At 42.3% G+C, this 133,537-nt stretch overlaps 1 protein-coding gene across 1 annotated transcript; it reads left to right on the forward strand.

Moving 5' to 3' along the window:
- Positions 1-3,974: 3,974 nt before the first annotated feature.
- Positions 3,975-120,817, forward strand: PTPN14 (protein tyrosine phosphatase non-receptor type 14; the record flags this gene model as incomplete). The annotated part of the gene is made up of 18 exons (XM_080699263.1): positions 3,975-4,148; positions 17,275-17,444; positions 59,488-59,585; positions 63,555-63,622; positions 73,643-73,713; positions 75,451-75,538; positions 78,119-78,207; positions 82,742-82,829; positions 83,617-83,699; positions 86,874-86,931; positions 90,978-91,056; positions 93,435-94,915; positions 100,488-100,631; positions 101,969-102,187; positions 105,207-105,335; positions 107,895-108,129; positions 113,123-113,286; positions 120,689-120,817. 18 exons carry the CDS (start codon positions 3,975-3,977, stop codon positions 120,815-120,817), a joined length of 3,567 nt encoding a protein of 1,188 aa, XP_080555389.1.
- Positions 120,818-133,537: the final 12,720 nt, after the last annotated feature.

Below are 133,537 nucleotides of genomic sequence, written 5' to 3' on the forward strand. Positions count from 1 at the left end.
GCTTTTGGTTATGAACATGTTTTGGTATGCAGAGATGTTGACAGAGTCTCAAAGAGTACGTATCTATATGCCTGCCACTTGGATTCAACACCTGTTAACATTTCATCCTGTTTGTTTCAACTCTGAATTTGTGTATGTGCTTATGTGTATATCCGCAAGCATGTGCTGTTTAACCATTTAAGAGTAGCTATGGCATCATGGCATTTTTACCACTCATATGGCCCTGGCATCTCTTAACACTTTTCTCTCATATAACTACAAACTTATTGTCAAAAACCATAGAAAAGCTGAGTATAGTGATGTATGCCTGTAGTCCCAGTACTTGGGCAGCTGAGACAGGAGGATGCCAGGTTTACAGCCAGCCTCAGCAACATAAGTGAGGCTATTTGCAAAGTGGGACCCTGTTTCAGAATAAAAAACATAGGGCTGGGAGTGTAGCTCACAGGTAGAAATACCCTGGATTCAATCTCCAGTAACACACACACACACACACACACACACACACACACACACACGCTAAAGAAAGTGATAATACATCAGTGTCATCTGATTATTACTTTTTATTTTAGGTTTTATAATGGTCTCATGTATCTTTGATGGCTATTATTTTCAAATCTGAATTTAATCAGGACTGATACATTGCATTTTTCTAACTCCTAAATTTCTTCTAATGGGTGGCCCATTCCCTCACCCTATTCAATTTTTGTTCTAAGACATTGACTTTCAGAAGGCACAAACCAGTCTTCTTAGACTGTGTGTGTGTGTGTGTGTGTGTGTGTGTGTGTGTGTGTGTGTTACTGAAAATTGATCCCAGTGGCATTCTACCTCTGAGCTGCTTCCCAGCCCTATTTTATTTATTCTTATTTTGAAACAGGATCTTGCTAAATTACTGAGGCTGACTCAAACCTGCAGTCTTCCTGTCTCAGCCTCCCAAGTACTGGGATTAGAGGCATGAGCTACATTTTGTTGCTACTTGTTGATACCTTATCCTGCAAGTTTCTTATAAATAGAGGACTTAAAATTTTTTTAAACTCAGAGTAGGTGATTTTTAGAAGGTGCATTACAGATCGTCTATTATCCATAAATATAAAGACTTTGCTCCTGATATTCTATTTTCAGTAGATACTTTGTACATAAAGATTATTTTATAGTAAATTAATATAAAGTATTTCAACTTTACCACTTAGCCCTGTGATGATAATTTTGCTGAACTTAAATTCCTATTGTGTGTTTTGTGTTATGACACAACCGTGACCATCTACGCACATGGTCGTGCAGTTTGCTTTTTATTTTGAAAAAAATAAAAAGAGCTATGCATTGTGATTGTCATCTCATAGAGTAAGTAGTCAAGATTGTTTTTGCTAGGCTAAACATGCACCAAGCAGGTCACATTCCTGCATAGGTGCTTAACTGGAGACACACCCAAATGTAAAGCCTGGCTCAGGATTAGAAATGCGGCTTGTGATCACAGAGCAAATATTTTTCTCTGTTGAAGGCTCTTTGGATAATGTTGGCATTCCATCTTGGCCTCTCCACCCTATGCTTCAGCAAGGTGAGGGGAATTTGTCAGTAGTAAACACTTCAGGGCTGTGTATGTGAATTCTGGCCCCTCCTTTTTTCTTCTTCTTCTTCTTCTTTGGGTGGGTCCCTCCATATTTTCTCTACCTATCAAGAGATCTGGTTGGCCTAGCTTGGAGGTAAACACGATACACTGCCAAAATGAAGTGAGTTGGAAATGCTAATGTATTTTAACAAGCAGGAGTTTCTAGCATATGTATTTTAAAGCATCATAAAACATGATGTTTATCTGTCATGCTAAGGAATGTGCCTAAGGCAAGCATCAAAGACCTGCTGTGGGACTGTGTTTTGCTGTGTTGTAGGGTTATACCCTGACAACCTCCGTGGGGCCTGAGGTACTGGCAGGGAGGGGCTTATCAGCATTGGAGCCATCTTATTCATTAATTTAAGAAATCCTATGAGTAGTAGTTAGTCCTACTTGTCCACCTCAGTGTATGGGGCACAGGGAGAATTCTATGTTGGTGGATGAACGAAGGGGAGAAAGTGCAGCTGGGTCTGTCTGAATCGGGGCAAGAGATGGTCCTTGGAGTTTAGTGGAGATATTTTTGGCTTCTTTGAAAGATACCTTTGATGATCCTTCCAGCTGAAACACTGCTGGCTCAGGAGAGAATGGTAAAGCCACTTTTGTTGTTATTTTATTCTTATTCTTGTTGTTCTTGGTGGCAATCGTGTCATCATCTTCATTTGGTGGGACATCAGGGTGCCAGTAAGTCTTGTTATTATTAGTAAGTTAAATTATCTGTAACTTGGGTGACAGGGGTTTTTGCATAAGGCATTTTGTAAAGGAACAAGATGATGGTAGAGTGGGTCTATACGTCTTACTGTCTAAGTATTTGTAGTTAAAAAGGACAAAGTGGTGGGATATATGTGTATGCTTCTACCATCCTTAAGGTGTATGACTACAGTGCACTAATAAAAAAAAAGCCTAAGTCGGGTGTGATGGCCCACGCTTGTAATCCCCATGCTTGGGAGGATGAGACAGGAGGATCGCACGGGTTCGAGGCCAGCCTCAGCTACTTAGTGAGGCTTTCAGCAACTTAGTGAGACCCTGTTTCCAAATAAAATATAAAAAAGGTCTGGGAGTATAGCCCGGAGGTAGAGAGCCTTTGGGTTCCACCCCTAGTACCACCAAAAATAAACAAACAAATAAATAAATAAATAAATAAATAAGCCTAAAAAAAGGACAGAGTTATGATTTTAAGTGCATTAAGGAGGTTGTATATTTTAGGGGCTGGGGAATGGAACTTAGTTGTAAAGCATGGGCTTAGAATGTGCAAGAGTTTTTCTGTTCAGTCCCCAGCACATACACACATACATACATCTATATATACACATATGATTTTTAAAAGTGGAAACTAGCTGGACATGGTGGTGCATGCTTGTAATCCCAGCATTCGGGAGGCTGAGACCGGGGGATCACGGTTTGCAGACAGCCTCAGCTACTTAGTGAGGCCCTCTGCAACTCAGTGACACCCTGTTTCAAAATAAAGAATAAAAAATAGGGTAGGGGGTATAGCTCGGAGGTTGAATGCCCCTGAGTTCCATCCCCAGACCTGCCAAAAAAAAAAAAAAAAAAAAAAGTGGAAACTAGTTGACTATACTAAATAAGAATTTCTACCATTTTATATTATCCATTCTAAGTAACAATAAAATAATAAATATTAAAATACAAAATAAAACAAAAGCTACTGAAAGAGGAACAGGTCAAATTTTAAGTTCTGCGAGGCACTGGAAATCACTGAACGTTACCTTTTCATCTCTAGAATAAAGAAATTTATACTCTAGGGCTATTGGTGAGATTAAAATGAGAGAATATGTTTCAGCATTAACGTGTTCACATTCCACTTCTAATATTTCTTGAGCGGATAGTATCATAGAGTGGAAAAGCCCCATGAATTGAAGCTGCATAGACATCATTTGAATTTTGGCCTTCCCATACACATACTGTGCACCAGTGTTGAGTTTTTTAGTCTCTTGGAATTCCACTTCAACTGTAAAGTAGCTTTTATCATGTCACTCGGATAAGACGGAGTAGAGCACACGGGCCTCATCAAGATACTCAGCAGCTACAGAGCTGGCAGCTGATAGACCCTGACTGTTCACCTGCCAGGGCGTGTGTGGTATATATGCGTCTGTGGTGTATATGTGTGTGTGCATGTACATGCATGTGCGTGTGCACACAGTACCTGCTACGGCATCCCCAGCTTTTCGCACATGACCAGACTTTCTCTTCCATTTGCAGCTGTCCTTCCGAAGACCACGCCGGGCATGGACACCTTTTCCCATCCCTGCAGGAGCACAGGTGGTAGCGTGATCACCCAGTCACGAAGCTGCTGAGGCCTTCGCAGGGGCGTGTGCGCCAGGAGAGGAGGGTGGTGTCTGAGGGCCACGGAGCCATGCCTTTCGGGCTGAAGCTCCGCCGGACGCGGCGCTACAATGTCCTGAGCAAGAACTGCTTCGTCACGCGGATCCGCCTGCTGGACAGCAATGTTATCGAGTGCACCCTGTCGGTGGAAAGCACAGGGCAAGAGTGCCTGGAGGCTGTGGCCCAGAGGCTGGAGCTGCGGGAGGTAAGAGTGCTGGGTGACCCCCAAGTACCCGCCGCTCTTTTCTGATGCCTGCTGTGGTTTTTAGTCTAAGTGATGAATCTTGTTACTTATTTTATTTTTTGTAGTACTGAGGACTTAATCCAGGGAGGGGTATTCTATCTCTGAATTTTACCCGCAGCCCTATATAATTTTTTTTTATTTTGAAACAGGATCTCACTAAGTTGCAGAGGGCCTTGCTAAGTTGTAGAGGCTGGCCATGAACTTGCGATTCCTCCTGTCTCAGCCCTCCAGGTGCTAGGATTACAAGCGTGTGCCACCATGCCTGGCTTGAATCCTCTTATTCTTACATGGGTTCGTGATGTGCTGGGGTTGCCAGAGGGAGGTTGCCTGAACAGGCTGCTGATTTTCTTTTGCTTCCGTGGGCGAGGAAGTTTGTGGGGCAGCGCAAACGAGAGACCCTCCCTCCCCCCACCAAAGTCATCTTCTCTTCTTAAAACAACAAGTGGGCAGCTGGCATTTTGGCGTCCAGGAGAGGACGCCCACATTTGGGGTGGATGCAGCTGCTTTTTATTTGTTTCTATATTTTCTTCTTCAAAAAGAAGAAAAAGAGAAAAAGCATTTAAAAGAGCGTGATCAGCGAGGCTTTTGGGGAGGGCTTGTCAACAGGAATTTCCCCCCTTTAAGAGTCCTTGTGTCCTTGTTTTCTCTACATCAGCTCTGAGCCTGCCGGGGGGGCTTCCTGTGTACCCTCGACGTGTCCTCACTGTTTACCAGAGACATGGGCCGCTGTGTTGTTTATGCTAATGCAAACCTTGCTTTTCTCAGTCTTTTAGACATTCGGGACAGGAGACTTTGTGGGAAGCCCACACTTCACACTTGGGTCTGGTCAGCCAGCATCTTCACAGCAGCTGGTGGGTGTAGCGAGAGACGGCCGCAACCCACAACCTAAAATTCAGACATTCCTCAGCAAACAACAATGTGCATGCACTTGAGGCCCTGGGCTCCCGTGGGGTACTGGTGTCGCATTGCCTGGGACCCCAGCAGTTGAAGAGTGGGATGGGCATTGATGGACTGATCAGATTTGGTTTCTCTCCACCTGCACAGAGACACTGGCTCCTGAAGGTCTCCCACCTCCCCTCACTCATGGGTCCGTTTGACACTCTCTTCTACTGCGTTGTGCTTTAGACTTCAGTTTCTGTGATCGGGCCATCCTTTGAAGTTTATTTTCCTATGCAGGAGCCTGTCCTGGACAATAGATTTATGTAACTGACACAATATATTGAACATGTATGGTGTTCCTATGTAAACATATGCATGTATGTAATGCATGGGCGTACATTGAAAATAACCTAAAACTTATAAATTGGTCAGGCAGTAGACTCATCTAAATTTTTGTAAAAATTTAATTATTGACCATTAAAAAGATACGCAGTCCTTGTGAGGATTTCTGGTTGTCCTGTTGGATTAACTATGTATTACTCATATGCACTGGGGGCAGTGTAGCATGTGGTTAAGCATTGTAAGCACAGACTCTGTTGTCTTGGGCTTAGGTTCAAAGAGCAATCCTATCACTCATTAAACAGGTAACCTTGGAAAAGTTACTGGCCTCTCTGGCCATCCACTTTCCCACCTGTGAATGGGACCACTGAGGCTTACCTCCCAGAGCTGTTGTGAATCCTGAGAGATACTGAATAGAAAAGGCTGAAGGGTGCGGTGTTTCATTTATAATGGCTCAAGTTTGAATGTCTTATCACTGAAGAAGAAAATATCAAGCAACTCTATAGTACCAGGCATTGTTCTAAGATTTGATGAAACAAAGACAAATAAGGTATGATTTTTTCTTCAAGACATGTACAGAACAGTAGAGGAATCCAGCATTTAAATAAATAAGTAGTAATTAAAACTGAATGTGATCTGTGCTAAAGTAGAATTCAGGGACAGACCTGAAAGGTAGTGGTTCTCCTTACACTTGTGAAAGAAAGTCTGAGCAAGAGATGAGTAAAGGCTTCACTCTTTGAACTGGACTTGAAGGTTGATTAGGAGTTCAGCAGGTAGAAAAAAGGCAGATAAAAATAATAGGTACCTGCTCTAGAAATACTCGAGTTTAGAAGAAAGGATAATCCTGAATTAGAGTCCGGGGAATAGCTGGCATTGAGGCACAGAAACAGGAACGAGCACACGGGGTTTTCAGCACGTGGAAGAGGTTCAGAGGGGAAGGGCAGTAGGGAGGAGAGTGTGGCAAGGCCCACTGGGGGTTGTGAGATTTAACTAGACCTTGTAGCACAGTACTTCCCAAATGTCACATGGAATAATGGAAATAATTGTCACCTTTTGACGTTCTGTATACTGTGAGGGGCAGTTCTATCAACTCTTGTACTTCTCAAGACATGTGCTGTTGCTGACTCTTTCTTAGATGAGGATAGCAGAGATCAGGCTGTAAGCAGCAGGAGCTGGGCTGGTGAGCCCGAAAAGCAGGTGGCTCCGCACTTCTCATGCCCAGAGTGTGTGGTGGGGGAAAGGACTCACTCTAATATGTTTGGGGAGCCACTGTCCTAAGTTCTATAGGAACAAGAAGAAAGAGAGAAGATGGTCCTGTGTTGAGGATATAGCTCAGTGGTCTTGAGGCTCTGGGTTTGATTCCCAGTGCTGCTAAGAAATAAATAAGAATGTGCCACCCAGTCTCCCACAACAAATTTAGCCTCCCAGTAAAACTCAGGAAAAAATATTCAGTATTCTGGAATTGTTTGTGGAAATAAGACACTGATGTGAAATGGAAAGTCATCAAAGCGCTCCAAGGAGGTGCATGGCCACTGGCCTGTTGGGAAGGAAGAGAAGCCAACCTAGAACAGATTGGGGTGGGAACAGAGGGCCTGGGAGAACAGAGGTGTGAAGGATCCTGACAAAAAGTAAAAAAATTAACTTGTTGGGAAATTTTTTTTCACTTGATTTTTAGATTAGAAAAGAATTAGGGAAGACTTTCTGGCTGGGTATTCTATTAAGGAAGAGTTTTTTTTTTAATTGTGTGTGTGGTACTGGGGTTCCTGGAAGCCCTTCTACCTCTGGGCTATACTCCCAGACCTATTTTTATATTTTTATTTGGAAACAGGGTCTCTTAAGCCAGCACTGCTGGCTTTGAACCTGCACGATCCTCCTGTCTCCGCCTCCCAAGCGCGGGGATTACAAGCATGCGCCACCACGCCCGGCTAAGAGATTTAAGAGATAGAGGGGGCTGAGAAAATCAGAATTCTGGTAATATAGCGTATCTGGGCCAATAGCCCTTTTCTCAAATGAAATCTTAGGAGCAACTTTCATCTATAAAATAATGTTTTTCTGGGTACAGAGGGCATGCACATTCGTGTGTGTGTGTGTGTGTGTGTGTGTGTGTGTGTGTGTTGAACTCAGTGCAATCTACTTTTGAGCTATAACCCCAGCCCTTTTTATTTTATGATTTTGAAACAGTGCTTCTAAATTGTTGAAGTTCTCCCTAAGTTGTTCAGACTGTCTTGAACCTGTGATCCTACTGTCTCAGCCTCCCAAATATTGGGATTACAGGTGTGTGCCACCATGTCTGGCTTACAGAGTGGATATTTAACAAATTAATATTATCAGCCTTCTGTATCCATGGGTTCCTCATCTGTGTATTCAATTATTCATAAAAAATATGCAGAAAAAATGCATCTCTACTGAACAGAGGTAAAAGTTTTCATGTCTTTATTCCCTAAACAATACAACTATTTGCATAGCATTTATGTTGTATTAGGCATTATAAATAATCTGAAAGTTGGCTTAAAGTATATAGGAGGACATGTGCAGGTTACATGCAAATACTATGCTATTTTATATAAGGGATTTGAGCATCCTTAGACTTGAGTATCCAAGAGGGTCCTGGAATTCATTCCAAGGGATGACTATATTTAATTGTAGCTTAGGAAGCATATGCCTGTATTTTTGTGGCAAGTCCCTTTGGAATATGTACTGCATTACATTTTGCCATCACTGTGCAAACACACTGGAATGAAGAAGAAACATGTACATACGCTGGTGAGGAGATGGAGCAAGGGAAACTTCATAGACTGCTAGTGGGTTGTCGGGTATGTTGAAGACTTTTGATTATTAGGCATCTCGGGTATCTTCTGAGATAGACACTGTAGTGGACAGATTCAAGAACTGAAAAATTGGAGTCATCTCCACTTCTCCCCCCTCCCTCCCATTTAAGGAAACAGGCAGTAAAGTTTAGTGACTAAAAATATGTGTTTGGACCAAACTGCCCAAGTTTTAGTCCTTAGTAGTTGTGTAATTCTAGATTGTTTCTTAGTTTCCCTGTGTCTCCATTTTCCCATCTATAAAATGGAGACAGTAATAGTGGCAGCCTCCAAGCTGTTGCCACAATGTCACGGTGGCTGGTGCTTAGAAGCATTCACTGTGGCTGTCTCTTCTCACCTAGCCTCTGTGATAAAACCTCCAGAGGCTGGCCTTTCACCCTTTCATAAACCAGCTTGTTTCAGTTTTAGATGGCTGTAATGATTAGAACTTGTGATCTGATGACGGAGTCTTTCAACTCCTTGAAGAGTTATTAAAAATTATGCTGTCCAATATGGTAGCCATATGTGGCTGAGGAGACCTTGAATTATGGCAGGTTTGATGTATGCTAAGTATAAATCATCTCATGTCAGATTTTGAAGACTTAGTAGGCAAAAGAAAAATCAAAATATCTCAGTAATTACTTTCATTTTGATTATAGGTTGAGATGCTAATATTTTGAATATTATCTTCGGAAGATAATATTTTGAATTTACCATTATAAAAATTTATTAAAATTAATTTCTCCATTTATTACTCTTTTGTGTGTGGGATATTGGGGATTGAACCCAAGGGTGGTGGTGTTCAGAGCTAAACTTCCAGCCGTATTTTATATTGAAACAGTCTCTTTTGCTAAATTGCTGAGGCTGGTCTTTAATCTTCAATCCTTCTCTTTCAGCCTCCTAAATACTGAGATTACAGATGTAAGCCACCATAACTGTTTCTTTTTTTTTTCTTTTTCTCTTTTGCAATATTGGGGATGAAACTCAGGGGTATTCTACCTTCAGGCTACACCCTCAGCCCTATTTAGTCTTTATTTTGAAACAGGGTTTCACTGAGTTGCAAAGGGCCTCACTAAGTAGCTGAAGCTGTCCATGACTTTGATCCTCCTGTCTTGGCCTCCCAAACGCTGTGATTACAAGTGTGCACCACCACGCTGGGCTTCTTTTGTTACTTTTTTCTTTTGTCTGTATTAGGAATGGAACCCAGGGGCATTCTACCTCTGAGCTACACCTCCAGCCCTATTTTTAATTCTTTATTTGGAAACAGGGTCTCACTGAGTTGCAAAGGGCCTTACTAAATAGTAGCTGAGGCTGTCCAGGAACCGTGATCCTCCTTTCTCAGCCTCTCAAATGCTGGGATTATATGCCTGCACCACCACCTCTTTTGTAACTTTTTAAAGGTAGTTATTAGAACTGCCGGGCGTGGTGCCGCACGCTTGTAATCCCAGCACTTGGGAGGCTGACACAGGAGAATCGCACAGGTTCAAAGCCAGCCTCAGGTACTTAGTGAGGCTCTCAGCAACTTAGTGAGACCCTGTTTCCAAACAAAATAGAAAATAGGTCTGGGAGTATAGCCAGGAGGTAGAAAGCCTCTGGGTTCCACCCCGAGTACCACCAAAAAAATAACAATTAAAAAAAAAGGTAGCTATTAGAAATTTTTAAATTGAATATGTGGCTCACCTTATATTTCTATTCAATATAATCTAAGAAAGGCAGAGATGGCTCTATTAACACTAATAATAAGTATAAAGAATTCCAGACTGGGGATGTGGTTCACTGGTAGAGCACTTGCCTAGTATTTATAAGGACTTGGTTTTGTTACCAGCACTGCTAAAATAGACAAACCAAACAAACAGCAACAACAAAAAAAACACAAGCATTCCAATGAAATGTATCCTTTGGAAGATAATCTTGACTGTACTTTAAAAAAAAAAAACATTAAGCAGAAGGAGGGATAAACGATTAACAAGATAACTGAGATTCTTTATTGCTAAATTCTACCTGAAGTAGAAAACTACTGTTATTGGAAAATTTAATCTTCTAGTGAATGGTGAATTTCATAACAAACCTGTCTTCCCTAAGGTTAGACCGAGAGTCCGGGTTTTTAAAGGAGCCTAAAAAAGCCAAACTGGAATTATTTCATAAGGTTGTTGGTAGTTATTCTCTATTTTAGCTCCTTTTTCTTTCACAGATATTCATCTTTACTAAAAACTGGGGTATCCAGAATTATCAGCTACAATCGATGTTTCCACATTCGACTATTTTCATAATGGCTGGAGATTATAATACGGCAGAATCATAACATGCATTTCCTATCATCCAAGAAAAGTTAACTTACATTGAGAATAGTTGTGTGTTTTTTTTAAAAAATATATTTTATGTTTTTGGTACTGGGGATTGAACCCAAGGGCATTCATCCTCTGAGCTACACCTTTGAGCTCTTTATTATTATTAATTTTTGGAAACAGAGTCTCAATAGGTACTTGAATCTTCATCCTTTTGTCTCAGCCTCCCAAGTACTGGGAGTACAGGCTTGCAACACCACACCCAGCTGTATAGCTTGGTTTTTTCTTTTTCTTTTTTTTTTTTTTTTTGCTAGTCTTTTAATAGTTGTAACTTTTATGTGATTTGGGGAGTGCTAGATGAATTGAAACCTCTCGTTCTCTCTGGCCCTGTCAGATAATAGTGGATGTCGAGCTGTATTTCTAGTTTGCTTAACCACATCCATGTGTTTGTACGTTTGCAGGGGATTCGAATAATCAACATTGATTATGAATCTACCAAGAATAGACTGTTGGGATATTCTGGTCTTCAGATTTTGTTTGTTTCTGTAAAGATTATACCATGAAATCTTACTAGCCCATTGCCAGCCCTCTAATGTAAATTGGCACCTGTGCCTCCATTTCTTCAGGAATGGAACTTTCAGATGAAACACCTCCCCAAGTCTTTCCCTGCAGGCGTCATCGTAGATGCCAAGGGAGCCCTGCAGCTACGGAGGAGTGCTTTGGTGGCTGTGAGATTTGCTTCTTGAGTCTGTGCTACTCTGCAGTTTCTTTTCCCTTATTTCCATAAAGATACTGGCTAGGAAAATGAATATATGGTACTATTGGTAATTATGAATATGTCAGTTACAGAAATCCCAGACCCAGGGAAGAGGTTGAGCGTACACAAGTTGATTCTACTGTCCAGTGGTTTGTTTTCCAAAACCACTGGAATGTAATTACATGAAGTGCTATTTCAGGAAATGTGAATGGTCACCTTTTGAAGTCTTTTCCCTGGTCTCAGTGAAACTCATGTGCTTGTGTGTAATTCCTGCATATTTGGTTTCTTAGTGGACACTAAGATACTGGGTAAGACAGGCCACCTGTTACAACTTAATGCGTGATATTTTAAACTTTTGCTTCTAGACGATTAGCTCTTCAAAATGCTTTCATTAAGGCCAAGGGTTTAATCCCTTGTCTTTGCGAAGACCGCATCTGTGACCTTACAAATAGCATTAAAGCCAGGCTATGGTACACAAAATTGGGGGGGGGGGGCTCAAAAAATTTTTTTCCTATTAATAGTCAATGTATGGAATTATATAATCTCTTTACACATAAATAATGATCAAATACAAAACACTCCAATCTACTTTTATTAAACTTTAATTAGTTAATTAATTATTTTGTAGTACTGGGGATGGAACCCAGGGGCATTCTACCTTTGAACTATACCCCCAGCCCATTTTTTTTTTTTTAATTCTTTGAAACAGGGTCTCACTGAGTTCCAAAGGGCCTCACTAAGTAGCTGAGGCTGTCTGCGAACCTCGATCCTTCTGTCTCAAACTTCCAAATGCTGGGATTACAAGTGTGCGCCACCATGCCCGGCTTTAAACTTTATTTTTTAAAGAGCAGACTTAGGTACACAGCAAAACTGAGCAGAAGCTGCAGAGATTTTCCATATACCCATACCCTCCAAGCTAATTTTTTTTTTTTTTTTTTTTTTTTTTTTTTTTGTGAGTGTGGTACTGGGGATTGAACCTAGGGGTATTCAACCTCTGAGTTACTCCCTCCCCAGCCCTTTGTTATTTTGAAACGGAGTCTTCCCAAGTTGTTAAGGTATTCGCAGAGTTGCCGAGGCTGGCATCAAACCTGCAATCCTCCTGTCCCAGCCTCTCAAATTCTTGGATGATAAGCAGGTGCCACTGTTCCTTGCTCCTAAATACCTTTATTCCCTTGAATGTGTTCACAGTGTACCTAACAATGGACACTTTGACACTAAAGTACTCATGTACCATCTGCCACTGAGGAAACTTGGAAACTTTTTAATTCATGCCTACGTTTATGCTTCCTGTGTTAAATGCAAACCCTCAAACCAAACAAACCATGAAACTACGCACATAAAAATGGCATTTTACTGTGGTTTTCCTACATGGTTTCATCATAGTACATTTTTAGTAATTGGTTCAGAGATGTGGTTCCTCTCCCTGGGAATTGGTTCTTCTGTCTTCTTTTCTCATCATTGCAATAAACTCACTGTAGAATTCATGGCCCAGAGGCTTTGGCCTCTAAAACTAGGAAAAAAGAAATAGGATTTACTCCCCACTCAGAGGTATCATGAGGACCATCTGGGCCTGGCTTGCATGTGGTCTCTCAGACATGAAACGAGGGTTTCAGGCAGTTACTCAGGTAATATGGTGAGGTCCTTCTGGTCCAGGGGGAGGTGGTTTCTATTTGGAACAGCCTATCAAATTTTTCTCAACCATGTGGCAGTGTTTATCCATGAAGAGCTGGAGTGTAAGCTGGCAAGTCAGTTATGAACAGGCCTGGTGTGGTCTCAGCTGGGCTTGACAGAATGAATATCCCCTGGATAACACACAGGATATGAATTGAAGCCAAAGTTTAGGCTCCAATTCCATTTCCTGTGAGGCCCTGATAGATATGGCAGAATAAACTCCTTCTCTTTGTAAACTTGAACAGAGCAGTGTAAGCACTTTATTCTGGGTCTTTGTACTCCAGAGTCAGGATATAGTTGGAGGAAGAATGATAGAATGTGGTGAGAATGGAGACGGTTACTTTAGGCATAGCTTTAAGGAACAGTATAGGGGTGGGAATCTCATAAATGGACTTTCCTTCCTTCTAGGTCACTGGACTCAGCACTTTAAAATTAGGATATCCTAGCCAGATGTGGTGGCACACACTTGTAATCCCAGCATTTGAGAGGCTGAGACAGGAGGATCGCGGTTTGCCAACAGCCTCAGCTACTTAGTGAGATCTTTTGCAACTCAGTGAGATCCTGTTTCAAAATAAAGAATAAAGAATAGGGTAGGAATGTAGCTTGGAGGTAGAATGCCCCTGGGTTCCATCCCCAGTACCACCAAACAAACAAAAAAAAAAAAAAAAAAAAAAAAAGGAAGGAAGGAAGAAAAAAGAAAGTAAAATTAGGATGTCCTGGCTATGGGTAGATATAGTCTATGTGTTGTGGATAATCTACTTCACTCTACTCTGTCCTGTATTAGAAAAACCTTTTCTGAAGTAGTTATGTAACTATTTCATTGGATAATTGCATGGTGAGTCACTCTGAAATGCTGTGTTCTGTGGAAAATGCCATATTTAAACAAAAAAAATCTAATGTACAAATTAGGTTTTTCCATTTGAAGTGGTTTACTTTGTTATATAGAACTCCAAACTATTATCTATGGCTCAAAGTCATTACTTTACTCCAACTTCTCTTGCACGTCATCGTCCCTGTTTCTGCATATGAGTGTCCATGTGTCCATGTGCTGCATGGGCATGTGGTCTGGGCACAGGTCTGGTTTAGGGACATGGATGAGTGGGAATGGAAAAACAGAACATTTCAAGTACTAGCTTTTAAGCTGTAGGAGCAGAAACAACTGTCAAATGTTTGTAAAGGTTCTGTGACCCTTCATCATTTGAATTTTACTAACTTGAATGAATATTATAATCAGAATGAAGTAAGGACCATAAAAATACCCCCCCAATGTCAAAACAACTTTTAGTGAAAGATAAAAAAAAATCATGGTGAGTCTGTGAAGCAGTTGGAAAGCTTGCTTTCTCTTCCTTCACCCATGCTTAGGAAAGGACTCTTCCAACTCCAGTAGTCATTGCATAGCGTGTTGGAGTGTAAGTTATTATCTCATTTATTACATGCAAACACTTCCAGTCATCAGTATGCAGTGGGCAACCCGTATTTGTCACTCTCCTCCATAAAGGAATTCAATATGTGCAGAACAACCTTGGACTTGTTTCAGACACGTTTGCAGAATTAAGGGCTTAGGTTACCTCATTCTGAGGTTAGCCTAGGCTTATATCATAGATCCCCACGGCCAGCATCAGATTGATGCTCCAGTGACCCATAAACACCTATAATGAGATCCTCAAGAAGGGTTTAGGGGAGCCACTGCTTTGCGGTTATTTTTCTTACACACTCTAGGTTGTTAGTTATTTATAGATGCTCTAGCTTCCAATTTTTGCTTGCTTTTCCTCATTTACTTTTAGGCAACCTCTGTTCTCTATCTAGTTCTGTGTGTCAGCTCTCTGGCACCATAGCAACTACCTGAGATAATCAACTTATAAAGAGAGGTTTCGGTTCATGACTGATGGGCCCTGTTGCTTTGGGCCTATGGCAAAGCAGCACATCATAGCAGCAGTACATGACAGCAAATCCGTGTACCTCATGGTCAGGAAGAAAAAAAAAAAAAAAAAGAAGAGGTGGAAGTGGCTAGAGTCCCATAGTTCCCTTCAAGGGTATGCCTCCAATGATCTAATGATGTAGCACTAGTCTCCACCTCTTAAAGGCTCTACCACCTCCATTATGGCCTTTTAGAGGACATTCCAAATTCAAAGTATGGCAATTAGGATACTAGTGTTAATAAAAGCCTCTGGAGGCCTGCCTGCTTCCATTCACTAGTGAACAGCACAGCTACTCCTAACAGCCTAGCACCAGCCAGAAGGTACCATTTACAAAGCAGCTACTTACCATGTGTACACGGGTGGCAGGCATTGTCTAACTTTTACTCCTTATAGCCTGTGGGTAAGAATCCTAATCATTCCCATTTTACAGATGAGAAAGCGCTGAGAGTCACCACGGGCCGGGGTGGGGGTAGAGGGACCACTCAATAGTTTGTATTAAGTTTCTGAGCTGTGGAGTCCAAATGCTGGGGGACAACTGGCTTCAAAGCCCGTTTGCTTTCTGTTGTGCCACTTTCTGTTTCCTCTGTGTCATCACACACGGTGATGCAGCTGATGGTCACCCTAAAACAAGGAACTGAGCAATAGGGTCAGAATTCACTCACGCAGGTTTGTCTGAGTTGATGGGAGTATAACATTGGCTGTGTTTGTTGGCTTTATGCAGCTTGATGTTTTAGTTAGCTTTTCTGTCGCCATGACCAAAATACCTGACAAGAACAACTTAGAGGAGAAAGGTTTACTGGGGCTCATGGTTTCAGAGGTTCAGTCCATGATTGGCTGGCTTCAAGGCAGAAGCATCATGTGGCAGGGGGTGGCAGAAGGAAGTTACCCAGCTCATGACAAAGGGGAAGCAGAGAGAGATAGAGATAGAGAGATAGAGAGAGAGAGAGAGAGAGAGAGAGAGATTGTTTGATTGACATTTTGCATCAGAAGAAGGGTCCAGAAGAGAGAGATTGTATCACAGGAAGCGTTCCTAAAGTCACATCCCCAGTTACCTACCATCTCCAGCCACAACCCAGCTTACCATACAGTGTGAGTCCATTTAAATTGTTAACTCACCAATGGCTTTATCCACTGATGAGATTAGAGCCCTGGTTTATTTGCACTGCTAGTATGTGAGGTTTTATGAGTGGTATTCTATATCCAAACCATAACACTTGAGAAATGTATGGATTTCTGATGTGGAACTTGCCCTTTGGAACATCATAGAAGAAAGCCTGTGGGATCATTGTACCCATCTGAATGTAAAGCTTTTTTACATTGTCCTTTTAAAGCACCTGCATCTGAAGCTCTTTGTAGGCAGAGACACATCTGGTTTTCTTACAAAGTCAGAGTGAAAGCTTCATTAGAGATTTTTGGTATGGTCATGGCAGGGATTGATCTTTGGTAAATTGAGGGGGCAGGCAGCTGGAGGGGAACATCCATGAAGGAATGCCTTGGGAAATTAAACGTTGCAATGAAAACATTCTTTTGAAGGCACATTTCCAGGTGTGCTGTAAACCATTGTAGGCTATAATTGAAATATAAAAGAATCTTCAAAAGCATTGATCTGTTTTTTGGTGACTATTGTGCTAATCCTGAAATCCTAGCATGAATTAATGTAAAGAGGGGATTTGGTGCATAAAAGTACCTGTTTTAATCATTTAGCATGTTATTCAAAACTAAACCAGTTGAGGCTTCAAGTCTAAGGGTGAAAATCTCACTTTCATCTATCAAATCCTACTGTAATCTGCCAAGAACAGCCACCAGGGGCTCCTGGGGCAGCTGTGGAGTGGAGGGCCTTCCACTCTCAGCGCTCTTATTTAGGCATATTTTCTGCAGTTCATGTATAATAAAGTGACAGGCTGGTGCTTTTAAAGTACTTCATTAAAGTTCCAAGAGCATAAATACATTGTTGGTTAAAATCTGGTACTGGATAGAAATAGTCTAATTGCAGAAGCTTCTTGTTGGCCAAAGATTTTGTCTTTGTAGTTGGGTAAAAATTTTCTCTGCAGCAGATGCAAGAACTGTGTTGGTTTTTGCTGTCATGCTTCATGTGAGATCATGAGATGCTGAGGGCACACAGGAAAGCCAGCCTCCAGGTCTTAGGAAACAAGACAGCATTATCCCCATCCTGTATCCTTACATGTGCACCAGAACCCACACGCACAGCTGCCAGCACTGAGTGACAGTGCTGTGTCTGGATGCTCCATGTAGGTTACAGTGGATACACATGTGATTTCTTTTGATTTGTGCCAATGTGAGAAAATAAGAATGGATCTTTGTGAACAGGCTGGAAAACAGAAGGGGAAGCAGGCTCTGGTGTCTTATATTTTGCATGGTCTTGGGGATGCTTGTGCTCAGCATGACCTGATGCAATGTTATCCTTCTATCTAGACGCACTACTTCGGCCTTTGGTTTCTCAGCAAGAGCCAGCAAGCACGGTGGGTGGAGCTGGAGAAACCTCTGAAGAAACATCTGGACAAGTTTGCTAATGAGCCTCTGCTTTTCTTCGGAGTCATGTTCTATGTGCCAAATGTGTCATGGCTTCAGCAAGAGGCCACAAGGTAGGTACGCCCCCTTCCCCTTTCATTTAAGGGTGTGGAATGAGATACTTCTGATGGAGCCGATGAGCTGGTTGTCTTAGTTGTGTGTGTGTGTGTGTGTGTGTGTGTGTGTGTGTGGTGGCGGATGGGGCGGGGCGCTTGGGGACTGTTTAGCAGTTCCTTTGCAGCTGGCAAATTTTGGTTGAATCCAAGTGGCTGACCCCAGTGGTTCACTGAAACAGTGGTAAGGCAGAAAGGATCTTGAGCCAGTGTCCAGCAACATAGAGAAAATTTTGTTGGGGATGATGGGTAAAATAGAATTTAATAAAAAGTTACCCATCTCATACTGTTTTGTTCAACCTTTCCCTCAAACTATCCCACAAAATATGCCCCATTGGGCTTTGGATTCAAAGACTAGGAAGGTGACTAAAGGCAGGAGTGGAGTGAAGGAGGAAAATGTTGAGAAGGCAAGAGTTTTGGTTGTTCTGGCTTAACCAGTTAAGTCCCATTGTCTCAGACGAGGGACAATATAAAAATTTAAATTGAGTAACAAATACACCAATGATGGTAACTTCTGAAATAAATACTATGTTCTTTAAATTCTATTCCATTAGTAAAATAGTAGCTACATGATTAGATTGCTTGAAATGTATTTAAATATTCATTTCTATATATAATGAAAATTTATATAAAGGATATATATATATATATGCTGTCATTTATTATTTTCCACCTATTTTAATGCATCAGTGTCAATCTTGTTGAAATAGTCACAGAATTGAAACCTTGGGATATAATGGGTTAAATAAGAGGGGACAAGAAGTCAACAGTAGAGAGGAGACTTGGATACCGGCTCTTTTCTGCTGTCTTGTGGAGAAACCACCTACCCAACTGGAAATGATATTTTCTAGCTGGGTGTGGTGGGGCATGCCTGTAATCCTAGTACTTGGGAGGCTGAGACAGGAGGATCATGGGTTCACAGCCAGCCTCAGCAACTTAGTGAGACTGTTTTCAAATAAGAAAATAAATAGGGTTGGGGCGTGACTTGGAGGTAGAATGCCCCTGGGTTCCATTCCCAATAAAATGCGCGTACGTACACACACACACACACACACACACACACACACACACACACACACACTTACATACCGCAGTGACATAGTGAAACCCATTAATTTGTTCAATAAGTATGATTAAATGGTCGTATTTTTAAAGCAAAAACTGTTGTTGAATAGGTTTTTACATATAAAAATAGAGGCCCAGTGTTAGATCACAGTCTGACTCAGAAAAATCAAGGATTTGAGTAGTCAGGCTTCCTCATGATTGCCATTGGAAGCCCTCTGATATATACAATCACACATTCTTTTCAATTATTTCATTTATTCAACTCCTTTTACTACAAGAAATTATTAACTCCTCTAAATGAGACAGTTTCCACTGGCTTTCGAATCCTGCTTGGATGCTTCACGCAGTCCAGGAACGCAGTTTCAGATTAATAAGTACTTGCTGATTCTCAAATTCAAGACAAGTGACTAGGGTCAAACACAGACTATAAATTAGTATACATTGAGAAGATTGTAAGAAAAATGAATTGTTTTTTACTTTTAAGAAAACTTAAAGCTGCGGTATTTAAATGATCAATATTTGCATTCATAAGCTGAAACCAATAGTGTTTACATCTTAAAGTTTGAGTTATATAGTAAGAAGTTTGGGGGGTGTTTAGTGGTGAGAGGACTTATTTTACTTAAGAATTTTTTTCTAAGCTTATCAAGTGCTATGTGCACGTGTCACCGTCATACTGAACTATAGTATGATGTGAGACTACAATGCACCAATAAAAGTATTATATGTATTATGTATATCTTTATATGTACATTTTCTCTATATATAACTATATATATTTGATCTATCTGTCTATAAAGAATTGCTTTCTATTCAGCTAACCTGGAACATTTAAAGTAAAGATTAAGCTGGGCGTGGTGGCACACACTTGTAATTCCAGTACTTGGGAGGCTAAGACAGGAGGATCTGGGTTTGCGGCCAGCCTCAGGTACTTAGTGAGGCAATCTGTGTCTTAGTGAGACCCTGTTTCAAAATAAAGAATAAAATCGGGCTAGGGATGTAGCTCAGAGGTAATATGCCCCTGGGTTCAATCTTCATTACCGAAAAAAAAAAAAGAGAGAAAGAGAAAGAAAGAAAAAAAGGAAGGAAGGAAGGAAGGAAAGAAGGAATGAAGGAAGGAACGAATAAAGGAAGAAAATAAAGATTAATGCTGGATGTGGTGGTGCATGCTTGTAATCCCAGTATTTGGGAGGCAGAGACAGGAGGGTTGTGGTTTACAATCAGCCTTAGTCACTTAGTGAGGCCCTCCGCAACTTAGTGAGAACCTGTTTCAAAATAAAGAATAAAAAATTAGGCCTGGGGGTGTAGCTTGGAGGTAGAATGCCCCTGGGTTCAATCCCCAGTACCACAAAGAAAGAAAAATAAAAAACCTCGATAATAATAAAGATTAATAAGGAGGGAAAGAAATGTTTTTCCAATACCAGATTTTGAAGCAAATGCTGTCATTTGAGCAGAAGAATCATTAAAGAAAAAAAGCTTTGAAAGGTCTCTTTAGAATTAAAACATTGCATCTAGGTACATAGATATCAGGTATAACCAACTTTATATGGCAAACATGTGGATTAGTGCAAGGACAGTGTGTTTCCAGCATTGCAAAAATTTCCGTTGCCCCCAAGGGGCCCCCAAACTGGAATGTGCCAAGGGGTGTCATAACAAGTGAAAGACTTAAGCCAGGGAGGTGGAGAAATAAGAGAAAAAGGGTGTTGTAAATAAAGGAAAGTTGATAGCAGGAGAAAGCAAAGCAAAAGAGAATTCCATCTACTTGGACAGTTTGAGGGCCACCAACAACGACCCAGGTGTAATTTCACGAGACATGCCATGAGTTGCAGGAACATGGGCTGTGTAAAGCAAAAGCAAAGCTGGTTTAAATAGAATAGCATTTTTAAATGCTGGGGTTTTCTAGGCTTGGTGTCAGAGATGAAAAGATGAACTACACCCCAGGTGGAGACTACTACTAATAGTCAGCAGGAGCTTGTGGGAATCTGAGCCTTTTTGGGAGGTTTTAGAAGCATCCCAGGTTAGAACTGAATGTTGAAACTGCCTTCTAGGCAGAGCCCCAGGGGAAGCAGTGGAGGAGGGGCTGGATTCCAGCAGCATGTCTCACTGAGGAGCAGCATTCATTAGGAGCCAGTTAATGACTGACTCTCCAGAGCCCTAAGAGTTACCAGGCATCTCAGGTGGAGATGGGCTCTGGCATCCCCCAGAGCACCTGGGATCTGTGGTGTCTGACACACAACAGTTCTGTCTTTGTGATGCTTCGCAGAGTGAGATATTTGCATAGATTAGCAATAGAAACCTGTCTCTCATTTGTGGGCCGCCCTTTGGAGGAGGCAGCCATTGGGCCATCTGTGCTTTTAAAAAATAAGCCTTTGTCTGGAGTGAACCAGCCTTGTTTGCAGCCACACATGTTTGCCTTGGTTAGCTTCTTCTGTCTGAGAGTAAAACAGGTTCCATAGCATTAGTCATGGCTAGCTATTTCTTTTCTCTGAACAAGTACAAGGAGGCTAGAATTAATACTATGGAGTTTGGGGTGCGTTCACATACATACACACATACATATGGGCATACATGTCTACATATGTAATCTTAGGACACATGCATGTGGGGGGTATGTTTAAAAGATGTCTGTTTCACTTCTGGTACCCAGACAGTCCCACCTGTGGAAACTTGTTAGGGTAATATGTTACCTGAAGCCAAGCCAGGGAACCTTCCTGGATCCTGGCTGGCTGGATTCAGCCGCCCATCCACATAAGCAAACAATGTAAAAAATGAAAAGTGAATTGATGAAAAAGCTGAACTGGGGAGAAACAGCTAGATTGTTTCCCTGCAGGACATATAGAAGCAGACAAAAGCCATGCGATACACATGCTAGCCACACATGTTAGTAGAGCCCTGCTGGGCTGGGGGTAGTTTTTAATTGTGAGCATGATACAGGAGCTTTCTGTATCAAAGTGTGTTCACAACAGCAAAACAAATATTTGAGATTGATGTTGATTAAAAACTGTATGATAAGGTGACTGGTTTTATTAAAATTACCAACTCTAATTTGTGTGTGTGTGTGTGTGTGTGTGTGTGTGTGTGTGTGTGTGTGGTGCTGGGGATTGAACCCAGGGACATTCTACCTCTGAGCTACACCCCAGCCCGATTTTTTATTGTTTTGAAACAGAGTCTCCCTAAGTTGTGGAAGGAAGGTCTAGGTAGCTAAGGCTGTCTGCGAACCCAGATCCTCCTTTCTCAAACTCCCAAGTACTGAGATTACAAGCGTGTGCCATTGTGCCTGGCTCCAAATTGTTTTGAATGAGAAAATTGGACAGCACTAGTTTTTCCACACACATTGGGCCTTCTGTGTCTCATCTCAGCCTCTGGATATGACTCTTGGGGAACAGATTTCAATAGTGAGGGGATCTTGCGAAGATAATACGATCATGTTGGAGAAGAAATGGACAATTCAGGCCCTGCCATAAGGTGATAATTGAATGAAAAGACAGAAGATACCAGAAGGAGAATACACATGGGAGGACAAATAAAAGGAGGAAAATGAAATTCTAACAGTACTCCAAAAGTGTGAAGAAAAAAAAAAAAACTGGCAGAAAGAAGGACATAGTGGTAGACAGATGGGGAAATGAGTCATGAAACCATAGGAATTAAAGAGATTAAGGACCGCTGAGTTTGTTAACCTCACTCCAAACTGTAAGATATATTACCTTGGGGCTTTAAAATGTTAGTTTTCCCCCTTTGGTTAAAATGACTCAAGAGATGGGACAACCATAATTTTTTCCATTTTGCTTTGCTTCTCATCTGACTTTTGCCAGATTTTTCTGCTCAGTGGAGGGACTCCTGCGAGCTGTTCATCTTCCCCCATTTTATCCTCCTGACTCAAAGGAAATATTTTTGTAATGTGTTTTAATGATTTGCATAGCAACAGGCGGTTATAAACACATGGTTTTCAGATTTTTCTGGACGACCAAACGAGAGCGAGAGAGGGGGGCTGGAGGGAGGGAGGGAGAAAAGATGTTTTGTCAGAGATAGAGAAGTTCTTAGTCAAACAGAGGGATCCTTCATAATAGCTAGGGGAAGTCAGAACACTATTGGCTGCAATCACTGCCTTTACTTTAGATGTGGGTTTTTTTCCCCAAGTCTTCCTCAAAAGTCTCTCTTTCTTTTCCAATACTGAGGAACATAGTTTTAAGAGAAGAAAGTGATTTTTGAGGAGTGAATTTTGGAGTCAAAGTATCAGTTGCAGTCTCTGAAATTTCTAATTCCAGGACACTTTTTTTTTAATCTTTTTACCAAAACACGTTTGTCTTTGCATTACACACTGATAGCATGCTGTTTGCATAGCGCAGGCATGCTTTTTACTGTCCAAATGAGGTCAGATCACATTTCTTCCTTTTCCAGGACTTGTTGGTGGCTTGCCTGTTGGGTTGGAGCTGTCTGCCCTATAAATGGTGAGCCTTCTGTAGAATTCACATAGTGTCACCACTACCGTGGCCAACACGGTCTCTCTCCTTGCTGAGGACAGTCTAGTGCACTACTGTAAACTGGTGGAAGCCCCAGGGCCATAGGACGTCCCAGTTACTCTCCATCTCCCAGGGATCCTCTATGTTTTCTGAGCTTTCAGCCACTGTGGGTCTGCCCTCCTTCCTAGGACCACTCTTCTCTATGTCTCCCAGTTTCTCCAAATCACTAGAGGATGAGACTTTGTACTTGTCTGCTGGGGAACACTGCCTAGAAGTTATAGAAGTATCGAATAAGAAGTTTGGGAGGTGTCTAGTGGTGAGAAAGGGCTTATTTTACTTTAGAATTTTTTCCTAAGCTTATCAAGTTCTGTGTGCATGTATGTCACTATCATTCAAAACTACATTATGATGTGAGATTACAGTGCACCAATGAAAATATTATATATGATATACATATTCTTCAACGTTACAGGTGGTTCTTGTGTGGGAAGAACCAACTGGACAAGCTGTCTTTGAGCCAATTAGGAATTAATATACCCACATTGAAAGTTACACTGTTTAGGTACCATAAAGAGGGTGAATGCATTCTTTGGTGACAGTGAGTGACAAAGGAGTTAAGTGATTGTATTTATTTTTTATTTTTTACTTTTTATGCTTTCTACCTCCGGGCTATACTCCCAGACCTACTTTATATTTTTATTTGGAAACGGGACCTCACTAAGGTGCTGAGAGCCTCATTAAGTAGCTAAGGCTGGCTTCAAACCCATGTAATCCTCTGTCTCAGCCTCCCAAGTACTGGGATTATAAGCGTGCACCACCATGCCTGGCCTAGGTGATTTTATTTTTAGACTATGATAGGGACGAGCCCTTTTCTCAAGTTGATGGCAAAGCCAGGTTAGGTGAAGTCTTACATTCCCATAAGAGTCAACATGATGTTTTCTGTGTTTTCATTAAAAAAAGCTGAGTTTCAGGAAGTAGTTCTACTAACTGTACACAGTTTTGTTCACCTTTCTTTTTTTCTTCTTCCCTTTCTCCCTCTCTCTCTCTCTCTCTCTCTCTCTCTCTCTCTCTCTCTCTCTCTCTCTCTCTCTCTCTTTTTCTCTCTCTTTCTTTCTTTCTTTCTTTCTTTCTTTCTTTCTTTCTTTCTTTCTTTCTTTCTTTCGTGTATATGTGTTACGAGGAATTGAACTCTGGGTGTTCTACCTCCAGTCTACATTTCCAGCCCTTTAAATTTTTTTTTAAACAGGGTCTCAGTAGATTGTTGAGAGTCTCCTTATATTGCCAAGACTATCATCAAACCCACAGCCTTTTTTGGCTCACAAGTACTGGGTTCACAGGTGTGAGCCACCACTCACCAAACCTGGCTACTTTGTTTTCTTATAAATACTACTGCTCTCCCTCTTAGACTCTTGAAGTGTGCTTTGTGCGCCCTTGCAAAGAAGTTTTCCTTCAACCAGTGTTCAAGCTGTCTCCTTTAAAAGCCCTAATTATGGTAATGTTTGCCTTCTCTTTTATAACACCCTTTATTTTGTTCCTCTCTGGTTCTTTTATTATTTTGAAATGTCACTTTAGTGGATATTCAAATTTTACCCATGAGCTTAGAAATAGGGATTCCCTTCAAGTCAGACTTAAAATTCAGCATGAATTCCCCACTGAGTATGGTAAGCCCCCCTCCTGGCTGGTGAATGGGAACTTGTTCTCTCTCCTCTGGTTATTGAGAAAGGGGTTGTTTCTGCTTGGCACTGTAGATATTTTAAGATGCAGTTGATAGCAAGATCTCATCTACATTCTGCATAGTGACTGTAATGTATGATGAGAAAAGAGAGGGAAAAGAGTGTCCAGAATAATCAGAGCAGCCTCTAGGGGAAGAATTGCTCTAACCAAAGGGGATTAAAATATTGATAAAAATGTTAGTTGCCATTTGCATTCACTTAAACTTTCATTAAATACCATTTCGTGTTAGACACTGCATTAGTCAGTGGGAATGTAAAAATAGATCTTGATAACCGTTCTCAACTTCCATCCCAGAGAGCTCTATCTCCAAGTAGTTTACATTTACTTTTCATATTTTTTTTTCATCATCTTTGTTTTACTTTATTTGTGTATGTACAGGGGATGAACCCAGGGACATTCTACCTCCAAGCTATACCTCCAGTCCTATTTTATTTTTTTATTTTGATGAAACAGGGTCTCATTAAGTTAAGGGCCTTGCTAAGTTGAGCTGGCTTCGAACCTGTGATCTTCCTGTCTCAGCCTCTCAAGTATGGGTATTATAGGCCTGTACCTCCCAGCTCATTTGCGTGTCTTTAACTCAATGTAGATGTATGTAGATTTGTCCTTAAAGTTTCTGTATCTGACAGGATTGACTTCCTGAAGCAGCCTCTGTCACTGCTTTGATGGAACCCAAAGAGCCTGGCAAGTGGCTTCCAGGACCAGGGCCAGAGTCATGGGTCTGTAAAATGCAGAGTTAGTTTCACATGGTCTGGTGCTCAGAATGGCCCCCAATTGTTTTAATCCTGCATTGTTGCCATCTTAAAATTCTTAATATTTGAATGACAGAGCCTCCATTATGTTATACTAAACTCTATATTAAGTGGCCAGCTCAGGACAGCCCCTGCTTCTCATATGTTCATCTCTCTTCATTCCCCTCTGCTGGTTCTGTTGTTACCTTGTGATTTGTTCTTAGGATAGGTGAATCTAAGCATGTTCATACAAGTGTGATCAAAGAGGAGAAATAAAATTTAAAAATTCCTAGGGAACTGTATGTGGTACTGCAGCTCTCAGTACTTGGAAGGCTGAGACAAGGATTGCTGGTTTGAGGCTAGCCTCAGCAACTTAGACCCTAAGCAACCCCAAATTAAAGGTAAAATAGGGCTGGGGTGTAGGTCAGAGGTAGCATGCCCCTGGGTTTAATCCACAACACAAACAAAACAAAACAAAATCCTAGCTGAACGAAAAGAATTTCACTTTCTATTCAAGTATGAAATTAGAGCCGGCATGGTGGCGCATGCTTGTAATCCCCACGTTTGGGAGGCGGAGACAGGAGGATCGTGCAGTTTCGAAGTCATCCGTGCTGGCTTAAGAGACCCTGTTTCCAAATAAAAATAAAATTAAAAAAATAGGTCTGGGAGTGTAGCCCGGAGGTAGAAGGGTTTCCAGGAACCCCAGTACCACCAAAAAAAAAAAAAAAAAAAGAAAAAAATTAGAAGTGTGGCTCTGATGACCATTTCTGCTCTTGCAGAGTCTGGGGAGATGGGATAAAGCCAGTTTCCTTTAGTGAAACAGATGGATTAGCTTGTCTCCGTACTCAACTAGCATCCTCATGTTTTACTATGAAGTTAATGGAGAAGTTTACATTTTTCTTAATTAAATGAAGAGTACACCATTAATGCCTATTTCATTGTACAAGTCTTCTGATGCATTGAATCACTTCTTTGCCCACCCCCTTAGTTAAAAGCCATAGTTTGCAAGATGTGCAGGTAGGTAGTTAACTCTTTTGGCAACCCATTGCCACCAGAACAAAAAAGAGCAGACAAATTAACCTCAGACTCAGTCTCTGCTTGTCTGATATTTTTTTCCTTTAGGGGACAGAAAACAAATAGTGAAAATAATGAATATTCTTTTGTAATATCACTTGGCATAAAAAATCAGGATTTCTTTTTTTTAATTAATTAATTAATTAATTTTTAAAATTAATTTATTTTTTAAATTGGTGCATTGTAGTCATATATCAATCACATTGGAGTACAAAACTTGAGAGGATATACAAGCACACATGATCCAATTAGCCCTCCTCCAGCCCCCATCCCATTCCATCCCCCTCCCTCCATCCCACGCTTCTTTGGTGATTTACTTTGATACATTTGTTTGTGTACCTCCTACGTTTTAAAGAGTCTCTGTCCTCCAGTATTACATACCCTCTGATTGGTCACATTAGTTGCTTCACTATAGGGCCCTTTCTATAGGTCAACCTTTTCCTGTTGCCCTTTTCCTCCTAGTTATTGCTGATTAAGAGAAGTGTCTGATTTATATTTTCTGCGATATTTCTCTATGCATGCTGCGTTGCAAGTACCGATCCCACTCTTGATGGTCCCAGTAGTGGCCTGGCTACTCAGTGGACTGATCCAGACCTCGCTGGCTCAAGCAGCGGCCTTGCCTCATGGGAGGCCCCAGTTCTGGTCTCGCTGGCCCCTGCACCGGTCTAACCCCTAAGCTGGCTTTGGTCCCGGCCTGGGAGGCCGCAGGAGTGAACTTGCCTCATGCCAGGCTCCGATGCTGGCCATTGGCCCCTGCACCAGCCTGACCCCTTGGCAGGATTCCAATCCCGGCCTCGGAGGCCCCAGCACCGGCCTAGCCTCATGGCAGGCTCCAATGCCAGCCTCGTTGGCCCCAGCACCGGCCTAACCCCTCGGCAGGTTCCGTTCCTGGCCGAGGAGGCCCCAGCACTGGCCATGTCTCACGGCAGGCTCCGATGCTGGCCTCGCCTCACGGCAGGCTCCGATGCCGGCCTCGCTGGCCCCAGCACCAGTCTAGCCCTTCGGCAGGTTGTTATCCTGGTCTCGGAGGCCCCAATACCGGCCTTGCCTCACGGCAGGCTCCGATGCCGGCCTCGCTGGCCCCAGCACCTGCCTAACCCCTCGGCAGGCTCTTATCCCAGCCTCGGAGGTCCCAGTACTGGCCTTGCCTCACGGCAGGCTCCGATGCTGGCCTTGCTGGCCCCAGCACCGGCCTAACCCCTCGGCAGGCTCTTATCCTGGACTCAGAGGCCCCAGTACCGGCCTTGCCTCAAGGCAGGCTCCAATCCCGGCCTCGGAGGTCTCAGCACCGGCCTTGCCTCACGGCAGGCTCCAATGCCGGCCTCGCTGGCCCCAGCATCGGCCTCACCCCTCAGCAGGCTCCAATCCCGGCCTCGGAGGACCCAGTACCGGCCTTGCCTCATGGCAGGCTCCGCTCCGGTGCCGGCCTCGCTGGCCCCGGCACTGGCCTAACCCCTCAGCAGGCTCCGATCCTGGCCTCGGAGGCGCCAGCACTGGCCATGCCTCACGGCAGGCTCCGATGCTGGCCACGCTGGCCCCAGCACCGGCCTAACCCCTCGGCAGGCTCTTATCCCGGCCTTGGAGGCCCCAGCACCGGCCTTGCCTCACGGCAGGCTCCGATGCCGGCTTCGCTGGTCCCAGCACCGGCCTAACCCTTGGCAGACTCTTATCCCGGCCTCGGAAGCCCCAGTACCGGCCTTGCCTCATGGCAGGCTCCGATGCTGGCCTCGCTGACCCCAGCACCGGCCTAACCCCTCGGCAGGCTCTTATCCTGGCCTTGGAGGCCCCAGTACCGGCCTTGCCTCACAGCAGGCTCCGATGCCGGCCTCGCTGGCCCCAGCACCGGCCTAATCCCTCAGCAGGTTCCGGACCCGACCTCGGAGGCCCCAGCATAAGCCTTGCCTCATGGCAGGCTCCAATGCCGGCTTCGCTGGCCCCAGCATCGGTCTAACCCCTTGGCAGGTTCCAATCCCGGCCATGGAGGCCTCAGTAGTGGCCTTGCCTCACAGCAAGCTCAGATGTCGGCCACTGGCCCCGGCGCCCGCCTAACCTCTCAGCAGGTTCCGATCACTGTCTCTGTGGTTATTATTTCAAAGGTTCCAGGTGTAATGTATCAGATCTCTGCCTCCCCTGAGTATTGGCCACTGGCATTGCCACTGCTTCCACCGTTTCAAATCCTTCCCAGGCTCCTTTTCCACTCTGAATGTTGTCCAGTGTTCCTAAGCATGCGTGATGGTAGCATTCGACATTTGGTCTAATTTCTCCAAAAAAATAAAGTTGGTAGGATCCGGTTTCTGCTTCTCCTGAATACAAGTCTCCACCACCATCGCGGAGAACTCTTTCAACACCGCATTTCTCCTTGGTCACCGCTAAACTCTCTCCTTACAGGTGATGTCTGAGATTCTTAACAATATAGAGAAATAGCAGTCCTCTTTCACGGCGAATTTTTCCATAAGTTCCAGCGCATTTAGATAAGTTTTGTCTGCATCTCCAGTGTCCTGGCATCCATAACGGCTTTCTTACTTCCTCTCCAATATTTTTCTTTATCTTTTACTGTTCTGGGCCCGTTTTCTCCAGGGGTCTGGCGTGCTACTCGCAGTTCGGCCCAGGGCCCAGAGTCCCGCGACCCGGGCCCCGGCTGGCGTGCCCCGCACGCGACCCCTGCCCAGAACCCAGCGTCTTACTGGGCCTGGTTTCTCCAGGGATCTGGCGTGCTACGTGCAGTTCAGCCCGGGGCCCAGGGTCCCGCGACCCGGGCCCGGGCTGGTGTGCACCGCGCGCGACCCCCACCCAGAACCCAGCGTCTTACTGGGCCTGGTTTCTCCAGGGGTCTGGTGTGCTACTCGCAGTGCAGCCCGGGGCCCAGAGTCCCGCTACCCGGGCCCCATCTGGCGTCAAAAATCAGGATTTCAAAAGGAAATTAATCAGAAACATCAGTCATATTTCAAAAGAAAATCTTCAAGCCGGGAGTGGTGGCGCATGCTTGTAATCCCAGCATTTGGGAGGCTGAGACCTGAGGAACAATGTTTGCGGACAGCCTCAGATACTTATTGAGGCCTTTTGTGACTCAGTGAGACCCTGCTTCAAAAAATAAAAGACTAAAAAGTAGGGCTAGGGGTGTAGCTCGGAGGTAGGACACCCCTGGGTTTCATCCTCAGTACCACACACAAAAAAGAAATCTTCATATAATTTAGCATAATCATATTCTCCCCACCCCCACTGTCTCTCCCTCTTCCCCTCCTCTCCTCCCTTCCACATCCCCCTCCTCTCCTCCCTCTCCCCCCCTGTACTGGAGTTGAACCCAAGGACATTCTAGCTATACCTCTACCCCTATTTTAACTTTTTTTTTTTTTTTTTTTGGGTGGGTTGAACCCAGGGACATTCTACCTCTAAGCCCCAGCCCTTTTGAAAATTTTTAATTTTGAAACAGCATCTCACTAAGTTGCAGAGGGCCTCACTAAATAGCTGAGGCGAGCCATGAACCTAACATCCTCCAGTCTCAGCCTTCCAATTACTGAGAGTACAAGTATGTGCCACCATGCCTGACTTATTTTTATTTTGAAACCTCATCCTGCTAAGATGCTGAATAGTTTTTCTAAGTAATCCTATACTGTCTCAGCCTTCCAAGTACTAGAATTGTAGGCGTCCACCATCATGCTTGGCTTGGAGCATTGTTTATTACATCTGAAATGTTTGATTTGTACTATTTTTTTTTCTTTTTTGGTGGTACTGGGGGTAGAACCCAGGGGCTTTCTACCTCCAGGCTATACTCCCAGACCTATTGTATATTTTATTTGGAAACAGGGTCTCACTAAGTTGCTGAGAGCCTCACTAAGTAGCTGAGGCTGGCTTCGAACCTGTGCGACCCTCCTGTTTCAGCCTCCCAAGTGTGGGGATTACAAGCATGCGCCACCGTGCCGGGCTGATTTGTACTACTTTTAAAACAGGAGTGTTTATGTGCTTTACCCATTAGTAAAGCAAACCTTAAAAATAACAGGTATCTCAAAGAAACCTTTGTCTTTAAAGTGATGGTTTTATTATTGCATATTTTAATCATATGGTTAATGTGTTATTTATCTATTATTTGGAACTTCTCAGAAGCACACAAAAATAATGTATCTCTATTGAGTTGTCTTAAAAGTTAACTTAATTTCTTGACGGGCGTGGTGGTGCACGCTTGTAATCCCCGCACTTGGGAGGCAGAGACAGGAGGATCACGCAGGTTCGAAGCCAGCAGCACTGGCTTAAGAGATCCTGTTTCCAAATTTAATAAAAGTATAAAATAGGTCTGGGAGTATAGCCTGGAGGTAGAAGAATTTCCAGGAACCCCAGTACCACCAAAAAAAAAAAAAAAAGGTAATTTCTTAAGCAGTATTGACTTTATCATTTGCAGATTTCTTGATTGTAAAAATATAATCATTCATTCATTCATTCCAAGTGGCTCTTTATTAGTATTATATTGCAATACTAAAAAAGATTCGACATTTAACCCACGAGATAGTAAGGGTTTGTAGCAGAACACAAATTAAAATTTAATATCCTTTTTTTTTTAAGACTGAAGAAAATATGGTAATGGCATACTGCAGTGTTTATCTTTAAAGAAGGTGTGGACAGAAGAGAAAATCAAATAGAGGCTATGGGAAGAGGTGTTTTGTCATGTGGGAGCATGCACGCTGTGCTTTGTGAAATTTTTAAAGACATCCACTCTTTATAAAGCATTCTTAGGATTTGTAGGTTATTACTAGAGTGGATAAGACTGGGAGTGGTGTGTTGATTTAAAAGAAATTTTGAGTTGGGGGAAGCACAAAGGAGCAGACTCTTTAGAATCCCTTGCTCTAGCTTTTACCTGGAGCATCAGTGTTGTGACATGGAGTGGATGGGGAGGAAGATGAGAGGGGACAGATTGTTTGAATGAACACTTTTAAGAGGCTCCCAGTGTCTGAGCAACAGCCAGAGCTAGAAAACACAGATTTCAAGGCCTCTAGATCTTCCCAGCCTGAGGATATTCTAGATCTTTGAAGTTTTGTGGAAGAATGTAGTTTGTATTCTTCCACAAAATGCTAGTGATAGCAGCTAGCTCCGATGTGCAGGGTGTTGTACTTAGTCTCTTAAATAATATCATTTTCAGTTCTCCCTAGAACCCTAAGATGTGGCTGTAATTATTAGCCCTTGACAAAGGCATGTATGTTTTGTAAATAATATGTTTTATTCTTAACAAGTGGAGATTTAGGTTATCAAATGAATTGGAGCTGGTTGTGGTGGTACACACTTGTAATCCCAGTATTTGCAAAGCTGAGACAGAAGGATTGTAGGTTTGCAGCCAGACTCAGCAACTTAGGCCTTCAGCAACTTAGGGAGACCCTGTTTCTAAAATAATAATAATAATAATAATAATAATAATAATAATAATAATATATAGGGCTGAGGGTATATCTTGGAGATAGAATGCCTCTGGGTGTCATCTACAGTACCACCCCCCACACACACACTAAAAAATGAATTGAGACTTTTATATTACTTAGCTGGAGAAGTACATTCATCTGCACCTTCCTTTCCTCATCAGCTTACCAGAGTTAACAGGAAGTTTAGTTTCTGGTGAACTATTAGCATAGAAATTCAGGGAGCTGAAGTATCCATAAAACTAGACTTGATAAAATGTTACGAGAGGGCTGATTCTGGTCTACAGGTAGACTTTGTTTCAAAAATTCCTTTTGAAAGAACTGAATTGAGATGCCTAACAGATTAGGCAGGTGCTGTCTGGTTTGGCCTCATTCCCCATTCCCCATGTATTACAGTGGTAATAGTTATTCCTTCATGTGACCTGTCTGGCTCTATAGGTATGTAGGTGGCAACTGCTGATAATTGCACTTTCCATACAACACAAACTCCTTCTGAAGACTTGGGTCAACCTGTATCTCCTCATTGGCCTGGTTTATTTTATGTCTGCTAGTATCCAGCTATCTTAACATTTTAACCACCTACAAGAGAGTGTAGACGGTTGGGCTGGGTGCGAGAATATAATTTCCCTGTGAGCATGCATTTGAAATTTTCATTTCTATGTGAGAATCTCTCCAGGAGACTATCTTATAATTCCCTGTACTTTTTGTTGGAGAGATGAAGCTCATATTCTTCAGATTTCCTCTCTTTATTGCTTTCAGTGTCTGCCTCATCTCTGATAACCCATAAAAGGTCCATCTGTAGTAAGTGTTCCAAGTGTTTTATACCCTTCCCCACAATCATCCACATCTTAAACAAGCATCACCTATTTGAAAAGGAATGGTTTGCGTCCTATCGAGATACCAGAATTTTACCAGAATTGTTGTTTTGTTCCCAAACATGAAACCCTACAGATAGCAGGGTTAGTTCTTTTATTTTGCAGATGAAGCAACTGAGAACCAGAGTGGTAATGGGCCTTTGCCCACAGTCACACCTGCCTGGTGACAGAAACCCGGCTTTTAGTCCAGCCCTGGAATGGTACATGGGAGAACCCAGATATAGGATTTATTCAAACTCTCAGAGAGCCTTCAGGAGCTCTCCCTTCCCTCCCTTACATCCGCTAAGATGCACAGTGGAATTGAGCGGGATGAGCTTTGTCAAAGAGAAGGAAGTAGTGTAGACAGAGGAAACAAAGGGTAGGGGGAAACAAGGACTTCTTTGAACGGAACCCTTTAAATAGTGAGCATTATGTAGAGACTGGAGCTAAGATGAGTTTTAATTAGCATTTTATCAGTCATCTTCAGCTCTGGGCACATAGAGAAAATGCCAAGCTTTCACATAGACACTTAGTCCTTTAGAAGGGTGGGAAATTGAGACATTGGAAGTAAACAGCAGAAAGGTGTGAGCACGTGTCAGGTTACCAGGTGTGACTATGAAACAGTGATACTGCTGTACTGCTTTCTGTTGTAGTTGGTAAAAGCAGAGGAGGGAGTGATCATAGCGGGACGTGTTGCAACATGTTTCAGTTTACAGGCGAACTCTTTTCAAGGTCAGCCGTCAATCTTGTGCTTGCAGCTGGGAACAGTGAGTAGACATTTCGCCTGCTGTTTCCTGCCAGCATCAAAATGAGTTACCGCTATTCAGAGCAAAGCCCAGCAACTTTGACGTAAGTTAAACTAACATGCAAGTCAGACACTTGATCCTTTCACAGAAAATCATGGCAATGAAGCAGTGTTAGAAACGAATGCCTCTGACTCGCACAGAATGTATGAAAGGTAGAAAAGATGTTTATGACGATGACTAACGAGATAAGGCCCTGGGCCTAAAAACAACTCAAAAATGTCATTCATTGGAATTCCTGAAATAAATGACCTGCTGTGAAAAATAGAGACTAATGAGGAGATACTGAGGGAGACGCTGAATATAAGTTTTGTGTCTACTAAAGTTCTGTTGTATACTTCTGAATGACTGCTGAAATAATTAAAAAACTAGTATTTGGGAGCCAGGCATGGTGGCACACGCTTGTAATCCCAGCATTCGGAAGGCTGAGACCGGAGGATCGTGGTTCACGGACAGCCTCAGCTACTTAGTGAGGTCCTCTGCAACTCAGTGAGACCCGGTTTCAAAATAAAGAATAAAAAATAGGGCAAGGGGGTGTAGCTCGGAGGTTGAATGCATCCCCAGACCCGCAAACAACAACAACAACAACAACAACAACAACCCAATCCCCCCCCCCAAAAAAAAAAAACCCATAGTGTTTGGGTTAATCTTCATGGAAAATAGTAGCTAGAAATAAAACTGCACAAAACCAAAACTCTGCTAGAATAGAAGCACAAATGTGAAGTCACAAGACCTCTCTGGTATTTGTTTCTTGGTCAGGCTCCATATACTTTGTCAAAATTCAGTATACTTTGGTGTACTGGTCAGGAGATGAAACTGGTACAACTACTTCAAGGATTAGTTCAGAAAGTGCCTGTTGCTGTGCTTGGCACATAGTAGTCATTCAACTAGATGTAACAAGATATACTAGAAGGTGATGAGAAATTGCTGCTTTGCTCAGAAGTTGTGCAGGTCCAGGTTGAGCATCCCTAATTAGAAAATCCCAAACTCTGAAAGTCTATGCAAATATTTTAGAATCTGAAGCTGTCTGGAATCAGAAACACTTCTGGCCTTAAGTATTTCAGACAAGAATCACTCAGCCTATATCAATTAATTGGCAGAAGACTGTGGCCAACACTCACCAAAAACCTATGGAAAATAGAGCATGCTGGGAAATGTAGTCGAGCCTAGCCACATTGAGATATCAAAGTGTCACCTCTATCCTTAGTATATAATTAATGACTGGTACGCCTGTTATATAATTAATGATTGGCAAACCTGTTTTAGTAGAAACTCTATAGAAAACAAATTTGGCACCAACTCGGGAGTTCCAAAAATAAAATTAAAAAATATTCCTGAAAGACAAAGGATCTGATATCATTGAAGATAAATTCAAATTTGGCTTTTTATTTTTTTCAGACACTTCCCAGAGTTGGCGTTACAAAAAAATAAGCAAAAGTTTGATATTGTTATTATAAACCTATATTTCCCGAGGAGGTTCCCTGCCCTCAGCTTAGTCCCACTGAGGGAGCAGATGTTCTGCAGAGGACCCAGCTGGCTGTGTGTACTCTGCAGAAAGTGAGCAGACTGAGGTTATCAGATGTGTGTGAGGAAACAGGACAGGGCTGGGGGGTGGGTGGGGGGCTGGCTTTGGACCCCCCAGATGGTTAGGGAGCTGCTCAAGGCAGCAAAGCCAGGTAGGACAGGCCAGACTGACACAATGCTAATCTCTCAGTACTTGTAACTGAAGAGGGTGTCCTCAGCAAAGATAAACAGATGAAAGATAATGTAAGGAAGTGACGGACTGTTCATAAGTAGCAATGATTAGGAAACACAGTTGAGAAAGTGGGGTCCCCTTGGTGTCTAAGTGCGGCCCTGGCTCTGCCTGCATCCGCATTGCGTGTGCAGCACTTGGCAGGTGTCAGTGATGGCGCCCTGATTCTGGCATCCAGAGTCAAGATCTGTTTTTAAGTAGCGCCACATGTGATTCAACCTAGGTAAGTTTGGATAAATGGAAGGCAACAACTGTATCCTGATGTTCTTTCAACTTTAACTCGCATTTTATATTCCTAGAATAATTAGTTGGAGACTCTCAGGGTGAATTTTGGAGAACTGAGAAGGAATTAATTGTTACAAAGCTTGAAACATTTGGTTTAGAAGATGTGTAGAGAATAGCTGGTGTGATCTTTCTTTCTTTCTTTCTTTCTTCTTTCCTTTTCTTGGTGGTACTGGGGGTAAAACCCAGGAGCTTTCTACCTCTGAGCTACAAACGCAGCCCTGTTTTTTTTAAAACTCTTTATTTTGAAACAGGGCCTCACTAAGTTTCAGAAGACCGCACTAAGTAGCTGAGGCTATCTGAGAACATGGGACCTTCTTGTCTCAGCCTCCCAGGTACTAGTGCTACAAACGTGTGCCACCATGCCAGGCTAGCTGGCGTGATTTAATTAATAGAATTGTGAGAATCTTCCTGAGGGTCTTAGAGGGACCAGAACTTTGGAAAACCAGATATTCTGTAGTATTTGGATGCCCTTGTATTTCCTCTACTTCAAAATATTTTAGCCTTCTACTTAAACATCTGTAGTGTAGCCGGGATTGGTGACTTATACTTGTAATCGCAATTCTTGGGAGACTAAGACAGGAGGATCCGAGGGTCAAAATCACCCTTAGGAACTTGGTCAGACTCAGTGATATAGTAAGATCCAGTTTCAAAATAAAAAAATATGCTGGGAGTGTTACTCAGAGGTAGAATTTACCTGGGTTTCTTTCCCAGTAAAACACACACACACACACACACACACACACACACACACACACACTCTCTCTCTCTCTCTCTCTCTCTCTGAAATTATGCATGTAGGTTATGCATAATACAAAGTATAACCCTGAATTGTTTTTCACATTTAATTTTATTTATTTTTATTGGCACATTGTTGTCATACATCTTAATGGGATACAAGATGGTACAGGCATACATGTATACATCACTTATTTAGCCCTTCTCCATTTCTCACCTCATTCCCTCTCTCCCTTTTTATGTTTAGCTTAGTGACTAACTTTGATATGTTTTTGAATATATGTCATGCACATTAGGGAATTTTCCTCTTTTCCCTCCCATCCCCCTCACTTAGGTCACCTTATTTGCTCATCTATGGTTTTTCCTTCTTCTAGATTTCCTCCTATGACCCTTTTCCTTCTTAGCTTCCACATATTAGGGACAGCATCCATTTTTTTTTTTCTGTTTTTGACGGTCTACTCTCATTAGCATAATGTCCCTAAGTTGGTTTCAATGATCTCTTGCCTTACTTTTTTTTGATAGTCAATAAATGAAAGATGAAACAATAGGTAAATTTAGAAACAGTAAATCATTTTTGTCAAATACCAAAGTTGCACTGGGCATGGTGGCATATGCTTGTAATTCTCATAATTGGAAGATATAATATGTTGTGTTTGCATGTATATACATACCTATAATTTTATGATGTGTAGACTCCTGTCACCATTACTTGAAAGCATTATCCTGAGAGGTAATATTCTGACTCTCACACATGAAAGAAATCTAATATAAATAAACAATAGCTTGAAAATATTCATATACAGGCAGTTGGGAACTGCCAGACAAAGGGAAATGGCATTCTTTAAACTTCATTCATGCCAGGCATGGTGGCATATGCTTGTAATCCTAGTACTTGGAATGCTGAAATAGGAGGATCACAAGTTTGAAGCCAGCATTTAGCAACTTAGTGAGGTCCTCTACAACTTAGTGAGGCCCTTTTTCCAAATAAATAAAATCGGGCTGGGGGTATAGCCTGGAAGTAGAATGCCTCTGGGTTCAATCCTCAGCACCAAAAACAAAACAAAATAAAACTTCATTCATTGAATATTTTCAAAAGGGTGTCTTAGACTATTTAACCATTATACTTTAAAGAAGCCATATTTTCTTTCCTGTTTAATAGTATTATTTGCTAATATGATAAATAAATGTAGATTATTTAATGTTACCAATTTAGGACATTGTATATCATATCTAGATATAGTTAGAGATCCTGTGTACTGTGTACATTGGTAGAGGACTGGTGAACTGAACTACAGATTTCCCTTTGTTTTTTTGTTTTTCTTTTCTTTTTTCATTTTTCTTCCTTTTTTTTTTTCTGTTACCAGGGATGGAGCCTAGGGGCACTCTGCCACTGAGCTACGTCCCATTCCTTTTTGTTTTGAGACAAGGTCTCTCTATGTTGTCTAGGCTGACCTCAAACTTAGGATCCTCCTGCCTTGGCCTTCCATGTATTTGGGATTATACTTACCTCATTTGTATGGATATCCTTCTTGTGTGTGTGTTTGTGGTTCTAGGGATTTAGTCCAGGGGCATTCTACCTCTGAGGTACACCCCCAGCCCTATTTTATTTTGAAACAAGGTCTTACTAAGTTGTGGACAGCCTTGCTATGTTGTGGAGGCTGACCATGAACCTATAATCCTGTCTCAGCCTTCCAAGTACTGGGATTACAAGTGTGCACCATGGCGTCATGACGTCCAGCTTGGATATCCTGATATATTGCTCTGTGATACTCCCACCTCACCTGAACATATGACTATACCATTTCACCTCTTTTTATCTTTTAACCAAAATATAACTATTTGGTTAAAAAAATTAAATGGAGAATCAACCTAGTTTTTGATATGGGAAATGAAGTATATTTTTAATTGTTTAGAATAATGTTTGCATCATCTTTTGAAAGAGACTCACTTGGACACTATATGTATTTTACTTGCTTTTTTTTTTGGGGGGGGGTGGTACTGGGTGGAACCCACGGGCTTTTCTACCTCTGCGCTACACTCCCAGACCTATTTTTTATACTTTATTTGGAAACAGAGTCTCACTAAGTTGCTGAGAGCCTCACTAAGTAGCCGAGGTTGGCTTTGAACCTGTGTGATCCCCCTATCTCAGCATCTCAACTGCTGGGATTACAGGTGAGAGCCCCCATGCCCAGCTGCTTGTGTTGTTTTTAAGAGACACAGTAGTTTGTAGTAATAAGGAACATTACAGATCATCAAATTGGTCCCCTTTTAAAGAAACCAGACTCACCAATTCTATGGTTGTGAATGAGAGCCCAGAGCAAAGAATTATAGGCACCTGTACTGGGGCGACATCCTGGGTCACAGCCTCTGTCTGGCAAATCACTGCCTTCACCTATACCCAGGGATCTACTGTTTTCTGCCCTAAAATTAGTCCAGCTTCATCCAAGATGACTGTAGTTTTTCATGATTTTTCAAGTACTTAAACATCTGCTTCTCATTGATTTCTTGCCTTCTGGTTTCAGCCACACTTAAAAAATTGAAAATTAATGGGATTGAGGAGTGTAGCTCATTGGTAGAACTTGTTAACATGCCTGAGGCCTTGGATTCAATTCTACACACACACACACACACACACACACACACACACACACACACACACATACCACACACCACACAAAAGGAAACAACACAATATTTGTTTCACACCCTCATACTTTCTGATGACTATTTAATGTCTCTCTTTGTTTGGCCGCCTGGTGTTTTTGGTTTTGTGTTTTGTTTGCTTGCTTTATGTGTACTCAGCTGTTGTTTCCATCGTGTTTAGCTGCTTAGCTTATCCATTCCTTCCTGCACCCTTGAAACATCTTGATTTTCCTCATTTGGGCCTATTGAAGGTATCAGTGACATCTCTATCTCGAGCCAGTGGCCTTTCTTCACTTCCAAATAGAATCAAAAAGGGAGAAGCCATTCCTGATAGTTCTCAAAAGCTGTCGCCAGAGGTGTCAGTTGAAAAAGGATCTTTAGAAAAGGCATTTTGACCTGCATTACTTTTCTGTTGCTGGTAACTTGATGTGGGGTCTTAGAAAAACCATTTAGCATCCCTGTTAATTCCTAGCTTGTTAAATAATGTCTCCTTAACCATAGCAGAATTAAAAAGTTTTCTGTCTTAGAGATATAATCAGATCATTTTACAGACGCTTCTGATTTCTTGGAAGAAAGAATATTTTAAAGTTCAAGGTTTTTCTGTTATTATTGGGTCACAGATTCCTACTATGAAATTTCCAGATCACAGAACTAAAGTTATGCAACTTCTTTTTTAGAGTTTTAATTTGGTGAGGAAGAATATCTTCTAAATTTAGTTTCCATATTTCATTACAAAGGAGGCCCTTTTTCTTATTATAAGAATATATTTTGAAAAAATGTATCTGCCTTTAGTAATTCCTAGAAAATGTTATGTTAAATACTGCATACTTAGCATGAAATAACTAGTGCAACAACAGAATTCTAGATTATTAATATTTTAGTTAATTTCTCAAATCCATCTTGGGCATGGTGCCAATCAGTTGGGTTTTGATTCATTCATTCATTCATTCATTCATTCATTCATTCATAATGAGGCAGGAACCCAGACATAGAAACTCTTTAGCTAAAAGCCCAGGAACAAGATAAAAGAATAAAACTCTCTCTGCAGGCCCCTCTCTGAGGTGAAAAAAGCTGGTCTCTCCAGGTAGCTAAGACTGCAAGATAAGGCAAGATGCCATCACCCATTCCCAACTACATGGAGCCCAAGGTGGCACAGCCCAGTCCCAGCCATGTGGTGGCTAATACAAGAAATCTAGCTCAGGAAGCAGAAATGAAACACACCCCACCCCACCCCACCCCATCTTGGTTTTCCGCCTGTTATTGATCCCGTCTCTCTGAGGCTATGGAATCTGTATGATGACACCACTTAGGGCTCAGATCTAGAGTTTCGCTCCCTGAGCCTTCAGTAGTGAGTGAAGAAATCTGCTTTATCTACGGCAGCCTCAGTCTCTTGTTCTTTGTGGACCAGGCCTCCTGCAACAATACATGTATTCAACAAGTATTGACCGGAACCTTCTGGTTACAGTGACGCAGCTCTGAGTAGAGCAGACACAGCCCCTGCCTTCCTCTAGCTCACATTTTGGGAATGTTGTAGTAGCTTAAGAATGTCTCTTATTTTTATAAAACTTAGGTTGAGAATTACAAAAGCATACGGTACCCTAGTTACTAGTTATCTGAATTATTAAAGTCAGTTACCAATTGTCTTTTCTGAAAAGGTGAAATTGTTACTTAGTTTCTGCAAATGTTTATTTTCGTGTAATTATTATAGATATCCTCCAGAGAAAAGATGATAAACACATAGAAAGTGTTTGTAAAAACATGTAGATGATAAACTATAGAAGAGTCTATTAAAATATGTTTGTTTTTGTTGGTATAAGCTTTGGTCAAAGTGTGCTTTGGATTTACCTTAAGCTAGCTTGTCTCTAAGCATGATCACACAGTTGAATTGACAGAAATTACATAGAATGCACTATCATGAGAAAGTTGGAATTTTGTTTTGTGTGGAACGTGTAAAGAGCATAGTTTATCAGTGTAAAGTGCATAGTGGTTCTATGAAAGTTTTCATTAAAATGATAAAATTTATTTATTTTTATTTATTTATTTTTGTGGTACTGGGGGTAGAACCCAGGGGCTTTGTACCTCCGGGCTATACTTCTAGACCTATTTTACATTTTATTTGGAAACAGATTCTCACTAAGTTGCTGAGAGCCTCACTAAGTAGCTGAGGCTGGCTTCGAACCTGTGCGATCCTCCTGTCTCAGCCTCCCAAGCGCGGGGATTACAAGCGTGCGCCACCACACCGGGATTAAAATGATAACATTTAAATGGCAGAAAATGTTAGTAATCGTGAATTCTGCCAACTTCTTTTTCCTATCTTGCTAGTTTATGTCTTTTGATCAAGTCCTACCACAAAGACGATTTTAGTCTCCTTCTCCTTTAGTTTGACTTTCTGTATTTAAAGGCTGGCAGTTTTATTGTGATGAGGATCAAGTGGAAATGACCTTGATTTGGGAATTTCCAGAGATTTTGCCAAACCCTCTGTTACTATGCTAATAGAATTTGATGGCTTTTTAAGTGGCTTTTAATCATAGATTTTGTTGATTTCAAGTTAATATAGTAACCATTGATAGAGGGCCATATGCTTAGTAGAGTACCTACATTGTCGTCCTTTTCTGTAGGGATTCTCTCCTTCAGGTGTGGCCATATGCTCATAGTGCTTGCCAGTGGACTATTGATTGCCTCAAACTGGCATCCTCTCCAAGTTTCAGACCCTGGGTTTTTCATCCGTGTGTACGTGTGTGTGTGTGTGTGTGTGTGTGTGTGTGTGTGTGTGTGTGTGCTGGGTTTAGATTAAACCCAGGAGCATTCTACCTCCAAGCTACACACCCAGCCCTATTTTATTTTTATTTTGAAACAGGGTCTCCCAAAGTTAATGAGAGTCTCACTGTTTGCTGAGCTGTCCGAGAACCTGTAATTCTCCTGCCTCAGACTCCCAAGTACTAGGAATACAAACGAGATCCACCACCTCTGGCTGGCTGAGTTCTTCATTCTTAAACATTTGATGTGTTCTCATACCGGTTTCTAATAGAATAGTTAAAGTTCTTATACCTAAGATAAATAGGATGAATATGTTCATAGCACCCTCCTTCATGGAATGGAATGTGGGAGGTATTTGGGAATTACTGTTCTTTGATGATCTCTCAGTCCTCTCCTGGTTTCCTAAAAACAAAGGGATTCCTTACATCTCTGTGTCATCCCTCATCATTTTAGAACAGATTTTTTTTCTCTCCAGAAAATTATAGTTTCTACCTTAAAAGTTTTCTAAAAAGATTTTGTTTTTGAGACTGATGCAGTTAGAAAAATCAAAAAGAAAGGACACCTAAAATTGTATGTATATTTAAGTGGGGATTGAACCCAGGGACATTTTACCTCTGAGCTATACCCCCCGCCCCAGTCCTACCTCGTTTTTTATTTGGAAGCAGAGTTTCACTAAGTTGTGGAGGGCCTTGCTAAGTTACCGAGGCTGACTTTGAACCTGTGATCCTCCTGTCTCAGCCTCCCAAATGCTGGGATTAAGACATGTGTCACTATACCTGGCTTAAAATTATTTTTCAATTTCATGCAGCAAATGAAGTACCTCCTCCCGTAATCTTGGAGCTTCAGAAGGGATCTGAAAGGAAGAATTGTAGAGAGACACTTTTCTGCTTGAAAACGTTAGGCAGAAATCATAGCATAGGAAGAGTCTAGATTCTTGGGGAGTGAGATGGTTTGCTGGTTTGTTTTTTTTTTATCTTTGGCAGTGGTTGCCACATTTGATATCCTCCTGCTTTTAAAGATTCTATAAGATAAAATTATTAATTTCCAGCATGAAAAATTCAGTAAATGGTTGAGTTGATCATGTTGTAATGTACTTCTGACCTGTCATTTTCTTTCCTCTTCCTTCCCATTTTACCTTGGAGATTTATGCTCCAGACTGTAGAAACTATAGACTATTCCAGTTTACTACACAAGCACAATGTTGCAACAAAGAACACTTGACTAAAATCATTGGCAGGTCTCCTTGACTCGTCTCTTCTTGTTAAATGGGAATTACAGCGTCTATGTTAAAGGGATGTTGTTAGTGTGAAATGACATGAAATACTACACATGAGAACACTTAGTAAACAACTCCGCCAATGGAAGCACTGTCAGTGTAAGCAAATATTCAGTGCTCCAGTTTCTTAATATCTACAGTAATTGACTTAAATTCTAGTGGTGGAGAGTTCAGTCTTCTTACACGTGTGTGTGGGGGTACTGGGAATTGGACCCAGGGACATTGTATCTTCGAGTTACACCTCCAGTCCTATTTTATTTTTATTTTGAAACAAGTTCTAACTAGATTGATGAGAGTCTCACTACTTATGGAGGCTGTCCTTGAACCTGTGATCTTCCTGTCTCAGCCTTCCAAGTGCTTGGATTACAGATATGTACCACCATACCCTGTTCTGTTTATTCTTCTGATATACACAAATGTGATTTTTTTTTTCACTTCTTTCAGCATACTTGGGGAATACCATAAATTTCCTTTTTGTCACTTTGCCATTGATTTTCTTTTTGTGTGTGTGGTACTGGGGATGGAACCCAGAGGCATTTACCTCCTAGTTAAACCCCCAGCCCTAATTTTTATTCTTTATTTTGAAACAGGGTCTCACTGAGTTGCAAAGGGCCTCATTAAGTAGCTGAGGCTGTCTGTGAACCAACATCCTTCTGTCTCAGCCTCCCAAATGCTGGGATTACAAGCATGAGCCACCATGCCTGGCTTTGCCATTGATTGTCTTTTAAACAAGTCCACCTCATATGTAGCTGTATTTATGTCTTGTTCAAATGTAAATTACAGTAGAGACCTATGGTGTGCTATATATTTACACAAAGATGAATAAAGCAAGTCTATAAAATAGCCAAGGATGCAAAACTGGATGCACACAAATGGACTAAATAATATCTTGATAGTATTACAAAATGTCTCATTAACACAGAGGGCAGAATAAATTATATTATTTGGTAGCTGTGGAAAGGATTTATATTATGTAATGCCTGAAGTTTAGGTGATTTTTGCCTTTTATTTTGCTTCTGAGTCTGGTATTGTTTTATGACAACTATTTGGGTGGCTAACTTAAAAACTTTTTAAAAAAATCCAACTGGGTTTCACCAAGTCATTATGTATGTATGTATGTATGTATGTATGTATGTATGTATGTATGATTGAATACAGGGCCATTTTACCTCTGAACTATACCCCCAGTCTTTTTTTTTCTTTTTCTTTTGGCTGTGCTGGGGATTGAACCCAGAGGCAATCTACTTCCAAGTGACACCCCCAACCCCATTGTTTATTCTTTATTTTGAAACTGCATTTGCATTGCAAAGGACCTCACTAAGTAGCTGAGGTTATCCTTGAACCTCATCCTCCTGTCTCAGGCTCCCAAATGCTGGGATTACAAGTGTGGGCCACCACACCCGGCTTTAAACTCCAGTCCTTTTATTTTATTATTATTTTGAAACAGTCTTGCTAAATTGTGTTTCCCTAAATTGCATAGGTTTGCAGGAACCTGGGATCTCCCAAGTACTGGGATTACAGGTATGTGCGTCCATACCCAGCTCAAGTCAGTAAATATTAATAATGCCTTCTTGTATTAGTAATTCTCAGGGGAACCACCAGATCTAGGTAGGTCCCCTGAGCCTGTGTATAATAGAACAAAAGAGAGGTGGGCCATGACCTCAAGATACTTTTGAGCGAGTGGGGCACAAAATAAAGTGGATGGGTGTGTTAGAATTAGAAATGTGTAGCCAGAGCCGGGTGTGGTGCTGCATGCTTGTAATCCCAGCATTTGGGAGGCTGAGACAGGAGGATTGTGGTTCACAGACAGCCTCAGCTACTTAGTGAGGCCCTTTGCAACTCAGTGGGAGTCTGTTTTTTAAAAAAAGAATAAAACATAGGGCTGGGGATATAACTCAAAGGTAAGACTGGAGGTAAAGCTGGGTGTGGTGGCACATGCTTGTGATCCCAGCATTTGGGAGGCCCAGAAGGATCAAGGTTCAAGCATAGCCTCAGCTACTTAGTGAGGCCCTTTGCAACTCAGTAAAATGCTGTTTCAAAATAAAGGATAAAAAATAGGGTTGAGGGTGTTGCTCAGAAGGAGATTGCCTCTGGGTTCAGTCCCCATTACAGCCAAAAAAAAAGGACTGGGGGTAGAGGTAAAATGGCCCTTGGTTCCATCTCCAGTACCGCAAAAAAAAAAAAAAAAAAAAAAAAAAAAAAGAAATGTGTAAATATGCAATACTAAAATACTCTTCAGAGGGAAAGGTTGAACATGTGTCAGATAAACTTCCAAGCAGAAATAGTAGCTATTTTGCTACATCTGATGACTATCCCACCCAGCTTTTGTGTTTGTTTTTGATCTGTCTGTATTTTCAAATATGTTTGTTTTTGGCACTAGGGAGTTGAACCCAGAACATTCTTTCTCTGAGCCACACCGCCCCCCACACACATACACTTTTTATTTTTATTGATATGATCTTGCTGAATTGCTGAAGGTCTCACTAAGTTGCTGAGTCTGGCCTCAGTCTCCCAAGTACTAGAATTATAGATAGATGTGCACCACTGTACCACGTTTGCATTTTTATTTTTATTTATTTATTTTTTGGTGGTACTGGGGTTCCTGGAAGCCCTTCTACCTCCGGGCTACACTCCCAGATTTATTTTTACATTTTTATTTGGAAACAACGTCTCCCAAGCCAGCGCCCGTGGCTGGCTTTGAACTTGTGTGATCCTCCTATCTCCGCCTCCCAAGCGAGGGGATTACAAGCCTGTGCCACCACGCCCAGCCCACACTTGCATTTTTATTTTGAGATAGAGTCTCACTAAATGGCCCAAGCTGACCTGGAACTTATGATCTTCCTGCCTCAGCCTCCCAAATTCTGTAGTTACTGGTCTTCGCTACTTTCAGTGTATTACTTTTTTTTTTTTTTTTTTGGTGTGTGTGTGTGTGTGTGTGTGTGTGTGTGTGTGTGGTACTGGGGGTAGAACTCAGGGGCTTTTCTACCTCTGGGCTATACTCCCAGACCTATTTTATTTTTATTTGGAAACAGTGTCTCACTAAGTTGCTAAGAGCCTCACTAAGTAGCTGAGTCTGGCTTTGAACCTTTGCGATCCTCCTGTCTCAGCCTCCAAAGCGCGGGGATTACAAGCGTGCGCCACCACGCCCGGCTCAGTATACTTTTAATAGGGGCCATTCTTCTGGTGCTCAGATACATTGAAGCTGTGGATATGAGAAAAGGTGCATGGAGTGACTAAGGGGGCCTGGGTTGAGTGGGCACCTGCAGTGTTGAGCGCTAAAGCATAAAGCTTGGCCATAAGAAATCATAAACCTTGGACCATTCAATAAGTTCAGGATCTAAGTGGAGTCTAATGAGCCTTGACTCTTGATTAGGGACCAAATTTGGGTGGGGTCGTGGTCACAGTGAGGGGAGGTAGAAGACATTGCTCACCTAGAGCACTGAGGTGTCCTGATTGGAAGACATGATGGACTAGAGGGAGCTAAGGATAGGAAGTGTTCTCTGCCCACTACAACGAACAGAAAAGAACCCCAGTCAATGGCAGGTCATTTCCTCCCAACACTTGGCTTAGACAGACTCCACATAGCTGGTGGGAGGTCCCTCTGCCTGGCTTGTCCCTTGCCTACTGGCTCATGTGGAACTGTGGCACACTTCTTGAGCCTTGCAGGTGTGTGCGAGTTGGTAGGACCATGGTAGTCCATTTACACGAGCTGAGAAGTCCTCTTGCTTGGCTTGTCCTGCTCAGATGACAGGACTCAGGGTGGAAGAATATGGAAGCTGATGTTCAGTGGTCTCCAAGATCACCAGTGACAGGGTCAGAGTGGGGCGTTCTAGCCATGATGACTTAATATGGATTGGGGAATTTCTTTTTTTTTTTTTCAATTTTTATCACAGTCTCTAGGGGCCAATAATTAATTCATGACGTCCATTGAGTCTGTGGTCAGTATTTCCTACTCATTTCTGGAACATTACTTCATCAACAGAGAACTGGCCTCTCTTAGCAGTGGCTCACCTTTGAAAAGATTGGCAGTGCTTTTAATTAGGGATTCCAAGGAGGAACTCAGACCTACTCACAGAGGTGGTCCCTTTGCCTCCTGTTAGTTGATTTTTATGTTTTCTCCTTCAAACCCAGCCAGTTGCTAACAGTAGAACCGCTCCTCCCGCTGCTCACTCATTAGATTTCCAGGCTCTTAGGTGGATTTCTTAGCCGTGGGCTTGGCTCTTTACCAGGAAGACAGATCTTTGGGTAGTTGACTCACCAGCTTCCAGATGTAATTTAAGTTCTCCTTTCCCACAGTGTAATATTATGAACACATGATTTTCAGGGCAGGCAGGTGTGTATTTTGAGCAGATGAGTCAAGACATATTTATGTCTTGTAAGAGGGATAAGGATCCATATTTTATAGCTGCAATTTAGAGGAGTGGTTTTGTCTGGCTAATCAGCACAGAGCCTTCTTGGACTTGGTTTTGTGTTCCTTTCACCGCCATGTGGGTTTCTCTAATGCTGTTGTTCCCTGATGGAGATTTGTCCCTGAGTTCCTTTCTTGTCATATGGTATCTCAGAGAGAGAGTTTCAAGTATTTATTAGTATATAGGCAGTTCACACTAAAGTATTTTTGCTCTTTGCATGAAGACAGGAATTTAAGGTTCCTATGTGACCTTTGATGGGTCACACTTTTGAAACTTTTAGCTACCTCTTTCATACCCTAGAAATCACATCTAATAGCTGTACTATGAAGTGACTCGTTTCCCTCCCTCCTCTACCTGGCCTCTTTCCTTTTTCATAGTATTTCATCTGAGGCATTATTCATTAATTATTTAATTATTGTTAAATTTAATTATTGTTAAATTTAATTATTGTTAAATCAGCATCCCGGTGCTGATTTAACAATGGTCCATGAGGAGGTCCTGGAGGTGTGGGGGAGGTGCGGTGTCCACACAGCACAGGCCTGGGTGCTGGACTGCGGGGCTGCAGGAGGGGTATGGAGAAGAGTCTGGACGGATGGGTGGGTAATCATGCAAGTGGAAAAGGACAGTGGAGGGTGCTCAGACAAAGCAAACAACCCACAACAAATGACTGGGAAACACAGTGAACGTGTGACAGCTCAAGGCTGGGATGCGCAGGGAATCCCAAAGAAAGCAGTTTTGACCGGTTCAATGAAGAGCCCACATATGCTCTATCAGGAATTTAGACTTTTTCTTTATTATAATCACTGGGTGTTGATGTTCAGTTTTTGAGATAAAATTTATATAACATAAAATTCACTGTTTAAGCCATTTTATTTTATTTTATTTTATTTTGTGGTGGTGAGGATTGAATCCAGAGGCATTTTATCTCTGAGCTACGCCTCCAGCCCCGTTTTATTTTTTATTTAGAAACAGGATCCTAGCCAGGCGTGGTGGCGCACGCTTGTAATCCCAGCATTTGGGAGGCTGAGACCTGGAGGATCGCGGTTCGCAGAGTTGCCCTCTGCAACTCAGTGAGACCCGGTTTCAAAATAAAGAATAAAAAAATAGGGCAGGGGGTATAGCTCGGAGGTCAAATGCCCCTGGGTTCCATCCCCAAACCCGCAAAAAAAAAAAAAAAAAAAAAAAAAAAAAAAAGAAACAGAATCCTGCTAAGTGGCTGAGAGCCTTGCTAAATTACTGATTGCTGGAACTGGCTTTGAACCTGCAAACCTGTCATAGCCTCTCAAGTACTGGGATTGCAGCCATGTGCCACCGCACCTGGATTAACCTTTCCTTTTTTTTTTTTTTTGTGGTACTGGGGATGGAACCCAATTTTCTCCCTCCCTCTTTCTTTCTTTCTTCCTTCCTTTCTTCCTTCCTTCCTCTCTTCTTTCTTTCTTTCTTTCTTTCTTTCTTTCTTTCTTTCTTTCTTTCTTTCTTTCTTTCTTTCTTTCTTTCTTTCTACCGGGGATGGAACCCAGGGGCATTCTAACTTCGAGCTATACTCCCAGACCTATTTTATACTTTATTTGGAAACAGGGTCTCACTAAGTTGCTGAGAGCCTAAGTAGCCGAGGATGGCTTTGAACCTGTGTGATCCTCCTGTCTCAGCCTCCCAAGTGCTGGTATTACAAGCGTGCGCCACCACACCCGATTTATTCTTTTATTTTCAAACAGGTCTCACTGAGTTGCAAAGGGCCTCACTAAGTAGCTGAGGTTGTCCGTGAACCTGCGCGATCCTCCTGTCTCAGCCTCCCAGATGCTGGGATTATATGTGTATGCCACAAGGCCCAGCATGGATTAACCATTTTAAAGTATACAACTCAGTAGCATGTTGTGTTTTGGCAAAGTTGCATGGCCATCTCTGCTATCTAATTTCAGAATATTAGCAATCATTCCTGATTCTCTTCCTCCTTCACTCTCTGGTAACCATTAATCTACTTTTGTTTCTGTGGATTTACCAATTCTAGACATTGTGTAGAAACAGAATCACACAAAATATGCCCTTTTTTGTCTGTCATCTTTTAGTTAGCATAGTGTTTCAGAGTTCATCCACGTTGTAGCATGTATCAATATTTCATTCCTTTTTATGGCTAAATAATACTCCATTGTATGGCTAGACCACATTTTGTCTGTTTGCCATTTGGTGGATGTTTGGGATGTTTCCTCATTTTTGCTATTGTACAAGCATGCACAAGTTTGTGTGTGAACATGGGTCCTCAGTTTTCTTGAGTATATAGTTAGGAGTGTAATTGTTGGGCCATGTGATAATTCTATTAACCTTTTTGGGAAACAACAAAATTATTTTCCAAGTCATCAGAGACTTTTAAGACAGATCAAAACAGACTTGGATTTTATTTGAACATCAAACAATTTAGTAACATTCTTTCTCTTGTTATCATAAATATTTCCACTTCTTCTGTCCTGTTTTTCTAGTTCAGGACACCACAGCCCACAGCAGGGAGCCCTACCTGGCTCTCCCAAGTCCTATAAATATGATCACAGAAAAGGAATCTGGACCCAGCAGCATAGGATGCGACAAAAAGGTGATGTCAGGACATTCCCTCTCCCTCTATGATGCATTAGAGAAAATGAGCTCTCTAAGACAAAATCTCTGATTAAATTATAGGCTATTATTAGGGAATTTATTGTGCTTATAAACTGTACTTGGATTCCCTGTAATTTGTTATAATTAATGCAGGAGTTCGAGCTCGAAAGGCAGGAATCAGGTTGTGACATGCCTTTCTCTTTTGCAACACCTCACTGCCATTGGTCTTTTTTGCACCAGCACTTAAGGCCCGTTTGTGTTTGTGTGAATTTAAACAAACATTCTCCTTTTTAGGAAAGAATGGTAATCCTTTGACTCATTGAAACTTAAGGAGCCTCTATAAGAAGTTAGGTGTGTCTGGCAGAAGACAACTGTTTATTGATCAGTGATTGCTGACAACTTCTGGAATTGAACTCTAGCCACAGAAACCTTGTCCCCGTGTGTTTGGGTATATGCTGGTTTTTGTTTTCATGCATGTGCACATATTAGCTTGTGATGTGAAAAGGAGTAGAAAAGGAAAAATGTTCCCTTTTAAGGTATCTTTGCCAGATTTGTTACTTTTAGCATTTTCCATTTCCTTTTCCCTTTTTTTGTTTTTTTGTTTCTTGTGGGTTATTTCTATTTTACACAGTGCAGGCATGTTGGCTTTGTAATCTCTTGGTGCAGAGTTTTAACTGACTGTCAACTTGGGCGTTCATTAAATATAAAAGCTTTTAGATAGTCCATGGATCAGGTACCAAACACATTATTATACTTCAGCAGTCATAGACTGCAGTTCTTTCCAGGGGTTTTGAGGATCAAGAGACAGAGGGCGGGAGACATTCAGGTTTATCTGGTTGTCTGGCTGCATACGGACCATTTATCCATTTATCTGGTCCTGGCAGACGAAGCTCTGTGCAGGCCACCTTGTCCATTATCTGGGTTTACAGCTGTGAACACCCTTTGGAATGGATGGAATGTGCTGTTTCTTTCAGGTTGGTATCCCTGTCAATCTAAGATTTAAGATTATTCTCCTTTGCTCTCCTGTTCCCTAGAATTCCAGAACAACTTGTCCTCTGCCCCCCTCTTTCATCTTTTATAGTAGAGAAATGTTTACATTTGTTTCTTATTTTTCACAACATAATATCAACCAGAGAGCAGTGCGATCTGGCACTTTGGTGCATTCTGTACTTTCCCGAGAGAGTTGGGTTCTAGTACATCCTAGCAAAAGACTTCTGATATTGCTGGTTGTGAAGCAAGTTTTTCAGTGAGGAAAGGACCTTCTTTTTATGTCTTACCTTGCTCCTAATAATAACAGTGACAAAATAGTGCTCATTTCTCCCTTTGGTCCTCTAGCCCTACTAGTTTCATGCAATGCCTTCAAAGATTGAGGCTTTCGAGGTTACCCCTCCCTCTGAATTACCATCCCCTTCAGATGGGAGGAGATTCGTAGGTGTGGCTGGCTGACCCTGAGCTGTAGCAGCTGGCAGGGCAGGCAAGAGATGATGCTGAAGAACCTACAGGTTGACAGACCCAGCTCAAGGATGCTTGTGCTCCTCTGTTTTAAACTGTGGATGAGCATTGTCTTTTTGTCCCAGACCCGTCCTTGGGTAACGAGTGTGACATACCCGCTGTTGGCACCACTTCAATAGGTGTTATTAGGGCAACACAGAGATAAGTCTGGATAACTCTTTTAATGACCTCGAAGATGGGAGCTAATCAGTGCAAGCACCAGCAGAGACTTTTGTGACTCTGATGCTGAACTACATTTTGCTTTTTTAAATATTCCACGTTGAGAAGTACATACAGTTCAAGGGACCAGTTCCTGCCTGCTGCTGAACATAGCGCTTTCTCTAGGTAGGAGCCTACGAACAGAGAACTACACTACTCTGGAGATTGTACTTGTATCCTTCTATGTTTCTTAGAAAACTGTGAATAAGTGGTTTAGACTGCAGCATAACTCAGTCTGAGCTCAGTCTTCTTAATTCCTCTGTGGGAAGAAACTAAAATATCCCAAAAGTTGCTGCCAGGAGAAAACCCAGATTTGAAGAGTCCATGGAAGAAACATGTCCTGTATCAGGAGTTTATGGAAAAGGTTCTTGTTTTAATGTTTGCCTCATGAGCTGTGGCACATACAGTCTAATTGAGGGTAGGGATGCCTAGGTTATCAAAGCCCTTCCTCAGAAACATGGGATTGTCAGCATCAGTAGAGGTATTTGAATTGTCATTTTTATTTTGAGACTTTGGTAGAACTGTGGACTTGATCAGAATATCTGAGACTCACATCCTGCTCTCCTCACCCTTGCTGCTGGCCAGGCTGTGGTCTGATCAGGCCTTGCAGTTAAGAAGTTATATCACCTTGGGCAAGCCATGCTCTTTCAATTTGGTTTCTTGTTCTAAATGCAAAAGGCAAAAGGACTGGCTTTGGATGTGTGTGTGTGTGTGTGTGTGTGTGTGTGTGTGTGTGTGTGTGTGTAGTACTGGGTATAGAACCCAGAGGCTTCTACCTCTGAGCTATACCCCTAGCCCTATTTTTTTTCTTCCCCAATTTGGAAACGAGGTCTCACTAAGTTGCTGAAGCTGGCCATGAACTTGTGATCTTCCTCTCTCAACCTCCCAAGTACTGGGATTACAAGCATGGGCCACCACATCTGGCCTTAGCCTTGAAATTTTTTTTTCTTTTTGTGATACTGGGGTTAGAACCCAGGGGTCTTCTACATCTGGGCTACACTCCCAGACCTATTTTATATTTTTATTTGGAAATAGGATCTCACTTGAGGTGCTGAGAGCCTCACAAAGTAGCTAAGGCTGGCTTCGAACACGCACAATCCTCTTGTCTCAGCCTCCCAAGTACTGGGATTACGAGTGTGCGCCATCACACCTGGCTGGCCTTGAATTTTTAAAACCCCCTTCACTTAGTAAGTAGCTTAGACTCAGCCATACTGCAGCATTATATGGCTCCTGTATCTCTGTGGCTTTCATAGACAGGCTGTTTCCTCTGCGTCTCCGTGGAAGATGGTGGACCGACTGGATCTCTTCTTATTCTTTCTAGACTCACTGAGACACTACAGGTCTCATGATAAAGAGAAACAGGGATGTGACCTGGGCGGATCACAAGGGAGATGAGGTGGCCAGGTATGATCCCATCACAGCGCCCCTCCCAACATACGTTTGGGACAGTGGTAATGGCCCCCTGTCCCAAACCACTCTGTGACTTACCCTAAGGAGTATCCTTGGGTGGAAGTATGACTGAAATCAGACCTTAGGGCTGTGCTATTTTCCATGGCTTTTCTTTGCCTGGGACACTTCTGAGCTGGACTTGGAATGAAGCTTTCACTCATGGAAGGTTTCGTTGAGCATGTGTCCCTAGCACCTTATTTGTGGTTCTGGTTATACCATCCATCCCATGCAGAGCACCCCAAGGGATTTGTCAATGTGAGGAGACCAAGCAGGCTTGCAAGTATCAGTGCATGGCTAAATTTTTCAGACATCAAGTAAAAGAAGAGATCAGAGATCTTAGCAGTACATCCCTAACCCTTGAAGATAATGTTATGGGTGTAATTTTGAAAGAGTTCTTTGATTCCTCTGTTAGAAGTACTGAATGCTCTATTGATTTGATACAATATGGCATTTAAGGAGAAAGTTTCTTTTCAACATCTTGGAGGAAGAAGAAGGGACTTGGAAAAGTCATTTATTTTCTTGCTGTGGGATAAGAACATTCCAGATAGTTGAGTCCGTTGGAGATCCATTCATACGCATCTGTTACTTCTCAGGTGTAATGTCTACTAACACTGTTTATCAGGAACCCTTTTCTGCTTCACCCAGAGAGAAACCTGCATTTAATCTGTAAGTGAATTACTAAGTTAAAAGAAACACAACAACAAAAGAAATTGAGATGAGAAATTTTACCTTTATTAAAAGCATACATTTGTCCACCAGTTCTTAGATGGACAGCAGAATTCTATCCTAAACCCAATCATTGAGCCTAATGGTCAGATGTTACTATTTCTAGGTCTTTGAATATGAAAAGCATTAAAACATTTTTCTGTGAGCTTTGATTTTCAAAAAGAATCTCTCTGGAAAGTTGGCAGATACTTACTTTCCTGGCACTAGGCTTGGTATTTTTTTTTTTTTTTCCCTTTTCCCCTCCACCCAAAGCTGTGACAGGGTGGAGTATACTTCCATGAAATTGCATGTTTCCAAAATAGTATTTACTGTTATATTTTGCGGTTGTTAGAAGTGAATCTCTAATCAAAAGTGAGCAGAACCCAAGTATTCTAAAAATAGAATTTCAGCTCACATTCCCTAGTTTCCCTATGGGATACCTTTTTTTTTTTTAGCAATATTGGGGATTGAACCCTGAGGTTTTCTACCTCTGAGCTGTACAGAGCTCTGTTTTGTTGTTTTGTTTTGTTTTGTTTTTGAAACAGGGTCTCACTAAGTTGCTGAGGGCCTTGCTAAGGTGTTGAGGCGTTGAGGCTGACTGCAAACTTGCAACCCTTGTATCTCAGCCTCACAAGTACTGGGATACCACTATACCCAGCTGGGATATAATTTTTGTATTTTACAAAAGCTCTTTCTGTGCAAAAGTGTACCAACCAATTTTCCAAGTGGTCCAAATTTTTCTCTTGTGTTTGCAGTCTTGTATAGTAATGGCCAGAGTCATTCATGACTGCTGTTCAGATTCTCCTGTCTGGACAGCCTCCAGGAGAGAGCAGTGTTTACCTCAGCTGCAAGGATTCTTACCCTTGCAGAAGCCTGCACCCAGCCTACCTGCCCAGGAGCAGTCCCAGTGTCCCTAGCTAGGGATCATGCTCCACTGTTTCTAGGACACGTATCTATAATAGAACTTGTTCATATATTATAGATGAAAGCTGGGAGCAGTAGGCTAGGAAAAACTAGAACTCCTGTTTTTCTGGATTCTGTGGGTTAATTGGTTGATGGTCTACTCCCAAAGAAATCCACTGATAGATAAACCTTTGGGCGAACAGTTTTGCTCAGTACTGGGATTACAAGCATGCACCGCTTTGTCCATCTCTACTTTAAGATTTTATTTTCTGGTATATTTTGTTTTGAGAATTCCACTGTTCCATTCTTCAGTAAGTATTAGGATTCCTTCCTTGAAATTCTGGTTTTGGAGTGTGTGTGTGTGTGCGTGTGTGTGTGTGTGTGTGTGTGTGTGTGTGGTTTTGTGTTATCCTTTAGCTTTGCTGAAGAAAGGCACAGTGGGACTCAACAGGAGGATGAGGTTAACACTTTTTCTTGTCCCTCTTTAGCCCTCATTCCCCCAGATGTGAAAGCAGGGTCTTCAGATTCTACTTGGCTCATCTCCAAAAATGTATTTACCTTCACAATGAACTCTTGGCACACTTAAAAGAGATTTTGATAGCTTAAGGGCCTTCTTACTTGCCTGGGTTTCTCCCATCTAAGAACTGACTAGGTTACAAACATGAAAGATACTCATGCCGGGCATGGTGGCACACGCTTGTAATCCCAGTATTTGGGAGGCTGAGACAGGAGGATCACAGGTTCATGGCCAGCTCAGCATCTTAGTGAGGCCCCTGCAACTCAGTGAGACCCTGCTTCAAAAATAAAAAATAAAAAATAGGGCTGGGGACATAGCTCAGAGGTAGAATGCCCCTGAGTTCAATCCCTAGTACTACATTTAAAAAATAAATAAATAAAGATATTACATAAAAGGCTCCTGGACAGTTCCCAGTCTCTTGACAAGGCTACCTTTCAGGAATGAGTGAGCCTGTTATTGTTCTCTTGAGAAATGGCCTAGAGAACCCAGAGAAGTGCCAACAGAGAATCAGGAACCAGGCTAGAGGACAGTAAACCTCAAAGGGCGCATGGAGAACATGAATTGGAAATGTGTACTAAGGGATGTGAGAAGCTGTCTTCCAGGCCCATGTTCTCCCTCCTGAGCTAATACTGTACATCATTAATTGGTGTTATCACATGGATTCTTTATGTATTTTAAATAATGCTACAAGTCCCCAAACTTTCTTGCAATCAACAGGCTGCATGCTTCTCTCTAATAAAGCATTTTTGTCAAAGCTCCTGATTTGTTGAAGGAAACTGAGTAACGTGAAATCTGTAGCTCAAGCCAAGTGCAGACTTACTTTCAGCTCTTGATTCTACTGGGATAGGAAAGAGGGAGGCAGATGGCCAGAACTGGGGCCATGGGGATGAAGGGACCACCTTCTGTAATGCTACCTCACTGTGGGTGAAACATTTAGAAATATAGCTGACCTGGGGACCTGACTGCACAGGACACAAAGGAACCAAGAAGATATTTATTTAGCAGATCTTTATGTAGCAATTCAGGATGTTTTAGTGTTGGATTTTATATATATATACTGGGGATTAACCCAAGGACATTCTACCTCTGAGCTACACCCCCAACCCTATTTTTTTTTTTATTCATTTTTTTGAAACAAGGTCTCACTGAGTTGCAAAGAGCCTCACTAAGTAGCTGAGGCTGTCCACAAACCACGGTCCTCTGGTCTCAGCCTCCCAAATGCTAAGATTACAAGCGTGCACCACCATGCTGGGCTCCAGTGTTGGATATTTTGATTTACTCTTTTGAGCTTGCTTGCGTGTGTGCGCATGCGCTCTCGCTCTCTCTCTCTCTCTCTCTCTCTCTCTCCCTCTCCCTCTCCCTCTCCCTCTCCCTCTCCCTCTCCCTCCCTCTCCCTCTCCCTCTCTCTCTCCCTCTCTCTTTCTTTCTCCCTCTCCCTCTCTCTCTCCCCCTCTCTCCCCCCCTCCCCTCTCTCTTCCTCTCTCTCTCTCTCTCTCTCTGGATGGAACCCGGGGGCATTCGACCTCTGAGCTATACCCCCTGCCCTATTTTGTATTTTATTTGGAAACAGGGTCTCACTAAGTAGCTGAGGCTGGCTTAGAACCTGTGCCATCCTCCTGTCTCAACCTACCAAACATGGGGATTACAAGCATACGCCACTATGCCTTAACATGTTTCTTTAAATTCGTATAAAACTGTGGCTCCAGAATTTTTATTTTTTTCTGATTAATTCACTGTTCCTACCCTCAGAGTATTAACAAAAACTCCCTGGAGAGAAACACACACACACACACACACACACACACACACACACACACACACACACACATCATGAAGTGCCTTTGATTTCACAGGGTTTAAAAAAAAAAGGCCCATATTTCCTCCTCATTAGTTTGCATGCATGCAGAATCAATGCCCCTTTATTACCAACAGATGAGATCTGACCATGAGTTTTTTTTTTGTTTTGTTTTTGCAGACATGGGTCTGCAAAAGGAGATACTAGGGATTGAACCCAGGGCCATTCTAGCTCTGAGCTACATCCCTAGCCCTATGTTTGTTTATTTATTATTTTAATTTTGAAATAAGGTCTCACTAAATTGCAGAAGGCCTTGCCAAGTTGCTGAGGCTGGCTGCAAACCTGTGATCCTCTTGTCTCAGCCTTCCATGTAGTGAACTTACAGGCATGAGCCACCATGCTCCAGCCCAGTTCAGACATGTGGGAAAGATGGTTCTCTCTATATATTAGGGACTGGTTCTTGAAAATCAGCAGAGATATTATATACATTCATTACTATGGTCAAAGGATGAGGAAGAGGGAAATTATTATTATTATTATTATTATTATTATTATTGCTATTGTTATTATTATTGGCAGTACTGGGGATGGAACCCAGGGCCATTCTACCTCCAAGTGATACCCCCAGCCCTATTTTTTGTTTTATTTATTTATTTATTTATTTATTTATTTATTGCAGGTCTGGGGATGGAACCCAGGGGCATTCTACCTCCGAGTAATACCCCCAGCCCTATTTTTTCTTTCTTTCTTTCTTTCTTTCTTTCTTTCTTTCTTTCTTTCTTTCTTTCTTTCTTTCTTTCTTTCTTTCTTTCTTTCTTGCAGGTCTGGGGATGGAACCCAGGGGCATTTGACCTCCCAGCTACACCCCCTGCCCTTATTTTTTATTCTTTATTTTGAAACCGGGTCTCACTGAGTTGCAGAGGGCCTCACTAAGTACTGAGGCTGTCCGCAAACCACGATCCTCCAGTCTCAGCCTCCTGAATGCTGGGATTGCAAGCGTGCGCCACCACACACGGCTTTATTCTTTATTTTGAAACAGAGTCTCACTGAATTACAAAGGACCTAACCAAGTTGCTGAGGCTGTCCATGAACCACCATCTTCCTGTCTCAGCCTCCCAAATGCTGGGATTACAAGTGTGCACTACCACGCCCAGCTCAGAAGAAGGGAAATTATTGGTTGAATAGTAAAAATTATTAAATGATTTTAGGTGAAAGACTAGATGATGATAAGAAAAAGATTATTTTTCTATTCTGTATTGTTTGATTAAAAAGGATGTTTTAAGTAATTCCTGGTGTTTGCCCTTTGATTTGAATCTTGGTTTTTCCCACCATACACTGACATGGTTATTTTTGCCCTGTTTGGGAGAACCTAGAGCAAAAAAGGGTGAGGGCTGGGCTATTAAAAGTGCCCAATTCCTTCTCTCAGTCAGCCTTTAGACTGACATCTCATAGCACCTGTGATATTCCAGATAGAATCAGACATAATTAGCTTTCAGTGCTGATTGTCTCTAGGGAAATCTGCCTTTGGCTTCTCAGAAGTGTCAATGTTGATTTGAAATTGAGTCACAAGTCATGATTACCAGGAGCCAAAGTGCCATCGGTGTTCACCAGGATATGATGCTGAGAAAGCAGGACTGTGGGGCGGGTGACAGGGTTGCAAGAGCATGGTCAGAGGAAGTGGTGTCTTGGAAGTCAACCTCTGGGGTGAGCTTTCTAAATGTTTAGGTCAGTCAGAGTGTGATTTTATTGGCAAGGAAGTTTTAGCATCTGGTCTGAGGCTGGATGTTAGGATTAGGGTTAGGCATGAGAACATTTTGTGTTTTGCCTGTTTGAAAATGTGCTTAAGGTTGGGAAGTTGCATCTGATTTGATTTTTAGAAGCCACAGACCTGTGAGGTCATGCCTGGCTTTGTACAACTTATCCCAACCTTTAGTAGAATTCCAAACTATTTGATCTGTGACCTGACCCACCAAACTTTCATTTTAAAAGGTGATGGAATATGTACCATCGAGTGTAGTTTTAGGGGTCATGTTGTGAACATTTGGCTACAGAAGAGCATTTTCATTCCCAGTCTCTGTTACAAAGAACTGGTCCTTATCAGTAGTTCATTCTGCTGGCTTACAAGCAGGTGATTTGATGAGAATGTTCTCAAACTCAGAGTGAACAGGATGTGGCACCTGGTACATCAAACAAAGACAAACACAGGCAGAGGTCACTTTCCATCTTTTGTAGAGATGTCCTTTATCAACAGCAGCTGCCTATCCTGCTGTGTACACAAGGGTTTGCATCCAGAGACCTTTATGTTGTGGGAACATATTCTGAGTATGTGTTTTTTAAGGTTGTTTGTTCCTCTCTTCCCACGAACAGATATCAGTATTACCTGCAAGTCAAAAAAGACGTGCTTGAAGGGCGGTTACGGTGCACCTTGGAACAGGTGATCCGGCTGGCTGGCTTAGCTGTGCAAGGTAAGACATAACTTTGACCCACCTGTGAAATTCTACTTTCTGTCTGATTATGGTGTTGGTATCTTCTCAGAATGTAGAGTTAGATTTACCAGAAGGATCCTTCATTAATCTCTCTTCTCTTTTCAAGATATCTTCCATTAATAAAAGGAAAAGTCAATGACTTTTTTGTTTGTTTGTTTTTGGTGGTACTGGGATTCCTGGAAGCCCTTCTACCTCCGGGCTACACTCCCAGACCTATTTTTACATTTTTATTTGGAAACAGGGTCTCCTAAGCCAGTGCGTGTGGCTGGCTTCGAACCTGCGCGATCCTCCTGTCTCTGCCTCCCAAGTGCAGGGATTACAAGCGTGCGCCACCACGCCTGGCAGTCAATGACTTTTGATGGCAGGACAATGGCTTTGTGTGTGTGTGTGTGTGTGTGTGTGTGTGTGTGTGTGTGTTGCTGGGGATTGAACCTACCTCTGAGCTACACCCCTAGCACTTTTTTTTTTTTAATTTTTTATCTTGAAACAGAGTCTTGCTACATTGCTGAGGCTGTCCTCAAACCTGTGATCCTCCTCTCTTTGCTTCTCAAGTATTGAGAATGGGATTAAAGGTGTGCCTCACCACATCTGGCAGGATAGTAGATTTTTTTTTTTTTTTTTTTTTTTGTGGTACTGGGGGTGGAACCCAGAGGCTTTCTACCTCTGAGCTATACTCCCAGACCTATTTATATTTTATTTGGAAACAGGATCTCACTAAGTTGCTGAGAGCCTCACTAAGTAGCTGAGGCTGGCTTCGAACCTGTGCGATCCTCCTGTCTCAGCCTCCCAAGCGCGGGGATTACAAGCATGCGCCACCATGCCCGGCATGGATAGTAGATTTTTCAAAGGTGTTTTCAAACTGTTCCTTCTTGTGTAATTACAGTTTTATTTGAAGAAATAGCCATTAGTTAAAATTTCTTTTTGGATTTTGTGGAACATTTTCTCAGAATTATTCCGCTGCACAGTGGTCATTGTGTTCTTTGGCTTGCTGTGAGGAATATGTCACTGTGCTAGCTTCACATGTGATAGCTTTAACCACCATTGCAAAATGTAATCTATTACAGTCAAGGAGATTAATCTTAAATCCACAGCTATAATGTGAAACAACAAACTCGGAGTAAATTTTATCTTTCAACCTGTTCTGTTTATATTTCTTAGGCAGCTATTTTTTTCTAACTTTCTCTACATTGTTAATATGTAGGTCCTTTTAAAATGTATTTTGTATATTCTTCATTGAGAGAGTGGTGGCTTACTTGTCCTGAGTCATACTGAAATCAGGAAGATACCAATGTAGTGTTTGAAAGGAACTCGTTTTCCCATTCAGTCTTTTTGCTTGAATATCAGCTGATGGCCAAGTGTGAGCTTCTCAGCAACCGAGTTCTCCCTGTATGGACTGTTGAGTTAGAAGCTGAGAGCGGAACTAAAGTTGAACCTTTTGGGTTCTCTGTGTCTGCCTTTCCCTGACCTCATTCATTCTGGGTTATCAGTGGCGTTGCAATTTCTATTAGACATACAGTTCCCATACAGTTAGCTCTGTTATTACTTTGTGGATGGAAATGCCCAAAATATTATGATGTACTATGTCTGTCTACTTAAAGACTGGAAGGGGAAGAGACTATGGCCAGATATGATAGTAATGGCAGTGAAATAATGCAAGAGACACCCTTTTAAATTTTATTTTAGAATATACTTTTATTGGTGCATTGTAGTCTCACATCATAATGCAGTTCAGAGTGACAGGGACGTACATGCACACAGCAGGAGGTAGGCTTTCCTCCAGCTCCCTCCTCATTCCCTATACATGATATTGAGATTGGCAATGGTATTCACACACACACACACATACACACACACACACACACACACACACACACACACACATCATCATCAGCAGCAGCAGCAGCAGAGGTGTTTTCTTCATTAATCCTCCCCCTCCACCACCCTCCTTCCTTAGACCACCTCCATCACTCAACTGGGGTTTCCCCTCCATTATCAAAAGCCCTTCTTGTAACCTGATTACTCCTTAGCTTCTGCATATGAGAGAAAACATATGACCCTTCCCTTTCTATGCCTGGATAATCTTGTAACATAAATGTTCTCCAAGTCCATCCGTTTTCCTACAGATAACATAGTTTTGGTCTTCTTTATTGCTAGGAGAATTTCATTTTGTGTCTATCCAGTAATTTTGTAATCCATTCTTCTGTTGATGGACACCAAGATTGGTTCCAAAATTTGGCTATTAGGAATTGTGCTACTATAAACATGGATATATTATATGGATATGCATATATTACTGTAATATTCCAATTTCAGTCCCTTTGGAAAGATACTCAGAAGTAGAGCAGTAAGCAATCCCGTCTGCCCTTCATTTTAAAACAGAGCCTTTTTTTTCTTTTTTTTTTTATGGGGGTGGCACAGGGGATTTAACCCAGGGGCATTCTACTTCCAAACTACAGCCCCAGCCCTACTTTATTTGTTATTTTTAAATAGAGTCTTGCTAAATTGGGGTGGGCCTTGCTAAATGGCTGAGCCTAGTCTCAGACCTGCAATCTTCCTGTCTCAGCCTCCCAAGTACTATGATTATAGGTGTGTGCCCCATTCCTAGTTGGCTCTTCTCCTCTTAAAAAGCATTCTTCTCTGTTCACTGTGTTTACTCCTTTTTCTCTCACTTACTCAGTCATGTTTATCATTGACATCCTGAACATTGGAGGACCATTGAGGAAGTTGATGGGCTTAATTTGGATTCTCTTTTCATTGGGTCCTTGAAATTATCTGTTCGGTCTGATGAGATTTCCGGTAGCTATACTATTTAAAAAATCATTTCTCTGAAAATCTTATGGGCCATTGGAAAGGCATCTCAACAAAATATAAATCATGATGGAAGGTAATAACTGATACTGAAATGGAAATAGGCGGAGCAAATCATTCCTTGAATTTCTTGTATCTCCTTGAGTTATCTACCTAATTGATAATTCGTTACGTGCCACATTTGTAGGTGAATCTTTACTGTCTCAGAAACTTCTTTATGTTGGCCTTCTCTGTGTATATATGCAGTCTTTCATTCTATTGTCTTTTGTTACCTAAAAAATAGCTGAATCCATTTATTTTGAAGAAGGATTTGGCTGGGGATTGGACCCAGGGGCATCATTCTATCTCCAAGCTGCACCTCCCAGCACTTTTTGTTTTTTATTTCAAAAGAGGGTCTTACTATGCAGCTGAGAATCTCACTAAGACTAACTAGTCTGGAACCTGTGATTCCTCCATCTCAGCCTCCTAAATACAGGAATTACAGGTGTGTACCAGTTCACCCAGCTTAGCTGAATCCATTTCTGTTGGATGCCAAATCTTTTACATGAAATCATGGTTTTGTTTTTGTGAAAATGAGTAAAATGAGAAGCAAGACATGTATGTGTTTATGACATAGGCTCTGTGCATACCACTGGCGAGATGAAAACAGGACAGAACAGAATTTCTGGCAAATTGCAGCATGTGAAGTTGTTTAGGAGGTGTAAAGATATTTGATGTTGCTTGCCAAGGGTGATTTACGGTGGGAATTTCCAGCTGCAAACACATGCACAGATGCTGATGCATTTGGCTCTGCGTCTCTCCAAATTAACCTTGAGTTAAAAAGTCCCTTTGGCAGATAGCCTTAAGATATGAACTGATGCAAATTTAGCAAAGAGATAAATACAGGTTTGCTTTAAAACTTTAAGTAGCTTGTAGGAATTGCTTTCGAACTTCCCCATTCTTTCTAAAAAAATTTTGTGCAGTTATGCTCATGTTGATATTTACAGTTACTAGGTAAAGGTAATAACTATATCAAGTACATCTTGATACTGTTTTTATTTCATAGCAATGTAGAAGTGAAGAGGAGGAATAACTGTGGTAACACGCTATCTTTAATGTCATATAATAACTACCGCTCTTTCCCCCTTCTTTTCATCTCAGCTGATTTTGGAGACTATAATCAGTTTGATTCTCAAGATTTTCTCCGAGAATATGTGCTATTTCCCATGGTGAGTGTAATTTTTTTTCTTAGTTCATGTTCTACCTCTTTCAGACATTGAATTCTTTCCTTTGAAATTTTAGAGAATTGTATACACATGTGTTCCCTGGGGAGGACAACATTCATGCATTTATAAAGTAAAAAAACAGTTCTACAAAGCACATTGAGAAATGCCTCTTCTCATCTCAAGATATTTTCCTAACTTCTTTTATGGATAGTTTGCTTGTTAGTGTGTAGAAATACCATTGATTTTTTGTTGATTTTATAACCTGAAAATTTATGGAATTTTTTGATCTGTTCTGACAGTTTTTTAGTGGAGTCTTTAGGAATGTGTGTGTGTGTGTGTGTGTGTGTGTGTGTGTGTATTCCTTTAAAATATATATTCCTTTTATATATATAAAATATATAAAAATGTATATATTTATATGTAAAATTATTTAGTCAGCAAATCAAGATAGTTTGGCTTCTTCCTTTTCTATTTGACAGTTTTGATTTTTTTCCTTTCCTATTATTTCCTTTTCTTCTCTAATTGCTCTGGCTAGGGCTTCTCGTACTATGTTCAATGGAAGTGGTAAGAGTTGATAAAATCCAATCATATTTATAATGCCATAAAAAATAAAACTTAGTAATGAATTTACTCAAGATGCTTAAAGATGTATAATGGAAAACTATTAAATACTAATGAAAGAAATTAAAGATAATGCAGATGAAAAGATACCCTGTGTTCCTAGATGAGGAGAACCAATACTGAAATGTTTGTGGTTTCCAAAGGACTCTACAATTTTATTTATTTATTTTTTGTGGTACTGGAGGTGGAACCCAAGGGCTTTTCTACTTCCAGGCTATACTTCTATTTTATACTTTATTTGGAAACAGGGTCTCACCAAGTTGCCGAGAGCCTCACTAAGTAGCTGAGGCTGGCTTCGAACCTGGGCGATCCTCTTGTCTCAGCCTCCCGAGTGCGGGGATTACAAGTGTGCGCCACCATGCCCGGCTGAGTCTACAGATTTAATACATTTCCTCTCAAAATTCCTATGCCATTCTTCACAGAAATAGTAAAACAAGCCTAAAATTTGTATGCAACCACAAGAGACCTTGAATAACGAAAGCCATCTAGAACAAAAAGAGCAAAGCCGGAGACATTCAGCCACCTGACCTGAAACTATATTGCAAAGCTATAGTATTTAAAGCAGCAGGAAGGATACTGGCAGAAAAACAGACACACTGGCTGTGGGAATAGAATAGAGAGCCCAGAAATATCTACACATCTGTAATCAATTGACTTTTGATTAAAAAGCCAAGAATATTCAATGGGGAATGGGTAGTTTCTTCAATAAGTGGTGTTGAGAAAACGGGAAAGGAATGAAATTGGGCCCAATTTCACCTTTTATACAAGAATCAACTTCAGTGGATTGATTTACAATTATAAGACCTGAAACTGTAAAATGGATTATAACTTAAGTGTTTGTCCTTGAATTGTGGAACTACTGGTTGGGGGGGGGGCAGAGGGAAAGGTGCATGACATTGATCTGGGCAACAGTTTCTTGCATATGATCCCAAAAGTACAGGGAATGAAAGCAAAAATAAACAAATAGGATTGCATCAAACTAGAAAGTTCTGCCATAGCCTAAGAAATGATTAACAGAATGACCAGACAATTCACAGGTAGAGAGAAAATATTTACAAATCATACACCAGATAAGGGGCTCATATCTAAAATAAACAAGACACTCAAACTATTCAATAACAAGAAAACAAATAACCCTATTAAAAAACGGGCGAAGAGCCTGAATAAACATTCCTCAAAAGAAGACATCAGAAAACCAGCAGATACATGAAAAATAATCAGCATCACTAATTATCAAAAACACAGTGCGGTATCTAGATCCTCACCCTTGTTGCAATGATTTATCAAAAAGAAGAAGAAAGAGCCGAGCGTGGTGGTGCACGCTTATAATCCCCACGCTTGGGAGGCTGCGACAGGAGGATCGCACAGGTTCGAAGCCACTTGATGACTTAATGACACAGTTGGTCAGTTGGTGGGAATACATATTGGTATAGCCGTATATCAAACAGTATAGAAGTTCCTCAGAAAAAAATAAAACTACCGTATGATCCAGCTCTTCCAATCCTGGTTGTATATCCAAAAGAACTAAAATATGTATGTTGAAGAGATTCCCGTAATCTCGCATTACTTCCAATAGTCGAGTTATGGAAACAAACTAAATTCCCATCAATAGATGAATAGATTTAAAAAGTGGTACATACACACAATGGAATACTATTCAGCATTGGACAAAATTCTGTCATTTACAACAATATGGATAAATTTAGGGGATAAAAAAGTATAATGGTGATTATGGGGAGTTCAGGGAAAGGGAAAATGTTGGCCAAAGGCTACAAAGTTTCAGTTTGGAAAACTAAGTTCTGGATCTATTGTACAGTATGGTGAGCATGCTGACTGTGGTAAAATAATGTATATTTCAAAATTGCTAGAAAAGTTGTTTTAAATGTTCTCATGACAAAGAAATGGTAAGTGTATAAGGTAACAGATATGTTGGTCTCATTTGCTCATTCCACGTTTTACCTCACAGACAAGATTTTTGTCAATTAAAAAAATAACGAAGCCGGGTATGGTGGCGCATGCTTGTAATCCCAGCATTCGGGAGGCTGAGACCGGAGGATCGTGATTCATGGATAGGCTCGGCTACTTAGTGAGACCCTGTTTCAAAATATGAATAAAAAATAGGGCAGGGGGTGTAGCTTGGAGGTCAAATGCCCCTGGGTTCCACCCTCAGACCCGTATGAAAAATAAAAATAAATTAAAAATATAGAGAGAGACTACTCTTTTGAGCTCTGCCCTTCACTCATCTCCCTCCACCAAGCTAGCTCTTCACGCTTTCTAAATATTTGTTCCCAGTCCAGAGCCTTTGTAATTGGGCTTCCTCTGCTTAGAAACACGCTGACCTTCATCTTTATGTCACTGAGAACTCAGCTTAGGTATCACCTCCCAGAGAGGCCTTCCTTTTCCTTGATCACCTACCTCTTTGATAAACCCAGAGCATCAGCCACTTCCTGCTAGATCACCTGTGTGACTTCCTGTTGGATCAGAGTTTCTTCATTTTGGAAAGTGGTCATTCTATATTTATCAGCCAACCTATCAGCTCTGTGGCTCTGTAAGCAAGGACTCCATGGTCATATCCACTGTCTTCATGCACATAGGTTGTATTTATGAAAGTTTTTGGAATGATTGAGTAAATTAGGGGTGAGACTTGGTCTTAACCCCAGGGGGAATTTTTGTTTGTTGCTTGGTTGGTAGGTCAGAATAAATGAGGAGAATTTCTGTGAGGAAAGATGAAACCATCTGAAGAGCCATTCCAGTGAAGAGCTATCCGTAGCCCAACATACTGGTTTTGGATTAAGAAATCATAATCAAGCTGGGCATGGTGGTGTACGCTTACAATCCCAGTACTTGGGATGCTGAGACAGGAGGATCTGGGTTCACAGTTAGCCTCAACTACTTAGTGAGGCTCTCCATAACTTAGTGAGATCTTGTTTCAAAATAATAAAAAAAAATAGGGCTGAGGATGTAGCTCAAGGTAAAATATCCTTGGGTTCAATTCCCAGCAACATGCATTAAAAAAAAAAAAAAAAAAGCATTCACAACTTTTTTTTTCTTCTATCAACTGTTTTGCCCAAAACACTGACCTGGGTAACAAACTCCCAGGGGATGGAGTTGTACAATCAATGGCGCACATTCTCAAGGAGACTACAGTGTGGTTGGGTAAATAGGAAGTTTGCAAAATCGGAATGCAAAGCCAAGTGTCATAAAGTACAATCAGGATTTTGTGTGGAGAAGCCACATGTGCTTGGGGTATTAGGGAAGGCTTAAATTCTAATGGAGTGTGAGCTCTATCTTAAAGGATGACAGGACTGTTAGAGGCAGAGAAGGAAGGAGCCAGAAAAGACCTAGACAGGGCGGAGAGAACCAGCAAGGTGCTCTGGGTATTTGGGAACGAGTCATCAGGGCAGTTTATAGCTCAGAGGTGTTTGGGGGGAATCCTAGTGGATGAGACTGAAAGATTCTGAGGAGTAAGAACACTTTAGGGTCCCTCCAGCATTTTGTAGAACCTGCATTTTGAGAACTGCTGCCTTAAGCAATGAGGCTATTTGTGAGAGGCAGTCAGCTGGGAATCTGTTTTGGTCTGGGCAAAAGATAGAATTGAGGTGGTAGCAGTGAGATAAAAACAAAAGGGACTTTGGAAGTACAATAGGAAAACTTGGTGTTTTATCAGCTATGTCATGTGGGAGAAAGTGGGATGTCCGGTGACAAAGCTTTTACATTTTTTAAAAAATTTTTATTTATTTATTTATTTATTTTAATTTTATTTATTTATTTTATTGGTGCACTGTATTCATACATCATAATGGGATAAAAATAATACTTTTGTAGACATACATGCATACATCGCCCAGTTAGCCCCTACCCGATCCCCACCCCGTTCCCTCCCCATCCCTCCTTCCCATGCTTGGCTTAGTGGTTGACATCTAGTATTATAGCAATTTATCCAATATTAACATTGATAATCTCACATAACAGTTTTATTTGTCTGATACCAAGCTTTTGATGACTTAAAGATAACCTTTCAATATTTCTTTTTGCTTTCTTTCTTACCAGAGAATATTTCTTTCTTTTTCTTTTTTAAGGTGAAACTATCATATATTTATTTATTTATTTTTCACAAAAAATCTATCCTAATATGGAATATGGACTCTAGATACCCAAAACGATCTCGAAAAAGAACAAAGCTAGAAGATGTATATTTTCTGATTTCAAACCATATAAAGCTACAATAATTGAAACAGTGTAGTACTGTTCTAAAGGCATTTTTAATAAGTTCATTTGTGTACTTCTGAAAACGTTAGCTCAGCAATCAGAACAAACATGAAGCGGCCTCGGTGATGTTTGCCCGATGGATGGTCTGTGAGGTCCCCGTGATGCTTTGCTTCTTCCTGAGTTTTTCCTTCTTTTAAAATTGCCTTTTGGCCATGACTCAGTGTTTTCTATCTGTGGCTTTGACTTAAATAAGCCGCTGCCCATCCCCGCCAGCAGAACCTTCTCCAGTCAAACCCTGTTTCCACACACAGTGTCTAACTGCTTTTCAGTGAAGTCAGGTCTTCTGGGGCCACTTTCTAGTAGACTGGCGCAGTGCATGGTGGCAGCGAGACAGTTGTACTTGCTCAGGGTGCTCAGCTGGCTCACCTGCCCAAGTGTGGTGTCCAGTCTCCTTACCTGGGTCTGGCAGAACAGCTTCTGGCCAAAGTGATGAAGTGTCCGAGATATTTTAGGGACGTAGTCTTGTGGAAGCGAAATGCTCTCTAACTGAACCATTAAGCCGGTAAAGGGAGGCCACTCTGGCCCCAAAGGTCTTAAACTGCTGCAGGTGCACCCAGGGACACCAGCTGTCTGAAGGTGACCTTCAGAGCCAAGGCTACTGCTGTCTCCCTGCAGCGAAGGCCAGAAGTGGGTCAAGTGTTAAGTTTTGAGAGATAAGGATAAGCAAGGCTGGAGTTAGTATCTCTATTAGTATATGAGATCAGCTCAATTGGTTTGAAGCTTACCTTGTCCTCAGTGGTTAGGGAAACACTATAAGTCTCTAACTTTACAAGAATAACTCTCTCTCTCTAAGAAAAGAGCAATATTATCTGTCCAGCCTGCTGTTTTTAATGCCTTATTAATTCTTTCTTTCTTTTTATTTATTTATTTATTTATTTATTTATTTATTTATTTTTGGCAATACTGGGGTTCCTGGAAAACCTTCTACCTCCGGGCTACACTCCCAGACCTATTTTTTATACTTTTTTATTTGGAAACAGGGTCACCTAAGCCAGCGCGGCTGGCTTCGAACCTGCGTGATCCTCCTGTCTCCGCCTCCCAAGAGCAGGGATTACAAGCGTGCACCACCACGGCTGGCTTGCCTTATTATTTCTACTCATTCCATCAACCTCCATTCAAAAAGATGAACATATTACTTAGAAGAGAAGTTCTTTATAGGATTTAGTGCAGTGTGCTTGAAAGGATGTTTGTACTACCACAGCACCTTGGCGATCTCAATGTTTGCCAGTGTGCTAGGTGTGAGCTCCAACCTAGAGATTTTAGAGACATGCAGTCTTTGTCAGATGTCAATCATTGAGGTTGATAATTTTCCACGTTTTTTCCACCTTACCCTCATCCGAGCCTTTACCACCTGCCTTTCTCATATGGAGTTTGGGTGCCATTCAGAGTTGTCAAAGGAGATTGCTAGCATACTTATGAGTTTGTAGACACTAAAATGCTTTGACAGATTCAAGTGTTGTAAAGTAGCCATTGAGTTAAATTTTGTTGTTTCATGTATTACACATCTTTCAGAGGGTCTGAATCCTTAGTGGGCTCTGAGCACATCAACTACTAACCAGTATAAACTTCAGAAACCTCACCATTAAATACACACATGGTGATCTCCTCCTCCTCCTCTTCTACTTCTTCCTTCTTTCTCCTTTTCTTTCCTTCTTTCTCTTTCTCAATTTCCTTTTCTCCTTCTTTCTTTCTTTCTTCTTTCTTTCTTTCTTTCATGTGGTACTAGAAATTGAACTCAGAAGTATTCTGCTCCTGAGACCTATTTTATTTTTTATTTTGAAACAAGGTCTCCCTTAGTTGCTGAGGGCCTCACTAAGTTTCTGAGACTGGCCTTGAATCTTTGATCCTCCTGTCCCAGCTTCCCAAGTACTGGGATTATAGGCATGTACCACCACACCTGGCTGATATTATTCTTGGATCTAAAACCACTCTCTTCAGAATGGTAGCCACTGTCTCTGGGCAGATATTTGTATTCAAAATTAAAGTTAAATAAAATCATAAATCAGTTTCCAAGTTGCACTGCCTACATTCTCAGGGCTCGGTGGCCACGACTGTCTCATGGCTGCTATGTTGGAAAGCTCAGAGACAAATATTTCCATCACTCTACAGTGCCAAAGATGGCATGGCAGGAGCTAGTGGTTGGTGGTATGTATGTGTCTGTCCTGAATAGCCCCAGCCATCTTTCACCTCTCCTTGTATGTTTCCACCCACCCTGCCATGTCATGCCCTGAGTGCATTGTCGTCTATGGCCAGCTATTTCTTAGTATAGTTGCCAGGCATCTCCGTGCCTACACTCTGCCTGTGACACACACTGGCCACCCACCTTGGCCAAGCTAGTTGACCTTCCTTGGCCTCAGTATCCTCATCTAAAATGAGGACCAAAGCTAATCTCTTTGTGAGCATTATGGAGAAAATGCATGTGAATTACCTATCTTCGCACATGGCAACTTCTTAGAACTATGTATTTTGTTGTCATATTTATTTTATTTGTAGTATTGTGGATTGAACCCAGGGGTGTTCTACCTCTGAGCTACACCCCAGCCCTATTTTATTTTTTAAATTTTTAACCAGGGTCTCACTAAGTTGTGGAGTGCCTCACTAAGTTGCTGAGGCAGGCCATGAACCTGCTATCCTCTTGTGTCAGCCTCCCAAGTACTGAGATTACAAATGTGCACCACCACACCTGCTATTACTATTGCTATTATTGTTGATATTATTATTAAAAAATTAATCTAGTTTCTGTGGTTGGCAAACCTAAGGATGCTGACAGTGCTTCCCAGGTCCCATCACTGTATGCATTTTGAAATGTGAGCAGACAGAGGACAGGCAGAAGGTACAAATGACCATTGACCAGCTTTGCATGATAAGAAACTCTTCTCTGATAGTGTAAACTTGCTGTGTAGTAATTTCAGTTAACACTGATGGACCATTTACTGTATACTGAGAATTTATAAGCTGTCACTGTGGAAAAGGCCTATGAGAGGCCCCTTAACTGATATAAAGAGGAATTGCTACCCTTGAGGTACCTGTATTCTAATACCAGAGACTAAAGAATAAATTGTTCTGTTACTGATGTACAAATCACTGTGTTAGAAATGCAGCCAGTGGAATGTACAGCAGGGCTGTGATAGTCACTCACAAAGCCAAAAAGATAAGTGGGGAGGAAAGGCTGTATCCAGCAGGGTGTAGGGAAGCCCCATGGAGGGAAATGATAGTCAATTTAGGAGGGGAAGGATAATATGACATTTCACCTGGTGTGGTGGGGCTGGATGCTTCTTCCGCAAAGGGTGAGGCTTGGGAATGGGAGACATAAAAGCAGATCCTGCTGGAACAGGAGTTTGCACAGGTTGTTGGGAGAGGAGGTCTGGAAGGAAAGGCAGGGTTACCTTAAGAATGGTCCCATTGCTGGCTCAGGTGTTGACTAATTGAATACGCAGCAGGGAGCCATGGAAGGTTGTAAACTTTCTGCTTGGTTCCACTGGCGCTTTCAAAGAGAAGAATGCATTCCTTTGGTGGGGGAGGGAAGGGAGGATGCAGGGCTGTGTTTGATCTTACACAGTAACTGAATTCAGCAAATGGCATTTCTTCGGCAGAGAAAAGAACAAAGCTAAGTACACAGGGTGCTCCCCAGGTGTGCGGCTGTGTGCAGGCATGCACCCTGCCATTTTTCATTCAATCAGGGCCCCTCTCTGATGGGGCACCAGCCTCCGGGAGGCCCAAGAGCAGATGGTGGCGGTTGAGTGGAGTACAATAGCAGAGGGAAACCTTTGGGCTGCTGCTTTTATAAAACTAGGAAGTGGAGTTTTAATGGAATCTTTTTCGATCTTCACTTACCCTTGTTTTATTGTGTCACCAGATGCCGTTGTGAGCTTTTCAACTTTAGTATCATGTTAGTACAACGACTTGATCCTGAGACGCACACACACAGCAGCTACATTTTTAAGCCACATGGTATCTGCGTCATCCCACAACATAAAGCTAAAGACTTATGGTTTATTTCTCATCATTGACTTGAGTCTTCTCAGTGGATGGCTAAACAGGAAACAGCAAATTAAATCAGGAAACACACGAAAAATAACCCTTTTCTTCCTAAGGTTTCTCATAAGCTGTGGAATTAACCAAACCCAGCAGAGCAATAGAACTTCCAGAATATAACCACAGCCTCATTTTCCACTTTTTCACAAACATATCAAAGTCAGTCACTACGCATGAGAAGGAGAGAGGAGGGGAGAGGGAATGGGGTGGGAATTGTGAAAGGGCTCAATGAGTGATGTGTGCATGTATGCCGCTACCATCTTGTACCCCATTAAGGTGTAGGACTACAAGGCACTAATAAAAAAAGTGTATCAATTTAGCCAGGCATAATGGTGCATACCTGTAATCCCAGTACTTGGAACGCTGCTATAGGAGAATCACATGGGTTTGAGTCCAGTCTCCACAACTTAGTAAGACCCTGTTTCAAAATAAAAAATAAAGTTTGGCTGGGGGTATAACCAGAGATAGAATGCTACTGGGTTCAGCCTCTAGTGCCATTAATTAATTAATTTTTTATATTTTAATGTTTTGAGTTAAATTACTTTCTGTGACTGCCCCCCAAAAAAATCCATTCTCAATAATCTCAAAAATAATAAAATACCTAGCAGTAAATTTAACCTATATAATGAAAGTCATAAAACATTAAAGAAAGAAATTGAAAAAACTGAAGAAGATCTTAAAAGATAGAAAGATCTCCCATGCTCTTGGACAGGCAGAATAAATATTATAAAAATGGCCATTCTACCAAAAGCAATCTATAGATTCAATGCAATCTCTATCAAAATACCAATGTTATTATTTACAGAGCTAGAAAAATCACTCCTAATTTTCATATGATAAAACAAAAGACCCAGGGTAGACAAAGCAAGTCTTAGCAATAAAAACTACGCAGGAGGCACCATAATAGAAACTTTTCTAATTTGATGGATTCTACTGAATAATTCTTGCTGTTATTTCCCTGGCTTTAGGAGTCCTATTGAGGAAGTATCTGCCTTCACCTATTATGTTGAATTGTTGCCCTAAAAAGAGAGCTTTTAAAGCTTACAATCAAGGTAACATGCCATATCCTCTTCACCTAAGTGCTGTCTGTTTTTCTAGGATTTGGCCCTGGAAGAGGCTGTTCTGGAGGAGTTGACCCAGAAGGTGGCCCAAGAACATAAAGCCCACAGGTGAGGCAGGTGGAAGGCAAGGGGCAGCCCTACCAGCAGGTATCCATTGTCCCTGGAGCCAGGGGGTCTTGCTTTCTTCCTTCTTTTCTTTCTTCTCTTCCTTCATTTTGGTCTTCATTCTCTCTCTTTTTCTTCTGTCTTCTCACAGACATTTCTCCCTTTGAACTTCATCACAGTCTGTTGCCACATCTGGGCAGCCTGTTGAGCCCCAGCATGGATAGGAAGGTGAAGGACAGGAGAGAAGATGGGGAGGCTTTAACTCAAGGAAGCAGCAAGGAGCCCTTTTGGATGATTAGACAACAAGTATCTTCCATTCAACCCTAGAACCTGTGCTGTCTCATATCTTGGCCAAGTAGCTAATATTATCCTCAAGGAAACCATAGTAAACCTTTTTTTTTTTTTTTTTTTTTTTTTTACGGGTCTGGAGATGGAACCCAGGGGCATTTGACCTCTGAGCTATACCCCCTGCCCTATTTTTTATTCTTTATTTTGAAACAGGGCCTCCCGAAGTTGCAGAGGGCCTCACTGAATAGCTGAGGCTGTCTGCAAACTGCGATCCTCAAGTCTCAGCCTCCTGAATGCTTGGGATTACAAGTGTGCGCCACCACGCCTGGCCACAGTAAACCTTTTAAAATTTTTCTTCCTTTATTTTTAAAATAGTGGAAACTTTTCTAAGTTTAGGGGGAAAGTTGTTGGTTTTTTTTTTTTTTTTCCATTTTAAAGCAGGGAACATTATTTACAGGGATGTCTAGAATAATTAATTAGGTTTCTTTTTCGGTACCAGGGATGAAACCCAGGGGCATTGTATTTTCAAGCTACACCCCCAGGCCTATTTCTTCTACTCCTCCTCCTCCTCCTCCTCCTCCTCCTCCTCCTCCTCCTCCTCCTCTTCCTCCTCTTCTCCTCCTCCTTCTCCTCCTCCTCCTCCTCCTCCTCCTCCTCCTCCTCCTCCTCCTCTTCTTCTTCTCCTTCTCCTCCTCCTCCTCCTCCTCCTCCTCCTCCTCCTCCTCCTCCTCTTCCTCCTTCTCCTTCACCTCCTCCTCCTTCTCCTCCTTCACCTCCTCCTCCTCCTCCTTCCTCCTCCTTCATCCTCCTCTTCCTCCTCCTCTTCTTCTTTTCATTATTATTATTGTTATTATTATTATTATTATTATTATTATTTTTATTATTATTATTTTGGTGGTACTGGGCTTCCTGGAAGCCTTTTTACCTCCGGGATACACTCCCAGACCTATTTTATACTTTTTTATTTTTGGAAACAGGGTCTCTTAAGCCCCCGTGGCTGGCTTCGAACCTACGTGATCCTCCTGTCTCCACCTCTCAAGAGCAGGGATTACAAGTGTGCACCACCACACCTGGCTTATTCTTTATTTTGAAACAGAGTCTCACTGAGTTGCAAAGGGCCTCCTCACTAAGTAGTAGCTAAGGCTGGCCGTGAACCAAGATCCTCCTGTTTCAGCCTCTGGAATGCTGGAATTACAAACCTGCGCCACCATGCCCAGTTTGAGCTGTGGTTCTTAATACACTGCCTCCTTCTTTTGTTCCCTATGGAGTAAAAGGCTCTCCAGGGAGTATGTTAATAAATAACTTGGTAATTCACGGTGTCCTCTCAGTTGGTTGATGAGTGCTCTTCCCAGAAACTAGAGCTCAGTTACAGCTCTGGAATTTGACATCAGGAAGGTAGGAACTTCCACCGCTTTTGTGGCCCTTGACCATTTCCTCCTTTAATGATTGTAGTGGAATCCTGCCAGCAGAAGCTGAGCTAATGTACATCAATGAAGTGGAACGTTTGGATGGATTCGGACAGGAAATATTCCCTGTGAAGGTAATGCACTGCTCCCCATTCTTCTCACTTAGGCCTTCCCCAAGCCATGCTGGCTTTTGGAAAAGCAGCAGTGATGGCAGTGAGCCAGACTGACTCTTCCTTCCTACTGCTACATGGCATTAGTTGGCAGATCCACTTTACATTCAGAAAAGGCGAACACAGTTTCTTAGCTGGGAGATCTTCAAGTTTTCCTTGGTCTTCAGCAGAATACCTCATTCTTGGGACCCCGTCTAGTGAGTATCATCTACCATCTGATCTGGCACAATGAAGATCCCAAGGCTTCATATCACCTCTCAACAGGCCAAGTAGCTACTGTCATTGGTACATGGACAGACTCTAGCCAGTAATTTTCTTCCCCATGCCTCTTCTTTCTCTTCTTTTAATGGGCATGGGGAATCATTGAGAGATAGAATGAAACACTTCCTATATGCCTTGTATTTTATTTCTCCAGCTCTGTAGAGCTTTCCACCATGGATTTCCAGCCCCTTTGGTGTCGTGTGCAAACTCTACCTAGGAAACCATTAGAGCACATTTATGTCCTTTGCAACAAGTCCTCTGCCCAGAATGGGTGTGGTTAGGGGGTCATGGTCCATGGTCACTTATAGAGCTCAGCCCATAATCCAGACTCATTTTCTTCTCTCTGCTGACTGACTTAAAAAAAAAAAGTTTTATCAGAGACCTAAAGAAACTGGTACATTGCAGCAATTTGGGAGATGCTTGCAATTTTAGCACAAACATTTCACTCCAGACAGGCTCCATTGGCTGCTTTATAAGTGTTCTGTTCCCCCTCTGTTGCACATTTGCAATTTGCCTTAATGAGAACTGCCCATGTGCATCAAGTAGAATCGAGCGGGGTGGCCGCAGCTTGTGAAAAGGGCTAAATGACTCTCTTTTAGATTTGTTTAATTTTCTTTCACTTCTCTCATGGCTACCCTTCGTAGGGCTGTAATCCATTTTCCTTGCAATAATGCCTTACGAAGCCATCTGCATCCCACTTATATTTCAACAACCCATATATAGTCATGATATTTGAGGTCATTGAAACATCAGTAAACTTTTCTCCATTGCTAGAGGACTGACTACTTCTCCTTGCCTGGAAGGCCAGGGGTTTCGTGAGTGCGGTCATTTGGGTCATTTGTTTGTTTTGGGTAATTCTAAACTGTGGGAAGAAGGGGTAGTTGTGGTACTGTTGGAATCTACTGTGCTGGGTTCTGATGCCCTTTCTAGTCAGTTCTTTAATAGGACTGACAGGAATATTCTGCCTTCCTCTGACTCATTGTCAGATGAGTGTAACTTAGCCATGCTGTGGGAATTCTCCCCATGTGTCTGCCCATGACCGAGGTGGCCACCTACAGACCATCTGATGCCTGTTGACCCAAGAATAGTGGATGGGAACAGCAGGACCAGTGGGGGTGGTGATACGCTCAGCCCTGAAACAAGTTTGCAGAAGCAAACAGGAAAGGTACAAGAAAAGAAAGTGAGGAACGCTACAGGTTAGTACAGGTCCTTAGAACCCAAATAAGGAAAAAGCACTCCATACTACATCCTGAAAAGAAGACTTTCTCTTAGTGTGGCTTATCCACATGTGGTTCCTAAAAAATGTTCAAGGTTGAGAGAGTGGCAGCCCACTTCCTGCCAGGTCTGTCTCTGTGGCTGCTGCCTGAGTGGCTCCTGCATGGTCACAGCACACGGATGGACATGGAGAGGGTGCTTCCAGAGTGGTTAAGGGCGAGTCTGGAGCTTCTGCTTTGTTCAGTTGGATGCAGAGCTCTTATGTCTTGACAGTACAGCGCCCCCAGCATCTTGGATAAAGTCTTACTTTGGGCATCTCTTCTGTGCCTTTTAACCACTCCACCCTGGTAACTGTTCTTCCCGTATCCAGACTCCAGTATGGACCGACTGACAAAGTGCCACAGAATTATTTCTGCATCTCCTTCCATCTCCACTGCTCTGATTTTTCTTGCACAGGTTTTTCTGTGCTACAACTTACCTTCCAATTCCTTATCATTACCAAGACAGTTGTCTTCCTTCTTCCTCAGTTCTTTCTCTCATACTGTTTCTGCTTTTGCCACCAGTAGTGTCTTGCCCACTCTACCCCTGCGAGTGACTCCCATACAAGTGTGAACTTTGGTGGGTGCGTGAAGTGAGATGAGGCCATGAGAAGGATCCCCATCTTCTTTGGGCCATAATAGGATCAATTATCTGGGAAATGCAGTAGTCCTTCTCTTCCACCTTTGTTCTACTTGTACATGACCCCCTTCTTGCTCCTGCCAGTGAAAACAGGAGACTTAGTGACAGTTTGTCTACTAGATGTTGAGCCTTGCCCCTGCTTTGCTTCTGTGCTTTCAGAACCCCAACAGCCACGTCCTAGTCTCCTATGCAAGAGACTAGTAGCACCTGACTTAGACCAAGAGACCAGCTTGGAGATAAAGACGTCTGGGGTCCCATCATGTATATATGTCATGTTTTCCTTACCCACTCATTCACTGATTGGCACTTGGCTTGATTCCCCATGTCTTGGCTATTATGCTGCAGTGAATATGGGTCATAACAAGTTTGGGGTTGTTTTATCTTTTGCAGGACAATCATGGAAACGGTATGCACCTGGGCATTTTCTTTATGGGGATTTTTGTGAGGAACAGAATTGGAAGACAAGCAGTAATACACAGGTAATATCATTTATCTCCCCTTTACTTTTTCTGGGTGATGAGGTTCTCCAGACCTACATTGGCTACTAAGCTATCCAAATGAGCTAAGAGCTGGACTGTGGATCAGAGTGGAACTTTTTAAAGCTTGGCTCAGATCATCCTTCTGTGGGATTAAAGCAGAAATGGAGAGATTCATTCCCCTGTTACCAGAGGCCTGATTGGGGAAGGGAAAAACCTTCTTCCCACCTGATTCTCTAAGATGCATTGTTGAACCTCACTGGGTCAAAAAAGTAGAACTAAGTTTGCATATGGTTAGAACCAGCTCTGCAGTTGGGCCCTGCTAGTTACCTGCGTTGGGATTCTCCATGACCTGCCATTAGATGAAAACTACCTCTTTGCCATTGTCCTCCACCCTCTGCCTAACTGCACAAGCTAAAAGGGTCCACACTAATTTTTATATTAACAAGATTATTTGTAAAAACATATCTTAAAAAGCAGTCAATTAGCCAGTCATGGTAGTGCATGCCTCTAATCCTAGTACTTGGAAGGGTGAGACAGTAGGAATGCAGGTTCAAGGACAGGCTCAGCAAGTAGTGAGTTGTTCATCAACCTAGAGAGACCTTGTTTGAAACTAAAAATAAAATAGGGTTGAGGTAGAATGCCCCAGGCTTCAATCCCCAGAAACACACACACACACACACACACACACACACACACACACACACACAGCAATCAGTTTATTATAATAAACGACTGGTCCTTTTTTTTGTGTGTGTGTGGTACTGGGGATAGAACCCAGGGGCATTCTATCTCTGAGCTACACTCCCAGTCCTATTTTTTACTCTTTATTTTTGAAACTCTCACTGAGTTGAAAAGGCCCTCACTAAGTAGTAGCTGAGGCTGTCTGTAAACCACAACCTCCTGTTTCAGCCTCCCAAATGCTGGGATTATAAGTGTGTGCCACCACGCCTGGCATGACTGGTCCTTTTAAAACTTATTATTTTGCCGGGCGTGGTGGGGCACGCTTGTAATCCCTGTGCTTGGGAGGCTGAGATAGGAGGATCACACAGGTTCAAAGCCAGCCTCAGCTACTTAGTGAGACTCTCAGCTACTTAGTGAGACCCTGTTTCCAAATAAAATATAAAATGGATCTGGGAGTATAACCCGGAGGTAGAAAGCCTCTGGGTTCCACCCCCAGTACCACCCAAAAAAAAAAAAAAAACCAAAACTTATTATTTTGACATCTTAATGCTCTTTTCCACTCAACAGAAGTAAAGTTCAGTGTGGAGATACAGCAATGTCTCTCTGTCCCATTACACATGCATGAGCTTGCTTCGTGTATTGGTGCCTATAGACTCCATCATAGCTTGCTCTTATTTACTCAGTGATAAGGTCCATTATTTACTGGAAGAGCAGCTTTCCTATGTGTGGATCTGATAGGCAAAACTATGCATCTGAGGTAGATTTTTTTTTGTGTGTGGTACTATGGAGATCGAACCCAGGCCCAGGGGCATTCTACCTCTGAAGTACACCTCCAGCCCTATTTTTTTATTCTTTATTTTGAAACAGGGTCTCACTAAGTTGTGAAGGGTCTCACTAAGTAGCTGAGGCTAGCAGCAAACCTGTAATTATCTTGTCTCAGCCTCCCAAGTACTGGGATTACAAGCATGCACCACCATGCTTGGCATTATGGTAGATATATTTTTTAAATTTTATTGGTGCATTATATTCATACATCATATGGGGGTAAAAAACTTGTGTGGACATACATTACCCATTTAGCCCCTACCCAATTCCCACCCTATTCCCTCCCCATCCCTCCTTCCCTTGCTTGGCTTAGTGGTTGACTTTGATATGTTTAAGTACATTGTGTGTTTTGGTAGATTATTAAAGATAGCTTTCGCAGGCAGAGCACACACACCACCTTTACCTTCTCAAAATGAATCTTGGCCAGTCATGTACTCTCTGGTCCAGCAGTTAAGGCAGATCATTTTGCGATAGTTTTCCAACCAAAATCTTTGTGATTGGCTTTTATATCCATAAGTCCCCATCCTGCTGTTACTTCTGAGTTTTTTTTAATCCGTTTTGAATAGAGACATTATTGTAGCTAGAATGGGGAGAGAGATCTTCAGGGCTTAGAATTCATAAATGTTTTGACTCTTGGACATATTCAGACTCAACTCCATATACGTGCAACAAATGTAAGTTAAATGAGTAAAATACATTAATACGTGGGATGATATAACCATAAATTTTTATGCCCACTTAAAGCTATCTAGGCATTTTGTCTCACAAGTTCTCCCAAGTTAAATTGATGCTTGAAGTTTCTCTTTGAGCCTACAAAAAGGAAATAGATACATGTTGAACAATAGGTATTTAGGTGAAAAAGAAGAACATAGCAATATGAACATGTGATAGCCAGGTGTGGTGCCACAGCCCTGTAATCCCAGTACTTAGGAGGCTGAGACAGGATTATAGGTTCGAGACCAGCCTCAACAACTTGGCAAGGCCCTCAGCAACATAGTGAGATTCTGTTTCAAAATAAAAAGTGCTCTGGGTGTAGCTTGGGGGTAGAATGCCCCTGGGTTCAATTCCCGGTACTAGAAAACAAAATAAAACCAAAAGGAACTGTGATGAGCAGGAATCATTCACAGGTTTTGCTCAGTTTCCTTCAGAATGTTTCAGATTTTTTTTCCACTTATCCTGAAACTTCTACAAGATGGAATTTACTGTGATGACAGTGTCACATTTGTCATGCTACTAGGTGAAGCCATGGTAGGGCAAGAAGTATCTCCAGAATTGATTTGAAAGTATGGAGCCAGAGGAAACCTGATAGCATTTGTCGCTCAAGTCTCCTGCTGAGGAGACATAGCCTGGAGTCCATGTAACTGTAATCTGGTAGAAATGTAAGTCAGGCAGCAAACTATGCTTAGCATATGTAGAGTATTACCTCAGCACATGTGTTAAACATAGTTGGTGCTGGTGTTAGGGAAAGATGACTGGGAGAACATCTGGAAAACCCAGGGAAAGAACATATCCATCTCTGACCAACCCAGTGAATGACTGAGTCAGGGACTCATTTGTGTCTAAGCTGCCTCTACTCTAAAGTAGGAGCAGAAATAGCTACCTTGTCTATCTTAGTGTGTACCCTGTGTAGGCCAGAGGCAATATTATTATTTTGCTTCTTCTTCTTCTTCTTCTTCTTCTTCTTCTTCTTCTTCTTCTTCTTCTTCTTCTTCTTCTTCTTCTTCTTCTTCTTCTCCTTCTCCTCCTCCTCCTCCTCCTCCTCCTCCTCCTCCTCCTCCTCCATCATCATCATCTTTGGCAGTGCTGGGACTGGCAGAGCTTGATGCATGTTAGACAAGCTCTACCACTGAGCTACACCCAACTCTCCACTTTTCATCCTTGCAGCAAACATTTGTTGAGTGGTCTAGGTAAGGTTCTTGACTCAGTGCTCAGAAGAAGCAGAATCCCTACAGAGGAATGGACCCTGTGGTTTTTAGTCTGGTCTGCGTAGAGATGTAGTTACAGAAATAAAAAATTGTAACCCAATGTGTTGACAGAGAACTCCTGCAGGTTCTTCTTTTTGCATGTGGATGGTAGGGAATGAGGAAGGACTTTCTAGAGAAAGTAATGCCATAGTTAAGACTTAAAGGTGTTAACCAAGCAGGGAATGGTGGAAGTGTAACCAGCAGACACGTGCACAATTGAGTGAGAAGGCAGTGGGTAGGGAATTGAGTGAAAGTAGGCAGTAGTAAACCATGGTTAGGAATTGCTCCAAGTCTAATAGAAAGCAGCGTCTTATCTTCCTTTGCCTGGTGCTTATTTCAGTGTATCTCATTTTAGAAAAGGTTTTCATGACCACAGATCTGGAAATTCTCTGTGTGCACACATATATCCATGTTTAGATCACAGACACTTAGGCGCATTAGATAGTAGACACATCTGTCTCTAAGCATTTTTTTTTTTTTGTAGATGGCATAATCAATCTGTTGTGCACAACACAATCTATGTGAATTCTTCAGTCTGAATTCTTGGAAGGATACAACTTTTTAATATTATGCTCTTTCATTGTTAAAAAGCAGGGGTCATAAGCAATCCTTTGTACATTTAAAATCATGGGAGGGACGCCAGGCGTCGTGGCACATGCTTGTAATCCCCACACTTGGGAGGCGGAAACAGGAGGATCGCACAGGTTTGAAGCCAGCCGCGCTGGCTTAAGAGACCCTGTTTCCAAATAAAATATAAAAATAGGTCTGGGAGTATAGCCTGGAGGCGAAAGGGTTCCATCCCAAGTACCACCCCCCCAAAAAAAAATCATGGGAGGGCAATATAATCCCTTGCAAATATTCCTCATAGCTAGTCACCATGTAAATAAATACATATTGCATTTTTCTTAATTTCCTCCTTTGAGAGAAGGAACACTTATTTTTTTTAGATAGTTAATGATAACTTGTCAAATGCAATTTGATCGTTGCAGAGAACTCTTGTATGCTGGAACCTAAATGTGTTGGTTGTTCTGTGGACCAACACAGTTGCATTTCTTTTGACTCAGGTGGAATGATATCGGGAACATCACTCACAACAAGTCGACTATACTAGTGGAGCTCATCAACAAGGAAGAAACTGCCCTCTTTCACACGGTAAGCAACACGGACAGTCGAAGGCAAGATCTGAAGAGGCACTTGCTGCTGACTTTTCAGTTCCTATGAGCCTTTCCTTGTTCTCCGTAACTTAGGAAAATAGATATTTTCTTGAGGACATACTTTCTAATACTTGCCCAATGCTATCACTGATCACTCAGGGTGGCGGTGGTGAATATTGTGCTCACGGTGCCAGGTTTCCAGGCTGACCATGGTCTCTGGGGTTTAGGTTTTTTCAGCTGCCTTCTTTGATGGATCACCTGAACATTTGAATTGCAGCCCTCATTGGGTACCCCTAACTCTGTCGCATTGCATATTCGTTTGCCGGCTGGCCTGGATTTTTATTCCCATCAGAGTCTCAAGTTCAATCTGATGTCACCTGAGTGACTGAGCTTCGATTGCAGACCTCCTTGGGAACCAGACTATTCATACCCCTCCCTGTCTCCAGTTTAATGATGTTTTGTGTTCATTCCATGCTTTAGCTTGATTCATTTATTTAATTTAAAAGACTCGATCCAGAATTAGGTAAGGACATGCCAGTTCCTCAGGATAGCCCTAAATACCTTGGACTTGAAGAATTCCTTAACAGCATTCTCTGCCATCGTTTGGTAGCTTTGTAGGCAAGGCTACCATGGAAATTCATCTGGTTGGCTTGATCGCTGGCCCAGCCTGTTACTTTGTACTTGAGATGAAGGGATGGAAGTTGTGTCCTAGCATAGAAGAATCCTAGTGAAGCATATATCTAATAAAATAGATATTTATTTTTTTCCACCTCTTCTTTTCTAAGGACGATATTGAAAATGCCAAGTATATTTCTCGGTTGTTTACTACACGGCACAAATTTTACAAGCAAAACAAGATCTGCACTGAGTAAGTAAACATTTGGTCCACCTCTCCCTAGGTGGGTCTGCCAGGTTAAATGCATGCACTTTGGGAGGCTGTGGATCACTTATTCCATTTGCTCTTTCCCCTTGATCCTTGTGGAAGCCAAAGAAGTAGGCTACAGCCGGGCAGGAGTGAAAGAACTTTAATGATGAAGACTGTGTAGTGTAGTCCATATGCCTAGAGAGAAAACGATTCACAAATTGACTCTGAACGCTTGCCTGCCCAGATGGGTTGGCCACATTAGTGCCTCCCAAGCCTCGGCTCTGAGTTCGGAGGAGCCGAACAATTCCCAATTTGCTAGGGTGCCCTTCACGTCAGATGTGGAGCATGTTCAGAAGTGGGTAGCGGCGCAATGAGCCAACTTGAAAGAGAAGACGCTGCTGTCATCCTCAGCCCATTCCGCTCACACAGTTGGCTAACCCTGCGTGCGCTCCTGGGTCACGTCACCTGAGTGCAAATGAGAGGCCAGGGTAATTAGAGGAAGATGTGGAAGGCACTCGGCATTGCCGCACACCTGTGTGTCTTTTTTTTAATTTAATTTGGAAATAAAGATGATAAAAGGGAGTCTGATGAGGGCACTTCCATGGGGCCTGACCTCGGAGATGGCGTGCGGGGCTTGCCTGATTGTCGTCTTTACCTTGGTTGCCTTCAAAAGACGTTCCTCGGCAGAGTCCATTCGCAGTTTGGTCACCCAAGGTGTTTAATTTTGGTTCAAAGAGCGTCAGGGATGTAAATGCAAGAGACGAGCTGCTTTTCCACTCTCATGGTGGGCACATCCAAGAGTGGTTGGATGCTGCCCAGCTGCAGTTGCTGCTGGAGGATGCGGCTGCTTTAGAGCTGGAGCCCCAGGTCAAGGCCAACTTTTTTCTCTGTGCAATGGAGGCGCTTTCAAACTCGGCAAGGCAATTGGTCACTGCTGGGATCTAAAAACATGTCTGATAGTCTTAGACCTACCAGCAAAGTTGGCAAGGGTAAATCAGAAGGACTGATCAGGGAGTTGCAAATTAGGCCGTGGTATCTCTCTCCTGGACACATTGGCACACAGGTCTCCCACACCATTCTTTTGAGCAGATGCCTTGGTCACTCTGTAGTTCTTTGCTATTGCCTTTGACCTGTCGGGGTGTCCGGGACATTAACGAGGATTCAGTAGTTGATATCTGTAGGGTAAATAAAAATAAATAAATGTTTTTTTTTTCCTGATTCGGAGGATGGATTTTTATATGACAAGTGGATATTGCTGTCGTCTTCTAGTTTAACCATTTCTCAACAAATGGCTTTATTATAGAATATACTGAATATTTGTTTTATGGGCTTTTCTTCTAATAGGAGTGGAAGTTGTATATTAGATTGAAAACCCAGAAGAAGATTCTGTTTATCCTTCTGCTTCTGTTAATGACCCATTCTTTCTTCTTCCTAACATGGTATTGGAGGTCACTGACTTCTTGTTTGATGAACAACTGGGGCTCGTTCCCCACATGCATATTAAATTCTGTATGCAATTTCAGAAGCTTAGCACAGATTGTGCTGTGGCCTGGGACACCCCTCTGAAGTTTGATGAAACTGTTATCCTCTGGTATTTCTTAGGGAGAGCAGCATCTTCTCCAGGGCTCTCTACCCCCCACCCCCACCCCTCACCTCTAAGTTTGCTGTTGATTTCTCTGCTCCTACTGAGCTGCTAAATGTGGCTCCTAGACTTTTGACCTGGAGAGAAAGCTAGAGAGGGAACCTGTTTAATGGAGGTCTGATAATACGGTATTTGGCCAGTCATTTTTTAAAAAATCTGATACTAGCCGGGCACAGGCTTGTAATCTCCGAGTTTGGGAGGTGGAGACAGGAGGATCACGCTGGTTCGGAGTCACGTTCTTGAGCACGGCTGGCTCAAGAGACCCTGTTTCCAAATTAAAAAAAAAATATAAAATAGGTCTGGGAGTGTAGCCCGGACATAGAAGGGCTTCCAGGAACCCCAGTACCACCAAAAAACCCAAAAAACAAAAAACTGATACTAGTGTATTGTTTGTATCATTTCATAAGAGAAGAAATATTTTAGTACCAAAAAGAGGATAAAATCTCAGAATAAGAAGATTCATTTAGGTTAAAAACTTTTAACTTGATGAAAAATTCTGTGTTGAGGTTTTTTGGCTTTGATAATGATGATACTGAGGACTAGGAAAAGCACTGATTTGGAATTTGGAACCCATTGCTCAAAGGCACCTTTGATTTCAGGCCTCAAGAACTTGATAATATTCTAGTTCCTACCCATTGTTATTTCTGCTTTTTTCTTTTTAAATCTTTGTTGGTTCTCTCTCTGCTCAGAGGCTAAGGATATATAGCTCAGTGGTAGAACACTTACCTGGCATGCATAGGACCTGGGTTGGATCCTTAGCACCAACCTTGTCCCCTAAATAAAAATCCCAAAAGGATCTGGTGAGATAAATATTTGTAATGTATATTATCTTAATTAAAAAGTGCTATTATATAGGCATCCAGAAATATTTTATCTGGTTTTGAATGTGATTGGCTGAAGCCGGGCGTGGTGGCGCACGCTTGTAATCCCAGCATTTGGGAGGCTGAGACCAGAGGATCACGGTTCGTGGACAGCCTCAGCTACTTAGTGAGGCCCTCTGCAACTCAGTGAGACCTGGTTTAAAATAAAGAATAAAAAATAGGGCAGGGGGTGTAGCTCGGAGGTTGAATGCCCCTGGGTTCCATCCCCAGACCCACCAAAAAAAAAAAAAAGAAAAAGAATGTGATTGGCTGGAAGCATTTTTGAAATCTTTTTTTTTATTCTTGCCTCTTTTATCATGAAAGATTCACACATGCACAACGGTACAAAGAAAGTAATTTTTAAAATATATCTAATAATCATGTTTTTTAGTCTTATTTCTCCCAGAATCTTCATAAATAAACCTTATGCCTTTAGTATTAGTTTGTAAAAGTTATTATAGAAGTATCCCATGCTCCAAACATTTAGAGGAAAAGAGCGATAAAAAGGAAGTCAAAATTGTTCTTAGCATTAGCACCTAGGAATGAACAATGCTCATGTTTTACTGTTAAATCTCACCAGTCTCTTTTCCCTTTCTCTTTCTCCCTGTTTATCTAGTCGTTTGATATCTGAACAATACTAATGGCCATTCTCGTTTTTTTCACTTTTTCATGAAGACAATCCAATTCTCCACCCCCCATCAGGCGCCAGCCCACCTGGAGCAGGTCCTCCTTGGTATGTATCAATTCAAGCAGTCTTACTGTTGGGATGGAGGGTTGCATTGTTAATTTGAAGGAGAGGTGAGTCTTGTATCAGGACTGTCAGCCTGCCAAGAGGTGCGGGGACATCCACCGTGCCTCTTGCTTCTCTAAGTGTGGTTTAGATGTACCCTGTAAGTCTTTCTCCAGCCAGTGTGACCCTGTGCCTTTCGAATACATAAGTACCTCTTATGTGTTTTTTCCACTTACTTATCTGTCCTGCTCATGACTGGAGACATATCTTCAGTTTTTCATATTCACTGCCATAGATAGAGTGTAATAAACTCAGAAAATATTTTTTGAGCCAGGTGTGGTCATGCATGCCTGTAATCCTAGCATTCGGGAGGCTGAGACAGGAGGATCTGGTTTGCAGCCAGTCTCAGCTACTTAGTGAGGTCCTTTGCAACTCAGTAAGACCCTGTTTCAAAATAAAGAATAAAAAATAGGGCTGAAGGTGTAACTTGGAAGTAGAATGCCTCTAGGTTCCATCCCCAGTACCACACACACACACACACACACACACACACACACACACAAATATATATTCTTTGTGAATGAGCAGAAAATTGAATGAATCATTATTTAATAGACTCAGAGTATTTGATAGGGAAGATTGTAGTTTCTAATTTTAAAGCTTTAATTAGCTAACAGATTTGAATTGATCTATTTTCCCCCCTAACCTTTAGCTCATTTTCCTTGTTTTTAATATTTTAAACTACTTTCATCATGTTTGTTTATTCATTTATTTATTTTTTATGGTACCAGAGATAGAACCCATGGGCATTCTACCTCTGAGTTCCACTCCCAGCCCAATTTTTTAAATTTATTTTGAAACAGAGTCTTATTAAGTTACAGAGGGCCTCACAAGTTGCTGAGGCTGGCTGCAAACCTGCAATCTTCCTGTCTCAGCCTCCCAAGTACTGGGATTACAAGCATGTGCCACCATTCGCAGCTCCGCTCATCCTGTTTATAAGGAAACACAACTTTATTTTCAATATATGTGTTCTATCTCAGGCTGTCTTTTATTTTGAGGATTAGTCAAGAATAATGTAATTGAGGTATAGAGTTGGTCTTCAATTCATTCTAAATAAAAATAGAATTTTGTCTTGACAAAATTATTTTATATTAGTTTAATTTTTGGTAGACAATCAAAATTAAAATATGGCCTTTTAATTATTCTAGGTGAATAGTTCCTTCGATTTCATATACAGAAGCATCAAATAGAATTTTTCTCCATGTGCATTTCTATATCCTCTAGCACATCATTAACATGTCTTTAAAAGGAAAGTTTTGAGAAAAAAAAATTTCTAGAAAGTGCACGGGCAAGGACTCTTAGCAGGCTAGAGTTGGAGCCACTGTCTGTTCGCATGAGGATTCCTGAGTGCCCGTGTGACTATTTAATCTTATTAGGCACAGTGTCTCACATGTGGTTCCTAGCCTTGGAGATTTGAAAGGGGCCCATTGAGATTTCCCTGGAGCCTCCAGGAGTTCTCTGTTCTCGCCACTGGTTTCTTTATTCTTCTATTTTTTTTGTTAATATTATTTTCTTGTTCTCTTCTTTATAGTCTAAATGTCTGAATTAAGTGAACTCACGTTTCATTTATGTCCATGAAACACCATGAGAGGCGAGGGGTTTTAAGGCCGTCTTGTGATCTGGTCTCATCTTGTTTATCCAGAGAAGAGGCAAAGCCTTACTTTTCTTAACTTTTCTGAAGACAGTCTACAGGAAGCTGGATGCAGAGCTTTCCCTTTCCACCTACCCTTTGGGATTTTTTGGTTTAAAGCATTTACTCAGAGTTCCTCGCGTTAAAAAAAGAGTAGGACTAGATGACACCGTCTCTTGGCCTCCTTGTTGACAAGCAAGACTGCTAGTTGCTGTTTTCCTCGTCCTCTTTTCCTGCCTATGTTATGGCATTTAATTTGTTTCTACATCAGCAGGTCTGGAAAGAAATGGAACAATATATTGGAATAAAGATATGAAATAAATATTATCATCCTGGATGGTCCTTGAAGGATTAGCTGTTATTGTCCTTTGTTTACATGCTTAGGGCAGTTCTTAAACACTCACTTGTTGAATTAAAATAAATAATTAAGAGCCAGGCGTGGTGGCACATGCTCATAATCCCAGTCCTGGGAGGCTGAGGCAAGGCGATCTCAGGCTTGTGGCCAGCCTCAGCTACTTAGTGAGGACCTCTGCAACTTAGTGAGACCCTGTTTCAAAATAAGAATAAAATAGGGCTGGAAGTATAGCCTGGCAGCAGAATGCCCCTGGATTTAATCCCCTGTACTGCAGTAAGTCAGTCAGTCATTAAAAGAAAGAGGAGGCATTAGACTATTTTTGCTTTGCTATGTATTTCTATTCCACGTGCAAAGTGCTCCTCACTGTTTTTAAAGACTTAAAGCCAGGAGTGCTATTATGGAGGAGTTTAGTTGAATTATATATTGCCAAGAAATGGAAAATATTTTTAAATTGCAATTCAAAAATCAGCTAGTGCCGGGCATAGTGGTGCACACTTGTAATTCCCGCGCTTGGGAGGTGGAAACAGGAGGATGGCGCAGGTTCGAAGTCAGCCTCGCTGGCTTAAGAGACCCTGTTTCCAAATAAAAATGTAAAAAATAGGTCTGAGAGTGTAGCCCGGAGGTAGAAGGGCTTCCAGGAACCCCAGTACCACGAAAAAAAAAAAAAAAATCAGCTAGTCATAAGGACCCTTGGGGATATATGGGAAAACTGACACAGCACCTTTCTTTGGTACCTGGAAGTATTCTGTTAGATTAATTTAATTTCAGTTCCTTCCTCTCTTGCTTTTAGTATTTGGACCCCTTATATTTATTTCCATCATTATTTGACCTTTTGGTGCCTGAGCACTGGTGAGTTCTTTCCTCAGCTTCCAGCTCTTACAAGTACTCTTTTTCCCCCGGAAAGATGCTTGAGAAAGTGTGACCCCTGCTGGCTTTGGCTCACAGATTCTGTGAAGCTCTCTTTTCCTGAAATAGTAATATTAAAACAATATCTGTAAGTCTAATAAAAATATAAGAGATCATCTTATTTGGTGACTTTTAAACTTGAAGATTTTTTTCTCAGATACAAACTTATTTAGCAAATAAATTCTTAGTTGGAACCTCAATATACAAGTAAAATAGATTATGTTTGAGGCAGGGGAAGGAAGAGCTTGATTTGATTGACAGGAAATAAGATTCAATAGCTTGCTGAGGACTACAATAGGAAATGATATTTCCTTTAATGGCTCATCAAATATTTGGTCCATTGAAGTTTTTTGTTGTTGTTTGCTTTTTCCTCTCTCTCTGAAAGTTCTGTCCTCTTCTGCAGCAGGAGAAGCTTGAGTCTAAATGGTCATCTTTAAGGATCCGCGCTGGGATGGGAGGTAGAGAGCTGGACTGGCTTCCCTGCCAGGCTCTTTGCATGTTCCGTTCCACATTGCGGAGAGTGAGGAAGGGGCTTCGAGAACTACACACTCATTGTTATTGACTATATCTTAGATTTCTGTATAAATTTGCCACAAGGCCTAGCCCGACACTAACCATGTCCCTGTGTGAAATTGCCAGGAAGCTATGAACTGGGGCCATGGGCTGTCCAGATATGTCGGGCTTGTGTCAGTTTAAAAAAAATAAAACAAAACAAAACAGGGTTCTCTATCTTTCTTAGATGGGTCACCATAATGAACCCGCTCGGATTGTACCTATTAGGAAGGCATAGAGAACTTTGCAAAAGCATGAGAAAAGAGATAATAAATAGCTACACTCAGTCTTTCATTGTGGCCTCTTTCTCTTTCTGATCTTGAACCAACATGTCTTGTTCCTCCAGTCCTGTGCTTGGGGATGGGATGGGGTACAGGTGAGTGGAAGAGGGGCGGGCCAGGGGGATGCCGGAAGTGCAGCTGCCCATCGGCTGCAGGTCGCTTCCCAGTGACCATGGGCAGGGACTGTCGCGTGTGGGGCCGGTTCTCTGGTGGGGGTGCCTGGGTCTGCCAAGGCCTCCCAGCTCCGCTGTGCTCTCTGTTTCAGCCCAGGCAGCAGCCGTACATCCTGCCGCCCATGCACGTGCAGTGCGGCGAGCACTACTCGGAAACACACACCTCACAAGGTAACTCCTCATTGCCATTTTTTTCCTTCTTAAGAGAAAAGTTGAATACCAATAAGCAATAAAGAAGTTGTCTTTATTTTAATGATGGCAATACTTTCATTTTAACTTTGTCATTGCCTGAGTGGCAGTAGCCAGCACCTTCAGTTTGTGAAAAATTTGGACTATCAGTTGCCCTGGAAAGAAAACTTCCTTGGAATTGGCTGCTCTGGGAGTCAGATCGTGGCAGTGGGCAGGTGCTCATCTCTCCTTTTCATACCTGGGCCTGGGGAGGAGAGCAGCAGCCCAGCCCACCTGACCGTGTGCCCCTTCTCTGCCAGCAACAGAAGCTTGCAGCAGACAGCCAGTTTCTAATGGTGGCGGAGCACACAGGCATCTAGAATAACTCGAGGAAACGGTCTCCGCCCCTTCCTTTGGCTTTTTTCCTTTTTCCATCTCTCCCTCTGATCCCTTTTTCAGGACACGTATTTGCCTCTCAAAGTAAACAAAACCTCTTTTATTCCTCTTTGTCTCCCAACACATCTCCAATGAAAAAATGTATGAAAAAGCCCATTTTATTAGTAATAACAATTAGAGTGATAATAATTAACATTTTTAGAGCAAATTAGGATGTGCCAGGGAATATTATAAATGCTTACTATATATTGTTGCATTTGATCTTCAAAACAAACCTTTAAGTGCTATTATCATTATTATTATTATTATTATTATTATTTCCATTTTATAGATAGAAACTGGGGATTCGGAGAGGTTGATGATCAACTTTGGATATGAAAATCGGTATCTTAATTATTATACTAACTATATCCCATAAAAGGAAGACCTTGGATGTTAATGTCACATTGAATGAATCATACTTTTCTCTGTTATCACCTCCTAGCTATTTAAAAATCTCTGTGATATAAAAACCTGAGCCTGAAAATTAAGACAGTCAAGACTGCTTAATATAAGAGTACCTTTTAAAAATTTATTTACTTATTTATGTATTCATTTATTCATTATTTACTTTGTGATACTGGGCTTGAAGCCAGGGACATTCTATCTCTGAGCTATACCCCCAGCCCTGTTTTTGTTTTGCAACAAGGTCTTTCAAGGTTGCTGAGAATCTCTCTCAGTTGCTGAGGCTGGTCTTGAACCTATGATTCTCCTGTCGCAGTCTCCCAAGTACTGGGATGGCAGGCATGTGTCACCACACCTGGCCCAACAGTACTGTTTATAAGCAGATTTCCCCGCTTCTGTGGGAAGGCACCAAACCCATTGGAGGTGGATACGTTGCAGTACATTGCCTGTGTTCTCCTAGTCTTTCCTGCTTGTCTTATCTGATCAAGTCTTTGTCCACACCCCTCCTTTAACATAGCTGAATATTTTTGGTCACCAATTCTGTATTTCACCTTTTCCAGCTTTGTCTTCCTCTGCTTTGCTCATGCTTAAGTTTTATAGAATAAGAATGAAAAGCATTTAGGCTACAAAAAAGTGGTTTGGTAAGAGGTTGCCTTTCTAGGACTGTGTGTGTGTTAAGAGACACTGGACATCTAAAATGGGCTTGACTATAGAAGTTGCCTTTGCATCTCTTGGTGCTTCCTTAAACTATAATGAGTATTTCTTCTGCTGGTTGCTGCTAAGAAAGAGTGATCATAACCAGGCCTGGTGACACACATTTGTAATCCCAGTACTTGGGAGGCCGAGACAGGAGGATCATGGTTCGTGGACAGCCTCATCTACTTAATGAGGCCTTCCACAACTTAGTGAGATCTTGTTTCAAAATACTGAATAAAAAATAAAGCTGGTGGTGTAGCTCGGAGGTAGAATGCCCCTGGGTTCAATTCTCAGTATTGCAAAAAAAAAAAAAAAAAAAAAAAAAAAAAAAAGAGCAAGCCATGCCAGTCTTCTAGCTTTATTACCTATCATGTTTCTTTATGAACTCTCAGCAGTCCCAAAGCTAAGTCAGAAAAGCCTTTTCAAGTACTGGGTAATTTCATATTTATTGCCCCATTGAAGTTCCTGACTTCTTGGCCCAAATATCCAATCCTGTTGCTGAGTCTTACACAAGAGGATGGGACTACCCAACGTGAGGACCGTATCGGTGTCTGACCGCAAAACTCATGTTGAAATCTAGAACTGACCTGGGCGATAGCTGTGCCACATGGATGTGCCTACCTTTGTTTAGGGAAGCTTCTTTCTTTTCAGTGTGCCCTAGGGTGTATGTTGGCATCTTTCTGTATGTTGGCATCTTATCCAGGATACCATCAATTCTGTGGAATATGTGGGTGGAAACCGTAGAATTCACTTTGTATAACTTAAGTCACCCCACAAAGGAGGGATGCTCTTTATTGAAACAGGATAGCCTAAAGGTTCATGTGCCTCTGTTTGACTTCTCGTAGACAGCATCTTCCATGGAAATGAAGAAGCACTGTACTGCAATTCCCACAACAGCCTCGACTTAAATTACTTAAACGGCACTGTCACCAACGGCAGCGTGTGCAGTGTCCACAGCGTCAACTCGCTCAGCTGCTCCCAGAGCTTCATCCAGGCCTCTCCTGTGTCCTCCAACCTCAGCATCCCTGGGAGCGACATCATGCGGGCCGACTACATCCCCAGCCACCGGCACAGCGCCATCATTGTGCCCTCCTACCGGCCGACCCCTGATTACGAGACTGTCATGCGGCAGATGAAGAGGGGGATGATGCTCGCGGACAGCCAGAGCCAGTCTTTGAGGAACCTCAACATTATCAACACCCACGCCTACAACCAGCCCGAGGACCTGGTGTACAGCCAGCCAGAGATGCGGGAGAGACACCCTTACACGGTCACATATGGGCCCCAAGGAGGGTATAGCCACAAACGTGTCAGTCCAGCAGACCAGATGAACCCAAAGAACAGCGCGGTGCCCAGCAAGCCGGGCGCCAGTGCCATCTCCCACACGGTGAGCACCCCGGAGCTGGCCAACATGCAGCTCCAGGGTGGCCACACCTACAGCACAGCCCACATGCTCAAGAACTATCTCTTCAGGCCACCGCCGCCCTATCCACGGCCAAGGCCTGCCACCAGCACACCGGACCTGGCCAGCCACCGCCACAGGTATGTCAGTGGCAGCAGTCCCGACCTGGTGACTCGCAAGGTGCAGCTTTCTGTGAAGACCTTCCAGGAGGACAGTGCCCCCGTGGTGCATCAGTCACTGCAGGAGGTGAGCGAGCCACTCACAGCCACCAAGCACCACGGGGCAGCCACCAAGCGCCACAGCCTGGAGGTGATGAACAGTATGGTGCGAGGCATGGAGGCCATGACGCTCAAGTCTCTGCACATCCCCATGGCGCGCCGCACCACGCTGCGGGAGCAGGGACCCCCCGGGGAGGTGCCCAGTGGCCTCGAGGCCCACCAGCTGCCCCAGTATCACCACAAGAAGACCCTCTCCGATGCCACCATGCTAATCCACAGCAGCGAGAGCGAGGAGGAGGAGGAGGAGGTGGCTCCCAATGCCGTGCCGCAGATGCCTGCGCTGCGGGGCAAGATAGAGTACCGTGCTCAGCTGCAGGCAGCCCTGGCCCGGATTCCTAACAAACCCCCACCCGAGTACCCAGGGCCCAGGAAGAGCGTGAGCAATGGAGCGCTGCGGCAGGACCAAGGGAACCTGCCCCCTGCCATCGCCAGGGCCAGGGTGCTGCGGCACGGGCCGGCCAAGGCCCTCAGTGCCTCCCGGGCTGACCAGCTGGCCGTCAATGGCGCCTCTCTCGGCCCGTCCATCTCGGAGCCGGACCTGACCAGCGTGAAGGAGCGAGTCAAGAAAGAGCCAGTAAAGGAGAGACCTGTGTCTGAAATGTTCTCCCTCGAGGACAGCATTATAGAAAGAGAGATGATGATCAGAGTAAGTTTCTCCCGGGGCGAGTTTCCCAGGAAAGCACTCGTACCATAGGCTCCGCAGAGAGGGAAGCTTCCTCAGGGAACGGGCTATATGTGTAAAAAGTCATTGGACATTTAAACAGGGAGTCTTTCATTTCACCAGTGGTTGTCTTCCATTTTCATTCACGGCTTCTAATAGGCCTAGTTGACACAAAGTGCTGTAATGGAGTTAGGATGTTTTTGAGGTCAGTACCTAAGCCAGCACTTTGCTGAACCTTAAATACAGGGTTCTGACTTTAAGTTGTTTTAGCTGCTACAAGCTTCTGTCCCTTCATCTCTTAGTGGTTTGTTTTGAGGGGTAGCAGGCATTTTTAAAAATTCCTATTAAAAAAATAATATCCCTACAAGTCTGTTTCCCTCCCTCCCTCCCTCCCTTCCTTCCTTCCTTCCGTTCTTATAATACTGGGGATGGAACTCAGAGCTGCATGCAGCACTCTATCACGGAACTATACCCCCACCCAGGGTCTTTATAAGTTGTGCAAGCTAGCCTCAAACTTATGTGCCTCCCAAGTATACCACTACGCCTAGCTTAGTGTACAGCTTTCTCTTATGTTTCTGTATATTAAGATAGCTTGCCACACTATCTGGACTGTGTTATGTCTACCTTTATTTTCAGATTTTCTTTCAATAGATGTTTAGCACAAATCCAAGACAATTTTAGTATTTGGGCGTATAAGTTGGAAACTTACACTTGATCTTTAATTCCTCATTAAATATACTCTATAAAAAGTATACATGCTGGGTGTGGTGGCACATGCTTGTAATCTCAGTACTTGGGAGGCTGAGATCCTCCTATCAGACAAGATCACAGGTTCAGAGCCAGCTGTAGCAGCTTAATGAGGCTTTCAGCTAGTGAGACCTTGTTTTCAAACAAGAAATAAAATTGTGCTGGAATTGTAGCTTGGAGTTGCAATGCCTTTGGATTCAATCCCTACTACCAAAAAAAAGCTCACACACATGTATGTGAATACATACATGTATCATGCATACATATGTATTACATTGTACGACACGTATAGTATTAGATGTGAATAATCTTTCTTCAGAATATATACATTCCAGAAGGCCACTCATATTGTCAGATAAAGACTATGCAGGTAATAGATGTACATGTAAAATAGCAAAGTGAATCTCTTTAACTAATGACATTGTTGGCTTGTAGACATTACTCTTTTTTTCTTTTTTGTGTGGTGCTGGGGATGGAACCCAGGGCCATTGTATCTCTGATGCACATCCCAGCCCTATTTTTTATTCTTTATTTTGAAACAGGGTCTCACTGAGCTGCAAAGGGCCTCACTAAATAGCCGAGGCTGCCCACGAATCTCAATCCTTCGGTCTCAGTCTCCTGACTGCTGAGATTACAAGCGTGCACCACCATGCCTGGCTTGTAGTCGTCACTTTTATAAAATCTTCATTGCTACTTGTCCTGGAACTTTTCATTTCTTTTTTAAAAAAATAATTTAATTATATAACTAACCAAACCCATATTGACTTCTTTTTATTCACCGTAACTGCACCATTAGGTAGCTAGGCCTTCTTCCAGGGCTCCAGAGCAGTGTTATTTAAAATTTGCTTTGCTGGAGTTCCTGAGACTCATAAGTCTTCCAAACTCATCATAAGTAAACAGCCTGAATAGACAATCAAGGGCCTAAGTTTTAAGGAAGCCACGTTGCTGGGTTCAAAAATCGAATCCTTAGCAATTTTGTTAGTTTGTGTGTTGGGGGGGGGGACTAGGGATGGAACCTGGGGGCATTCTACCTCTGAGCTCCCCCCAAATCCTGTTTATTTATTTCTTTTATTCTCCAAACAGGATCTCGCTAAGTTACAGAGGGCCTCACTAAGTTGCTGAGGCTGGCTTTGAACCTGTGATCCTCCCATCTCAGTCTCCCAAGTACTGGGATTACAGTTTTGTGCCGTCACACACGGATAACTTTGTTATTTTAGAAAAACCTACTGACACTGTCGGTCTCCCAGTTTTGGCTATCAGTAGCACGATGCTAAGAGCCCGGTGCAGGCATAACTTTTGCCACTTATTGTGAACAAAGAAGGAAATGGCAGAGGTCATACCTGTGCCTCTGGCAAAGGAAAACTTTGGCTGGGGAGGCAGTGAAATGCAGGGGGGCTGCCATGGTGGGAGAGCGTTCCTGGTGTGGGAAAGAGTAACTCATATGAAAGGATTTTTCAACACTTCTTGGCTCCGGGTCCCTTAAAAGCAACATTAGCATCAAGAATCTATCAGTCTCATCATCCAGCTTCACGGTTTCTCCTGCCAAGTTGATGCTTAATGATGTCCACGTGGTCCTATAACTTCATTTGGGTCATATTCACCTTCTTTTCACTGCCCATATTAAACAAATAGCGTGTAGCCAAAGTCAAGGCCTGGTCCTTCACTTAGAGCATCTTGCATGATCATGGAAAAGCAAGGGGTTTTCTGTGTTGGTTCTCATATACTGTTTCATGCCATCCACATGGATAATAGCAACTAGCAAATTTCATCTGTTAACTTTCAGTTCAGGAGCTTAATTACCCCATGCCTTCTTCATTTGCCCTGTTGATTTTTTTCCCCAAACCCCATGCCCAGGATGAGGCTGGGCAGGAAGAAAACCATGCCAGCAGTTCCGAAGCCCAGGATTATTCTTCAATCATTTTTTTTGTGTGTGATACTGGGGATTGAACTCAGAGGCATTCTACCTTTCAAGCTCCACCCCCAGCCTTACTTGAATTTTATTTTGAAACAGGGTCTCGCTAGGTTGATGAGTCTTAATACTTGCTGAGGCTGTCCTCGAACATGCGATCTTCCTGTCTCAGCCTCCCTGATATTGATATTACAATACAGCCTCCCTGTATACTGATATTACAATTATGCACCACCACGCCTGGCTCATCTTTTTATCATCATCAGTATTATTATCATCATCATCATTATTATTATTATTAATGCAGCATCTTACCCCTGGTCCTGAGCAACCCCACTATATCTCAGCTACTCCTCTGCCCTCCTTAACAGTAGCTTTGCAGGAATGGATGAGGGAGAAGGCTACTGTGGCCATTCTAAAGCTTTCTTAATATGAAAACAAGACACGTCAAGCAAATGGAAACTAGGTTAGGTGATGGGCGGTATGGTGAGAATTTGCCCTCTGAGGAGCTGGTTCCGAAGCTATTTACCTATGGGGTGGATGGCTCAGGCCTGCTTCCTGTAGGATTCTTCCTTGGTCCTCCTGTTGCTCAAAGACACTTCACTTCCAGCAGCCCCCTAACTAGAAGTCAGATGCACTGAAGAGAAAAAACCAGATGAGATCTTAGAGTTGTTGGCACTTTGTCTCTGGTGAAAAGCTCATAGGGTGAGTAAGCAGGTGTAGAGAGACATAGTTTGATGGATCCCTGGGGTTTAATTTTCACTATGTAGCAGTAATCCTTCCTTAAAAAAGACAAGTGAGTTCCTTTTGTCTCAGGCTCAACAAGGGTCACTTTAGTACAGAGAGAAAAAGCAAGGAAGTGTACGAGAGGACTCCAGAGCCATTTTTCCAGAACTCTTGCTTTCTTAAAACTTTGAAATATTCCACCTGAAAGAAGTGGCATAGGGAAATTATTTTTCACAAAATTGAATAGGCAAACAAAGAACCAAAAATATAAGTTCAGAATTCTTCCTCCATGGAGTTTCTGGAACTGAGAAACCAAGGTTGCTGTGGTTTTTGTTTGGTTTGGTTTTGGTTTTGGTTTTTGGTGGTGCTGAGGATTAAACGAACTTGGGGAGGGGGGAACTTCTACTTCCAAGCAACACCCCCAGTCCAACTTTATTTTTTATTTTGAAACTGGGTCTTGCTAAGTTGCAAAGGGCCTCACGAAGTTGTTGAAGCTGGCCATGAACTTGGTGGTCTTCCTGTGTCAGCCTCCCAAGTACTGGGATTACACACATGTGCCCACATCCCCGGCAGCAAAGCTGTTCTTAAGGGTTTCTCGTAGCTGAGGTTGGGTGGCTTCTTTCCATTCCTTGCAGGTAACCTTCCCCCGAGATCCTCTTTTGATTTGTTCTCTGGGTCAACCTGTCACTCACAAAGGCCTCATTCTGAGTGGAAATGATGACAATACACATATAAGGGTAGAGTACAATCCCTTCTACCCTCAGTTAGACTAGTCCGCCATCCTACACCATCTATGGCACCAGCAATCTCGTGACTCCATCAAGACACCTCACCTCAGGGTAAATTTACAAAAGATAGAATGAGAAAAAAAAAAAGCCTCTACAAGCCTGGAAAGAAACCAAGGAGAAGATGACCCCTTCATCTGTGGCAGCCCCATGAATCTGCAGATTGCTTTTACTTTGGTTTCAATTAAAAAAAAAAAAACTTCAACTCTATCAGTTGTGTGTTTCTGTGCTTTGTGAAGTTCCTCTGTTTTTTCTTCATGTCTGAGACAAAATTATTTTTAGGAAATGCTCTCAGTGGGCTGTCTGAACTGAGTAAAAAGAGGTTTGTCATGCCTCCATCACTGTAGAAGACTCCAGGAGTCCCACAGGTGGATCTGACAAGCCAAGCCCTGACTGATCCAGATTCAGGCTACAAGTGTGGGTGAGGATAGAGTGTGACTTGTCCTTGGGGCCAGGTAGACACCTCCCGCATGGCCCACTCAGCCTCCAGGGCCACGCTGACCCCTACCTTAGTCACTCCTGGTGATGCTTTGATGTTGTCACTGGCAACCCTGGGCCCTGGCAGGAGGGCGAAGGGCAACACCTGGCAGATCATCTTAGGGGACCCCGGCCTGCCTTTACTGTGGGTGACTTTGCTAAGCGACATCAGCTTTCCATCGGAGCTAATAGCAGTAGGTGCCCTGAGGACCAGATATTAAATAAATACAAGATTCATGCCGGGCGTGGTGGTGCATGCTTGTAATCCCCATGCTTGGGAGGCAGAGACAGGAGGATCGCGCAGGTTCGAAACTAGCCACGCTGCTTTAAGACACCCTGTTTCCAAATAAAAAAGTATAAAATGTAAGATTCATGTCCTCAGACTCAGCCCCTTGGGATGGAAACTTAGGAAGATTTCCCCTGCCGTTTTCATGTCTGGATCTCCCGTTAACTACACAGCAAACAGGTTTTTTTTAGGTTTTACACCACTCAGCCTTTGCAAAGACCCATTACATTTGGATCTGGTTATTCATGTCATTACTTCTCTCTCTTATCCTGTCTTCCTTCAGCCTTGGGCTTCTAAAGTATATTGCACATAACCTTATTTTGTGTGTGTGTGTGTGTGTGTGTGTGTGTGTGTGTGATTCTTCTGGCAGAGTGTATTTGTTAGAGAGTTGTTTTTCTATGTATCTAATGAATTAATTAATAAAAAAATAAAAGCTCTAGAGTCCTGTAGGGACTGGCTTCCTGGGACACAATAGGAAGAATGGGAGGGCTGTGTTTGACTTTGCTCTACTAATGGTGATTATCTGCATTCCTTGGCTGGGGAGTTACAGATTTGGGGAGATTAAAACACATTCCAACCTTCCACTGGTATTATAAACAATGAGAACATGTCTTTTCTTGCTGCAAGAATCTGGAGAAGCAGAAGATGGCAGGCCTAGAGGCCCAGAAGAGGCCGCTGATGTTGGCAGCACTGAACGGGCTCTCGGTGGCTCGGGTCTCGGGGAGGGAGGAGAGTCGACATGATGCCACCCGGGTTCCCATGGATGAGAGGGTGAGTGCCGGGCTCATCAGCCGTGTGATTCATTCTCTGTGGTCTTAGGCTCTCAAAGCTCCCTCCATGCCCAAACATGTCATTGCTGTTGGTTACACGAAATAATTCTTTAGTTAGAGATCAGGAAGATCTAGGCATGTATTGCACAAAATCGATCCTTTCCAGCAGCAAATGTTTCCTCGTTCTGGTCTTCCCATTTTATCTTGTGGTATTGATGCTCAACTAAAAAGATCGGTCCTTAACTAGCTGTGTGACCTCGGTCCAGTCACTCAATTTCCTTTGACCTTTTTTTTTTTTTTTTTTTTTGGTGGTGCTGGGGATGGAACCCTTCTATCTCCGGGCTACACTCCTAGACCTATTTTTTTTTAATATATTTTATTTGAAAACAGAGTCTCTTAAGCCAGAGAGGCTGGCTTCGAACCTGTGCGATCCTCCTGTCTCCGCATCCCAAGCACGGGGATTACAAGCGTGCGCCACCACGCCTGGCTTTGACCTATTATATATATATTTTTTATGAGAGGAGAAAGTTAATTTATAGCTCAGTATGATTTTTGTGGATAGCCACCATTTCTTAGGAGATGATTGTTTTGTCTAGGTGTTTATTCAGTTTTTTAGTATGCTATTCCCTCTTTTGACTGTACAATGTGCTGATGTATGGTTGTGGGGATAATGCATTGTGAGAACTTTGGTTTGGGCAAGCAAAAGTGTTGTGGCATGGTAGCATTTGGGAGGTAAAGAAAGGTGTCCTTCAGTTTCTGAAATCACCATCAGGTTAAGAAACAGGTTGTGTGAATTTAACTTACTGTTAGTAACATTAGAGTGTCAGATTTCTGCAGTGGGGATTTGTCATTGGAATGTTTTAGAGCCAGGAAGGACTCTAGAGAGGTCATTTAGTGCAATTAATACCATGTTAATATAATTAGTAGTTTGGCCAGGGAGGGGGGGAAACAAAAGATGGAGGGGGTGGTCCTCAGAGTTACACAGCTACAGACCAATGTCATCTTAAAAACAGCCAGGTAAGTGGAGAAAGAGATGTTTGGATATTTAAGATTAACAATTTCCTTATCATTTGGATCTTAAAGAGCACTGATAGCAAAAGTATCCATTTTGAATTTGAACTCTTGCCAGTTCTTAAAGATTTATAGCATGAGTGAAAAGGAAAATGGTATTGAGACAAGAAAAACTAGCAAAATGGCTAATAATGAGACCAAATAGTCAAATACTGAATTAGTTGCCCATTTTGCAATCTGGTGGTTTGGTGGGAGTTTTTTTGTTTTGTTGTGTTTTGTTTTTTGGACAAGGTAATTCAGGGAGTTGAAGATTGATTTATTTTGCAGTTCAGAACCCTGAAGAAGAAGCTAGAAGAGGGGATGGTGTTCACAGAGTATGAACAAATCCCAAAGAAAAAAGCCAATGGTATTTTCAGCACCGCAGCTCTGCCGGAAAACGCGGAGCGCAGCCGAATCCGTGAAGTTGTCCCTTATGAGGAGAATCGAGTGGAGCTGATACCAACCAAAGAAAATAACACGGGCTACATCAATGCCTCCCATATCAAGGTGAGAGGGCGAGTGTGTTGGAAGCTTTTACCCAATATTGCTGCGTTAAAGGGAAAGATGCAGGGGGAAAAAATGTAGCTACTGCACAGGGCATATAAATATATATATTATATTTAGTACATATATTAAGTATCAGAAAGCTCTATCAAAAGAAATATGAAAAAGCAGTGATCATAAATTAGATATTGACATTTTTTGCTCTTATTTTCAAGAATCAGAACAATAAATTTGAACTCCAGGAAACAACAACTCTGTGTGTGTGTGTGTGTCTGTGTGTGTGTGTGTGTGTGTGTGTGTGTGTGTGTGTGACTAGGGATGGAACCCAGGGGCATTCTGCCACTGAGCTACACCCCTAGCCTTTTTATTTTTTTATTTTGAAACAGACTCTCACTAAGTTAACCACAAGCTGGACTCAAACCTACAATCCTCCTGTCAGGTTTCCAAACACTGGGGTTATAGGCACGTGCCACTGCACCTAGCTCCCAGGAAATGTGTGTGTGTGTGTGTGTGTGTGTGTGTGTGTGTGTGTGTGTGTGTGTGTGCATGACTAGGGATTGAACCCAGGGGCATTCTACCTCTGAGCTACATCCCAGCCCTATTTATTTTTTTATTAATTTTAAAACAGTGTCACTAAATTGCTGAAAGTTCACTAAGTTGCCAATGCTGGCCCGAAACCAGTGACCCTACTGTCTCGGCCTCCTAAATCCTGGGATTACAGGCTTGTGCCCCCCACCCCCATGCCTAGCTCCAGGAAACTCTTTAAGTAAATTGATGATGGACTTAGTTTAGATTCTGAAATAATGACCAGAATAAAGTCCTCAAAGATGCAGACATTGCATGCTTCTTGATAGAATGTCTGTGAAAATCCCACAGAGCATTATTCTCCCGTCCTCTTCCTGCGGCCAAATCTCTTCCACCGTTTTCCATCTGCTCTCTGGAAAAAGCTGTCACTCTGTGTAAACGGCGCCACTGGGTGTTGTTAACCAGGACGCCTCCTTTCTCTGCTTACTCTGAGGCCCACATTTCATCTCGTGGATCTGGGATAGACATGGGTGCGTTTAATAGACCCATAGAGCTTGCTAGAACTCGTCCTTGTGATTTTTGGAATGGAGTTGTATATTTTGCCAATGTTTTCTCCCCTGGGTTCCAAGCAGCTGTTAACACAGAACAGAGATTTATTTGCTCCAGAGGTAGAATCACATCTGTGAAATCTACCCCAGTAGCGCTGATGTTGTGTTTGTAATGCAGTTTTTAATACTCTCCTGTCAATACTTGGAATATTCTGAAAGGCCCCAGGCAGTAACATTCTCTGGAAGTATTTATGGTTCCTATATGTTGGGTGCCAGAGATGCTAATGTTTAAAATCACAATTCCACAGATAAACCAGACTCCCAGCCAGTGAATATATGAATGTTCTCTCTCACCAGCACTTGGAAAATGGATATTTCTTGCCAGCTTTGACCTAAACATGTCTTGTGTAATGAGACAATAACAAACATTGTTTTTGTCTGAATCAAGTTAGTATATAGTTCCACAAAATAGAAGGGGGGAAAAGTTTCAGACAGTGATTATTCCACTGCTCCTGGAACTCTCTAGAGGTCTGCCTTGTATGAATGGGTAAGGAGGCCTGTCATTGTACCATGAAGGCACAGGAATGGAAGGGGAGAACAGAAAGAATTCCTCCAAGACTCACTGTTTCACCTTGACAGCATGACCATCAAGGCTTTGGGCACAACCTCTTTGATTCTCTGCAGCTAATATGTATAGCTGCAGAATTATTCTCTCACAATCATCCTGAGCTATGTGGACTCATTTTATTATGCAAAGTCAGCTCATGACTCCATAGTTCAGCTGGATGCTGTGGTGTACTGCACAAAGTAGAGTTATTGATAAAATACGTGCCATTTTCGAATGTGTTCAGAGCACCTCCATCCTATGTGGCACCGTGAAGCAGCATCGACCAAGGTCAGCAAAAGAGATTGCTCCAAAGAAGGTATTTTTCCACAGGAGACGTTTTTATTATTTAAGAGGATGTCACAGAGCACTGCTTTTCACAGGCTGAATCACAGCCCAGTGGTGGTTTTTGAAACTGAATATGATGGTGGCACATGCTTATAATCCCCACACTTGGGAGGCAGAGACAGGAGGATCGCGCAGGTTCGAAGCCAGCTGCGCACGCTGGCTTAGGAGACCCTGTTTCCAAATAAAAATGTAAAAATAGGTCTGGGAGTGGAGCCCGGAGGTAGAAGGGCTTCCAGGAACCCCAGTACCACCAAAAAAAAAAAAAAAAAAAAAAAAGAAAGAAAGACAGAAACAATATGATGGTTATAATCAGTTCTGCGTGTATGTATGTGGTAGGGGAAGGTTGGTACTGGGGATCGAACCCAAGGGCATTCTACCTCCAAGCTACACCCCCTGCCCGGTTTTCTAAATTTCTCATTTTGAAACAGGGTCACACTAAATTGCTGAGGGCCTCGCTAAGTTACTGAGGCTGGCCATAAACCTGTGGTTCTTCTGTCTTAGCCTCCCAAGTATTCATATTTCAGGTATGCACTGCACTACCACACCCGGCTTGTATTTTAATGAAATAGACCAGAATAGAGACAAGAATGCAGAGTATCAGTACATTACACATGGCAAGCTTAACTATTGTTTTCATAACAAATATATTCTGTTGAGTTATACATATATATGTCATATACTATTAAGTGTATATTTATACATGCATATGTGTTTATGTGTGTGTGTATATATGTTTTTAATGTAAACTAGTTTTCACATACTGTGAGTTGCAGGCAAAATCTGGTAAATGTATTTTGAAAGGCTTAAGTGGCGAAAAGGTATTTTTATGCAGATGTGTCACTAGTTATTTATGTCTTCAGGGTCTGTGATAGTTGCAGTAACACATTTGGTCCAAAAAGTATTCCCCAAGGTTGAAGGTGACTACAAGTAGACGGGGGGGAGCAGAAGACTCTCGTGGACTTGGGGCTCACTTACAGGCGCTCTCCTTGGTTTGCAGGTGGTGGTTGGTGGGGCAGAATGGCACTACATCGCGGCCCAGGGGCCCCTGCCACACACCTGCCATGACTTCTGGCAGATGGTGTGGGAGCAGGGGGTGAATGTGATCGCCATGGTGACTGCGGAAGAGGTAAGGGGAATGGCCCCTGGCATCCTTTACCAGGGGAAGAGCGGGGCCTCCTCCCTCCTGCTGCTCTGATTCTCTATAAGCTCTTCTTCCCTCAGCATGGATCTCTTTCCTCTTCTCACTTCCATTTAGATTTTTTTCCCCCCAGAGATACATTTTTTTAAAATACTTTTGTTGATGCATTGGGAGAACATTTACTGTTGTGGATTTTTTTCTCCTCCCATTTTTATTTGGCTTTTAATACTTTACTCTGGGTTACCATGTACTGCAATGGAAATAAAGCAACACAAAACCAAAACGACCAAACGTCAGTCCAAGCAGCTGACTGTGTATGCCAAACAAAGCAGTGCCCCTCCCACAGGGATTTGAAACCCTCATTCAGGCTGCCCTGGGCAAACCAACATACAGCCCCAACCTGGCACCACCGGTTCCATGTGCTGTCGTGCCTGTCAACTGAAAATGGACCAGAAGCAGTTGTTCCTGGAGAGATCTTTATTCTTTGGGGACAGAGAGAAAAGAAAAAATTCCTTTCTTCCTTTGCCAAGCCAAACCGTTTTTCTGTTGTAGCGGCAGAACTCAGAACTGTGTGTGGTGTGATACAAACTGGCATTCTCCACCCCCTCCATCCTGTCTGCTTTAAGCATACCGCCTTTGGGGGAAGAAGTGTTGTGTTTGTTTCTTTTGTGAAATTTCAGCTTGTTTTTGAAGTCATTAAAGGGACCACCTTCATGCATTTTTATAATATCCATGGATTTGCAATACCCCTTTCTTAACTATTGTATAGGGGCCAGGAATAGAGAAAACCAGGGGCGGGGCTGGTGCAATCATGTTCTCTCTCCTGACTCCCCTGGGCAGTTGCATTCAGAAACAGCTCTATTAAAAGACAGTGGAAAGCGGATTTGGGGCTCTTTAGAGCCTGTCACATTTCCTTGACCAAACTTCTATTTGACCTTGCCAGCAAGAGATTGACTATTTCTTGAAGACTGTAGAAAAGATTCATCACCTTACTGCAAAGATTACATTACTGCAAGGGATTCATTCAACTAAATGTCAAATGCTGTCTGTGCTAACCCCAGAGACATGTGGCGAATGAGACAGAACCTACCCCTGTCCCCATATAGCTTACAGCTTAGGAGGGACAATGAAAGTGGAGGCTGAGACAGGAGGATCGCACAAGTTCGAAGCCAGCATACGCAACTTACTTAGTGAGGTTCTCAGTAACTTAGTGAGACCCTGTTTCCAAATAAAATATAAAATAGGTCTGGGAGTGTAGCCTGGAGGTAGAAAGCCCCTGGGTTCTATCAATAGATGGATAGATAGATGATAGATAGATAGATAGATAGATAGATAGATAGATAGATAGATATGAACAGATAATGGAAGTTCAGATAGTAGAGTCTTGGAGGAAAAAGGAGAGGGACTGGAGTGGGGCCCTTTTAGGTTAGGAGGGCAGCCAAGGCCCTTCTGAGGAAACCTTCTCAGAGCTGAGACTTAAATAATAAGAAGGGACCAGGCATGTCAAAACAAAGCAGAATCTAGTAATATGTGGGATAGCCAGGGACTTATCATCTCCTAAAATCCAGAACTGATTGAGGTACTCAGCAGAAATGTAAACTCAGATCTTAGGTAAGCCTACTTTTATAGGATTGGTAGATGAAAGAGTGCTTCAAACATAAGAAGGCTCAGTTAAACCTGATGAATCCAGACATGATTATTTGTGTCCCCCAAAGATACATTGCTTTAGAAGTGGACTAGCCATTAGGACTCTGTTAAATAGCAAAAGGGCTGGGAGAGCGCTTTCCCACCGTCACAGCTCCTCAGCACAGGCTGCCTCTCTCTCTCCACCCAGGCCCCTCCCTGGGTCTCCTCCTCAGCCCTCAGCCCTCCTCCCTTTCCATCCCATTCCTGAGGTTCCAAAACTGTGCAAAACTTAAAACTGGATGCTTTGTTAATTGTTATCAATGTGTGTTCACAGAAAAGATGATAGAACGAAGGGGGGAAGAATAGAACCAAAACAAATCAATCAGGCTGAAAAGATAATGTGCGGTTAACACGGGACAATAGAGGCAGCATCTGCAGTCAGTGCTGTGTAGGAGGAGGAGCTCTGGGCTGAGCGTCAGATGAGATGCTTGGCTTAGGATGAGGGCCAGAACCCGGTGCTCCCCTGCTTCAGGTCTCTGGATGACTCCCCACCCATGGAGCGGGCTCCAGGCTCTCTGTGGTGGCCCGAGAGGCCTTTCTCACCTCTCCTAACCTCTCCTCACTTGACTTGCTCCAGCTGCACTAAAGACCTTTCTGTTTCTCCAACACACCACGCGTATATTCCCCTCTGGTGTTTGCACTTGCCCTTCTCTAAATCTTCCATTGATGTAACTATCATTGGAAATCAATGCAACTTGTCATTGGTCTCAGCCGAAATGTAAAGGATCTGCCCTGTGATAGACCCTGCGCAGTGCCCCATTGAGTTAATGCTTTAGAAACTGTGTTCTTCTGTCCTTAGATCTTAAGAGGATAAGCATTTCCCTTAACTTATTTCCAGTTTTGCTTTTGTGTGTGATTCAGGAAGGCGGACGAACCAAAAGCCACCGATATTGGCCCAAACTGGGTTCCAAGCACAGTTCAGCCACCTATGGCAAGTTCAAGGTCACCACAAAGTTCCGAACAGATTCTGGTTGCTATGCAACCACAGGCTTGAAGGTCAAGCACCTTTTGTCTGGGCAGGAGAGAACGGTGTGGCATTTGCAATATACTGACTGGCCAGATCACGGCTGCCCAGAGGATGTCCAAGGATTTTTGTGTAAGTTTTTTCTTTTTAGTTTATTTTTCACCAAACTCAGTGTTGCCAACTATATTAGTCATCTTTCATTTGGAGAAGAAATGGAATGAAAAAATGCTTTCTCTTTAGTGGCAAAAGTATAACATGGAAGTATCAGCTGGGCATGATGGTTTGTACCCATAATCCCAGTACTTGGGAAGCTGAGATGGGAGGATCACAGGTTCACAGCCAGCCTTAGCAACTTAGACCCTCTTTCAAAATAAAAAATAAAATCTGGGTATGGTGGTACATGACTGTACTCTTAGTACTTGGGAGGCTGAGACAGAATTGTAGGTTCAAGGACAGCCTCAGCAAGTAGTAAGGCTCTCAACAACCTAGGAAGTCCCTGTTTCAAAATAAAATAGGGCTGGGGGTATAGCTTAGAGGTCCCTGAGTTCAATCCCCAGCATTACAATAAATGAATGAATGAATGAGGTGTATCTCTGAGGTAGACAGACCTGGCTTCAATCTCCAGTACCACCAAAATAACAGGACTGAGGGTGTAGCTCAGGGGTATAGAATGCCCCTGGGTTCAATCCCTAGTACCAAAAAACATGGAATTATCTTTTCATTACTATGTAGAACATAGGAAAAAATATGCTGCTTATTTTATTGTTTACCTTTGATATAAATAAGCTAAGACTATGACACACTCGTATAGACCATTAGCTCCTCATGAATCAATAACTGTTCAGATAAATGCTACAATATGGATAACTTTGAAGAGATGATGCTAAATAAAATTAGCCAGACACGGGTGTATTCATTTGAGTCACCCCTCCATGCCAGTCTGGCATGGAGCTGTATCTGTCCTCTGTATTTCTATCTTTCTAATAAACTTCTTTGAATCTTCAAAAAAAAAAAAATTAACCAGACACAAAAGGACAAACACTGTATGATTCCATCTGTACAAGGCACCTAGAATAGGCAAATCTCTAGAGACAGAAAGTAGAATAGTTTATGGAGGGGCAGGGTGTAAGGGGAAATAGGGAATTACTGTTTCTTGGGCATGGAATTTCTATTTGGGATTACATCAAAAGCTCTGAAAATAGATATTAAAGATGTTTGTACATGCTGGGCATGGTGGCACATGCTTGTAGTCCCAGTACTTGGGAGGCTGAGACAAGGAGGATTCAGGTTTACGGACAGTGGACAGCCTCAGCTACTTAGTGAGCCCCTTTGCAACTCAGTGAGACCTTGTTTCAAAATAAATAGGGCTGGGGCATAGCTCGTAGGTAGAATGCCCCTGGGTTCCAACCCCAGTACTGCCAAAAAAAAAAAAAAAAAAAGATGTTTGTACAGTATTATTAATATACTTGATAGCACTGAATTATACTCTTAAAAATGGCTAAAATGGCCAGGCATGGTGGCGCATACTTGTAATCCCCCTGCTTGGGAGGCTGAGACAGGAGGATCGCACAGGTTTGAGCCAGCCTCAGCTACTTAGTGAGGCTCTCAGCAACTTAGTGAGACCCTGTTTCAAAATAAAATATAAAATAGGTCTGGGAGTATAATCCGGAGGTAGAAAGCCTCTGGGTTCCACTCCCAGTACCACCAAAAAAAAAAAAAAAAAAAAAAAAAAAAAAGGCTAAAATGGTAAATTTCATATTGTATCTATTTTTCCACAATAAAAAAACACAAAGGAATCCATAACAACAAAGCCTATATTTTATTTCACATGAAGGCTTGCATCTTACAAGCCCTGTATTTTTCTACAGCAGTCAATCTCAGCCAGTACCTTCTCACACCTATGATTAAGATACTAAGAATTGAAATCAACTTGGAGTTTTGGAAACTGAAATGTGCTCAGAAGACAAACTCATTGATTAACATACATTTTTAGATTATGGTTATTGTAGAAATGAATTCACTAGAGTATATGCAGCACTTTATTTGAAAGACCAAAACTTAGATCTATGTCCACTCTGTGCCAGGCATTGGATCGGGCTGAGGACAAAGATGAAATTTAAGGGTGTTCACGATCCATCAGGAGGGATAGTTTAGCAATTCCAATCCAGGGGTGAGATCTGATGCTGACATCTGCCTTTCAGTGGTGGCTACACTCCTCTCTCCCCTTTCCAGGTAGTCCTAAACTCCTGTACACGTGGAGAAACCCCACTGTTGCACAATGGGGGAGGAGGCGGATTTATACCTGCCATGTTGTCTTCCACAGCTAGTTAGGAGCTCTCTGACCACCAAAAAGAATCCGTCATTCAGAAGCCGGGCAATGTCAAAACCTTGATTTTTGGCTTCATGTTATTAGAATGGGATGTCCAATGGGGACAGGCAACAGAAGAAGAGAGAGAATAAGCTTTTAATTTCTAAAAATAACCAATTTATGCGTTCCAAGAGAAAGATCGTGATGCACACTTATTCACTGCCGTAGGAATTTCATTTGCCATAAAAGTTGTGATCTGGACACTGAAAGTAGAGAGGAGGAAGATGAGCACTGTCGGGACCTCCGCAGGCTCCCAGGAGGGGTCGTGATTTGCCTGAGGTCAAATGCTGGTTACCCTACCTCAGAATACCAGGAGTGCTTTCCTCTCGCACGTTTACTTTGTCCCTTTCAGACAATCTTTTGCTAACCGACCTAAATTTTTCTCCAAGAGGCAGAAAATGGAAACCATAAAAGAAAAGGGGTTTGATGATTGTCTGACAGCTCTGATGAAACTGAGTTTATGTAAGGAGGTCCTAAGAGAAATCTAAGCTATTAGATTAGAGCCAATTTGACAAAAGCGAATCTAACTTACTAGAAAACAGAGAGAGAGAGAGAGAGAGAGAGAGAGAGAGAGAGAGAGAGAGAGAGAACATGAAGTGTGTGTGTGTGTGTGTGTGTGTGTGTGTGTGTGTGTGTGTGTGTGATGCTACTCAGGATTGAACCCAAGGGCATTCTGCCTCTGAGCTACACCCCCACGCCCCTTTTTAAAATTTTGAAACAGGATCTCACTAAGTTGCTGGCTGTCCTCAAACCTGGGATCCCCCTGTCCCACTTTCCCAAGTACTGGGATTACAGGCATGCACCACCATGTCCAGCCATAGAGGATATTTTTAAAAGATATAAATTGATGCATTAAGTTAATTTAAAGGAAACTCAAAGGGTGTTGTGCAGTGCCTTAGAAATGGCTCACCATTTCTTCTAGGTTTTAAAGATTCTTTCCTGTGTTTAAATTTGATTTCCTAAGCCAAATACCCCCCTCACTTTCTAAGTTTTCACTGAGTTACAGTTTCAGAAATTTTATTACTGTGATTGATAGAGGAAATATCCATTCATATCCAGTTTCATCTGTTGTATTGTCCAACATTTCTTTTAGTTTTTTTTTTTAACTTAATTTTTTTTTTTTTTTGTGGTACTGGGGTTCCTGGAAACTCTTCTACCTCCGGGTTACACTCCCAGACCTATTTTATATTTTTTATTTGGAAACAGGGACTCTTAAGCCATCAAGGCTGGCGAACCTGTATGATCCTCCTGTCTCCACCTCCCAAGTGTGGGGATTACAAACGTGCACCACCACGCCCAGCACAACTTTAACTGTTTTTTTTTTTTTTTTTAATTTTGAAACAAGATCTGAGTAAGTTGCCAAGTCCAGCCTTGAACTTATGATCCTCCTTGCTCCAGCCTTCTGAATAGCTGGGCTTTTTTTTTTCTTTCTTAAATATAGGTCAAGGAAATTGTTTTTCTTGTATGTGAACTTGTTGTCAGATAGAAACTCAGTTGCTGTTATCTTTTCCCCCTTGTAGAAAAATTGCAGAGAATTTCATGCATAGTTTTCAACTCCTGTCAGTGCCCAACAGCAATTACTCTTTCTGTTCACGTCAGGGCATCTTCTTTTCCATGTTGTGCTGTCTTGTTTCACATCACTCCTAGTTGTACTACTTCTACGACCATTACAACTTAGTATTATCACTACTCTAGTAATCGTCATCTAAAATATTAAAATGATAATAGTAGCTTGTCTATTTGGCAAGCTCTATATTATTTTGTAATCAGGATTATAAAGGAAATTATGGATACTTATTAATTGGGATGCAAATAGATCCTTTAAATTTCTAGAATGGATCAATGTGCTTTTTTCTCACCAACAATAGGGACATTTCCCCTTTAGTCTTGAGCACCATTGCATTGGGATAAGGTTTTATAAGTACCAAGAACTTTTAAGCCTATTCCACCTCCAAGCTACCACAAAATCTAAATTACCCATTGGCATTTTTCAGATTTTTGATGAAGGATTATATTTGTATATTTCGCCCTTTCCCATGACTATAAAAATATTTTATTAAGGCTTAAATGGCTGTGCTCTTTCTTTTGTGCCCAGTTGGAGTAGAGGACAGACCTTTCTGCAGCCCTGCTGGGCAGGCAGATGTTGAAAGGGGTAGGGGTGTCTCAACCCATCCACCCCCAACGCATGTGGCTTCCAGAAGGGGGATTCCTCTTGAGCCAGCTGCATAAGCCCGTCGAATTCGTGCCAAAAAGCAGGCTCCCTAACGTCCTTTTTAAAATCTAAAAATGAAGTCAAGCCGTGGTTGACATTCAGTGGTTCTGCTAGGGGAAGGAGGAAGGGCAGATGGATGCTCCCTCCCCATCAGAAATTGGCTTCGACAGGCAGGCGTTTCAAGGGGACTTAGCTGTTGTTCTGATCCCAGTCTGTTAATAGTAGGAATTGCTGTAAGTAATGTCTAGAATCATCTGCTTGGGGGACTTAGGGATTTGCAGAGGGGAAAACAGAATTTGATTTTTAAAAGAGAACTATTTAATTTAAAGAACAAATTCTCCTATGGACTAATTGACTCCCAGCTGGTCCTTTCTGGATCCAGGACTGTATAGCAGGTACTAGCCAAATAATTACTGTCTTGTAAGAACTATAAATTATTGTCACTAAAAAAAAAAAAAATTCACCACCAGCCCACCCCACCCTCACACACTTGTATGCAAAGCCGTGTGGAACTTTGGTGACAAGATTTGCATATTGTCCTACAGCCTACTTGGAGGAGATCCAGTCGGTCCGTCGCCATACCAACAGCATGCTGGAAGGCACCAAGAACCTGCACCCTCCCATCGTGGTCCACTGCAGCGCGGGGGTGGGCAGGACTGGTGTGGTCATCCTTTCCGAGCTGATGATCTACTGCCTGGAACACAATGAGGTATGTCATTCTGGGATTCGCTCTGAGCCCTCCATCTGGGGGACAGACCTGCGCAGGCCTCCACCTTGCCAGTTCCATGGTTAATTTTCTCTCTCCCAGCCAGAGCTTCTCAGACTCATGGCTCCTATTTTGACTGTGACATTCATAGCCCTCCTTGTCTTTGAGAGTGTGAGTTGGGAAACATAGAAAATTGGATCTTAGTTGGAATCTTCTTCCAGGAGTGGGCAGCCTGGTTTTATTGTAGGTAGTTGCCCGGGGTGAGTTATTTTGTCACATATAGTTCAGATGTGTCTTGCATTTCTAGGATGTGCTTAAGCTTGAATCCTGTGTATTTGCCTAGAAAATACTTTTTATTCTTCAGAGTGTTTTTTTGCTTTATTTTGTTTTTTAGAAGTGGGAACTGAATCCGGGATCATTTCAATCTCTGAGCTATACCTCCAGCCCCTTTTTAAAAGTTTTTGAAACAGGGCCTTGCAAAGTTGCCGAGGGGCTTGCTAAGTTGCTGAGGCTGGCGTCGATCCTGGAGTCCTCCTGTCTTAGCCTCCCCAAGTACTGGTATTATAAGCATGCACCACTGCGCCCAACTCAGAATGAAGCCTTTATTGAAGGAGGTGTTTGTTCCTGTCTAGTTTGGCAGTGGTGCGGTTGTGCAAAGCACAGTGAACGTGCTGAGTGCACAGACGTCACAGGTCTCTTCACACAGAAGTGGGTGCCTGCTGACCTTGTACCCAGGAGATGTGCAGCAATTCTTCACTGCTGTAGAGCTAGGGAGCTACCCTGAGAGACTTAAATAGCAATTAAAAGCTGGAGAATAGGACTGCCCTTTTACATGAGGTATAAGGTTGCTGCATTATTGCTTCTTCTTCTTCTTCTTCTTCTTCTTCTTCTTCTTCTTCTTCTTCTTCTTATTATTATTATTATTATTATTATTATTATTATTATTCATGGTGCTGGAAGTCACAGGGCTTATAGATGCCAGGCAAGCACAATGCTATTGACACACCCAACCATAAGCCGTTTTTCTTGGGGGGGATTACACTCCCACTCCCAGCCCTATTTTTTATTTTTTACTTTGAAACAGTCTCACTAAGTTGCTGAGAGCCTCATTAAGTAGCTGAGGCTGGCTGCAAACCTGTGATCCTTCTGTCCCAGCCTCCCAAGCACTGAGATTACAAGCGTGGGCTACCACATCTGGCTCCTAAGCTGGTTTTTAAAGGACTTTTACTTTTTTCTTTTCTTCTTCTTTCTTATTTTGGTGTGTGTGTGTGTGTGTGTGTGTGTGTGTGTGTGTGTGGTACTAGGGATTGAACCCAGATATGTTCTACCTCTGAGCTGTACCCCCAGAAGGACTTTTACTTTCTGCTCCCCATTTGGTCCTGCTGTGTAGAAGAGCCAGGCATAGGACACTCCTCCTGTCTTACAGATGGCGAAACAATGGACCAGAAACAATTACATGACTTGTCTAGAGCCTTAAGCTTCAGAACAGAGGCCAGAAGCAAAATCTGCTACCTCATCGGAGTAACCCCTGTCTTGACTCTGCCTCTACCAAGGACCTTTTGGTTCTGTTCAATTTTTTTTTTTTGGGGGGGGGGGTCTAGGGATGGAACCCAGGGGCATTCGACCTCCAAGCTACACCCCCTGCCCTATTTTTTATTCTTTATTTTGAAACCGGGTCTCACTGAGTTGCAGAGGGCCTCACTAAGTAGCTGAGGCTGTCCGCGAACCGCAATCCTCCAGGTCTCAGCCTCCCGAATGCTGGGATTACAAGCGTGCACCACCATGCCCGGCTCTGTTCAATTTTCAAACTGTAGAGCTTGGAAAATACAAGGAAACTCTTGTAGTGGTTTGGCAGTTTCTGAATTACAGAATGCTCTAATGCAGGAATTGATATGCTAATGTGAGTTTTACTGAATAGCTTCAGTAGTTTAAATATCAGAGTAAACATTGCCCTGAAAAAAATTGTTAGGTTGAAACTTCCAGGGAAATAATAAATGCCAAGTTTAAACATGTGCAAAGGACTTTAAAGCTTCTGCCTCAAAAAAATTAAACTTTGAGAATTCTCAGGCTGTACATAAGGATGTGGTACTCATCTACTGCTAAAAAGTAGAAAAGGCACCATCCCAACTCTAGCTTAATGCTTAAAACTTAAAAGCAGTAACACCATGGGGCACAGTGGCACATGCCTGTGATTCCAGTACTGAGGAGGCGAAGACAGGAAAATCACAGGTTGAAGGCCAGTGCTTGGTAACTTAGCAAGAACCTGTTTCAAAATTTAAAAATAAATAAATAATTAAAAGGGCTGGCAGTGTGGCTCAGATGTAGACCGCCCCTTGGTTCAATCCCCAGCAATACACACACACCACCACCACCACCACTAACCCCTAAAGTCTTGCTGATAAACAACATGCTAATTGTGGAATCAGCATCAAAACTATCCTCCAAAGTTTAGAAATAGCTGAGATTGTTTTTCAAGGCTTAAAGATTACAAAGCCAAAACTGAACGTGGTGGCGCATGCTTGTAATCCCAGTGATACTGTAGATTTTTTAGTTAAAGGCCTTATTGCAAATGCCCAGATTGTGCTTTAACGTTTTGAAGGCTTATACATAATCATTTTTTGTGTGGGAAAAATTAAACCCAGAGGCATTCTACTTCCAAGCTACATTTTACTTTTTATTTAGAAACAGGATCTCACTAAGTTGTTAAGGGTCTTGCTAAGTTTCTGAGGCAATCTGCAGTCCTCCTGTCTCACCCTCCCAAGTACTGGGATTACACGCGTGCACTACCATGCCCAGTTACACATGCTCTATCTTGCCTGATCATTACTATAATCCTATGAGATAGCAGGATAGGTATAGTCACATTAGTAGCACATTTATTAATCTTTTTTTAAATTTTATTTTTTATTGGTGCAATGTATTCATACATCTTAATGGTATAAAGAAAATACTTTTGTAGACATACATGCACACATCGCCCAGTTAGCCCCTACCCGATCCCCACCCCATTCCCTCCCCATCCCTCCTTCCCATGCTTGGCTTAGTGGTTGACATCTAGTTTTATAGCAATTTATCCAATATTAACGATGATAATCTCACAAAACAGTTTCATTTGTCTGATACCAAGCTTTTGATGACTAAAAGATAACAGTTCAATATTTCTTTTTGCTTTCTTACCAGAGAATATTTTTTTCTCTTTTTTTTTGGGGGGTGAAGCTATCATATATTTATTTATTTATTTTTCAGAAAAAAATCTATCCTGATATGGAATATGGACTCTAGATACCCAAAACAATCTCAAAGAAGAACAAAGCTAGAAAATGTATACTTTCTGATTTCAAACCATATAAAGCTACAATAATTGAAACAGTGTAGTACTGTTCCAGAGGCAGATATATAAACCATTGGAGTTAAATAAAAGCCTATAAATAAATTCTTCCATATATTGTCAAGTTATTTTTGACAAGGTTTCCACGAACATTTGGTGGAGGAAATAATAATCTTTTAACTAAATATTGTTGAAAAATAATAATTACATGAAAAATAATAAAATTGGACCCTTACCTAACATGTTTACAAATATTAACTCAATATAGATAAAAGACCTAAGTATATATCTTAATACTATAAACTTTTAGAAGAAAATCTGGGTCATAAAACCTCACAACATTGAAATTGGCAGTGATTTCTTGGATATGATTTCAATGGCACAGGCAACAGAAGAGTATACAAACTCCCTAAAAAATAAAAAAATATTGTATATCCAAAGACAATGTAAACAGAGTTAAAAGTTACTGATAGAATGGGATAAAATGTTTCCAAATGCTATATCTGAAGGTATATTAATATTCCAACTAGAAATCCTAAAAATTAGCAACAATAAAAGCAAACAATACAATTTAGAGATAGGTAAAAGACTAACATAAATAATGAATCTCCACAGATAACCAATCTTAGTTGTCTGTTGGATGGAAAATCTTGTTTCTCTGGTTCTGGTGTGTGTTACCTATTTCTTCTTTGTAGTTAATCTCTTTGAGGGTTTTCTCTAGCGCTGGTTTTAAAGACATAAATTCCTTCAGTTTCTGTTTGTCGTGGAAGCTTCTTATTTCCCCATCTAATTTGATAGAAAGTTTTGCTGGGTAGGAAATTTTTGGCTGGAAGTTGTTTTCTTTCAGAGTTTGGAATATGTTACTCCAAGCCCTTCTGTCTTTCATGACTTGGTTTGGGAAGTCTGGAGTGATTCTAATTGGTTTGCCTCTGAATGTCACTTGGCCCTTTGTTTTTGTTGCCTTTAAGATTCTCTGCTTGGCTTCCACATTGGTCATTTTGACAATTATGTGGCATGGGGATCCTCTTCTCTGATCCTGTCTAAAGGGGGTTCTATAAGTTTCCTAGGCCTGTGTATCGACCGCTTGCTCTATGTTTGGAAAATTTTCTGCTATTATTTTCTTGAAAAGATTGTTAGTCCCTTTGGTTTCACCTTCTTTTCTCTCCTCTATTCCAATTATTCTTAGGTTAGCTCTCTTAAAATGGGCCCATATTTCTTCAATGTCAGATTCCTGCTGTCGGATTTTTTTTTCTAAATTAGAAACTATGCGTTCATTTTTTGAATGATCATCTTCTAGGAGCGAGATTCTATTCTCCATGTGGTCTAGTCGGTTGTTTGTACTTTGAATTGAGGCCTTTACTTCATTAATTGCATCCTTTATCTCTTTTTGGCTCTCTCTGAATTCTTTTCGAAACACCTCTATTATTTATACAGTTATTTTCCTGATTAGATCTTCTATAAATCTCTGAATTTCTGTTTTATCAGGTTCTGATGTTGTGGGGTTGTGGGCATTCATTGCTCCATTGTTATTCTTCTTTCCCATGATTTCGGAAGTTTGTGCCTTCTCTGGGTTCTTCCCTGGGTCACTACGACTTCACTTAAGGTGCTCTGGATCTCTAGTCTGTGGTATCTCAGTCACCACTACTCCTTTACTGGGTTGTATCACAGATTCTCAGACCCTGGGAGTCAATCGAGGCTGCTTTAGACCATGGGGGGTGCCAGGTTGGGCGTTCTCCTATGGTGTAATATCTCTGCCACCACCACTCCCCCACTGGGTCAAGTCCCTGGGAGTACAGTACTGGGACTTCTCCTCTAGGGGCCCCAATTTGACTCACTGTTGAGTGCGCAGATGGAGCTGTTGTGGACTCGGCGAATTCACTGCTGCTGCCGCCGGTAGCAATATGGCGCTGCTGCTGCGCCCTCAGCCGTGAGGCTGGCATATTTTTTGAACTCCACTCTGGGTCCCTGCAGGGTGCGCTGAGCCCAGGCCCTGGGAGCTTTAGATGCTTCCTGCACCGAGAGAGATCTGCTGAATCCCGCCCGGCTGTTCCGCAGCGACTCACCTCAGCTCGCTGTCCGCCGCTCCTCTCTGGAGCTTGGTGGGCTGTTGAGTGAGTTGGTCTGGTTCCATCCGGTGAACTTGCTGTTGCCGCCAGCAGTAAGGCGCTGCTGCCGCGTTCTCAGGCGTGAGGCCGGCGTATCTCCTCTTTGGTTTCTGGGCTCCGTTATGAGTTCCCTTCCTCTCTGGAGCCTGGTGCTGCAAAGCAAAATGGCGTCCGCCGCTTCACGCCGCGGCTCCGGCTGCAGCACTGCGGTCTGGTTTCTGGTGTCTCGTTTTTCCAGCCCTCTTTTTCTCTGTCCCTTTAAATTACATTTTTTATTTTTCTGCTGATGGTGTTTTCTGGCTATGAAAGGCGCTGATTTTGTGGTAATAGAGATTGGTTGTTAGCGGGGCACGTAAGCCCTGTTTTGTTCCCTCGCCATCTTCCCGGAAGTTCCTTATTAATCTTAATAATGAGTTGTGTTTATTAAGAACAGATGGTGTGCCAAATGCAGCACCACAGCTTTATTTTAACTTGTTATATATTTTTATTTGGTGCACTGTAATTAGACATCATATTGTGGCATGGAGTGATAGGAACATACTTGCACACAGCTCTTGGAGCACTTCCCTCCAGGCTTCCCCTTGTCTTTGATACCGGAATTGGTCATTTTATACACTATATGTTTATTATTGTTATTGGAGTCTTTGGTCTTCTCTCTGACCTTACCCTTGTTTCCCAATTAGTGTCTACGTATAAGAGAGATTATACAATTTTTCATTTCTTTTAAAACAATTTTTGGCCGGGCGTGGTGGCACACGCTTGTAATCCCCGCGCTTGGGAGGCTGAGAAAGGAGGATCGCACGGGTTCGAAGCCAGCCTCAGCTACTTAGTGAGGCTCTCAGCAACTTAGTGAGACCCTGTTTCCAAATAAAATATAAAAAAAGGTCTGGGAGTATAGCCCGGAGGTAGAAAGCCTCTGGGTTCCACCCCCAGTACCACCAAAATAAATAAAATAAAAATAAAAAAATAAAAATTTTTTGGTGCATTCTATTCATACATCATAATGGGGTAAAAAACTTGTGTAGACATACATGCACACATCACCCAGTTAGCCCCTACCCAATTCCCACTCCATTCCCTCCCCATCCCTCCTTCCCATGCTTGGCTTAGTGGTTGGCTTCGATATGTTTAAGTACATCGTGTGCTTTAGAGAGTTTCCTTCTTCCCCCCTCCCATCCCCTCAGGTTGTCTTATTTGCTCTTCTACAGGATTTCCTTTTCAATTTTTCATTTCTTGAGGCTGGCTAATCTCTCTTAGCATAATATTCTCTAATCCCATCCATTTTCCTGCAAATAACATAATTATATCCCTCTTTATGGCCGAGTAAAATCCCGTTGTGTGTATATACCACTTTATCTTTGCAATCTTTGTGGTCCAGAAAATCCATGAGGAGGTTTCCCAGAACACTGGGAATGAAACCACCATAGGAACCAATGATCCCACTCCCAGGCATCTTTCCAAAGAAACTGAAGTCAGAATATTGGAGTGATACACGCATGTCCACGCTTTTAGCATCATTCGCAGTAGCCAGCTGCTTTAGATGTAGATCATCATTGGACCCATGAAGCTGGATTGTGTTCCTTACCACGTGTTATTGCTGCAGAAGTGTCCCTAACTTGGGCATGGACACACTGCTGTTTAGATGAAAGCATCGTGACCCTTATTTTATACACAAGGAAACAAAGGCTCAGAGATGCCTGAAATCCCATCCTCCATGTGGTAGAATTGAAAGTGGCAGTCAGGTTGAACCCCTGCCCCTAAGTTTTATCTAGCAGACAAAGCTGTATTTAAAACACAGCACCAGTGACAGGTGTTCCCTTTGATTCCTAAAACCTAGCGGGGGCAGGGTCCTTTGCTTTGTCTTGTGTCTGGACGTGGGCAGTGGGAGAAGGCTTCGTGAACAAGGGAGCGAGGAATGAATCCGAGGGAAGCTTCCTGTCTCAGGATTTGTGCCTTTTCTCTTTCCTTGCAGAAGGTGGAAGTCCCCATGATGCTGAGGCTTCTCAGGGAGCAAAGAATGTTCATGATCCAGACCATCGCTCAGTACAAGTTTGTCTACCAAGTCCTCATCCAGTTCCTCCAAAACTCCAGACTCATTTAATCTCCTTCATCCAGCTCCCGGAGGAGGGAGCGAGCGCCACCATGTGGGTGTATTCACTTCTGGACAACATCTGCTCTCCTGGCGGGAGGCGGATGGCTGGCAGTCGGCAGGCCGTGGGCCCCCTGAAGACGGGAGCCCAAGGTTGCCCACAAACATCGTGTGTTATTTTATATGAGATAATTTATTTTTTTCCCTTTGGAATAACGTTTGTGAAATATTCTAATGCAGTTTTCACGTTGCTCTAGGACTGTTCATTTGAACCACATTTTGACTGATCTGCATTGTAATACATCGAGGTTGTTGGATGAATCATTTTGGGGACACAGGCATAAAGGAGTACTTCTCTAGTGAAGTTGAAGCCAGACTTGTAACCCACTCTGAAACTCACTAGTTTAATCGCTCATGTCCAAATCAAAGATGGCAAGCAAATGAATTCATCTGAAATAGAAAGAAAAGGGCCAAGACACTTTGCTAAAGAAAAATGCACCATTCTCTGGTATTTTGGGGGCTTCTGAGCCTTGATGAAGAGTCATTTTTCTCTCTCCTTGTTTTTAATTTTTTAAGTGTGTGTGTGTGTGTGTGTGTGTGTGTGTGTGTGTGTGTGGCTGAGGATTGAACTCAGGATCACTCTACCACTAAGCTACATCCCCAGTCCTTTTTATTTTTTATTTTGAGATAGGGTCTTGCTAATTTTCCCAGACTAGCCTCAAACCCTCCTGTGTCAACCTCCTGAGTAACTGGGATTACAGGCATATGCTACTATGAGGAGCTTCCTCTCTTCTTATTTCTTATCTCATCCTCAGTAATCTCTTCTCCCACCCTTCTACCTCCCTTAAAGCTTGAGATAATGATGGGAACAGCTAGAAGTGGTGGCACACACCTGTAATCCCAATACTTGGGAGGCTGAGACAAGAGGATCACAGATCCGGAGGCTAGGCTCAGCAATTTAGCGAGACCCTGTTTTAAAATAAAAATGAAAAAAGGCTAGAGGTGTAGCTCAGTGTTCAAATTCCCTGGGGTTCAACCCCAGTACCTGGAGGTGGGAATAGCTAGGAAAATTGTTCCCTTTTCAGGGTAGCGATGGCGTCTTTAAAGCTGAACGAAGTGCTCTGGATCACGCCTTCCTCCGCCACCCCTTATTCTGGTCTCTGCAGCCTGTTTCCTGCTGGGGACTGCACCTTGGGTATCTGCTGCTTCTCCTGGTTTTCTCACAGACCTCGGGCTGGTGACATTGAGGCACTGGGCCAGGCCATCTGTGCAGCTCGGCCTCTTGCCTGATTGAGAGAGGATAATGGACCAGGGTGGGAAGAGAACAAAGTTTGGCAGGGCCTTACTTGACACTGTTTCTTGTTGAAATGTGATGTGTGTGCTGGATGGGGACCTGCAGGCTGGGGTGCTGGCCGTGTCCCGCCTTCCAAGAGTCACTGTCACTGGACAGGCTATAAAGGAAATAGTCAAGGAAACCACCTTTGGGGAGCTGTGTGGCCGTTTGTTAGCAGGAAGCTGCCCAGGAGTCACATAAGTGTGACCCCCCGCACACACTGGGCTGGCATGTTTCTAGGCTTTGGCCTGCAAGAGGGAGAAGTTGATCCCACTCAGGACTCAGGAATCCACATCTTTCCCCTCCTGATGGAAGAGGATTGAATTTGTCTTTGACAAAACTTTCTTGTGCTTTTGTGTTCTCATAAAACCTGCTCTGGTCAGTGCAGGTCTTAACTACTCTCGATTTGAAGTTTAGTGCTTAGTTTCATCCTTATGACTTCATTGATCAGTGTCCTTCTGGATTTCTTTGGATATTACACAATATATATATATATATATATATATATATTTTTTTTTTTTTTTTTTTTTTTTTTTTGTAGTTTGAAACAGTATCTCACTAGGTTAATGAGAATCTCACTACTTGCTGAGGCTGCCCTCAGACTTGAGATTTTGAGATTCTCCTATCTCAGCCTCCCAAGTACTGGGATTACAGGTTTGCACCATCACACCCTGCTGGTTATTACACAATAAATCGTGTTTCACACATACTCCATATTCCTTCTACTGAATTTTGAGGAATTTTCCTTTCTACATCTATTTTTTTTCTTCTTTTTGTAATACTGGGGATTAAACCCAGAGGGGTTCTACCTCTGAGCTATCCTCCTGGCCCTATTTTAGTTTTGAAACAGGGTCTCACTAAGTTGCTAAGGACCTCACTATGTTGCTGAGGCTGGTCTCAAACCTGTGATCCTCCTGTCTCAGCCTTCCAAGTACTGGATTAGAGGTGTGTACACCACACCCGGCTTACATCTAATTTTTCTTGAGGACAGTTTTTAAATTGTGGCTTTGTTCTTAGAATTGACCATGGTGAATGTTCCATGTGTTTTCTTCCATTGCTCTCTGTTTTTTTTTTCTCCCCCTTGAAAAGCATCATCAATCAGAAAGAACATGCCTTCGTGACTTACTGCCACCCCACACTGATGTAAGATGGATTGCATGTTAGTTCTTTTGGAAAATGAGCCCACCCAGCTCCACTCTGGCCCCAATGGTGGTGGTGGCGGTGGCGGTGGCGGTGGCGGTGGCGGCGGTGGTGATGGCGATCGTGGAGGTCGCGGTGGCGGTGGCGGCGGTGGTGGTGGTTCTTTGTATTTAGACTCTACTTCAACTAAGATTTGTATATTCCAGAATGTTGGTGCTTGCTCTGAAAAGAAAACCAGTAGTATCACATGTATTTTTCAGTGGAACAGAGAAACTCTTCATAAGCAAAAAAAACAAAAACAAAAACAAAAAAAAAAAAACGTTACTAGATTCCTCCCCTTAGAGACTTTCTATCCTTGGGATATGATAGCAGTTGGTCTCAGTTGCTGGTTTATTGTATGATGAACAACAGTATCTGTGATCTTTAAGCCCTAAGTTTTGCACTGTTAAAATGTCTCCCGTGGGCAGCATGTCAGTCTGATGTCTCTTTGAGCTCATCACTCATGGGTTTCAGTTAAACTCATCTGCTCTTCCCACATTACGCTCTCAGAATAGTCATCCCCCTACAAGATTCATGTAGGCTTAATATTCCGCTTCCCAGCCAAAGTTTATATTGAAGCCCAAAGGAAAACATTTTAAAGTTACTCTACGTATTTCAGTTTTAAAAACAAATGCCTCTGGTTCTTCAGCACATTTTACATTCCTTTTCACGTCTCCAGTAAATGCCAGTGTATCTCCTGTTAAATTATCAGCAGCCATCCGAAGTCTTTTTAGTGGCATCTGCATAATAATTGCCCAGAGATGCTTTATATCTGGGAAGCAGGCCAAAGAATAAACCTTGAAGCAAAGTGTATTAAATTAGTTATCTAGTTAGAGCTTTTGGAATGGTTTCCTGATGATGTTTCAAGTCGGAAGCTAGGGCTGTCAGGGTCTATGGCTGCCGTTTTGGATTTGAAGGGAGAAAATTAAAAATTGGGGGGGATAAAAGATACCATCTCACAACAAAGCTGTCAGACATTTTCCAGTTCCTGATTCTGAAGTTTTCCATTTGAAAATGTTTTGTTTCTATCGTTCACACTCACTTTGTAGACCCAAGGTGTTTATCCTTGTTCACTGTGGTCCCCGGATCCTGAGGCTGAGCTTGATATCTTTATCCTTGAGAAGAGAGGTTGGATGAGAAGAGCTTGCTGCCCAAACTGAGACGTGTCCTGTTAAGCTATATTTGTTTCTTTTTGGGTTCTGAGGAGATACTCCTTTTTTTTTTTTTTTTTGGTGGTACTGGGAGTGGAACCCAGGGGCCTTCTACTCTCTGGGCTATACTCCCAGACCTATTTTATACTTTATTTGGAAACAGGGTCTCACTGAGTTGCTGAGAGCCTCACTAAGTAGCTGAGGCTGGCCTTGAACCTGTGCGATCCTCCTGTCTCAGCCTCCCAAGTGCCGGGATTACAAGCGTGCGCCACCACGCCTAGAGGAGATACCACTTTCCAGGAGAAGTCCCTCATAGTATTTTTGGATGGCGTACACATCTATACATGGCTCTTTCCCCGGATAGGAAGTCCAGGAGAATCTCACAGCATTAGAGAGGGATATCGAACACTGATTTATTTATATTCAAGAAAAGGTCAATGAGCTTCTGTACTTTGCAGCTGAGCCACAAGATTGGAAAGTGACTCCAGTGGTCAGAATAGGTCACCATTTTTATCCAGCTAACTACTTATTTTTTTCAGGTTAATGTAGGTTGACCCATAAGGAATATCCAATATTTAACAATCATTAAGCATATTTCCTATGATTATAGAAACTTGATGTGGATTGACCTAGTTTGTACAGTTTGCTTCTTCCCTATTGCATGGATTCCATCATCATATGTCTTTAAGTACTGATGAGTACACAGCGTGTGTAGCGGGCAGCTTGGCTCTTGGTGAACCTGCCGTGGTAACCCTCGCTCCATGCGGAATGCAGGCTGTCTCCGGGGGCTTGGAGTCAGCCTTTGCAGAGGGGATTGTGCAGTATTGATTCTGGTAGGCTGGGTTGGCTATCAGGCACATCATTATAGGATTTTCAGCTCTTATCCCTTGTCACTGTATTTATGTTAGCTGACCTCCATCTGATCATTATAAAACATGACATATAGGTCCCAAAGGTGTCCCTTCAGTCAAAAAGCAGAATGTACCTTTGATGTCTCCCACTTTTAGTGGTGTAGTTCATGGGGAAAGCAAGTATAGTTACTGACTTTTGTTTAGGAAAGATATTTCAAGTCATTTGGGAGAGGGGGAAATCCAGGGGCATTCTAGACTATACCAGGGAACATAAATTCAAAGGATGTGATTGGCTCAGATCTATGTACATGTTAATCTATTCTTCATTCCTTCTCGGCGTTAGGAGTAACTACTCTATTGGGCTACTTAGAGTAAGAAATTTCTAGAAGCACCAAGTAATCTTTGTTGGGCTCTTGGGATGGCCCTTTGTGGGAATTCAGCTTCCCCATTTTACCAAAGATCTTTCTTCTTCAGTGATTTATTTTATTGCCAATGGTTATTAGACATTACAATATGCTCTTATTCAGCAATTTTTTTTTTTTCATGAACAGAGTTCACAGCTCAGCCAGCTTCCAAATTGAGAATTGTGGCCTTTCCAATGACCTACATGTTGGAGGTGATGAACTTTGTTGGCTCTATAGGATGGAAATAATTCATTTGGCCCTAGAGGGTACAAATAAAGCTCTGTAATGTTAACTTGCATTTGAAATGTCTCTTGACCTCTGAGCAAGAGAACAGAATGATTTTTGTCTTTACTGTACCTTGTAAGTCCCTTACTGGTACATCTATTTATCAGCAACATTCCCAGAAGGAATGTGAGGGTGTACCTACCAGAATTCTGCCAACATAAACTGTCCAGAAGTCAATGCTTTTCAGAGGGTCCTGTGAGACTCAGCCACTAGCTCGCCCAGTCAACGCTCAGCCTTTATCCTACGCACTCTCAGTTTTTGCATCTCCATTGTAAACTCAGGTAGCGAGCATGTTACCAGTGCACTGTTTATCTTCCCCAGCTGTTTTCTTTCAAAAGATTAAAAAGTTCCCTGGGAACATGCCATGACCCTGGCATTTCAGTATTTGATATCAAATGATTTCATAGACTGTATAATTTATTATTCGGTGTAGTATAAAGGAGGATGTATGTCAGTTCTACTGAGAGCTTTGTCCAGCCTTCTCATTTAAAAATAAATTCAAGGACATTTAGTCATAAGGCAGGAGGGCTGTAGATCACGGTCAGCCCCAGTACAAATGTCTGCATAGAAAGTCACTGTTCCTTTTGCTCTGCTCTGGGCCACTGGGGCTATTCTTTCCAAAAAGTGCCTTAAGAGCTGGGCATGGTAATGATTGTAATCCCAGCATTTGGGAGGCTGAGACAGGAGGATCTTGTTTTGAGAACAGCCTCAGCTACTTAGGCCCTTTGCAACTCAGTGAGACCCTGCTTCAAAATAAAGAATAAAAAATAGAGCTAGGGGTGTAGCTTGGAGGTAGAATGCCCTTGGGTTCCATCTCCAGTAGCACAAAAAAAAAAAAAAAAAAGCCTTAAGAAGCCAAGTGTGGTGACACATGCCTAAAATCCCAGTACTTGGGAGGCTGAAACAGAAGGCACAGATTTTGAGGCTAGCCTCAGCAACTTGGTGAGACCCTCAGTAATTTAGTAAAAATATCTCAAAATAAAAAGTAAAAAGAATTGGCAGTGGCCGGGCGTGGTGGCGCATGCTTGTAATCCCTGTGCTTGGGAGGTTGAGACAGGAGGATCGCGCAGGTTCGAAACCAGCCTCAGCTATTTAGTGAGACCCTGTTTCCAAATAAAATATAAAATAGGTCTGGGAGTATAGCCTGGAGGTAGAAAGCCTCTGGGTTCCACCCCAGTACCACCAAAAAAAAAAAAAAAAAAAAAGGATTGGCAGTGTAGCTCGGAGATAGAATATCCTTGGGTTCAATTCCTAGTACTAGAAGAAGAAAAAAAGTGCCTTAAGCTTACCTAAAGAAAGTTATTTGTGCAGAGAGGAGAGTTATATTTTTAGGTGAGCTCTGATGTTCCTATTAAAAGTTCTTTGACTTGCCAAGCGTAGTGGTGCACACCTATGATCCCAGTGCTTGGGGGACTGAGATAGGTGAACTGCAAGTTCAAGGACAGTCTCAGCACCTTTGCAAGACCCTGTTTCAAAATAAAAATAAAAAGGTTGGGGGTGTAGCTCCAAGGTAGAATGCTACTGAGTTCAATCCTGTTATTTCCCTCCCAAAAGAAAAGAAAAAAAAAAATCATTGACTCGTAAATTTTTTTTTCTACCCCAGAATGTCTCTCCTATTCTCTGCCTCTTTCTGTGATATCAGTTTTAGAAACTATGACGTGCACTCCTGGGACTTTCACTCTGGCTTATAGGTTTAAACTGTATCCTCACAGATGAGGTAGTCAGTCCCATTAGTGTCTCAGATTGTGACACATGGTTCGTGCCATGTGCCTGCGTCTGCGCTCAAGAGCGGGTCACATCTCCCACTGGCAGACTTCTTTGCTGCAGCCTTGGGAGCAGAGGTTCTACAAATCCACTGACTCCGGAGTTTGTAGCCAGGGCCCCTGAGCTTCTCCATACCTCTCGCCTGTGATTTTGGGGGCTGCAGAATGCTTTCCCCTTTACAAGTTGTGTCAAGTCTATAATCGTCACAGCAGGGAGGATGCAGGTACAGTGATTGCAGTGCCCCCTGTCTTGTTGGGAGGAGCACTTTTTGTGTGATGTCACCATCCGCATTCCAAGGGCACTTCACTCACAGGGCTCTGCCCGGTTTTCATTTCTATTTCATTTGCTTTATGGATCAACTCTCAATCTCTTTTTTTCTTTTCTTTACTTACCCTGTTTGTGCAGCCCCTACAAGAGAGTTAAATCTGGTCATAGAGAAGTCAATCTTAAAGCTCTCCTAAATAGGTAATTAGGAAATCTAATTTTGTTTCTTAAAAGCTAACATAGCTTTAAGGAAAATAACCAGAATAAAGGTAATTAGAAAACTCTTAGCAACCAGGAAACCACGCTTTCCCACCCTCTTGCTCTTTTGATGATAGAAATGGTCGTTCTGTATTACAAGGAATGAAAGAAAAGGTGTCAGCCCTGCTTAAATAATGATTGCAATGGTACTTAATTTTAAGGTGAGCTGACGTGGATTCGCATTTGGCCTGATGCCACCTAATTTGTTTCTCGCTTCTTGTTGGACCTTGTTGCCTTCCTCACAGCCTCTTTAACAACATCTGGCCAGGCTGGTGAGACATACAGCCCAGGGCTGCTCGGAAGTTGATGGATGGATGATGATGGGTGATTGATGTTCAGTAATCTGGGGAGGGCAGGATAAGGTGTTTCCCTGTCTGCATGTAAGTTAATCTCTTTCTACAACCTCTTCCTTCAGGAATGCCATCTCATCTGACAAAAGGTTTAGAGGAGGAAGCCGAGCTTGGGCTCTTTCTGTCCCTTGGGGTGGAATCTTTTGCTACTATCTCAGGAATGCTGCTTTGAGTTTAGCCAGGTTGACTCTCAGGGTGGGAGTGCCTGGTGTTCTTGGCATTTCTCAGGGACCTCCCATCTCCCGACTGCCGTGTGACCTAATAAATACCTTTAGCAAAGGACTGAGACTGTCGCGCAGAGCCATACACCTCCTCTCAACTTAAAACATTGGAAAGTCTGCTGTTTCCTTTGAACTTTCTTGCCACTCTTTGGAGTCCTACAGTCCTTTCACTTTGTCCTTTTAAGACATAGGCTTCCTCTTCATTAGAGATGGAAATCATCTAACGTATGTCCTTGGTTCTGTCAGTAGTCAGTTGACCTGCCTGAGGATGCTTTCAGTGGAAAAAAAGATTTTACACATGCAGATGACTTATTAAATGTATAACCGTATAGTTTGTGTTATATCAAATAACAACTTGATCTAGTTTGTTTCACTGGACTTTCTGTTTCTTAATTCAGTATTTTAATGCTTCCTTTGGTCTATGTTTTATAAAAATGTTGTGAATTTCAGTGTCCTTCAAGATAGTTGGTATTTAATGGGATTCTTTGAAAGGTCATACAGGCCATGTCCCCAACTTCGAAACCAGTGGATTCTTAAGGTTCTTGCATCAGCCTGCAGAAGCAAATGCCTTCCAACACAGCCACAATGTGGGGCTGTGTCAGATGTGGTTGGCTTCTGTGGGCTGACCTAGCAATGGAACCACGACTCATCGTGTTGCAGTAAGAAATGCATTCCAGGGGACACATCCTACTCCCTGTGGTGTCCGCTTGCTGTTTTACAAGCTGGAAATAGAGTGTCTTCACTACCAAACTACACTTGTTAAGTGGAGAGAGAAACAAAAATTTATAGGACATTCCCTGAGTTGGGGAGTGATTTTTATCAAGTCATGGCAACTGTACTTTGGCATAGACTCCCTATCCATTTAATAATATTAAAAGCCTTAAATAAAACTATGCATGCTATTCTATGTGCTATTTTATATCAGTAAATAAGCTTATGCTTGCCAGTTTAACACCCAGTTTATGAGGTGTATAAAACTGACTTTGACAGTATTTTTTGCACTGTTTCCTATCTGTTTTTATAAAGTCTTATTTAGATACCGGTCCTAGTTCATGTTCTTACCACCCTTGTTGTTGCTGTAAAATGTTTCATATGTGCCTTTACAAATGTGAGATCTTTATTCTAACCTTTTTTGTAAAAGATATCTATTGATTTCCATATGCAATAAACCTTTTTTTCAGAGAACAGTTAAGTCTTCTCTCTTCCATACTATATGTTATTACTTGAACCCATCTATATTCCTTAAGATTTTTTCAAAGCATAATGTGTCTAGAAAAATCTGACCAGTTTTTTTGTTTTGGGGGTGGGTTAGTCTTGGGCATTGAGCCTAGGGGCATTCCACCTTTGAACTACACCCTTGATCCTGAAATAATTCTCCTTGTTAAGTTGCTGAGGCCTTAAATCTGCAAATCCTTTAGTCTCAGCCTCCTAAGTACTGGGATTACAGGTGTGTGCCACCATGCCTGGCTTGCTTCCCCGTTTTTAAAAACCTATGTATTGCCACCTACTCTTTAGTTCTGTATAACCTAATCATGGTGAAGAATTAGTATGAAATTTTCAGAGTTCTCATTGTTAGAAGAAACTTGAAAGGGGTGTTCACTTGGCAAATGGCATGAAGAATGCTTACAAACGGGACTCTCACAAATGCGGTGATGGTCCTCCTCAAGCTCCGAATCCTTCTCTTTCAGGTCGTTTACTCGGACACCAAGTTGTTGATGTGGAAAAGGCAGAGAAAACCCAAACTGTGTAAGGGCTCACTTCATCTGTAGGTTTAAGAGTTGCTGCCCTGTCTCAGATTTCTAGCTAATCAACAGCCCCAGCACAGATACAATGAGCCCTTCACCATGAAGATGGGTTCTTGCTTTGTGTGTCTGGTGTCAGGGCAGAACCACCCTGTGGAGCCAAAAAGCCCCTTCCAGGCTCTTCTGTTCATTTGTATCCTCTAACGGCTAACTTTTCTGTTAGTAGTAAATAAAAGTACTTATTCCCTGGAGTGTGAGGAACCCCCTTTGTACCTAGATGGGCTGATGATCATGGTTACTGGCACCCGAGGCCCCAAGTCTTTTGGGACTGAGCCTGTAAACACTCAGCCGGCCATCAACCCCGCCTGGCAGTAGAACTGGTGGGGAAACCCCCACCCCTGCTAGGTGTCACACAAGTAAGTAACAACAGCTCAGCCTGCACCTTAATTCACAGAAGAAACTCAGTCATTTCTAAATATATGTTGAAATGCCCAATTTCACTAATAAATGCACATAAAGGAAAATATTTCAAACACTAGCTTGGCCAAAGAAAATTAATGAGAGAACAAAAAATTACTATTATATCTTATTGGTACCTGATGGGTTTTTTGTGCTGTTTTTTTTTTTTTTTTGTTATACTGCAGAATGAACCCAGGGACTTTCTACCTCTGGGCTACACCCCCCAGCCTTATATTTTATTTTGAAACAGGGTCTCACTATGTTGCAGAGGGCCTAAGTTTCTGAAGTTGTCTGTAAACCTGTGATCTTCCTGTCTCTGACTCCCAAGTATTGGGATTACAAGTGTGCATCATCACACCTGGCTAGTTTGTTTGTTTCTTTTTTTTTTTTCTTAAGAAATGTGGCCATGTTTAAATTTTAAAAATATCCTATCTGATCCTGAAACTACATTTCCAGGAAAATTAACCACCTAAAATACTACCACACACCAAAATTATATGTTTACAACTACTCATTGTATCATTGTTGGTAACAGCACCAAACTGGGCAAAACCACATGAACATAAATAGAATTAGGAGCAAATTATGACCTCTGCATTTAATGCAATATTCTGTCTCTAAACAAGAATAAACCACCTTTGCAAGTGCTAAAATAAAAAGAGGTCTATGTTGTTAACTCAGAGAAGCAGATTACAAAATAATGTCAGTATGACTTTGTCTTTTTTTTTTTTTTTTTTTTGGTGGTACTGGGGTTCCTGGAAACCCTTCTACTTCCAGGCTACACTCCCAGACCTACTTTTTATATAAGTCTATTTCTATAGATCCATTATTCAGGCAGGAAAAAAATAGTATCTGATAAAGGAAACTATTTACAGTGATTTTACCTCCAAGGTCAGGCTGGTGAGGAAGAAAGACCAGTTTATTGTTTCCATTTATGTTTAAAATTATTTGAAACTATTGAAAAAGTATTATTTTCACAAATTTTATAAGAGCTATAAAGATAGTAGTCTAAGCTGGGCATGGTAGTGCATGCTTGTAATCCCAGCACTTGCTTGGGAGGTGGAGACTGGCCAGTTTCATCTACTTAGTGAGGCCCTCCTCAACTTAGACCTTGTTTCAAAATAAGGAATAAAGCTGGGCGTGGTGGTGCATGCTTGTAATCCCGGGCCTGGGAGGCAGAGACAGGAGGATCACACGGGTTCGAAGCCAGCTGTGCTGGCTTAAGAGACCCTGTTTCCAAATAAAAATATAAAAATGGGGGTCTGGGAGTGTAGCCCGGAGGTAGAAGGGTTTCCAGGAACCCCAGTACCACCACCAAAAAAAGAAAAGGAATAAAAATAGGGCTGGGGTGTAGCATGGAGGTAGAATTTTAGGCTTAGCCGTGTGCTATGCAGTAAATCAGCAGTCTTAAAACAATAAGCTCCCTAAACCACAACATACCTTACTCTATCCTATGCACTCAAGGAGGCATAGAGTGTTGTGAATACAGTAGGTGTTCAGCAAATATCTTATTAGACTACGTAGGACAAGAGGATGCATTCTACCTGCGAAATGCCACTGTGTGCAGGAGCTGAGAAGTCTGTGTGGGTGAGGGAGGGAAGAAAACATAGCCAGCTTATCTACTGCCATTTAAGCTGTATTCAGATCATGACTATAAAAGTCCTGTCAACTCCACCAGACTTCTTAACTGATGGGAAGTTCCTCCTTTAGGGCTACAACACACTTTCTTGAGGAAAATCCCTGCACTCAGAAGCCATGGTTGCTAATAAACAATTCCTCAGGTTGCTGCCACCTGGGCTGCAGGGCTGCAAAAGGCTGGCTTCCTGCTGGCCTGTAGGTAGAGAATGGTGTTTGCTCACAACAGAGTTAGTAAGGAGAAAAAATATTTTTCTTCTTTTCCCCTCAAACTTACCCTGGAGTCTTTCCAAAAAAAGTACTACACAGAACAAAACAATCGATGGAATGAGAGATGGAAAATGCTGTCAGACAGATGGGTGAGGAGTGGAAGCCAAGAAAGTAAAGCACCTTTATGCTTCAAGGTGCCAGAGAAAAGATTCTAACTGCATAATAACGAGGTCACCTGACCCCACTCCTGAGATGAGGCCTGGGCTCATGCAACGGCGGAGGACAGGCGTCACTTCCGCTCCAAGCTCCCACCACTACTTCAGAACCCTCCTCGCCAGGCGTGGTGGCGCACGCTTGTAATCCCCATGCTTGGGAGGCTGAGACAGGAGGATCGCACAGGTTCGAAGCCAGCCTCAGCTACTTAAGTGAGGCTGTCAGCAACTTAGTGAGACCCTGTTTCTAAATAAAATATAAGTCTGGGTGTGTAGCCCGGAGGTAGAAAAGCCCCTGGGTTCCACCACCAGTACCACACACACACACACACACACACACACACACACAACCTTCCCCACAGACAGAAGAAAACAAACCTTAAGTACTGTACCTTTCTTTTCTTATTACCTCGT

Source organism: Muscardinus avellanarius (assembly GCF_963383645.1).
Source record: "Muscardinus avellanarius genome assembly, chromosome: 7".
Classification (NCBI taxonomy): Eukaryota; Metazoa; Chordata; class Mammalia; order Rodentia; family Gliridae; genus Muscardinus; species Muscardinus avellanarius.